A 144,179-nucleotide genomic window follows, 5' to 3' on the forward strand; every position below is an offset into this window, starting at 1 on the left:
ATAATTCTTCACTAAAGCATCAAGGTGAAACAAACTCCAAACCATATCCTTGAGAGAAACAGGCTTTTTCTTAAATAATATTGTTTTAAATTTTATGAAGGCAATACGATAAGTAATAACCAAGTATATATATATATATGTAAAATGTTAACTTAAACATTTATTTTTAAAGAAAAAAATTGGTTCGCTAAAATAAAACCAAAATAAACTTTTACGAACATTTCCTAAGAAGTTTCCGAAGCGAAGTACTGTAAACATGTAAAAAGTTAGGGGAAATAAAATGTTCTAAAATATTCTTAACTGATGCAAAACGAATTTCCGATTTACTTTCAAAATGTGTTATGCAACAGATAAAAAGTTTTTTCTCGTTTGAATGTGTATTCTTGTTAGTGTTTGGGCGGTAAATATTTGGAAGGGGCCAGAAATTAGAGGCCCACTTAAGGCTCCCCCTGCGAGGTCCATCCTCTGTTTAACCCTAAAAGCTGAGAGGCCTTGTCAAAGGGTACCTTGTTGGTTGTCATATGTAGTTGCTAAGAACGTGATTGGACGCCTTTTGAACAAGTTAATATCAGAGATCCTTTCTACACTAGTTATTGCAATTAAGCTGTTATAGTAAAAATATCTTACTGATATATTTGAAGATAAACTCTACTAAGTTGATAATTCTCACTAATTATTAAATTACAAATGTACCATATGCTAGAAATCTAGTTGTGAGAAACAAATCTAGCTAAATTATGATCGAATACTACGGACAAATTCAGACGCAGCCATTCTACCTTCGCATCTTTTGTCTAAATAATAATTCACTTAACTTACACATTAATGAAAAGAGACTGCTTATAGCAAAGGCTCTCTACGCGTTTATTTTAAAATTTACATCAATGTCCCGAATGTAGGGTATGAAGTTCAATGAAACTATTTTAGCAACACCAACTTAGGCTATGACGTCAGGAATTTGATCTATCAACGAGGAATCGATTGATTGAAATCGCTCGTCGATGGAACGTGTACTATTCAGTTGTACTATTTGCTAATAAATGCACAGTGATCTATGCTGGGAACAATGTCACAATCTACAAACTCTATATCAATATTTTGTAAAGTAATAACATTTATTTAAAAATGTATATCGACCAAAACATTGTATTTCAAAATAATATGTCAAACACAATACGTCACCGCCATTAAACTTACAATAAGGCGGCCCATACATCTACAATAATTTTGCACAATATTTTTAATGTGCAATAATATTGAATACCCTCTTTGAATCCAAACGTTCAATAATATAAAGCAATAAGATTGACTAACCATTCATATTATATTTTCAATACATATTAATATTTTTAAAATATTGCGCAATACTAACCCTACACAGTACAAAAAATACATATTGCGCAATAAAATTTAAGCTCGCTCATACTTCTGTTCAACCCTTGCACAATTTTTCAATATTATCCCTACACTGCGAATAATATTGCACAGTCAACTATATTGTGCAATATTATTGTAGATGTATGGGCCGCCTGAGATGAAATTAAATATTGACTACATTTTCTTTTATTTACTGTAGATAGACGGACTGCGCCACCTGATGATAAGTGGTATCCTTACATTGTCGATGCATTACCAACCTTGGAAACTAAAATGTTATGTTCCTTGGGCCAGTAGTTTCGAGCTCACTCACTCCTCAAACTAGAACAGCTGTTGTGTTCACCATTGTATTCATCAAACAGCAAGTACTTGCTATTTGGCGGTAGATTAGGTTTTAAATTCGTGGTACTTAACCAGACATTGCCATTAAGAATTGTTTTAAAGATAGAGACATGCTACCAAAATTGAACCACCTCATGGAGCCATATATACGTCTTATATAGTTATTGTAAAGCCGTAGTCATATAAATATAATACTATTAAGTATTAAAACATTTGACGACCTCCGTGGTCGAGTAGTGTGTACACCGGTTTTCATGGGTACGCCACTCCGAGGTCCCGGGTTCGATTCCCGGCCGAGTCGATGTAGAAAAAGTTCATTAGTTTTCTATGTTGTCTTGGGTCTGGGTGTTTGTGGTACCGTCGTTACTTCTGATTTCCATAACACAAGTGCTTTAGCTACTTACATTGTGATCAGAGTAATGTATGTGATGTTGTCCAATATATATATATAAAAAAAACGCTCGGATAACTTCCTCTCTTAAAACAGAATCGGTAAAGTTGCTTTAATAGGATATTACTCAATTCATGTACTTTAGATTATGGCTTAAAACATGCATTTCAATTCGTATTGTTATCACCAACATCATAAATATATAGCAACTATATAAAATACTAGTTTTCGTCCGTAGCTTCTCTCACATTTTAGGGGTCGGTTGTTATTCTCACAAAATATTTATAAATTATAGCTATTATTATGTGTTTATCTGATGTATTAGCTATATAAATAATTAAAAATAATATTAATTTCCATTAAAATCCATTTAGTACTTTTTGCGTGAAAAAGTAACAAACATCCTTACAAACTTTCCTCTTTATGATATGAGTAAGGATTTTTCTTAGTTAAAGGCAAACGACCAAGTGAGCCACATATAGTACCTACACGGTGAATGCGGCGCAAACAATGGCATCTTAAATGTATGTACTTTGTACCTGTTATTACACTGTGGAATACAGAATTATGTTTGCTGGTAGATTAATTGATAAATAGGTGATATCCACTCAATAGACACTCAACATTTTTTTCTCAAGTTTCTTTGAACGGCCTTACAGTTTTGTAAAGACTTGAGACTTTTGCCTTTATTGACTTTTTTCGAGTCAGTTAACTAGCCAGACTTTGTTTGGCAAAGAACACTTCTACTAAGGTCAAAGTCTTTACAATTGATTAATAATAGAGTTCTTTTCTAGGTATTTAACGTACGTAGGGTTAACAAAGTTGTACTTTAGGATAGGAAAAATATGTCTTAGCTGAACCGAGGATATTCGAGCATACGCATATAACTTTTTTTACTATAAAAATCTTCCAAACGTATCTATTTACCTTACGTGGTGGTCTTGGAGGTGCGTGGTTAGCATTGTAACCATGAGACAATTGAAGTATCGCTAAAGAAACAGCATAAGTTATAACGGCGATAGGAGCAAGAGTTGATACGCTTGTTAAGTAGAACGTTGAATATTATGAGGCTTTAAGAGGCAAGGCCTACTTGGTAGAGAACAGTCTCGAAATTTTTAATTGCAAATATCATTTCGACATCAAATTAATAAGGATGGAACGAGGTGAAGGACTTAGTAAAGCCGGCTCGTTTACATATCATGAGATAGAGGATCTATTTATAGGTGATAAGGGACGTTGACAGCCATTATGACCTTAATACTTTCTCAATTAAAATAGACTCTATAGCGATGCGTACCTAAATGTGATTATCAAGAAACATACCTTTCATAAAGTTGTATGTAGTATATTATTAGTTCGTATAGTTCACTTAAAATTTAAAAGTAAACATTTGATAGTTTATATATATATATAAACTATCAAATGATAGATAGTTTTTTGTTAGTCTTTTGTTAAACACTCTAAAATTAAAAACCATAAATATAATAGCATGAGATAATGTTTATCAAAAGCATGAACTGTTATGGCCCTTTACTCAGCTTACACTAATATTCAATAGTGATTTTTATAATATATATTTAAAGATATATTGCTAGTCGAATCAGACTAAATAACTAACATTAAAATAATTACAATACAATAATATATTACTTGCATTTATTTTACAAAGTGACGTATGAATCATAATGATATTATTATAATAAAAATTGCTTCCATTGTTAGTAAATTAATTTAACCTTAATATAGAACTTCCCTTAGACAGTGCTAATAATATTCCAACGAATCGAATCTATCCATCGAGGCAAGTACTAAGTAAATACTTGCTCCAACGGATATATTTAGATTTCATCTAATGCTTTATCCGCTGAATCCACTTACGTGAACTTAATATTTATTTAATTTTAGAAGTGTTATATATTGTATGATATTAAAAAGTTGCATTTATTATTTCATCGCAAAGGAGCATTTGAAATTAATCTGAATGATTTAGAGTCGGTTAGAAAAACTCCACTAGAGTGAGATAATTGTCTTGCATGTTTTTGGTTAAGAGCTAATCATAATAATATTAAATTCTAATGTGTGTATAATATATAGTATTCTTATTTATATTCTAGTCTTTTATATGCGTCCACAGAAATCTAATTATTAATTAAATTAAATATTTATAATATATATTGAATATAATTGCATGACCACGACGAAAGCGCTTAGATATAAAAAATAATAGAATGTATATTATTGAAGTTAAAAAGAAATATAATTTTATTATTATTAAACATATCATTATTATTTGTATTTGTAAATAATGATATGCATGCAATTTTAAAATAAAATTATTCTCAATTACGGCGAAGAAGAAGAACTTCTCACGCGACTTTTTATAACTTACATTATTATAACATTTCTATTCATATGTTTACAGTAAACATCCCGTCAAACTTCAGTCCAATTTATTGACGAATAAGAGTCGTAATTAAAAATAATTAAATATTATATAGATGGGACTTGGGTTAGCTTATTAATTTCATTACATTTTTCATTTACGCTGGCATTCGATACAATCCCTCACATGATTACTCGTGGCTTTGAGATGCAAAGTCAAAGGCTCCCTAAATCTAGCGAGTATAATAGTTTACATTCCTGCAATTCAGTATACTGTTTGCTGCCGAGCATATTAAAATTCTACATGAAACCTACACACAGATTAACTTGGTTGAAGCAAACTTTACTGCCTGTTCAGTCAACCGTTTCTGAATACGTAAAGATGTTTGATTTGCTCACAACTGCTGCTATGATATTTTTACATATTATTTATAAACACTTTTAAAAAAATTAACACATGACAATTCAAAGGCGCTTGCGTAGTTTTGTACATTGGTATAAACTTCGCCACCAACCATCGGTTTTCAAGTGTTCTAACGCCATCTCAAATTTCCATAATTTTTAATGGCAATTTTATATTATTCATTTCCAACTGTTTAACGTTTATTTTTTATTAAGGCCTCTTTTAAATTTTGTATTAATATTTTGTACAGAAGAGCTGAACGATGGCGGTATTTTATGGATATAACTGTTTCCGAAATTCTATTGAAAAATCTTAAGATATACATCAAAACAATGTAATAGAAATGTATCGTTCTTATAAAATTTTCTCTAATTAATTCCATTTTATCTAATTTATTCTAATTAATTAACAAGCCTTTTTCAAATAAATATGTTAATTGGGTATAATGTAGATTAAAGTAGATTTTATACTGTATCATTCGAACTAGTTACTTTAGGAGAAATCGCCGATTCCAAATTTCGTGCAACCAAATATATTTTTTTAATTTTGATTTTTTATTTGTGCCGAGAGGGCACATATTATTACAAAAACCAAAAATATTGTTCACTGAATATGATTAGTTGGATAACATTTTGACATTCGCAGTTAAAATTACTTAAAGGATAAGTGTAAATATATAGAATGTAAGAAAAGTTTAAAAAAATAACCGTATAATTTTTTTTTTTAAAAAACCAATCGTCTGTCTTTGTACATTATAGGAATAAATATTTAAAAATAAAAGGTTTATCATTGGATTTATGTTCAATTCGGGAAAACGTTAATGTTTCCGGAAATAGGATAATAATAATTAGTACATTAGTACATCTAGTAATTCTTAAAAACGATATATGATTATTTAGAATATGTTTTATGCATATTACAATTAATATTTTAAAAAATATGTTGGAATTATTAATTAATGCCTTAATGCATTCATTACATACAAATAAAAAAGTAAAAATAGTTACTGTTTCTGTGTTAAAATAATAATCACTGTTTGATATAAGGATATTAATTTGTATAAGCCAATATAGAATAGGTAAATATTTCATATAATAGGTAATCATTTCATCAAACAAATGACAGGACTTTTACATCTGTCATGTCATAATCATATCATCCACCCGTGACATTGTGACGTTTATTGCGAATATTTGTCTTGTGGTTTTTTATAACGTACTTTCATGTGTTTTCTCAAATCTGATGTTTGCCTACTCGGTGATGTACGCAATACGATTTTACCTAGCTTTTCACATCATCATACCACCAAATTACCTAATGAAAATAATTACTATTCTTTGTAATAAAATGTTTAAATTTGTATAAAAATAACATACCAAAGTCCCTGTATGCTATACTTCAATGACAGAATCATATACACTTTCAGTGTTTTGTATTTCTGAATCTCGTACTTTAAGCGCGACAAAAAATTTACAAAACAAAGGAACGCTAATACCTTAATAATACACGAGTTGTTTTTTGATTATCCAGGGCTGGCCAACTTTGTATGGATCGGTTTTTCCTTTTTAATCTATAAGCTGTGAAAAAAATGATCTCATCTGTTGGACAATAAAATTACGACTCGTACCTATTTTAATAGTATCCCTTTTCTCATTTTTTTACAATATAAACGAATAATTTAATATACGTTTTATAATGAAGTAATATATCTACTTAATAAATTCTTGACAAGCCAACTTCTCATTTTCTCTATTAATAAATTTGCCACGTGTCAAGCCGCGCCAGATCGCTAGTATTATAAATATCATTCGGCCCTTAACCTTGCTCATGTATATTTTTTATTTTTCCCGGCATTTCGACAGAGTTTCATCTTCCATGGTCACGCACTGACTGAGAAAAGTTATGACCGCGTTTATAACCTGAATTAATTATGTAATACCGGTAATTTAATATGTTTAACTGAGCCTGATTGTACTTACATATACTAAATAATATAAAAATTAAACCGTTACTGATTTGCTACATACATTCTCAGAAGTATGTGAATAGCATAAGATTTGTTATTTATGGTGAATCAATCGAATTTAGTTTGTACGTCATCATTCGTAAAAACTGCTTAATATGTTAATACTATCTTATTTTTTTATTTCCCTTAAGTATACAAAGACAGTTATTGACCACATGTTAATTTCGTACATGTATGAGCAAGATATAATACTCTCGGTCCTATTACAACGCAGACTTTATCTCGAAGCTACGGTTTGTTTATCGTCGGACTTCCATTTATGAGTTCGTTATTTCCCTATTCTGGAAACATAAAATGTCATCTATAAGAATAACCCCCAGCTTTTATCTCCATATGTAACTGTGATAAGGGAAAATAATGAGCCGACTTATACGGATCGATGGAGATTAACTTGTTATTGTAACAAGTTAATAATGAATACGTAAAAACATGCGATAAGATAAATATATTGCTACACATTTCACCCGAATAACAAATGAAAGTATTTTTATACGATGTGGTTATGGTCGCAATTTCTTTCTTGAATTTGTTTTTCACGTTAGTGAATTAATTAATAAGCGAGTTCAAATATTAGTTATAACCCAAAGGTTATGTATCAGCAAAATACTCTGTATATCCACATTATGAAAATACAAAATATGTTCATTCCATTTATTAATTTTAACTTTATCTGTAATTGAAAAAAAAAAAATTCTCTATTGAAAAACTTTATACTCCAGTATAACCGTTATAGAAAAGTTTTATAATGTTGACTTGTTCTCATTATGCTAGACTTATTATATTTTATGAAACCCTCGACGTTCATGCTTCAGGGGGCCGTAATGTGCCTGAAAATACACAAGACCTTATTAACAACGTACCACTACCCGCATACCTGGGCTAATATTTACTTAGGTACATTGTTTATTGTGGCTATTTGCTCTATAAGGAAAGTAATATTCTTTTATGCTATTCCTCGAGTAGGTTTTCTCAAAATGAAATTACGTAAATTAAAATATTTTTGTAGAAATTATATTGTTAAATATTTCTTATAAGAAAATATATCCTTAATACTAAAAATAATGAGTCGAGTCAATAAAAACATCTCAAATCAACTGGAAACTAATCTTTTTACATCTCATTTGCTTTTAGGTGTTTAATTTTAACATCGATAAAGAAAAGAACTTTTTTATAATATTAGTATAGACTAGCTGGAGCGTGCAGTTTTACCCATTTTAAAAATTACAGTACCACCTCTTGATTCGTAGCGGTATTGTATATAGCCTTTTATCTTTCTCAATTAATGCTCTGTTATGCCAATAACTAATGCAAAAAGTATTTTTTATATACTAAAACTAGTAACTAGTAACCAGACTACCTTTCACTCAAACAAAATTCTCAGCTATATAATGTGGTTATATCTGTCACATTTACATACACATACACTTGTGATACAAGCTCATAAAGTAACAAATTTTGATGACGTATGTTTGTACGAGGTTATTAAAAAATGAATGACTTTTGTGACAACACACTTTGGAAACGAAACAAGCCCCTCCAGGCTTTTTTAAATAAGCAAATATCACTTTAAACAAAATATGTAGCAAAACCAACACATTCGCTGAGTTTCTTCTAGCCGTTCTAGAATATATGTACTTTGACAGACATAAGCTGACTAAACGTAGTTTTTACTGACTTTGGATCCATCTTATTAACTGTTAGCACTTTTTTGGTAAATCGATAATGATACCTATACTGTATCATTAAAATTTTCCTCCCCTTCACACATTGTACATGGTGGTTGTGCTATGTAAAGACGTTTAAGTAGGTACAACAGTAGTCACTGTTCTATTACCAAAACAGTACTATTTATTTCTATATTTAGTCTCCCCAGTATCTATCGGAGGAAGGAATCATTAACCATCAGGTAGCCCATTTGCTACCCCGCCTACCTATTATAAATGAAGTAAAAAATATCCACTGGTCTACACTGACATATTTTCATAAATATGAATACACATACCAAGGCATTGTTAATATGTGAAGAAAATGAAATTGCTGCCAACTATCTATTTGACAAATACAGTGATATATTTATGTATGGTGATAACTACAACTTATGCATTTTTTTTGTTAAATTACACACACACACACACACGCACGTACGCACGCACGCACGCACGCAGGCACGCACGCACGCACGCACGCACGCAGGCACGCACGTACGCACGCACGCACACACACACACAAACACACACATAGATGTTGGATATTCCAAACGAAACAGTTGCAAAAAGAAATAATTCGTTTCTAACACTTTGAAGCGCTCATACTTGACAACTTCTACAATGACTTACCATAATTGTCATCCAACAGTTATATTTTGAGATCATATGACATTTTAAATATTACACAAACTACTGTTTCTACAAATCACGGATTGACAAATGATTACTAATAATTTCATTGAATATTATTTTTTGAATATTATAATTTATTGATAAATCGATTCATTGGATGGATTCGCGTGTGACATATAAAAACTTCAAACATTTATCAATTGAGTGTTTGTCAAATGAAAATTATCTTATATAAAACGATACATTTGCAGTTTTCTGTCATGCGTTTTTTATCAAACAATCATGTTTGACATTAGAACATATAAATTTTATATGTGAATAACAATCTGCGATCTGAATATGCTTTAGGCTATCATAAAAAATAAAAGTTATAAAAAAGTACTCCTATCTCGGTCTGTCTTTGTATTATCAGCCTGAACCCTCTAATATTGATTAATATTTATTTCGAAGAATTACGCGACAGGCCTCTAATGAAAGCTAGGAAATATTTATATTTTTATGGTAACTTCTCAGTATCACATTCGGCTTTTGATGAAAGTGAATACGACCGTACAATAATTAGCAGATGAAATTCAACCTAAGCTGTAATTTAAAATCATTTTATGAACTTCACATTTATTATATATTTGGTATACAGATTTTTTATTGGTGGTAGGGTTTTGTTCATGTCAGTCTGGGTCGGTCTCTCCAACTCATCCTATCCCCAGTTGGGTGTTACCTCATTATGTTATGCTATTTTCCGTAATCACTCTGGCTTGATTACGTAACTACTAAGAAATATAAATAGGGTGTTTTACTGAATATTAAGGTTTTTTTACTAAAGGATAACCAGCAATTGGCAATAAGTGAACTGGACATTGTGACGACTAGATGAAATTCAAGTGCACCGACGATATTGCACGTATATACATCTCATACAAAAATACATACTTCGCTCCTATTATGTAATGTCATATAAAAGGTCATTCGTTTAATTCCCGGATTGCTATTAATGATAAACTTCACCTACTTGTCTATCTCTACCGGTGATAAATAAGCGACAAGCGTATGTTTTGTATATATTTACTTGGGGCCGTTCCATACTTCGTGCGGATAAAGTGAGGATTTTAATTTGAAACATTTTTTATTTAATAATACATAACATTCGCAAAACGATCTTCAAAATCAAAATCAAATCAAACGAAATCAAAATATAATTTATTGAAGTAGGCTATTTAAAAGTGCTTGTAGCACTTTTGAATCGTCATTTTTATTGAAAATATCTATTTTGTGAAGTGAAGCTACCACCGCTGCGGAATGTAGATTCCGGTTCATCTAATGAGATGAACCGGAAAGAAACTCAGTAGTTACTCTTTTCTAACATTTAAACTACAAATTTATGTTAGTTAAATACAATTATATACGTATATAATATATCGTGTCTGGAAGTCAACGAGTATTAGCTCCACGCTATTTCATCATCTATATAATCTTGTATTGAATAATATATTTTTTGAATAATGTATTTTTTACAAGTTATTTGAATTTTTGTATCATCAAAGTTGCATGTATTACGCTAATGAAACGACACGTCCCGCGTAAAAAAATCACACGCATATCTAGTATCTCGAATTATTTATAAAACTACCGGTTCAAATCTCAAAATCTAAAGGTATACTTTTTTAAACCTTAAAAATGTTTACTGTGGCTTATTTCTAAAATATATTATTATAAAGACATTTTGTACGTCCTTCAAATTTCACATGTAAATTGTTTATATCATACTTCTTTAAAATATTGTTACAATATTCGAAATAAATGGCAAAGGAAACATAAAGTCCAAATATGAGCAGACAAAGTTTAAATCGAATTCAGGTACGTACGTATGCGTGAAGCTTACACACACACTCTTACTCACTCACACAACACTGGTAGCGCAATCTCAAATTAAATCTGCGACGAATATCAGACGCGAACTGCCGCTCGTTCTGTACAATAATTCTGTAAATCGTTCCGCTACATACTTCATTTATTATATTCATAGTACGTTTATCTAATTGGATTAATAGCGAAAAGGAATGTAATATGAAGACCTGTTCTACCTCGATGGATAAACAAAAGATCCGTTTGGATATTAACAGAAGATCACGTCCTCTGAGCAAACACCATTGAGTAAACATGAATTTGACTCCGGGAAATAATCATTCTATACATCTATCCTTGCGGAAGATATTCGATTGTCTAATAAATTCTGCCGTTACTTATATCATTGCATATTTTAACACAAAGTCCCTCCGCCTTGTCTGTCCGAAAAGAAACTCAGTAGTTACTCTTTTTCAACATATAAAAATACAGTCATGTTAGTTAAATACAATTATATATGTATGTTTATATCTCCTGCCTGGAAGTCAAACAAGTATTAACTCCACGCTTTTTTTACACGCTATTTTATATGTAAGTGTGTGTAACCATCCGTGTATATTTGTATAGGTTTGAGTGTGCGTAAGTGGGTATATAATTTAAATTTGATATAATTATAATTTAAGTATAATTAATACATCTTGAAAAAGAAAGGTTCAAAATCGCTCCTAAAAGCCTATTTTAATAGAGTATATTTAGATTTTGTTGTGTTTCATTCGTGTTTAATGCATCTTGTAGCCGGCTGGAAGACGTGAGAACTTTTACATGCCTCATGAGAATCTGCGACTCGGAGCGCGATGGAAAAACCTATTTCTTAGAGCAGGCCAACAACGGGATTAAAATAAATTAAAGACACATTATCTGTATTGTAATTTAATAAATTTATCAAAATATCTTAATCCTTACGATACAATTATTACAATATAATAAATGGCTATCTCGTATAATCTGCATTGTGTTATTTGTACACAACGAATATGATAATAAATTCTTGCAATATTATTTTATTAATAAATAACATATACAAGATTCGAGCATATTTAAAATGCTTTTATAAAACCAAACAATTCAGTCTAGTCATTGCTACACAACAAAATATACGTATATATGTACAATGTAACAACATATTCAGAACAATATTATGAAACTAATTTTCGTAAGATTTTAAATTTCTTATATAAAAATTTTAAAAAAAATCTTTGACGTTTTGGACATTGAAACCTTAAATTATAAATTATTACGTTATGTATATACATTAATTTTATGAATAGAATATTTGTTTGACGACAAGCAGATCGATTGTAATAATTATTATTAAAACCGTTCTCCGAAATCTGATTCACTGGTAAATTACTTATTAACATATTTCACTAGATCACCTAAAATATGTTTTATTTTTCTTTGTATAATAACGTTAAGTCATTATCAAATTAATTGTTAGTTAATAAAATAACGTTATTATTTTAGACAACGTTCTAAATTCATTTGAATCGGTACCTAGAATATAATTGACAGCTGTGTTAAATGATCAGCTTTATGATAATCCTTCAATGAACCCGCCAAATATATTATTGTTATATTTTTAACGAAGGCGTTTTAGAGTATAAAATTAAATTTTAATTTCTCCAAGACTATCTTTAAGTCGTTTGTATACTAAAATTCATAAAAAAAATAATCATGTGTTTTATTATCTGCCTGTCATCAATACGAATTAAAATTTTATCGGTATTACTAACTATTATTTTCTCTTTAAATTGTCAGGAATATAGTTGTCTTTTCCGGGTATGCCTGTTCCACCAGAGTCACCTAACCAAGGATACCTGAAAAATATCAAAAAAAAATTTTTTTCATTACATAAGCAGCCTGTAAATTTCAAACTGCTGGGCTAAGGCCTCCTCTCACTTTGAGGAGAAGGTTTTGGAGCATATTCCACCACGATGCTCCAATGCGAGTTGGTGGAATACACATGTGGCAGAATTTCTTTGAAATTAGATACATGCAGGTTTCCTCATGATGTTTTCTTACACCGCCGAGCGCAAGATTAATTATAAACACAAATTAAGCACATGAAAATTCAGTTATGCTTGCCTGGGTTTAAACCCGAAATCATCGGTTAAGATGCACGCGTTCTAATAACTGGGCCATCTCGGCTCTGCAAACTTTTACTAATTAATAATAAATAATACTTACTGATTCGGGCATTCAGTGCAAGTCTCCATATAACGGGTATCAGTAAAGTTTGTGTCTGGATGTTTGAAGGATAGCGCGCACTTATTGGAGAGGTTACAAGGTGCTGGTGGTAGATCCTTCTTGTCACATCGCCACGCCTCGTAGTTGTTGAGGGCCTTTAGCGACCGCGGGTCAGTTATCCAAGTCAGGGCTTGTGTTACAGTCACAAACCAAACGTCATCCCTGGAAATGAATTTATTTTTTATTGCACCTAATATTTAAATACTATTTTAAGCTACAAGCATACTTAACAATTATTTTAATAAATTTCAAATAATATAATTTGTTTTTTAAAACTTTGATGAAGTATGTGAACATACCACGAACATAATTTCTTGTAAAACTTAATTGATATTAAAATGACACGTTTATGTATCGATCGAACGGTGCAGCAATATTACATAACACATATTATATAGGACGTACTTAAGATAATTATTGTTTTTCAAACGCCAAATTCCAGGATTATATAGAAATAAAATTGATAAAGACATAAAAATTAATATTTATCAAAATGATTCTCCCTTCTACAATATTGACAATGTTTATATTTTCTGAAACACAATATTCTTTTTTTACGAGATAAGTTACTATCCTATAGTTTCTATACTAGAACCAATGTTTTGTAATAAAATGAACTCGATTTCAAATAAACAGAATGTTATATAAAAGGTCCTTATTGAATAGCAAATATTGAGTTATTACGATTCTAAATGCGATCGTTTTAAAGAAATACAGGAAAAAAAAATAAAAAATCTTTTGATAGCAATTCGATAAAAGACCAAATAAATACATCACTAGTACAATTGCAATGAGAGGAAAATGTGCGCTCCATTGAATTGCACAGACTCCTATTCACTGCAAATAATTAATTAATTTGCAATGAATAGAAGTCTTATTACCGCTTCTTGAAATGGTTTTGAAATCAATAGTTCTTTTTATTTATGCTAATGATAAATATAAAAAGTCAAATGGCAATGTTCTATTTATGCTTTTATATTATTAGAGTTTGGAAAATAAGTCAATTGATTCTGTGAGTACGATTCCACGAGCCAAAAATTTATTATTTTTTAGTTTGGCGGGCGAGTATATGGGCCATCTGATGGTAAGTGGTCACCACCGCTCATAGACAAATGTACTGTGAGAAATATTAACCATTCTTTACATCGCCAATGCGCCACCAACCTTGGGAACTAAGATGTAATGTCCCTTGTACCTGTAGTTACACTAGCTCACTCAGCCTTTAAATCGGAACACAACTAAACTTAGGTAGTACTGTTGTTTTGTGGAGGAAAATCTGATGAGTGGGTCGTACCTAACTAGACAGGCTTCCGCAAAGCAAAATTTCGAAATAGTCCGTATAAAAACACTTCGTAAGTTTCGAAGTCTTTTAAAGTATCAACTTTTACGGTTATTCTTATGTCCGAAATAATCGGTAACTGATGTACAATAACGATTCTTTGAATAGTTTTAAAGATATTAAAATTCTTCCAAAAAGAATAAAACACCAATTAAGATGTAACCTTATCCTACATAAATGAAATTAATTAAAAAAAAAACTATCGTACCTAATTCGCTTCAGCAATATTTATAAAAAACAGCTACAAACATATATTGAGCTACTATATTGAATAATATGTATTTTAGTATACTAGAAATACAAAAACACAATATAACTATCAGAACTCCTAATAATTTTGCCAAGAATAATATAACTAGCCGAATACATGTGTAGGGCACATAAACTTACAAGTTAGACGCCCACTGCAGGAATTTATGTAAGCCTCGCTCGAGCTCCTTGATTTGGAACCAGTTGGTGTGGAAAGGCATCATATATGGCGCTCGGTTTTGGTCGTAGTACCTGGTGAAATCCTCTTGAAGCCACTCGAAAACCTGAATTTTAAATATAATAAATATGACTAATTAACAAATAAATATCAATAAACGCACCTGCATAAATGTAAACTAACTTTAGTACTACTGTTATTATTGTGTATGTAATTAGTAAAATTATAAATTGATTCAATCAATGTTAAGCACCGAGATTTCCCTAAGATGAGAATAAATTAATTTTAACCGAAGATTGCCGATTCAAGCCCGAGTAAGCATCACAGAATTAGAGCTGCTTGGCGAAATAAGCTCCTAAACTTCTCCTGATGAGGCCATTGCCCAACAGTGGGAGGTTTGCAATAAATATGTCGTTAGTTTGATTCAGTTTATTTAATAGTAGTTTTGATATTGCGCTGTTTGACACTGTGAAGTATTAGTTGTTATCACAATTGCCAATCGGCAAAAATAAATTTCAATATATTTTAAGCTTGAATTTTAAAACTACGGAAATACTATTTAGTAGATAGTCAAAAATTATTGCTCCGTGTAAATTCTATTCGAACAATGTCGCAGGCGTGACTCGCAATTGAATAAATCGCAAACATACCCAACATGCAAACATTTACAATTATTCTGTAGCCGTGAGGAAAAATCAATTACACATAGTGCGGTCAAAACACGCCTGGGTTTTATTTCCTTGCGCGTTTAATTTGTTCTCTATCGGAACGGAAATTAAACCGTTTAAGAGCACAAAAAACTTGAGATAAAACGTTCGAAACAACTTTCAAAACATTCTCGTTACACGCTCGTGTTTAATTAATGAAGTTTGTCGCCACCTTATAACAAACCGTGATTGTAGAAAACTTACAAATCATATTGTCACATGAAATTTACATCATAATATTAACTCTAGATTGTCTTTGCAACTAGTTTTATGTATTAAAAATTTACAATTTTATATTCAACTTTACATACTTTAATCAAAAGTTGAATTTACTTGATTTTTTTTTTTAAATACGAACATAATAAGACTTCATGGACTTACCTCATTGGCATCGTGATTGTGCAGAACGCACTGATCCAAGTAAGGACAATGTCCACCTTCATAAGTCTCTACATAATGAGCGTTGAAAGGAACTTCCCACAGACCTGTTAAAAGAAAATTACGAATAAATGCATTATAACGCGATACAATATTATTCAATTATTTATGTGCCTACGTGTAAATCCAAAATTAACAAAACTTTCTAACATTATTTAAATAAAAGTATATATTTATGCGCCTTCAATCACGCTTACTTGGACCACATGCGAGAGCTCCCAAGTCTGATCTAATACCACTCACTGTAACACAAAAAACGTATGTTTTGCGACTGTATAATATAATACATTTGCTTAAAAAATAAATTCTACAAACTACTACTACTCTTTTTTTTTTATATGATTTTTTTGAAATGTAAATATTTTATCATTTTTTTAAAAATATATTATTTATATGATTTTTAAAAATTTCAACTACCTACTTTGTTTGTTGACGAAATACATAATTTTGTTTATTTCTATACCATCCTATAGTTTGAGCGCTTTTGCAATCGATTCTCTCGAACTTGGCCTCGCACACTACCGATGCTCACGACGAGAATGTGTGTGCAGTAACTTACACTCATGCAGTATCTTGTACTAAACGTGTAGGGAACGATAAGCGGCTATCTCAAAACACTTTCATATTCACTTGTCTAATACTGGTATTAATACCGTATTCTATTCTGAATATAAAATTGTTATAATATGAATTGATATATGCAGTTGTATTTTTTATGTAACGTCTATTAAGTATTTTAATAACATATTATACAATTATTAATATATTATTATAAGACTTAATGTAACGATAAAGTAATTTTAAGAACCATATGCAGTTTAATAAAAAAAGTAAATACACAAAATTTAATATAATTATAATATTAAAGACTCATATTTTGTTAAAATCACGATTCCACAAAGGCATGTATTGCTTACTTTCCAGGAAGAAGACGCCGCGATATGCTGATTATTCCAAAGAATATTAACCATATTATTTTATATTGAATATTATCCTATTGTGGTTTCGAAATTGTACCGTGTGCACATTCATACATCCTAATTTGGTAATGATACACAATACTAGATAAGTATATGAGATATAAACTAAGAATAGTCGTGATCATTTTATTTCGCTCTTGCTCCGACTTATCAATGGTGAATTTGACGTGATAACTACATAATGAAAGTCTATTTATTTAATCATATATATAAAAAAACATTATTGGATAAAATTATTCATTTTTGTCATTTTGCACTAATTATTTATCCCTGTCCCTAATTCCAGCATAAGTATTTTGTATAATTATAAAAGTGAATTGAATTAGTGTGTCTGAGGATGGTCGTGAAACAAATGCTTGATTCATACACTAATACGAAACAAAGGCACGCAGCAACCATGAGCAAATTACTGAGAACAGATTTTTTTTTCTATAGTTTTACAATTAAGCCTTGTTTTCATTCAAAACTACGGACTGCCTTTTTGAATTTTCCTGGTGACGTTGAATATTATCAATCACTACGATACTTACAGTTATCATTATTTTTTAAGATACCCCTACGGGTTATAAGAATATATTATTAAAACTTTAATGGGCAAAATTTCAAAGGGTTTAAATACCTGGGAACGACTTGGTAGGGCAGGTGCCAGATTTGCACTCGTGCGCGATTTTGTAGTCGAGCGTGTAGGGCCACACGGGAATCGGCAGCGGCGGCACGCCCACCGAGCTGTCGTAGATGTAGCCAAAATCTTCTAATACCTATATACCAGCATAATATGTAAGAGATACCTTGGACTATTTACAATATTATAATAGCTAAGATTTTTGTAACTGATACTATATATTATAAAAGTACATCTTATGTCTAAGTTAACGTATTATGAAAATTTAAGCGAGACATTCGACTTAAAATAATATGTTTATGTATAACAGATATAATATGAGATGTGATACATACCTTGAATTGAGTGTTACGTCCAGGCTTGAGGAATGGTGCGCGAGCCCCGACGATTTCAGAGCGTGAAACGTTCGCGAACTTTCGTAGGATCTCGCGCATACCGATCATCTCGCCGGCCCACTCTTCGTAGCCTTTGTCTTGGAGACCTTGTTGTTGGGATATCGTGCCTGTTGCTATCTAGTTGTTACAAGATATTTTAATTACATTTTAATCATTACTTGTACTTCATAGCTTATGTGAATGCACATCAAACGCTTTTATTATTAAAAACGAGTAGTGGTATCGTTGCCAATATCCAAAGACACTATCAATACGCTACCTACACTGCGTTCTAAGTGTTATGCTTCTAATGTCTCTGGTCACACACACACTTCGCCACATACGCTATTAAAAAGTATTGCCTCTTAGCGGTAAACTGAGTGACGATTGTTCGGTGGCCACTCATAAAATTGCATAAAGATATACCACCAAGACACCAGTTTCTTCAGTATTCTTATCACAATTGAAATATAATCTTAACCTAATCTAATATTATATTATCTGAATTAAAAACCTCCCAATTCAACCAATTCGTATTAAAATTTACTGAGTCAAAATTAAACTAAGTATATGTAATATCTAAGACGAAAATTAAAAAAAAAAAGTGTGACTAAATCTAATTATAATGTAAACAGTAAAAATACTTACTTCGTGACCATCGTGTGCGAGCGCCTGCACCATAGCGTAATTACTGTAAATAAAATCAACATTATATTTTACTCATAAAAAGGATCGTTTCATATAAATTTCATATGCATACCTATATTCTATTCCAACCATAATAAGACAAATGTCAAATAAACAACATTGGATATAAAATTGATGCGATATCATTATTTGAGAGCTTGAATATTCAATGATATTCATTATGGATATTCGAAAAAATGGCGTTTTCATATCGACGAAGCTGTTATCGAAACATTGAAAGTAAAAAATATTGTGAATATAAATTGTAAAACTATTACGGTATTATAAATAAAGACGTATTGACGAATCATGAACTGTTAATAGTGTGCACTATAGTTGAGCTTTTAGCGAATCGCATGAAATACGTTAATCTATGGTTTGTTTATCTTTATTCATTCTTCGAATGGAATAAACTATTCAAATGTATTACAAAAAACATTGATAAAGATAATTTGTTTTATTAATTAAATTGTTTTTCTTCAATGAATTAATGTTCCTGCACTTCTCGATCTAAACAAGGGCGTAAAATGTAGAATCGTTAGTTGCACTTCGAATCGTATGGGCTAGCTTATAGGTAGGCAGAGATGTGTGCTTATAATCAATATCATATAACCCGTTTGTCTATGATCTTTTATTAAAAATACGTGTTTAATGTTAAAATTTAAAATGCAACTAAACCCACATAATTTTACGTATACAATAATTACAGACATTTTTATATATTATTGTGTAACGATCAAATAAAAAATGACTTTCAATAAATATAGGTTAGGTATACTTAGTAAAGTTACTAGCAAAACAAAATCAAAAACTGTAAATTACATTGGATATTGTACTAAAGAAACGATAGTGTACTTGAACTCAGGCGTCTTTGTTCACAGTAAATGCTATTAACAGCGACAAAGTAAAAAGAACGCAAGCTCTAGAATGCAACGACGAAATATCTTCTTCTTTTAATTTAAGCAAAACTTTTTCATTTCTTTTATGACACGAGATATCCGCCCTGATTCCATACGGGTATATTTGGTTTTAATCCAGTTGTCTGTGTATTGCAACGCCGACCTCCATACCCTGGGTTGGTACGGAGAAATTCTTAAGAGAAAAACCGAATTACATTTGTCCCGCCCGGGATCGGGAGGCACGAGCTATAAAAAGAAGAGAGCGCGCTAACGTGAATGTCAATAATATTGCACAACCAATATTATTACATTTCAGAGACAATTACTTACCTAGATCAAATACAAAGATTCACGTACTTATATACATTTACGTAGATCTTATAATAATGTTTATTTTGTATATTTACGTGAGCCAGTGTAATCATAGGCACAAGGGACATAACATCTTAGTTCCCAAGTTTGGTGGCGCATAGGTGATGGAATGGTTAATATTTCTTACAGCGCCTTTGTCTATGGGCAATGATGATCACTTACCATCAGGTGGCCCCTATGCTCGTCCGCCAACCAATGCCATAAAAAAGGATAATTTTGTTATCTTTTTTTTATTACCTTAAAATCCCGATAATAACATAAAATATCGATTGATTCGTAGATTTAACATTATGATTACTTTAAAATTAAATCCATTTAACATTTTGATTACTTTAAATAATTATTTCAATTCAAATTTCGACTATAATAAAATGACGAATCATAAAGAATTATTTTTAAATAATTACTACATTCAAAAATATATAATGTAGATATAGCCCGAATATGTATTTAAACATGTCATGAAGTCAGGTAATTAAATAAACAGAATTCGATCTAAATAATATACAGATAGATTTACAACACGCCAATTAGAGATTCATGGGATGATCTAATTGAAATTCATAATAAACAGCCCTCGTGTCGTAATAGTTAAGACTTTTTAATTAAAAAAACTTAAGTCTGGCTAACTAGTATATTTAAAAAATGATTCGTACTTTCTCATCGTGGAATTATTATCTGATTATACTTTAGATTATTTATTATTATTATTATTAATACTAGTTTTTAGTAATTTTCACACATTAGTAAATTTCACACATTTAGTAATTTTCACACATTTTACCTACTATCCGTTATTCGTAATCTTCTGATCCGTAATTAGCAGACAAAGATTATGAATTAGACAATTCTACTTTCCGTATTCCGTAATCAAAACGAATCGTTTCATGAAAATTAACTTCGGGCATTAATCGCTTTCAGCTGTAAGTAATTCAATTTACAGTCATTTCTCGTTCTATTTTTGTACGTATCGTTCACAAAGAGTTCATATTCATACGTTTTCAAAACATCATTAAGAAGAAAATAACACGTTTGGTAAAAGTTATAAAAATTAAATAATCTGATGACAGTTTAATAATCCAAAACAACCTCTTTTCGAAGGAAAATAAATTTCTTCTTTATTTTACACTATGACTATAAAAAAAAAACCGAAAATGCACACGTTATATGTACTACAAAACTTTTTGAAGTTAGGTCTTAGTCTTATAGTGAACAACGAAGTTTTTTTATTTAATGACACAAGCAATTGTGCTACCTGACGATAAATGGTCGCCATGGTCTATAGATATTCGTTCGCCAATACGCCGCCAACCTTGGGAACCAAGATATTATGTCAATTATATTTACACTGACTTATTCAATACCAAAACATTGGCGGTAGAATTTGCAATGCGATAACCCACCCAGACGAGATTGCGCCAAGACCTACCACCAAGTAATTTTTTTAGCAATATGATATGCAACTTAATTTATTAAAGATGGAATTACATAATGTATATATAAGTATTATATTATGAAATAACTACAATGATAGCTTGCGAGTGACTGACCTGGTATGTACATACATAAAAGTATAATATATTTTTAGCATGGCTGATTATGTAAAATCTCTAATTATTTTTTGTAAATATAAAATACTTAATTAGCATGACATCAGTTATATTTTGGCAGAACTTCCTAATGTCTACGTATATTTCATATTAACCTTTCATTTAATTATATTTTAAATGAATCGTAAATTAAGTTCGTTTGCGTCAATTTAATCTTTAATACCATACAGTAAGAACTACAATTCTTTGTAAACGAAATAAAACATAATGAAATTACAACGAACATTATATACCGGCGGCTTATTGCAAATTCAGTTTCAATTGAAATATAATGTGATAACCGTAAGACGGATATTACTTTCATTATTACGAACATTGTCTATATAAAGGCGGTTAACCGCGTCGTTCACGGTTAATCTTCATTATTAATATTTTAGCAAAATACGCTAGAAAGTGTTTGAGATACGGACTGTTCCCCAATACTAACCTGTACTCGTGAGATAAGAAGAAAGTGCCCCGAATTGGGCAGTCGTTTGGATTACGTAATTTCCCATTAAAAACTTTCTTGTATAAGTCGTAGTTGTTCAAATTAACGGCGCCATCAAATGTGAGCATTATCATTTGCGGCGTCTGAAATTAAACATTGAAACGTAAAACTTAATTAATGTTTATTAAAGTTATAATAACGCATCACACTAATTGACCAGATTCTGGTCACACAATATATTAACTGCAACATACGGAGCGCGTTCTCTCAAAATTATTAAATATATCATTCGCCTTAAAAGTAGTTACTTTTAAATAAATAACAATATACAAATAGGTAGGATTTTTTAAATATCATTTTCAACATTTTAAACATAAGGTCATACAAACTTGACGTGATATTTAAAAGTAGGTTGTGGTTTCTCAGTACAATGTTAAACCACATTTAATGACAGATTTTACATATTATTATTTAAAAAAAACAAGAGTTGTATAGTATGTACTTATATAATCCGAAAATTCGCTTAAGTTTATACAAATCCAAGTGCTTTAGAATTGCTGCAATTCAATTAACGTGCTCCGCGCGACTACAATGTTATTTGTTCTCAGACTTACGTCCTCTGGATCCAGACCGCCCGGTATGAGAGTGCCGTCCTTCGAACAAAAACAATATGGAAGCTGACATTCCGCTGGATCGCACTTCAGCGCTAAGTCTGTTGGAGTCTCTGTTATGGGAGCTGGTGCTATACAAAATTAAGAAAATGTTGTTAACAATAAGTATGATTATTTTTATAGTTTCATTCAAATGAGATAAATGAAACTTAAATTTAAATAGTAATTTATGTTTTCCCTAAATCAGTTTCAAGTTAACATATTTTTTATTCTACTTTTATAATTACTTATGGGCTTATCAAAGATTTATTTAATAAGAATACCCTGCAAAACATTAAAATCGTCCGGTGGATTATGCACCCCAATTTAACATACGATTATAACTTGCGCATGTGTAATGTGCTTCTATTCACAACTGGTATATAACGTAAAGTACATATTATGAAACGTTAGCTAGTTCACCTTATTTTCGTGAAAAAAAAACATAGTAGAAGGGGGTGGCACAAGATAGCGTGACTGAGGTTTAAACAAAAATATTAAACTTACGATACTGTGTCTTAATTGAATTCACTGAGGAGTTTACCAAATAGGAGAAACAAAAATGATTGTATTGTAATTGAACGAAGCAGATCCTATATTTAAATGCGTGTGACTAACCTAATCGGTATATGTCTCTGCTTTCGTTGAAAGTGGACAAAGCATTGGATCCTCGAAAATAATTTCGACACACTAACTCTATCACAAGAAGTGATTTCTATTTCAATATTTATTAAGCCAGTGATCACGAAGCTATTCAAACAATCGATTCAAGATCACAGCGAAGGCTGTGTACACAGGTGGAGTGCATTTCCCATCGGTAAACAGACATACTGTGCGAGCAGGCATTTGCAGTTGTATGTTTGGCATCCGTGCCATCCCGCTTGTCTCGCCTCTTGTTTCGTGACACGGTGGGTATGCTCTACTACATTTGTGTTTGTAACGGGATAAAGCTACCAAAGTGTACAGTAATACGTATGTTGCACGACTACTAATTGAATTTTAAGTTCGTGTGGCAATAATGACTTTGTTGGGGTGTGTTTAATTGATTAGTTAAATTATACTGAACGTGGAAGGAGCAATACGTAAATTATTTGTTTAGAAGGAAACAAACCTAATAATTCTGTTATTTGTCGTCGTTATTTGTAAAGATAGTGTTTGGGTGTTTTTAGTAATTTATGTGATTAGCAGCAAAAGGTATACGTACTTGTTGGTATTGGACCACATCTTGCTTCCACTTTAAACGTACAGTATTTACTGATGTCGTCAAAGTATAAGCCAGATGGACATCTGTTCAAGTAAGGATATCCATCTACACACTGGAATAAAACAAATTTTATTAGATTGAAAGATTTTTGTAGATACAATTAAAAATTAACAGTATTACTTATGCACAACAAAAATTTTCGATTGATCTCATACCTCTCGAAGTATTAATTTTAATCATATTATATTTGATTAAAAACATAAAGGATTGATTATATTCGGAATACTTTTAGGTAGTAGGTAGTAAAGTTTCAGAAATACGCCGTTTTATAAAATAATATTTGTCACTCGTGGCTTCGAACGCGATTCAGACATTATCGTCAACTGCTAGGCATTAAATGTAGCCTTTTTTCCTTCTTAAAGTTCCAGCTGGCTGGATAGCAAATTCATCAATTTCGGTTCAGTAGTTTGGTCGTAAAATACAGACAAACAGACAGACACGTCACACAGAATTACATTCATATTTATGACATTAGTATAGATTTCCTTTTTTTAGAGTTCTGGAGAGCAAAATTGATAATATTAATAACCATAATTGATATTAATTTCGCTAATTGATCACGTTTGACACAATACTATATACTAATAGGTAGCGCTCTGTTATAAATTAACAGTATTTTGTAATTAATAAAAAGGGTGATATCCACGTAAAATGTTAAAATGTCTTAAGCACTGTTCTAGCAGGATGAAATTTTGCAAAAGAACTAATTATGGAATGAAGGTGAGGATGAATAAAGAAATAATTTCTCATAATTCAACTCAACTCAAATGTTGTCTTTGAAAATCTTTGACTTTGAAAATCGTCATTTACAGTTTTATAAATTTGGAAATCGATATTTAAGTTTCTGTTTATTAGACATTTGCTGAGAACCGAGATGGCCCAGTGATTAGAATACGTGCATCTTAACCCATGATTGCAGGTTCAAACCCAGTCAAGCACCACTGAATTTTCATGTGCTGATTGGTTTTATGCTATTTGTGTTTATAATTCATCTCATGCTCGACAGTGGAAGAAAACGTCTCAAAGATGCAGGTTGCATGTCTAATATCAACGAAATTCCGCCACATGTGTATGTGGAATATGCTCCAAACATTCTCCTCAAAGGGAGAGGAGCCAGCCCAGCAGTGGGTAATTTACAAAGAACTCGGTGAATTTATGAACAGTACAAAAACAACATCTGTATACCTTATACAGATTGTATTATAGGTATATGACTTATAATTTTATAATTATTCTTTTAGTTTATGGTAGTTTTTCGTTTGTAAGTCAGTAACGTAGTTGATTATTATAAAATGTCGCAGAATGTCGATTTACAACATTAATTTACATTTACAAATATTTACGTCAATTTAATGACGACGTCAACTCCGGTCAGCAATTCGATTCTTATATTAGACAATCTCGTTCAAATAGCCAAACACCCTCAGTATTGGGAAAGAGTGACGAACGATTACGAACATGTGCAAATAAAACTAACCCCTCCCACGTCTTTATTCATCATGGCGAAAGTGCACCTCTACGGGGGCTTACTTTCAAGCTGCTTACGTTAAAAGGCTGAGAACATCGCAGAGCTCTAGCAACGTTGTGCAAACGTCTCTGCGAGAAACGACAAATAGATAATCGGAGCTGTCCTGCCAGCTTTCGAAAACTGGGCAGGACACTTTCCATACCGATCGGACTTACTTATCATTGGACACGAGATGACGAAGTACCACCATTGTTCTTATAAAATCTATATATGTATTCTATTATTTTTTTGGACGAGTTAGATTTGTCAAAAAATTGGTTACTATAGGAAAGTGGCCATTATGACGTCTACCAAACTATATGTTTTAATAACAATATTATATCATGTTACATATTCAATAACATCGATCGATAAGCAATCAAAAAATCAGTGAATAAAATGTCTACCATTTTCTTTAATATCCAGAGTGTCATAATGAATTAATGGACGCAACTAGAACTTTGAGCAAATTACAAAGCAGAGATTTTTATTCATCTCGTGATAATGCACAGCCCTGGAAGACTGACTCGTGGATTTTCTTCTATTTCGAGATAATTTTGAGCTTTCAAAGGATTTTACTTGAAACTTATAAAAAATAAAGCATCGTAACGCAATCACGTAATGAAGTAGAATCTTTGCAAGAACAAACCAATTTACATCGATTCAAACATGAACCCTAATTTACACCAGCCCCTAACCATGTCATAATTCAATTTAATGTTACAATTTCAAATATTTAGTTGCATGCAATCACTATTAGAGACACAAAAAGAAATAAAACGGCTCTTTACACGTTTTATTCCTCATTTCAAAGACACATAGATATATAATCGTTTTATTAGACTTCTATTGGTCAGTTCGCGCCGTTTACAAATTAAATTGTCAATAGAAATCCAGTTCCTTAGCGCTTCAAAACCGGTTACACATGCCTCAAAGGTATATATAATTATTTCATTTACAATTTTAAGGCACATAAAATGCAAACTAAGTCTCTAAGCACGATAGTAAATGATTTGAATATGGAAATTTATAAAATAAGATATAATTGAAATCCCAGTGGGACCCAATCTTTTGATACCAATTAATTTTAAAAACTTTTACCGGTATTTCAGCAACCGATGTTTGATTTAATGTCTTTTTGAATTGTAACAGTTTTCTTGGTTTAGTTGCTTGCTTGAATGTTTCAAGTTATTAAAGAAAAAAAGACACAGAAAATCTTATGATTTGTAGCAGTCTGAACTAAGGAAGATAGCAATGTTAAATGAATCATTTAATCCTTCGCCTAATATCTTCGCCTCAGGGCGAGTCGGATTGACACCATCGGACTATATGACTGAAGTTCTAGAGAGTGCACCTGGTTATACTCAGACATTTATGCATTACAATACCTCTGTATAGCTGGCTCTATTGAATAGTGGTCTCTGTTGAAAATGGCCGCCGTAAATGAAATTCGGTCAGGAGGGCATAATGTACGTATTTACGTTGGTGAATGTGGCTTTCGGCTCGCGTGTCGTGTAGACAAATGATAATATCAACTCTAAAGCATGTTTTTCAACGCTGTATTGCATAATGAAGCCTGATAAGTTTCATTAGTTTGAATTTAATGATATTTTTTTATAACCAAGAGTCAAATTAAAATTTGATAATGGGGGCGAACTAAGCTTCTCCTACCCTTTCTTTATTTATTCAGAATAGAATTCTAATAATAATATTATAAATGTAAAAATTCGTATGTTTGGATGTTTCTTACTCGGTCTCCAAAAAAGGGTCAGCGGATTTAGATGGAAATTGTAATATAAATAACTCATACACTACATACGTATCCCATCACTCGTTGTTGCCTATTTAACTTAGATCCTCAAAAACGAGCGAAGCCACGGGGAAAGCTATTTGTCTTAAAATATTGAGCGATGACGATGAAAACAATAATTTCCATTACTTAGCGTACATACATTATAAATTAATATATAATATCTTACTCAATTCAATATTTAATCATTGTTTTTTTTTAATTAAAAGCTTTCATTGAACTTCAATTGAATATAACGAACTACTAACTTGGTAGAACCGGCGACAAGTGGCGGGATCAGCGAAATTACCGTTGCCTGTAGTACCTTCGGGACAAACGAATTCAACCGCTTCTTTTTCTTTCTGGCTATTTACTGTAAATGAAACATTAATTCTCCCATTAATCTCTATAAAAGGAACAACAAAAAAATACAATTTTGCATATTTTTTTCAAATCACCGCTATTGTTTTTAAATCTTAAAAATAAATTATGTCGTACTAATGTTATAACATTTTATTTTTAACGAGTTTGACAAATGTATTATGATTTTAACATAAAGAAGGTGAAGGTCAAATTTGCGGATAACATATTATTTTATGGTAATTTTAGTATTCTATTAACATAATAAACGAAAAAATGAAAGTGTTAAAAATATGTACAATTTTATATTCCTGTATAAATAATATATAATAATAAAAGGCTTCTATATGTAGAATTATAAATTCGAATGCTCTAATATTAAGATAAGAGCCTTCCAATTTGAAAAATCAGGTATACCGTTTTGGCGATGACACTAAATTTTATACCTCCTTATTGCAATTTTGTTTTTATATGTAATTTAATTGATAACTGAATTTCATTCTTTTCTATTGAATTTTATGTCATCTTAAAAAATACATCATACGCCAAAATTTAAAATGCATCACTGTTTTATTTAAACTAATCGATATATATATCTGATATAATGATCTTGAATAATTATAGCCATATCCATACAAACATTATTTGTTGAATCTTGTATAACTATTAATCAACTATTTAAGTCTAAATCTATCAGTATCGTCTTTAAAAAAATTTTTCGGGCAATAATTACTGTTGAGCAATAAAATCCGTTTTTTTTTTCTTAATGAGCTGAAATTCTCACAAGAAATACCTTCCTAATAATAGGAGGTACACGTAACAGATAACGAAATAACAGCTGTGGCTATCCACAACATGGATAAACTGCTATTTCCCCTGAAATTATGTGGTATTTTCTACAACAAGAAACATACTTATTTATAAAAAATCTTATAATCAACAAAACGGTTAGATTATAGCAATATTACATAATATTACAAAAATTTGCGTGTAAAATACGAAAGTATGATTAAAATCAATCATACAGTAATAAAAATATTATATAAGAAGGTAAAAACTACAATCTTTACAGATTATTAACTTCAGAAGCGGAAGTACATTTGAGCTAGCCATTTCTCTTCAACATGAAATATTTACTACGCTATCCGTCATAATGCACGCTTATAATCACGTGATTTGAGGTGCACGATCGGTACATCTTTGTGTAAGCGAGTTACGTATTGTTGACTGGTTTCCAAACTTACGAGTTGTGAGTAATTATACAGAATTACGAATGCCGGCCGCGTATTTTATTCTCTCTGAGCAAACGAGTTAGAACACCAAGACCCCAAGGAGAACTGGATTTAGCGTTTGATTTATCAATGATTACTTGCCATGAAGCAGAGCATCGTCGATTAATTTGATTAAAACAGATTTAACAGCCTGTATCTTTTAATTGGGATCGGTCAAAATTTTATATTTTAGCCTCTAATAGTTCAAGTACTTTGACTTGATGTTTATTGATAGTAAAACATAACCAAGATATTATCGGTGTTACAGAAATACTTAGATAAACGAACATAGAACGGGGACGATTGTATGACGAAGTGTATGACAAAAAAATATACTGGCTATTGAAATTAACAGAGTATTTTATTATTTAATTTTATTTAAGAGAAAAAAATATCTGTAATAACATTCGAAACTCATATAACAATGATTAGCTATAATTTTTTAATATGATTTTTCTTATGATAATTTGTTAATCAAAACATATTAATAAAAGCGATGAAACAGATTTATTACTTTTATCTTTCTCATTTGAAATATAATTGTAGGTTTTATTTAATAGTGATATATAAAATAGCATTAAAGAATAGAATATAAATTTTAATTACCAGACTGACATTTACGGCAAGGAAGTACTTACGGCGAATAATCGTATAGGTTATATTTAAAAAATATGATACGTACCCAGTTTTTTTATTTAAATTGCATACCAGTTTGATAATATAGCTATATTAAAATAATAAATCAATACAGCAAAACATGATTGCTTCTTATGTCTGACGGTAATCGAAAAAATTAGAACTAATGATTACAAAAAAATTTCCATGTTAAGTGATAAATTGTTTATGTTTTTAATAAATTTTAGACGTCTTTACCGAAATCAACTCCTACTATATTTATTTATAGGTACTTATGTAAATATTTTTCGTAATTAATTAATTATATATTAAATATCCATCGATAAGATAATATGCTAAAGCGTAATTTTTGGCTGAAAACATATAATAAATAAATGTTTAATATTTTTATCTATTAAATTAATACGTGTAAAATCATTGGTTATGCCTTGAATTTTAATTTGTAATTAAATTAATATGAACGACCATAAGTAATAAGATTATTCAATGTATTTATCAACTTAAGTTATAGTGAATCTTAATAATCTAATATATTTATATCCATCGAGAACTGCTGTTTGTTTTTTTTTAAGCTACAAGTTCTCTGAAATTTATATTGAACAACCTTGGAGTGCCGCAAGCAAAATTGTGTGAATACGTATGTCAATAATATCTAACTTTATTGCGTGCTGTAACAACTTTCTATTATGGATGACATTAATATTTTTTATATATACATATATATAATATATTAGAACTGTAGCCGCAATCATACAGCCTTTTATTTAGTTCCAACAGTCTGTCGTCAAGAAAAAGAATGATCGCGATTAAAACCCGTTATATTAAAAAGAAATATACACCGCCAAAGGTTAAAGTTAAAGTGTACAATATATACTTTAGACGTTGTAAATATATTCTTTTGCGATATTTCGACATAATTATATTCTTAACAACATATTTTAAACAGGGTCAAAACTTTTACAATCCGAATACGTAATATGTTTAATATTAGGACATAATACCTTTTAGCATTATATAATTTTTGCATATCCGTAACATTTAGTAACTACATAATAATGGAAAAAACGAATAAAAAAAAAGTACTTAATGTATTAAACAGAAAACAATATAATTTTCATCCATTACTGACACGAGTTAGGTATAATATATTCCTGAAGAATTTAATAAATATATTTTCAAAGCAAGTAAACCTGTTTTCATTTACACATATTTTTTTATTTAAAAGTGTACGTGTTCGTTAATTTGCTTATTTTACTTCAAAGTTATTTCCTAGTATTATATAGTAATCATTACAATTTCCTTGTTGATTCTTATTCATTCTCCGTAACGCGGTTTGGTATGCGCCTATAGTTTATCGATGGAATGTAAAATTATTTTTTGTGGGAAGGTCACTTACCGACTTCGATGTCTGATAGGACACAATATATATTTTACAGACTGAAAGCATTTTTCTTGTTTATTTTTGCGTTAATATGATTATCTTTTACTAGGAATTCTGATATCTTAAAAGTAGCTATCTACCAAAACATGTTCAAATTTCCTTCAATTATTGTATCCAAAATTATTTGTATGTAATTTATTTTCCGACTTTTGTTATAAACGTTTTAAATTATAAAAGCTATGTACCTAAAAAGTTACAATGTATCACTGCAATCGACGCATAGATGCCAAGAGCTCGTAACGAAATAAAAAAAATGTGATGCATGCAAGCAACACTACACAGGTACTTAATAAACCTGTCAGGATACAAGCCCACTATAACATTTACATCAAGGCAAATAGTGGTGAACATATGCGTATATATTCTTTTTTTTATATATGTATATGTACGACTGAAAATATAAATTTTATAATTTTGCTATTAAACAGTATTAATTATTATAATTCTCAAGATTTCCAACGTTTTCAATATAAAATATAATTAAGATTTTAATGAACCAATTGATCTTGCCACTCGACGAATCTCGGGCTGGTTATTATATAATTTTCCACTTTCGAACATGAAGAAGTACCGTCATCCTCTAATATATTACAACCGGTCACGTCCCAATGTCAAGTGAAGGAAAGGACGTATCAACCACATAATTATTCGTCAGTACACTTAGTAACTAATCATTATAAGACACTTTCTAATTCTTTAATAATATGAACAGCCAATAATATAATTTCGTAATAGTAGCTGTCATATTTTGTCACCATATCTTACTGGTATAATAGGTAACGAAATAACGTACGTACGTTTACACGTTTAATATAAATATTTTTAACTTCTTTTACATTATTTTTAATGTACGTTTATTGATATACGTATAAATTGATAATTTTTTGAAACTATAAAGTAATAAATATATTAAATCACTTGCATAAAAATACGCCTGCAATTTTAAATTTTATGCAATATTATCACAAAAGCATTTTTGCATACATAAGCTTAAAATTAAAACACAAAATACTTTTAACTAACCATTCACAAATATGGCACAAAAAATAAATACTCGCGTGTAGGCGGTCATGATGGCCGCACTTCGCTCAACTCAATAATTCGTTAAAGCACCTTTCACCACCGCGCGCACACTGCCAGATTTACAAGACAGAGGTACTTCGCTCTACCACCACCCAAACTACCGTCTACTACTCGTCTGCACGGCTTTCTCCTTCTAAACCATCTGGTCTAAGGTTCTGGCTATATTGGTAATATTTTACATTATTCAAAGGGCCTATTTAATATTCATCAATCATGACTTTGGGAATGATATTATAAAACTCAATAGTAATAACACTACTTAATAATACTAATATTAATAATGCTGCTCTTTCAGTATCAAAATCTAGGGTTTAATATAAGTACCAAATAGCCTTGGAGATAGAAATGTTTTGGCATAAGTATCACTAGCCTATTTTATCACACATATTCAATCACAGTCATTTATTCACAACTTATGCCCACGGCTTCGACCGCTTGTATTGGAGGTAATAGTACAGTAATAAGCAAGGTAATGGTTTGCGAGAGTATTTTGTGTCAAACACAAAAAATATAACAAATCTTTTTTATACTCTACCTTTGCAGGAACCATATTCATCTATTATGTTCAATATATATATATCTCTCTCTCTCATTCTCTCTCTCTCTCTTTATGTTTAACACACAGTATGTTAATTGTATAACACATGACCCTTATTATTTAGCCTAATATTATATAAAGCATGTAAGAATGTACCAACATATATGATGTGTGTATATATAATACATAGTCACGTCAACAAATCGTTGCATGTCTATTTATGGTAGTAGTTTTTGGGTTGTGCGCTATACCGTGTCATGTCATTCAGTCTGAATTATAATCGACAACCAACAAATAATCCTTGTAAATACAACAGAAATCCAAACTACAATCTCTACCGTTAACGGTAGTAAACATTTGAAATTACACTTTACCTTAATATAAACAAATCATTCATGATAAGATTCGATTCGATTCATTGTATTAAAAATGTTAAATACAATTGGTAAGGTCATTTAACGCCGTATAACCTGTCTGAACACTACTTATTCCGTGTCCAAGGCGTGCTAAAAATAACCACATTTCATTTAAACTACCCAGGTAGGTCACCATAAAGCAAAAATATTTTTTCTAAGCTTGTATTTTTTAATTTATACCGAGCACAGATACTTACAGATAAGATAACTACAAAAGAATAAATTGGAATATCTTATTACCTTAAATACTATTTTAAGTCGTAAGTGAAATATCAAGGAATAAAAATATGCGTGATTTGTAACTTTTTTTCTGGCGAAACTATCTCTTCGCTTCACCGGTCTACTAGTAGAGAAGTCTGCGTAGTGACATCATAATTCTTACCTTATCAGTTAATAATTATTATGTAGGTACAATGTTTCTTAGATGTTTGTTATTCAATCATTATTTAAAAAAAAGTGATTATCAATTTTAGAAGTATACATTAATTAATAATAAAAATATAAAAAAATATTGATTTATAGGATTCAATATGTGTAATGCAACCTTATTTGAGCTTTGACAGATTTACCGATAGAAAATTACAATATTATGAATATTTTACATAAAGCGATTTTATAAACATAAGGTTAATCCGTTTATTTAATTTCCTAAGATATCATTTAAATAAAAAGAGTCGAGATGGCCAATTGGTTAGAACACAAGTATCTTAACCGATGATAGCAGGTTCAAACTCAGTTCAATACAACTGAATTTTCATGTTCTTAATAAAGTTAATGTTTATCATATGCTCGGCGGTAAAAGAAAACATCGTGAGAAGATATGCACGTGTCAGTAAACACATGTGTAATGTGAAGGCTTCAAATATCAGATGTTATTTGAATATATTGCAAAGATGTTTTTCCTTAATTCCGGAGATTACTGCGACTTTTTTAAATATAATACTTTATTGTAGAAAAAACTTATCTATTTTTTGATGCAGCCAATCTTGATCCCTTCTGTTGATTCATTCCGCTTTAATCCAGTAATCATTGTGAACCTTCTAAAACCGTAGATAATTTCTAAACAAATATATATAAATATATACAGTTGTATAAAAATTAAGCATATACATATTTATATGTATTCATTCTACCAAATCATTTATTCCACACTAATTTGTATGACTATTGAAAGTAAACGAATGTTGCGATAACATTTTCATTTTTTTATAATTTTTATATACATTTTGCAATTTTTATTTTGATAAGAACTATGGTAGGCGCCGTTCTTCCAATTCAATCAACGAAACTGCATTGGAGCAGCGCGCTGGAATAAAGGAGAAGAGGACACCTCTGGACTATGCCAAGATGGCCTTTCCTTTATGGGTTGTTACTTTTTAGGTCATGAGACGTTCCTGACAACTTATTGAGAAAGAATTATCTTCATAATAATGCCGAATCAACATCGTATTAGAAACTTGCTTTATTTTTAAGTACAAATAAATTAATTGTACTTTTAATTGGTACATATTTAAACATGATTCTTAGTAAACGCTTTACGGGCTTTTACTACAAGTTTAATGACATATTTAAGGAACATCGAAATATAATTTAGCCACCTATAATGAAGTAAAATTTAAATTGAAGGTCATTATGGAGGATGTTTAATTAAACACTGATTTATCTCTTCTTGTTATCATTCATTTGACTGCATTACATAATTAATCACCCTATAAGTATAATTTATAAGCAATGCTGTTATTTTCCATTTCACACCATAATTAGCTATAAATGGTAAGGTGATTTTCCTAGTAGTTGTTTAGCGAAACTAACATAATTACGACTCACACATTCACCTAACTGTTTTAAAAATCATTACAACTATGTTGTTATAACGTATTGTTTAAAAAAGATAAATATTTTATTTATTACATCTATAAAATGAATAGTGAAAATGCCAAAACAAATAGTTGAAGCTTTCAATTTAATTTAACCTTCTATAATGACGAACAAAAGTACTCGTAAGAGCATACTTGAATGAAGTTTAATGACTTCGAATGATTTTATGCAGATTACATACGAAAATGGATTGAAAAGTTCGTTGCCTCATATGGCCCTGATTAAAATATTTAATTCCATCTACCTTAATTATAACATGCTCTTTGTCTGCCATTTTGGTCTTGTTGATATCATATATTGAGGTCCTAGGTTAATACTAAGTACTATTTAAAAGTTATTGGGTTTGTAAGGGAAATTCTCATGAAAAGCCAGGCGTCGGATATCTGACGCTCCCGTGCCTCGAAGAGCACGTTGAATCGTCGATCCCACATCTGAACTGTTTCCGGTTGTATCCCGTGTGGGATTTACCTTCCCATTGAATTATAAGAGTACCTACACTTGTGATTGAGCACACACGTGTCTACTAGTGTTTACTAGTACACGAGTACTATAGTGTGAGTATGTATGTAGTATAAGTATAGCATATTCCAATGGATGTAGGAAAAAAGATAAACAAACCATAGATATATGTATTTCATACGATTTGTTAATAACTCAGCTATATTGTAAATTACTAAGAGTTTATGATAAATATATCTTTATTTATAATACAAAACTCTATTACACTTATTGTGGTCAAAACTGATTTATGAAAGCATCGTATACGGTGTGACAAATTCTTATAACATTATCAACATCAATAGAATACGCCACACCGTATATATAAAACCATTAAAAAGTGGCCCACAAATATAAAGATTCAATGGACTGGGCGGAAATCAACTCCAAAAGTAGTGACTATATCGTAGAACAAAAACACGTAGTTAAGAAACTTATAATCTATACATATGTATAATAAATCTTTATTTAGGACTCTTTATCCCTTGTACTTAGGACCTTTGATCAGGTTGATCTGGTACAAACAACAAACATATAATATTTACTGGTTTATTATTATGATATTTAAAAACAAATGGAAATATTATAATCTCGGTTCCTGTAGTTAAACTGGCTCAATGACCCTTCAAACCGGAACACAACAACTTGTCGCCTGGTTAGGTACCCCTCACTTATCCGATATTATACCGCCAAAGAGCATTACCCAGTTTTTTAGTATTGTTGTGGTTCGGCTTGAATGGTGAGTGAGCTGGTGTAAATACAGGCACAAGGGACTTAAAATCTTAGTTCCCAAGGTGGGCGGTGGATTATTAATGTTAGGGATAGTTAAAATTGCTTACAGCGCTATTGTTTATGGGCGGTGGTAACCAGGTGGCCTATTTGTGGCTCGTCCGCCAACATTTAAAAAACAATACTTATTTTAAGTAATACTGCTTGGTGGTAAAATATAATTATGATAACCTATCCAGACGGGTTCGCACAACCATTCCTTACATCGCCAATGCGCCACCAACCTTTAAAGCTAAGATTTTAAGTCCCTTGTGCCTGTATATATACTAGGTCAAGCCGAAACACAACAATACTAAAAAATACTGATTTGTAATATGCAAAGAGTACCACTTGGTACTTACATTTTTTGGACTGTTCTTAGCAATTAATTTGTGCTTATCTCGAACGAGCATGTATAACTTAATATGAGCAACTGCCATTATTATATGAATTTATCATTTACCGATCTAAATACAATCAAACTATATATTTTAAACTAATAATTCAGATAATACATATTCAGAAACACGCAATATGAAACATTAGGTCTGCCACCAATGCAGCGCTACTTTGAGAACTAATTACTCTTTGAATGTGTTCAGAAACATTGAAGTACTAAACCCAATAAAGAAAACCAAACAAACTGAACCATTCTAATACATCTTACTGCAGACCCCAGGTGTTTGGTTCAATTAAAGTATATAGTCTCTACATAGTCTTCAGTTTCTGTGTTTCGATTTTTTTATGTGTATATAGGACAATAATAGAATAGAAATTTTGAAACAATAATTAGCGTTGATCAAACAAGATCCGATCGTACCGTACATTCAATGTTTTTTTTTATTTCACTAGTGATTATATGGTTGCGTGCAATTATAAACCATGGTCGTTCCAAATGAAATAATTACTGTCGACTCAATCACCAAGATTCCAAGCCAATTTTTCCACGAGTGTCATTTGTCAGAGCCGACGTGTCGACAGCAAATAAATGTCAATTTGACAAACGTAAGGACATGAAATTTATAATTATTGCAGTACATATTTTTGTCATTTTTTAAATGATAATAAAAACAATAAGTTTTACCTGAGTTAATTGTATTGTTTTAATATTTAATGGCAGTTTAATTCTTACGATACAATGACAACCTTACGAGAGCGCCAACTTAGTAAGTTATTATAGTTGGTTTTATATTTAGTAATCATTTTTAAGTGTATAAGTTCAATAGTTCCATAAAAAATATGTCTGTAATTTAAAAAATCTTAATAATATTTCATCTTTACTTAGCACCATACTAATATTATTTTATGTTCTCCTGAAAACTTATGCTTCGATTTTTTTTGTCTGTACAGTTTACTTACTCTTTTTCTTTCTTGCTATTCAAATATTATTATTATCTTCTAAAAGTTAACTTCAAAATTTTATAATGATTATTACAGATGCCTTAAAACAGATGCTAAATTTGAATCAACCATTGACAAAAGCAGTTGCTACTGAACCAACATGGAAAGTGCTTATTTATGATAGAGTAGGACAAGATATCATTTCACCACTAATATCTATTAAAGAACTAAGGGAGTTGGGTGTTACTATACATGTGTGAGTATATCTATAATAACTCAAATAATCTTTGACTAAGACTCTAATAGTGTAGTAAAAATGACATATTACAAGAAAAATTGCAAATATTTCATCAGAGAATATACTTCTTTATTTGCAATTTAAATAATAGCTCAGATTATGTTTAAATAAATTAGATATTGATAATATGACCAATTTCATATTTTCTAATGAAATATCATTTCTAACATCAAATAATCCTTTCCGTCCTTTTTATAGACAACTACATTCAGACCGAGATTCTATCCCAGAAGTACCCGCAGTATACTTCTGTTCCCCAACGGAAGAAAATCTTGGGAGAATATGTCAAGACCTTGACAATGGAATATATGACCAGTATCACTTGAACTTTATATCACCAATAACTAGACAAAAATTAGAAGACCTAGCTGCTTCTGCCATCCAGTCTAACTCTGTAATGAGCATTCACAAAGTGTTTGATCAATATTTAAACTTCATATGCTTAGAAGATGATTTGTTTATAATGAAACATCAACAATCAGATTCATTGTCTTATTATGGTAAATAGGAAAGAAAATTGATTATGAATAAATATTTTAATAATTTTCTTGATATTAATATTTCTTTGTTCAATTTTCAGCAATAAATAAAGGAGATACTAAGGATACAGAGATGGAAGCCATTATGGATGAAATTGTTGAGAGCCTGTTCTCAGTGTTTGTTACACTTGGTAAGCATTTTATTAGAAATATGTGTGGTTACTAATTTTTATTTTATTATTAGGTATATTTGATTGAAATAAAGTCAATCTCTTACAAGCTCTCTTAAAGCATCATTTTTAAATGTTATTTTTGATTGAAAGCTAACTACCACCAATCTAGAATGTAAATTCTTAAGAGAAGGATTAGAGAATCTCAGTAGTTACTATTTTTATCAAAGTATTCTAAGTGAATGTCTAATAATCATACATTAATCATATCATTTATTTTTATGGAAGTGTTATGTAAGAATGGTAATGAGTACTTACTCCAAGCATTTCTATAATTTCTATAAACCTATATATATAGTATAATGGCCCTAATTTATTAAAAATAAATAACATTAGTTTTTAATTTAAGTAGAACCAAATATAATATGGTATGTGGATTACCCTATCTCAGGAATTATGTACTAAATTCATGAAGCTTTTCAGCTTGCTTTTATAAAGTTTGCTTTTATAAATTAACCTAAAATAGTTAGCCAACTTAACTTTTGAAAAAAATTACTAACATTTACCGCCATTTATCTTTTAAAGTGTCTAATATGTTACAATAATTGGAAAAATGCTAATCTAAGTAGGAAAAATATGCTCAAAATGACATTATTTAGATATGAATTAATATCCCAATAAATTAAAAGAACAAAAATTCTTGTATATATTTTATATAAAGCAACTAAATGTATAGTTGTTCCTTTAAAGTAATCTTAAAATAACCAAAAGTAAAAACAAAAATTTTATACTAATTAAATTTAAAGAAAAATGTTTATATTTTTTTCCACAGGTAATGTTCCTATAATAAGGTGTACTAAAGGCAATGCTGCAGAAATGGTAGCAAAAAAGTTAGACAAGAAGCTACGTGAAAATCTCTGGGATGCAAGAAATAATTTATTCCATGGACAAGCTGGAACTTTCAGCTTTACTCGCCCTATGCTTATATTACTTGACAGAAATTTGGATATGGCAACACCTTTACATCACACATGGACATACCAAGCTCTAGCTCATGACGTACTGGACTTATCTTTAAACAGGTTTTTATTAAAACAGCATAAAATAGCTACAATTTATATAAAATGATTGTAAATAATCTAATAGCACTGTAAATTACAATCTGTTTTTGTAGAGCAGTGGTACCAGAAGGTTCAGGACCAATAGTACCAGGACAAAAAGCCAAAACTAGAATCTGTGACTTGGACTCAAAAGACCCACTGTGGTCTGAACATAAAGGAAGCCCTTTCCCTACAGTAGCAGAGGCTATTCAAGAAGATTTAGATAAATACAGGTAGAAATCGTTTTTTAAATTGTTTTTAATTCACAGTAATTAAGAAATTCAATTTCCGATTATGTTACTTAAAGTATCAGCCTGCAGCTTATTTCATCACTGATTGGTGATAGATTTTCATCCAACTCATGCAGGAATCACAAATTAAGCATATGGAAATTTTATGAATGGGACCCACAATGTTTGGTTAAGATACACTAACCCTAGTCTATCTCAGCACTTATTATAATTAATGACTTATTAGTAACAGAATATTTTGCTATAAATTGATATTCTACAATTATTATTACAGGAGCTCAGAAGCAGAAGTAAAGAAACTGAAGAGTTCTATGGGATTGGATGCTGATAGTGACCTTGCACTCAGTTTAGTCAGTGATAACACGCAACGACTAACCAGTGCAGTAAACTCTTTGCCCCAACTGATGGAGAAGAAGCGTCTCATTGATATGCACACTACTATAGCTACAGGTATGCTTTGTGTGTGACAAATCCTATATGCTTCACAATCCTTTGTTTATTAAAACAAAATTAAATTTGTTACAAAAATGGGCAGATATTATTTCAAGGTAATGGACAATTAAGGAACTAAGGAATATATAGCTTATTAAATTTAAAATGTATACTATAATTATTTTTTTTACATTTAACAGATAATAATTAAAAATGAGTGAACATTTTTTTTATTCCCAATAATAATGTTCTGCATATTCCAGATCTATTATTTGATACTTTCTACTGAAAAATTTTTAGTATAAACCTACCAGATTGTTTGTTTTTTCGTCAAAAATATATTTCATTAGTACTCCACACAGTATTATTGTAGTTGAAGCTGGAAGGCTTCAACTACAATAATACTGTGCGGAATAAAAAAAGGAAATAAATATAATAGATTAATTTTAAATAATTGTTTAAGCTTTAGTAAATATTGTTTGTAGCAATCCTCAATGCAATCAAATCAAGAAGACTTGATTCATTTTTTGAATTGGAAGAAAAAATAATGAGTAAAAGTAGCGGTGTCGAAAGCAAAGCTGTTATGGATTTGATCACCGATCCTAGTGCAGGGACAGTGGAAGACAAAATGCGTTTGTTTATTATATATTATCTGTGTGCAACGCAAGTACTGGATGAGGACTATGAAAAATTTAAATCTGCATTAATAGCTGCAAATTGTGACATTAAACCAATGACTTATATGAAACGTTGGAAGTGAGTAGATTAATATAATTATTAATATGCTTGTAATCTAATTATGATTAACTTTTTCAATGGCAGAAGATAATTCCGATATTGATATCAATAAATCAGGATACATCATTTACTTTCAGAGGATTTACTAAAATGTCTAGTCAAGGTCAATATGAAGGTGGAGGAACCAAAACAGTATCTATGTTTTCAAAACTAGTATCACAAGGATCATCTTTTGTAATGGAAGGTGTAAAAAACTTAGTTGTAAAGAAACATGTAAGTAATTTTATTTTATGGAAAATAGAAAAAATCTAAGAAGTTAGACTAGTAAGGTGTCCATATGTGATTTATAAACAGAAACTATGAATTTTGTTTCTCACGATGTAATGTAATTTGTTTTCTAATTAGTTTTTTATATTTTCCAATTTTAAATTATTTAATCGTCTTCCGTGCTTTTGTAGTAGCACATACCAACAGTACATGCTATGTTTTTTTTTAAAAATTAATAATGACAAATTTATTATCAAATAAAGAAATTGCCCGTGAGCCGAACCGTGGAAGCGGCGCTGGGGAGTAGTGGGGCGGGTGATAACGAGCTGGCGTGGCTGGACCCTCGCGCCGCTCGCACGGACGGGGGCGCTCGCGCTCGTGCGCCGCGACACCCCCCTCCCACCGATGCCGTTGTGTTCCTCGTAGGGGGCGGCAGCTACATAGAATACCATAACCTCATCGATTTTGCAAAGGTACAATATTCATATACGTCATTAGAAAATTACCAATAAATGACATTATTTTGTGACAATTTTCATTTTGTAATATATTTTTAGGTTTGTAACCGCGATCTACTAGATATCTATTGATACATCTATTATTTATGTTTAAAATCAACTTACCATTTCACTGTTTTTATCATAGTGAAATAGGTAGGTATAATAAAAAAATGGTTGTTACAAAACCTTGTATTTAATAAAAATCATTCATCTTTACTTGGTATAATTTTATATTTTTCTGTGTAGCAACAAGCGGCGAATGGAATAACAAGAAAAATCATCTATGGAGCTACAACTTTGCCAAACGCATTTCAATTTCTTAAGCAACTGTCTTTATTGGGTGAGGAACTTCAGTAACATTTCCATTTATAAGATATTTATGTAAAGTTGTAAAATATTATATTATACCAAAATATTATAAATTGTTTTAATTACACCTAATTGGGGTCACCTTTAATATTGATGTAAATAAAAGACTAGTTCAACAAGTTGGCATTTTATTTACAATGACATTGAAAATAGAGCTAACATCTAATATCTACTAAAACTTTTTATTGTTTAGAACAAGAAGTATAAAATCTAAAATCACAAGATTACGAATTCAGTATAGCATCAGATCTTTAAACATGTATTATGCCTTGTCATGACATTCTTCTTGATGGGGCAAACGATTTCACAACCGAAACTACATAATGTGGCCAATACTAAATAAATCAGTACATAAAAAGAAACTTGTCGATATATTTTTTATCCCAACCCTTAAAACTATTGTGCTAATTAAAAATAAAAGTGTGTTACATTAAAAAATTTAAAGTAATAACATTCGAAAAATAGTGATGTGTTAGGTATGTACTTACAATTAATATACAAAATAAAGAAATACATTTTTTTATTCGACAAGGAACTTGAATTCATTACAATTAGCACTGCATAAACCACTGTCGAGTAAGAAACATATTCCATGTCCATATTTGTTTTCTATAATATGCTAACACGGATCAAGATATGGTTTGGCACAGTGAAAAATTAATAACAAGTGATATGTGTCTATCAGAGAGCAAGCTTGAAAGTAACTTAACTGCAGGAACATGCATTAGAGTATGGCAAGGTTTATTATGGTCAAAGAACACGAGGCATCTGTGTTTATTTTAAAATTTATAATCTACAAGTCTTGATTGAAAGAATTTGAAAATATTTAATATATATCATAATTATTTAAAATTTAATCAAACAATCGTTAGAAATAAAGCTAATCATGAACAATATAACTGAAATATATTGTGCGTATATTCATTACATTTTATACGCTTTTTTTAAATTTAGATATTACGCACAATCACTTTAGCTCTAGATAGAATGCGAATAGATGTTAATATATCCATTAATTTCGTTTAAAATATAATACATTGACAGCTATGAAAGCAAAATATAATATGCAATTTCTAATATCACACACAACAATTTCAAATATTATATAGTAATAAAAGAGTAAGCCTTATGTTAATTTATATAAAATTTATCACTTTTTAAAAAGGCTAGTAAACAATTATAATGGCACAAACATAATAGATAAATAGACATACATATTATCCATAACTCATTAACTCCTTACTTCTAAAATCAGTGACAAGTCCTATATTATAAAAACATCGTATTTCGAAGGCGCTTCAACCGATATCTTCTATACGTATATTATTATAACAAATAATAAGTACGCTAATTTCATCATTTTAATGTACATTGCATGTTATTGTAAACTAATATTAAAAACTAGAAATTTCCACCACCAAATTTAAAAAAGTAAACAATAGCCGATTTATCGTAAAAATAGAATATATTACAGAACACAACGTGGTTAAAATGTTTCATTAAATTTGCATTAAAATAAAATTCTGATAAACATAATGGAAATTATTTTAGAAAAAAATATAATGCACATTAAATGTCGTCTTAAGTTTACTTGTCATATTAATCTAATGATTTATTTAAATAAACCATGTTCATCAAAATGAGATTAGAAAGGACTAGTATGTCATAAATAAACAGGAAAAACCTTGTCACAAGAATAATTAACAGAGTTGAATATTATCAATGTCAAAGGTTACAAAAACATTAATTCATATGAAAATCAATTAAATCTTACTTTTCTAAATAAAATGCTTAAGATATCATTAAAAAAAGTGATATTGTAAAGTAGAGTGCATAACAATTACCCCGGCATGGATAACGGTGTACAGTCTTTCTACCCATGTCAGAAAAAAGAATAAGGGAATTTTCGATTACATTTTAAAATTAATACATTAAGATATCATTCTAATTTCACCTCAATATTTTCAATTACATATTTTTAAAATCTATAAATCAGTTCTCCCGTCACAGCCTTCATGAACACAAATTACATTTTTTTACATTTATATATCTGATAAGAATTGTAAATATTTTTTATTAGGTGAACTTCAGGTTTATGAAAAAATAAATATAATTTATTATGATATTTCAAATAAAACAGAATGGATTATTTCATTTATCAAATATTACAATTACAATCAGAAATAGTTGATATTAGATCGTAGTATGCAAGTGTTACTGCTTAATAAAGTGGATTAAATCAAAATTTGACAAGGTGATGGTCGTGAAAGATGTGGACGGAAGACACAATTACTTGAATTTATTTTTCATTGTTTCAAAATATTTTGTATATAAATCATAACCACAATTTTTTGGGATTATAATCAACCTAAATTATATATTTATTTAAAAATATATGTAATTTCAATTTTATAAGTATAGTAAAAATATAAATATTTTATATAATAAAATATTTTAAACATAATGCAATAGTAAAAGTGCAATACTGAAAAATGGAATGTCTTTATTAAAAGATATAACATTAGAATTCCATAACGGAATGTAGTTTTTGTCAGATAACTACATATTTAAAATGGTGTTGGAAAGTATGATAAGTAATCAAATTGCTAAAAGAATAATAAAACAGTCTAAGAGTTATTAGGTTAATGAAATGGTTACTTTTGTTATGCTTAGCATGATATGACTATCTTATAATAACATTTTAAGAATAGGTAGTTATAAAATCTCTGAACTAAAACCTATAATATACGACATAGATTGCACTGTGGTAACATTGTTGACCTTTTTTAAAACAAAATCATAAAAGACAATTCTTTCATTTTTTCTAAACAATTAGATTTTCACACATTCTTTTCTTACCTATCTCCTTCAAATTTAAACTTTATTTTTGTAATTAAAATATAGCATATTTCGAGATGTTGAATCAAAAATCGTGCTCTAATATGATTTTTTCTATTATTTTTCTACATTAAATAAATGTAACGAAGCTATTTTGTGAATTTTGTATTAGGCCCACTTAAATATTAGTTTTCTATTCTAACAGCAATTACAGAACATTGTTAAATGTTTTTCAGCAGTAGTTCAGAAATGAATATTGATTATGACATACTGTTGTCATATTTGTAAAACTACTAAAAGATAGGAAGGAGTCAAATTTAGAATATAATCTTACATATTATAGCATATAATTTTTAAAACAACTATTTTATTATAATATGGTTAAATAGGAAATATGCCACATACACACCACCCACACACACACACATTAAGTATTATAGCTCAGCAGCTTTCCATTATATTCAATTGTAAACAATATTTGTATAAACAAAGTCAATCCAAGTAGACCCCACAGATGTTAACCATAACCTAACAAATACAACTATTGCATACAATAAATGGAAACAGCAGCTAATCACATTTCTAGCAATATTATAACTATCAAATTTTAATAACAAACTTTCAAATCCTAGTAATATTAGCTGAAAATCCGAATAATTTAAATACACTTTATGGACAGCTCCTTTTCATAAAACAGTAACAATCAATATGCACATTTATGTGACAATATAAATTTGTCATATTATCAGCCATGAAGCCCCAATATCTAATGGCATTCATGTCATGATTAATTTATATTTTATATTAAAATTCCAACAAATCCTAGCATTATGGGATTATCACTTTATCTATAAGTTAATATTAGCACAGAATGTTTAGAAGAGAATGTTAACCCTAACTACTCATTTTAATTATTCAAAAGATAAATGAAGATTCATACAAGGATTTTTATATTACACATATTATGTTATACAGTGTCATGTAAAAGGTTAAATAGAGATTATCAATGACATGGATTGAAGTATGAGATTCCAAGAAGAGTAACGAAGCATGAAGCCTACTTTGAAAAAATAAATCTAATTAAGTTCAGAAATTAAAAATATCACTTATGAAAAATATTATTGAGATATGGCCTTGCTCATGAACAATTTTCAGCGGGTGTTTAGTGAAACTCTATTTTCTCTTTCTCTCATCATTAATTTGATGTTCAAAAGAAGAAGACATGGTACTTTTTAACTAATCACACCCTAAACAGCATTTTTATGTAAAGCCAATAATGATTATAAAATGATTTGACATCTAGATTTAAAACCTCATAATTACTGTGACTAGTCCAATATTCTATTAAGTTTCGTTGATTGTTTTAATAATTAACTTCTAAGTGAATGTATTCACCCATTGAAATCAAAACATTGACAAAGTAATATAATAAATTTAGCAAGGACACATATTGCTAGCAATTGCCTCGACAATAAATATCAATTACTGTTGTCTACCAAAGTAATATTTTTGTACCAACCAATGAGTTGATTATATAAATTTGCTGGGTGATCCAAATCACATAGAAATATGTATTATTAAGTACCTTAATCACATAACAAGTCGCTAATTCAGAGGTGTAACTATTGTTGGGGCTTGGGCTGGGCGTTGGTATTACGACTTGAACTGCTGCTGCTGCTGAGAATCATTTTTTGCATTTGACGGATAACTGTAGTCGCATGATATGCTTGTTTCCAGCGAGATTTGGCAAAGTTTTTCTTAAGTTGCTCAGATACAGTACCATGTATATTCTTGTTGCTAGCTGCATTACCAGAAATCCATGGATGTGCTAAAGCTTGTCTGTAAAACATTATCATATCATTGAATTTTCGATTTTTTAAATAAAGTGTTATTATAAAAGTGACAAAACAAATGCATGCAAAAACACTAAAGCAATTATAGATAAAATTATGTAATATATATTCCATGATTAAATAAGTACACATGAACTCAATAATGATGATAATTAAGAAAAAATCAAAGGTCAATATGATAATCTGATTCAAACATTTCACTATATCAGAGAATTAATTATTATTTATACCAAATACTAAACAAATATATAAAATGTGTATTTGCATACTTACTTGCATGTGTATCTCTTGTCCACATCTACACACATCAAATGCCGGATGAAATCTTTAGCTGACTCACTAATGTCATCCCAATAAGGAGAATCAAACTCAAAATCACCTTTGAGAATTTGGGCAAAAAGATTTGCATCATTTTCATCATAAAATGGAGGATATCCACATAGCAAAATATAAGAGATAACTCCTATGCTCCACACATCAACAGCTTTACCATAAGGTTTTTGAGCTAGTACTTCAGGAGCAACATATCCTGGTGTACCACAAGCTGTTGCCATTATTCCTGAATCTTCAATCTTAGAGAGACCAAAATCACTTATCATAATTTTACTTTCCTCATCTGCACTATAATAAAGAAGATTTTCTGGCTTTAAATCTCTATGTACCACTCCCTGACAATGCATGTAATCCACAGCCTCTAATACTTGTCTAATAAGATTAGACGCGTCTTTTTCTGTATACGATCCTTTCTCAACAATTCGATCAAATAACTCACCTCCAGTTACTAATTCCATTACAAGATATACCTTGTTCTTATCTTCGTATGTCTCTAGCAGCTGGACGATATTAGGGTGAGAAAACATTTTTTTCTCGCCACCCTCGGCTTTTGCGTTTTCGCTAAATCTTTTTAAGACCCTAATTTCATTTTCCAATGAATCTTCTTTACCTTTGAGGGCTTTTTTATCAATAATTTTGCAAGCGAACAAATGTCCATTTTCTTTGCTCTCAATGAGACGTACTTCTGAAAACGCTCCCGTTCCGAGCAGATCCTTTACAACATATTTATCCTCGATGGATGGCTGCTTCTCAGCTTCTTTACTGTCTTTTTTTGACTTTCTACCAAAATCTTTTTTGCCAAAAAGAGGCATTCTGTAGGCCTTCACTTATTCACTAGAGATTCGACTTGCTCTACTCTAAAAAATATCTACGACTACGTAGCTAAAGGCTTTAATCTATATCGATAAGACATATAAATTTAAATGTTAGACATAACACAAAGTCACAAACGCACACTACGGTGAATATAAAGCCAACGCTACACATTAGCACAACTATTCCTGGAAATATTGAAGTATATATAAAATACTAACTTATATTTACAATCTTTCAACAGGCATTATAAATGTTATATATAAAATGCGTAAGATTTTGTACGTTTGCATACACGGTAAATAAAAACATAAAAATATCGAACTAGATTTATAAAGTAATTGACACTAAGAGTTCTATAACGTACAATTTTAAATAGGATTTTCATTTATCAAATAACAAAACATATCCACCAAATTAATTACGGCGATATCAATACTTTATTAACTCTCTACTGACTACTTCTCAACTCTCTTTATCAGCGCATTTATTGTCAATTATTTAGGATAAATCTGTATGAGCTATAAAATTAAAAGTTGATATGTATATATTTAAATATATAATATATAATTATTGTGATAGCCAAGCAATATCTACAACCTTAAAAAACCTTGGGCGTAATCCACATTCGCAATGTGAACAAAACAAACGCGAAATGTTATAATGCCCTTTCATGTAGAGTTTGTGGCCAAATTATGACATGTTTGTATCAAACTAATTTTAATTTATGAAGTAATTAGTTTGTATTTAAAACAACAGTCGGTTCAATTTAAAAAAAAATAAGATTTTTTCCATTACCCTGGCAACTCTACCCGCATTCTAGCGCAATAAAGCGCATGTATGTGTATTTCTGCAGCGCTGTTATGCACACTTTCAAATTTCTAGACCCACAATGTTGTATTCGCGCTTTATCTTCATTCCTTTTTTCTTGAATGGCAATCAATTTAAATAAATTTTGAATTTATGTATTATTTTCGTGTTATGTGTATTTAGTAGTTATACCACTAAATAGCTCGCGTGGCGTCATCGTAAGTCGGAAAAACATGAAAACCAGTTTTTATACTATGAAGTTATTTATATTATTTAAAAAATAAAAATCTCAAGACTAACTGAATATATTATCTAAGCTAGAAAGTTACAATATATACTAATTAGAATTATAGAGTCCTCCATACTCATCCCGTTAAAATATAAAAACATTAAATCTTCTTCTATATGCATACTAGCGACCCGCCCCGGCTTCGCACGGTAATCCCTAAGAGATAGACATATACCACCGCGGACTTTTTTAAAGACCGTTTTAAGGTGCACAATACTGAAGTACATTATTTTGATCTATCTCGTAGGGTTCAGCCAGCGTTTACAATGTAAGCGCAAAAAATGTATAAATTTACGACATCACATTAGAAACTTTTAAAATTATCAATGTTACTTAACTATATTGTCTATGTATTATATACAAAACCTTCCTCTCGAATCACTCTATCTATTTAAAATCCACATCAAAATCCGTTGCGTAGTTTTAAAGATTTAAGCATACAAAGGGACATAGGGACAGAGAAAGCGACTTTGTTTTATACTATGTTAAGAAGAGCGAAATACCACTCACTAATTAATCACGAAATCTCAGAAACTATAAGAGATACAAACTTAAAATTTGGTAGGTAGGTTCCTTATAGAATGTTGACATCCGTTAAGGACGAATTTTACGAAATTCCACCCCTAAGGGGTAAAACGGGGTTTGGATGTTTGTATGAAAGTTCCGTGTTTTGGCGGAAGAAACTTTAAATTTAAATCGTATGCTCTATAGCTGGTGTGAAGGTGTATTAATAATGTATTTTTAGAAATCAACCCCCTTTTGGGGTTAAAACAGGGGATGATAGTTTGTATGAAATTCCAATGTTATTGAAGTTAAAGTAATAATAACAATCCGAAAAATAAAGTGTCAATTACTCTTTCTTATTTGGGTTATCTGAATTTGGAAGTAAAATTAAAGTGAAAATAAGTAGTTAAGTGTAATTAATTGTGTTGTATTATAAATAAAGATATATTAGTCATTAACTCCAAGTACTACTATTTTTAATTAATATTTGTAATTATTTAAGTATTTATAATTCATATGTACCTAACCCAATATCTATCTACCTCATCTCATAATTAATCGAGTAATTAAATGCAAATCACATATAGCAAATGAATCCAATTTTTATACTTTAGATTACGAAAAATGGATTAAATTAGTGCAGTCTTAATTTGCAATGAGCACAACCGTGAATGTTTATGGGGTTTTATGTTTATTTATTTATTTAATTAATTCGCGAGTCTCCAACAAAAGATACATACTAAATATATATTCTTAAAATTAAATAATAATATAAGGGTTACAAGTTGTGTGCTTCTTCAATCATAGCTGTATATGTTCAGAGCTGTTCCCCATAATTTCCTAACTTTTTAGTCTTTATCAAATACATATATTCCTGATTTATCCCAATTTATTTATTATGACAATACACATATACTTATGTAATTCATAATCATACCAAGCAAATTATTAGGACATTTTTTCTTTCGCATCATTTATAACTTACCTATTTATCAAAATACTCAGTTTAGTTAGTTGGATGTTAACATTAGGTTGCTAGCTATATACCTAGCTACCTGAAAAAAAATATAAATTCTAAAAAAAATTTAACGAATCAAGCATGGCATGATGCATGATAACATATCGCAATACAATATTTTGCCCATACAATAACCGAACAAGATACGTACGTAAATTTTAAATACGTACGGTCATACACACCGGTCGAGTCACTCGGATGATTTTTTTGTCCTCGATTACTTTTTATATACATTTCTTGGAATTATTGTGAATTAGTAAATTTTTGACAATAAAATAATACTATTTAAAAATATGTACCGTATATATATATATTTTAAACCTACCATATAATACAGAAATAGCTTGCTATTCTCTAATAGCTGAGCGAACTAATACACTATATTAGCATTAGCAGCCCGTAAATGTCCCACTGCTGGGATAAAGGCCTCCTCTCCCTTTGAGGAGAAGGTTTGGAGCATATTCCACCACGCTGCTCCAATGCGGGTTGGCGGAATACACATGTGGCAGAATTTCGTTGAAATTAGACACATGCAGGTTTCCTCACGATGTTTTCCTTCACCGCCGAGCACGAGATGAATTATAAACACAAATTAAGTACATGAAATTTCAGTGGTGCCTGCCTGGGTTTGAACCCGAAATCATCGGTTAAGATGCACGCGTTCTAGCCACTGGGCCATCTCGGCTCAGCTCGGCTATATTATATATATATATTATTATTATTGAACCATGGAATCATACTACTATTCATTAAATTATAATATGCATAATAACGATGCACGGTGGTGCCTAATAGATATTAATTTAATATTACTTATAATAAATAGCAAGAAGATCTTTTAAGCTTCTCCTCAACGAAAGTATCTTAACAATTAAAATATTCCAATTAGTAACAACGATTGACAATGGCAATGATACGAAGTGTAAATCTCATTACTATAAACCTTAAGAACTTGATAGATCTAAGTATTCACACATGAAGGCGCGCGACTCCACACTCGAGTATGGAAAAACGACTAATGTAAGAATAAAGACATAAAAAAATATATTAGATTAATTATATTTGTTAATGCGTAATTGAAATTGCAGGCACATGCCTCTTGAGCGAATAGTTAAGCTTATAGATCATAAGTTAAATAGATAATTCTGGTTTATGAAATGTGTCTGGGATCAATATTGATTAATGAATAAACTTGGTACTAGTAAGCCTGTCTGGCTAGCTTAGGTTAGTGGTGAAACCTAAAAATTTGAATATAGTAGAGTTCTTATTTCTATAGGGACCTAACTAGTCACGGTCAACTTATATCCAAATTATAAATGACAGGAAATGCGACTGTTACCCCTGATTAGGTGACTTTTCGTAGAGGCTCTACGATAAAGGAGTGACGTAGATTAGATAATGCAATATAAGATAAGTACGTAGGATTTATCCTATGTATCATATATTGCATTAAGAATTGCCGCGAAAGCAACGAATTAGATACAAGCAAAGGAAAAACATTTCTGTATATAACGTTAGCGCTATATTAAAAGATTACTCAAAAAAAACTGTATACACGTCTACGTATACCATAGTATACCTAACAGTATCTATAGCTGATGCAGTATGTATATTAGAAAAACTAAACTATTTAAATTAGGAAACATAAAAACAATCATTGCGATGGATTTAATTTGTAAACCATTTTGATTCTTACTACATAAATCAAGTACCTATATAATATTGTTGAAAAGTAATATTCTTGGTAAAATCAAATTTATAATTATGTCAAATGTAATGGTTTTGTTACGTATCTTTTTTTTAAATTCTAGAACATAAAACTAACATTAACTATTTCTATGATTTTCATATTTATTTAATCTTAAACATTAACATCATATAACATTTAGGTATTAGTTATATTGAAATAATATTTTTTTAATATTCACAATAATTATATTGTGTCTGCGTTCACTTTAAAGACATAAAAGGAATTTACTTACGAATGTTTGCAACCCCTAACATTTTTCACCCTCGCGAATTTACATTGTCTATGATTCCACCCTCTGACGTCACAGCTGAAATCGACCAATCCTATAAGCACAGTAGTCGACGGCCCTTATAAGCGGAATCACCACCGCGTATCATTTTATAACATTGTCTTTATAATCTTAATGTTATTATTGTGTTTCTATACGTGCCGTGTAAAAATGTATTTAAATGTGATTAATATTGTGAAATGATTATTTTTTGTTATTCAATGTTCGTGAAACAGTTTATTGTTTTATTTCTTTAGAAAATAATAAGTGTTACAAATTACGTTAGGGGGCGGTACCGTGATGCCAGTTCGTAAGCAAGGTGAATATTACCAACGTAAAGTTTTAGTTAGATGTACTACGTTATTTTTGACAAAAGATTATGCAAGGGGTTGGAACGTAATGGATTTGTGCTATAACACCCCTATGTTGTTTTGCATCAACGGTGTTGCCATATTATAATGTTTTGAGCTTCTACTAATTATATATATTACTAAAGTAAATCTTACATCTTTATATACATTAAGAACAGTGAAATACTGGCTACGTCCTGTACTTAAGAACCTTTCAACTATATTCATACACATTCACAACTATCTTAATAAATTTAACCTCATGGAAAATTTCTCATTAACCAAATATTAATTAGTCAATTTAACAGACCAGCAAGTTTACCAGCTCATGAATATACCATTGCGACTAGTTGATAGTGTACTCACGATACTTATTAAGGTTAAGAATGATCTAAGATTTCCTTAAGAAAAACGGATGGTTGCCCAGCATGGGATATAAAATGAATATAAAACGTATTTATTACTTAGCTGCCTCAAAATCACCAGCCAAAAATTCCACCACTATATGTCGCAAATGAAAATATCCAGGCTATTAATACCTACGATAGAATTTAAGATATAAATGGTTTTTCTTATGAACCAGTAAATAAAATAAGTAATTAATAATTTAAATCGTTTATGTTTATTATACTGAATAAGATCAGTGATATAGGAATTTTAGGTAAGCTACTTGTCATAACATTTTCGTATGCATTTTACAATCACGGGTTTAAATAGAGTCATATACATATTTCACCGCATACTGTGATATTTGGCGACAGTTGGGTGAATCAATTATTCAATAAGTATACAGGCATTACAATTATATAATGGGACGCTACGTGCGTTGACACAGGTCCTGTCTCTTGTCAAGAAAACAATGTCAAAGATGCAGTAAAAAAAACTGAACTGTACAAACTGCGCAAATATTCTAATTACAAATTACATATTTGTAATGTGTAGTAGTGCAAAAACATTTTTTTAATATATTTAAAGACAAAACATACCGTCAAATGTGGAAATTTTTAGCCAGAGAATCGGAAATGTGATTCCAATAGGAAAATACTGCTGTCACCGTTCCACGCGATCATTATTTGTACAGTAACCTTGTTTAATTTACATTTGTGTAGACTTATTTTTGTCCGTAGTGTCAATGATTCATATTAAATATTGACTGTGATTATTACGTATCGGTAGTATCATAACAACCTTCGCGATATTTGTGAAATATTCGATGCCACTGCATTAACGTAAAGGGTATATATTCTATAAAAACTCAGTGGAGTTTTACCCTTTATTGTCTTTTAGTTTGTAATCCTCTCAATTATAAATAGTATAGTAAAAGTGTATTTGTCTCTCTTACTTAGTCAACATACATACATAATTTTATCTTATCGATAAAAAGTTAAAAGCGATATATTTAATATATTACTGGTATGTGCAACAAAAAAAAATATTATTAAATAATTTCAAACAAAATAATCGGTCCTATTATAACCCTATTGAATTGCGCCGTAGGCACTAGCTTTTGGTGTTCACTCCAGTGTTTGCTAATAATTCTTTGTTTATTATTATTATAAAAAATAGTTCTATGTATGTTAAATACACTTATACCATTTTTTTTTTATATAATTGTCCTTTAACAAACATAGCGACTTGATTATATTAACTGACTGATTAAATATGCCTTATCTAGGTATATTTAAATGAAATAAAATATATTAAATTATAAAACAATGGTATTGGAATAACTTCATATAGTAATATTTACTGATTTCGTGATAACCTGAATAGTTGACCTGGCTGCTCCAAAGATTTATATCTCGTCAAGTTTTGAGTCAAGTTTGGCGTAGTCAGCATATTTACCTACGACAACATTATTTGAAAAAAAAAACACGTCTTACGTCACGTCCACATTAACGATTATTTTAAAACAATTAAATTAAACAACTTAAAAAAAACCATGTTCGTACACTGGCCTCATTGGCTACGCCAATCGAAGTTTAATTATTAACCCGAATTAGTTATTTTTGAAAAATACACAGTAATATTATAGTCTTTATTAACCTTAGCCCTTAAGGTAGTAAGCCCGTCTTTAGATTTACCAATATTTGTCATTATAATATTCAAATAAATTAACTACGTAGTTTGCATACAAACAGTTACATGTATATAATTGATTAATGATAGCTTAAATAAAAGTAGAAATAACTTTAATTTATAAGTCTGATTGTACTAATATCATATTTATTTTATTTATTAAAAATCTCTTATTATCTGTACCAGTACTATCGAATAATTTACACGTTGTGTAATATTTTTCTAAACTTTAGGTCGAAGGTAGAAGGTACATATTCGTTTCAATCAATAATACTCAGACATTCATCGATATATTTATACGCTTCTCGTTTATAGTTTTAAAGCTCATAAACATTGTTACATAAACATTTTGTTTTTTGTCCTTGAAGAAAATAACAATACAAGAAGATTTTTATTTTTTTGTTTTTATTTTATGATACACAAGTATATAAAATATTATATATACATATAATACCCGTATTAAATAACATTATGATATAATCTTACTCAGACCGAATAACATATTTGTATATTTATTCCAGAGGCCCACCGAGCATTAGAACTGCTGGAAGACTATCACAGCAAATTAATTAAGCCGCAGGACCGCCAGCTTCGTCTCGCGATCGAAAGAGTTATCAGAATTTTTAAATCACGCCTTTTTCAAGCTCTTCTTGGTAAGTGAATAGGTATATTAAAATTTAATAGTCCATTTTGTAATTTGATTTTTCACAAAATATATATTTTTTATTGTCGTAACTTAACTTAAATAAAATATTATGCCTAAAGTTACTTTAGGCATATCTCTTGGTCGTTGTTTGTAAAATGCAAATGATTATCTGGTATAAATTACTTACTTTGAATAAATTAATTTCCAACGTTGGGAGTACTACGTACTATTGTTACAAATATAATCCTTAAATAAAATATCAAGTATCGTTAATGTGCCAGTTGTTTTAGCAGCGGATTGCACTAGGGAAATTTAAATTTTTTGAAACAATTAATTTATATTATTTATGAATATAAGTCAAGAAAAAATATATATACCCTTATGTTTTCAAAGTGTCTGTCCTTTGATATCAATACAATCAAACGTTAAATAACCGAATCACGCTCCTAATGGCATGATATCAAGCAACAATATTAATAAACCGAAATAGTGTTATAATCTTGAACTAAATAGTATTGTCGTGTTACTAGGCTGCTATAAATATATATTAGCAGGCGCGTGACCGCAACTCACGTCAATATCGGTCTTGAGACCGACCACGACACTGCCATTGTTTTCCGTAGTATATTTAGACAGTTGTAATGAGCACCACGAACGTTAATTATAGTATCCATCATTAAATGATTATTGTTTAATGTTTTTAATTAGTCAATATTTTGTTATGTTCTCATTTTTTTTTCATTTTAAATACACAATCATTAGTGTCAAGTGTGTTACTACATCATCATCGCGCATATCTCATTCGTTTGGTGTTGACGCAGTAATTATGTAAACTGCATGAATAAAAACATTTGGCAGACAAATTCTGCCGTCTGGAAAATTGTCTGCCTGATGCCTTGGGAAAGCTCTTTGATAGTGGATTCCGCTACCATTCAGGTTGAGTGAGAGTACACATGATAGAAATGTTCGTATTCGATCCCCAAAATTGGCATTTACCTGCATCTAAAAATGGCTGTTAAATCGATGAATTTTTTTAAAAATAAAATCGCCAGAAATATATTTTATCCATTTAAGATTCTGTTATGTTATTACGTAAGATAATAGTTGTAGATAAGTAGATATTATAGAGCTGTTGGCATAAGTTCGACGATAATAAAAAAAAAAAAAATTGAGCTAATGGTACTGAAGTTGTAATTTATACTAAAATTAACGGTTACTATTCTTAATACTTACGAACTATTCATTTTTTTTAAGTGCTGATAGTGCGTACATCTCATCTCGTACTCGAAGATAAACGATGTAAGAAATTCTGCACCTGTCGACATTTTCTGATGCATAATGAATTAGGTTCCACATTCTCCATATCACGGAATGACCACATGTCACAAAAGTTTTTTTTTTTTTTTAAATTATAATTAATTTGAAATGCTATTCAACATTTGTAACGATAATGTTGTCTTAGATTTTCGCGATTATTACACATTGAAATAAAACTAATTTTTAACGGATTTAATCGCGTATATTAATTATTTTATTTTAACATCCCGACGTTTCGAGCACTTTGCAGTGTTCGTGGTCACGGGCAGTCTGCCCGTCGTCGGGATGTTAAAATAAAATAATTAATATACGCGATTAAATCCGTTAAAAACTAGTTTTATTTCAATTTGTAACGATGTTGAATGTTGACATCGATGTTAATATTATTGTGTTATATTAAAATTATTTTCAATACTTTTTGGAATTAAATATAAAACTGCTATCATTACGGTAAAGGTGCTCACCTTAGAAAAACCAACGAGAGACAGGTTGGATTTTGTTATTCTTTCACTAATTTTAATAATGTTTTAATTAAGTAGTTTCGAACCCTTGAGCACAATTATGAAAAAGTTTGAAGACCATAATTTCATTTCAAATAAGGATAAAACTCTGTTATCTTATAAGTGTTTTTCAATAAACGTATAACAGAAAACTAGTTATCATTTTAATTCAAAATAAAGTCAATTATCACATTTACTTAAGTTACAATCAATATTCTTAATGCAAAAGTTAGTTTATATGTACGTTGGCTTCTCAGAATCGACATCACACGTGGGGTAGTCGCGAGCGGCAGACAATATAATATGTGGAGTGGTCCTTCGTTAATAAACTCTTGAAGTAGTTGAATTTAAAAAAAAATCTCATAACAGGATATTTTTTAAATTTAAATTATCGTTAAATATTCACTAAATTATAAGATGTACCATACGCATTGAGATAATAATATAAGTGTAGTACAATAAGGTTGGCATATTGGATTAACCTTGTTAAGTTGCTTGTGCGCAACAAGACTTACACTTAGTTGCAGTCATTCATTTTTTATATCTAAATTACATTATAGATACTCTTGTCTTATAGTAATTAACTAAATTTCATATCTATCTAGTGTTTTAGCTTCTAGGTCACATAAACATTATCAACATGGATTAATTATTCTATAGTCACGACCTTCTACTAGTGTTTTTGTTAAGTTAAATGAATTAGAAACAATAATATTATATTATGATCATCGATGCTACCATCATTAATCCACATGTTCCACGACTATGCAATAAGAGCCATAATGGCTCAATGGATAAAACATATAGAACCTAAACGACAGTCGCAATTTCAAATCCGGCAACTACAATTGTGTATAAAGATTTTTACTACCAATTCTCACACATTTATGTTCACAAAAACCCCGTCAAACGTCATCCTTTTTCGTCTAGCAACTTCGTAGGCAGGTTGTTACCTGCCGTAAATAGGTCTGTTAGTGTTAGTTGATAGTACTTATGTAAAATCTTTACAAAAAGAAAATTGGCAAACTTGGCGTTCTCCACGCCGGTTTTGTTATAAAAGTATCCATAATTACATTAGATAATTTGTAAACAAACATTAGTAAATTGTATTGTTATTGATTGTATCTTTCTGAAGAATTATAAATATTACTTGGTAGGGTTTTATGCAAGCCTGTCGGGGTAGTTACGAGGTACATAATAAGTAGGTATTAATCAGATAGTATTGTTATGATCTGGTTTGAAGGGTAAATAATATAATATATGTATAATACAAGCACAAGGAACATAAGGCGATGAAAGGAATGCTTAATATTTCTTATAGCACCGAAGTCGTGGTTATTACCACTTATCATCAGGTAACCCTGTACGCATGACTATATTATATAGAAATATGCACACTTCAGTGAAAACTGACCTAATATTTAATCTGACTAAATATTTTATGAAAAGTTAATTAAAAGACCCAAGCTTTAATTATATTTAACTAAAATATAATTACTGGCAACTGTATCTTAAGGGTCTATGTGAAACGCTTAGTTCAGATTTATATAAAACTTTACAAATACGTTTATAAAATGACACGAAGGAATTACGTTCACTTTCTTTGCCTTTATTCTGACTTTCTTAATTTCTCCCTGAGGTGTATTTAACAATTCTTTATAAATTAGGTGATCACCTAATTGATTTGAAGTTATTAAGATATTCCACCTAATTGCTACAATACTTGTAGACCTTGATATCTTCCTAAAACGTCGTGTACGATATGAATTAAAAAATAAATAACACTCTGTACTTACATGAATGGCAATCTCGATATTCATTAGAGTTTGAATTTATTTATTTAATTTTCGACTAAATAGAATATGCCTTTGATCTTTCTTTTCTTGTTTTTTTTTTTAATTGTTAAGTATGACTTGCATAACTAGTCTTTAAGCAGCTAAAATTGAAACAACAATATTTTTTGTAAAAATCCTTAAACTGTTTAACAAAAACTTAAAATTCATGTTCGCAAACCGTATAATCGTTAATGTGCTCAGTTTGACCTACTTATAAAGATATAGGTCATAACTCAAACTCGTAGCCTACCTCCAACACTACTTCACTATCAGCGTGCTGACGAAGCTGTGCAGCTAGGCCTGTTGAAACGATTTTAATTGAAATTTTAAATAACGTAACCATTCAGGCGATAAATGGAACGTTAACTATGTAACTGTGTACTTTGTTGTAGCGATGCTCCGGGATAATCATACAACATTTTCTGAATTTTCAAATGACCAACAATACTTTTATTAAATGGCTAATATTACATCATCCTCCTGCCCTTATCCCATTTTTACTTGGGGTCGGCGCAGCATGTCTTCTTCTTCCATACTTCTCTGTCGGACGTCATCATTACACATTTACATTATTACCAAAAAATACTTGTCTGTTTATTGATCTACATACTAATAATTTATTTTTGTTATTTTATTCTATAAATGCAAGTTAATAAACATCTGATGTTAATAAAAATCTGGACTCTCACTTTAAGTAAGTACCATTTAAAAGTGATACTAACCTACATTACCAATATTAATTTATATTATCTACCACCGATTGTAATTTAAGAAATATACTTATACCTGCAATAATTTCGTCGATCATTCGTTTTAAGTGACATAATTTGTAGGTACCCGTAATTTTACAGGCTCACTGCCAACTCAAAACCACCAAATAGTTATTATCTATGAAGTATTTTTGGAGAATAAGAAATAATTTTTGGATTTTGATTAGAGAGTGGATATTATTACCCTTACGGTCTTCAATAATGGTCTATTTTCTAATGGTTATTTATTCCGTAACATTTTTTTGATTCACAGACAGGAATGTTTTTGATTATAAAATAACTGCGTTGAGAGATTAGTATTGTCTGTGAGTGTAAAATTGAACGTTGATTCTGCTGGCAAATAAAATGGCATCCTCCAATGTAACTGACGTATAAAGAAATTTTTAAAAGTTCTAAATTTCTGATAATTATTTAATCAAAAACATAATATTGTTATAACTTTATTATATTTTTTAACATATATATAAATACACATATATATTTATTTATATACAAATTAACTCTATTTTATAGAATACATTTACTTCAGATTTTTGTAATTTCGACAGATTTTTTTCTCGACTAAAAACTATAAAATATTAAAAAATAGTAGTTCCATATTCATTCTCAGATTAGAATAAGGTTTAAAATTAGTAGTTTTTTACTTATGTCGAGTATTATTACTATTTTATTTATTATTATTATATTATATATACTATTGTATATTATAGTATATTTGAGTAAAAATAAATGAACCCAAATATTTTATAATCAATACTTTTGAGGAAAGAGAATAATACTAGCCTCATGAGTTCATGACCCATATAAAGCCTAACCCATTTTAACCATTTAGTTAAAATATATAAAAAGGGATAGGTATCTAACCCGCCATCTTTTGTAGGGTTCAATTATTCGATGAACCTTGAAAGGGAGATACTATTTATAGTAGATATTTATAGCGACATTTGGGAAAGTCACGGAGCAAAGAGGACCATATCTGACTTTATAACTACAAGCACTGACAGATCTGTGGTACATAGTGCATACACCACTAGCATTCTCCTTGAACCCTAACTCCGTCCTATATAGGTCTAAGCAATAGAATGTCTAATATGCGGTTTAATAGGTCCTTCGATTTTACATATTTGTAAATTCTTAGATTAGATTTAATAAAATATGCTTTTAGAGGTAGCTGTCAATTATCAATACAACTTCCCTCTATACTCTATACTTACGTACATACGTAAAATATGCACAAAGATACATTGCACATACCGAGAGCTCTGTTCATAATGATGCCGAATTATCAACTATCACTTCGTTGACTCGAAAGAATTTCGCGATATTCTATAGTCTCTAGTTCGTAATAAAAATATTTCTTTATATAAAGTCATTATGGCTATGTCCTTATACAGGCGCCAGGCGACCTCAATTTCAAATTTCATTAGGATTGGTTTAGTAGTTTATTCGGCAAGAGGTAATAAACAGACATTTACTTTTTAATTTCTAATATTAGTAAAGACATCATTATATTTATGGTTAACCTAAAAATGTTGCTTAATGTTATCGTTGTAGGAGCATCCCTAGATATTTGTTTGAGAGTGTATGAATTAAAATTTGTATATTAACTGTTCAATTAAGGCAGTATGAAAAATATTGTGTATAACTTTGTTTAACTATTTGCCGAGGAGAATGAGTCCAAACAACATGCCTCACGATCGATCCAACGCTTTATGTTCGTGTTTGTTTGTAGCGATTGGCCGTTTTTGAAGTATATAAAACTTTCATATTAACGAGTGTACGTATTTTTACCCTATTTTTGTTAAGACAGCTACTTCAATATACGTATTAATTTTGATATATAGTCGATAGGGTTATTCGATAGGATTCGATAAGCTAAACAGTTAAGTCGGCACGCAGCGTCGACTATGTTTATCGACTAAACAGAATAAATGAAACATGGTACGATTTCGGTTTGGTTTATTATATTTAAAAAAATCCTAATTCATAGTATTATACCCCAGACTTGCTCTAACATAAATGAAAATAAAATAAAAAGAGAAGTGTTTCATTGCTATTATTAAGTTTTAAATCTATTTAAAGAGGATTTCTAGATATTGTCACTTCTGGTAAATTATTCTTGTTTTCGGATGTGAAATATGTATGTATATATATATATATAGAAGTGTCCACATTAATTCCACAAAAAAAATCTAAAAATATGTGTTTTTGTTGACAATAATAACTATCATTGAAATCATACATTTTAACACAGTCAAAACACGATCGACCTAAAAATTAATCAAAAAGTGAAATAAATATCGGTACTCAATTTATAATAATTTTGTAGTTTAATAGCATTATAAACAGCAATCCCGTAACAGAAGTTTCGGACATTATATAATAACATCGGTTCGCTTCGCTGAGCGTAAAATGTCTACTTCTGCATTTTTTTACATATACTAACCTACTTCTAAGACATAACCTACATATAAACTACTTCTATATATTATAAATATGTTTTACATATTAATAATATAAGTCTTCGGTTATTTATTAAGATTACGATTAAAATAAGAATATACTATATTATATGTACTATGTGATGTGCTTATAATAATGCGCATTGTGTAATAAACAATTTATAGGCTTAGGACGTTCGGCATCGATTTTTCGATTCTTTAGTGTTCATATGAACACAGGGTCTAAAAACGTTTACTCAGTTTCCCTATACACTTACGATTACGCATATTAAAAGTGTACCAATTTTCCTCCTCCGGCATAGACCCTACGTACAGGGACAATTAAAGACATTTTGAGCGATTGTTATATTCCTAATATTAATGTACCTATTTTATTCATTTTTTATTACTGTATCGAATTGTTTGTAGTGTAAAGAAAATAAAATTCTCACAACGTTACTGGTGAAGTTAATATAAGTATATTAATAAACCCTCTATAGTTGAGTTTGACATCGATCGGTTACTTAGAACACGCGATATAGGTTGTCATAGAAAGCGAGATCACACAATAAATCTAGCGACTTGTTGACAAAGAAATTTCTACGAAGTATTTTCACGTGTTTATTACTTTAATATAAAATAGAATTGTTACACAGCCATAGTTAAATTTAAAATAAATTTAGGCTGTTGAGAATACTACATAAGTTTCAATATCACACAGAATCATTACATACACACATATCATATAACAACAAAACAAAACTGTAAAACAATTCACATAACCTCTCCTAAAGAGTACCTATATGTTTTAACGTTATGCCCTTATAGATATAATATGTACACACCTGTTTTTAGATGTATATTAAAAAATGTTGGTGCAATGTTTTCCAGTGAATTTAAAATTCTCGGTAAAAATATACCGCATTTGCGATGCTGCAATGCAATTTTTCCTGTTAACTATATTCTGGTAAAAATGAAAAAATTTTTAAAAGCTGAAAAATAATTCTTTTTTAGTTTAATGAATCCCGCTTACCTTAAATTATAAACTTTATCTAGATTTATTTATATAAAAGAAGATAAAGTTTGAGTTCGATTTGTTTGAAAGTTCGATTTCGAATGTTTCGCTTGTAACTTTTTCACTAACTTACTTTTTATTGCCTACAGATATTCAAGAATTTTACGAATTAACCCTTCTCGATGATACGAAATCTATTCAACAAAAGACTGTTGAAACAATTCGTATAGCAAACAAGTGGGAATCTGATGGTGTCCGGGGTGAAGTAAGTATTTTTTATGATAATTCCTGAATATAAAAGGTATATGGATACGACTGACTAGTAACATTTTATTATTTTCAATTAAAATGATATTTGGTCTAAATATATATAATCGATGCACATTTTTATTAATATATATTATTCAAATGTTGCTGCAATTGCCGATTGCAAGCACAATATTCAAGAAATTCAATAAAAACCCGTTACTATAACTTTATTTATTCTATGAGTACTCTGTACCTTCAAGAGTACTCATAGAATAACTAAAGTTTGAGTAAACAGTCTAAAAAATTGGTGGTAGTATGTAATACATCCACTAAATTACGCCTTAATTTTTTGCCTTAACACCCAAATTGCTTCGTACCTAATTGTCTTGGTAGAAGTTATGATATTTGAATAGTATTATATTATGAAACTTTAAAACATTTTCGAAATTTACATTTATACACAACATTTTTTAAATTAAAATACTAAGTAAACCAACGAGGTTCCACAGTCAATATTTGAAATTAGAATGTCTATTTAATTCACTAGATTATTGATATGTAAAATTGCAAATCATCAATACAATAAACTACAATTACTGTCTCCTCATATGTATGTTTCTACTCAGATGTAAGAAATCTTCTTGTCACAATTATGATGTGTATGTCGGAGAAGTAGTCGGGTTTACAGCTTCCATCGCAGTGAAACGCAATCAATATAAATAATCTTTATTAGTTCTGTTAACAATTTATTGTCTTTTTTTTTAAAAAATGTCTCAATGCAATATGGCGTTGCTATAACAATGCCCGTTTCTAAGGCGTCCTTTTCGAATGAATCAAACGGATATTCACAACTACAACTTTTTATAATAAATTAATGCAATTACTGCAAATTCATTCTTAAAATATAGTTTAATATTAAAGATGAATATTTATTTGGTTCTTATTATTAAATATAGCTCTTAATTAATTACAATTGAATTACTTAAAAAATAATATTTTTATTACATAGTCCGTTATGACACATTACAGGTGGCGCTACAAGACGAATCCAAATTAAGTTTTACTTACATAATAAAATATAAACATTAAAATGATAATTGACAATATACTTATAATTATTATTTTATATTATTAATATTTTAAACCATTGCCGATAAATGGCGACTTGCGCCCATACGGCCATACTGACTCCAGCGCGTCCCCTGCGCTGTTACATGTTATGATATAATTTCATACAAGGCATCGACCATGCTGGGATCTAGCCAACACACAAGGCATCACCCATGCTGTGATCTAGCCAACACACAAGGCATCGACCATGCTGGGATCTAGCCAACACACAAGGCATCACCCATGCTGTGATCTAGCCAACACACAAGGCATCGACCATGCTGGGATCTAGCCAACACACAAGGCATCACCCATGCTGGGATCTAGCCAACACACAAGGCATCACCCATCCTGGGATCTAGCCAACACATAAGGCATCACCCATCCTGGGATCTAGCCAACACATAAGGCATCACCCATACTGGGATCTAGCCACCACATAAGGCATCACCCATCCTGGGATCTAGCCAACACATAAGGCATCACCCATACTGGGATCTAGCCACCACATAAGGCATCACCCATCCTGGGATCTAGCCAACACATAAGGCATCACCCATCCAGGGATCTAGCCAACAAGACCAGGTTTAAGGATACGCATGGTGGCCAACCAGCGTTTTAGGAAGGGATATAGGATAGGTTAGGTTATGAAAAATAAATTAACACATACACGCACATATTAATTATATCATTAAATAAATCATATCAACAAAAAATGATGTTAATTACGCCATAAAATAAAACATATCAACAAAAAAAATATATATGTTAATTACAACATAAAATAAATCATATCAACAAAATGTATCATACAGTATCAACATTTCCTCATTCCTCCGCCCATACGGTAAATTCGTCCGAGTTGACAGAATCATTAAAAGGGTCTGATTGAGCTGTAGGGGCAGGCCGTAAGGCATTATGACTTACAATTTTTTCTGAACACCCACGAAGGTTAACATGTTTAAGTCTGTATCGATCATTTGCCAATATATCTAAAATTTCCATTGGGCCTTCAAATTTAGGGCCTAATTTAGTGGTGTGTCGTTCATGGCGCTGCATCAAGACGAAATCACCAACTTTACCTCTACCAAAGCGCATTTTATTATTAAGGGACCGCTCGTCCATCCGTTTTTAAGCATTTGATCTAATGTCCTCTAAGTTGTCTGTCAGTATGTCATCGTCAATTTGTAGCATTTTGATGGCAGGTGGGAAACATCTTTTACCTAATAATTATTCCATTGGATTTATTCCTGTACTTTTTATACTGTACAGTTAATAGCTAGTTGTAATTTTTGCAAAGCGGTGTGCCATGGCCTATTAGTCTCTAACGAACATATTATCTTTTAAGACTTTCATTAATCGTTCAACTCGCCCGTTGGCCCTACTAGCTCCCTTACCTATTACATAGTATTGAATCTCATATTGGTCGCAAAAAATTTTAAGCTCTGTAGATGTCATGCTTTTATCCTGATCGGCAATTAATAATAAATAAAAATTAAGTAATAAATTTTGAAAACATTTGATAGCAGTTTCGCTTGTACGATTATTGGTGTAAAGCATATGGACATACTTAGTGAAACCATTAATAAATACAAAAGCATATTCAGGTTCGTTGCATTTCCCGTTCATTCATCCGGTTATATCAGCATGAACTGTATGGAAGGGCACAGCTATTTTATCAATTGGATGAAAAGTAACCTGTCTAGCGCCCGATATCTCCTTTCTTTCTCTACACATAATACAGTTTTCTACAAACTTTCTAACTAATCTAGTCATATTAGGGAACTAATACTGCTCTCGCAATTTTTCAAGGATATTTTCTCAACTAAAGTGTTGAAGATTATCATGATAATAGGATATAAGATTTTCACCAGTAATTACGTGAAACTATAATTCATTTATGTGTTTTATTATTTATCTGTACTTTACGTCTCAGTAATTTATCCTGAAGTATAACGTGAGTATCTGCTCTATTTTTGGGAATCGAATCACTATTCAATTGTTCTACAATATTAGCTAGGGTTGAATCGCGTTTTTGTTCGAGGAGTTACGTTCGTCACTTTGACGCCGGAAACAATTTTTCTCTGAATGTCCCGTACGATGACAATAACTACACTCAATAATCTTAGCATTACTATAACTACCACTGGTACCGGGATTGTTATTTGATTGCAATAAAAGAGAGTTATGCTTAGAGAGATTTTTATCTCTACAATCTCCTGACAAATGACCAGGCTTATTGCAATTGAAACATATAATTTGATCCTTTGAAGGTCCCGTAACACGTACTTTTTTAGAATCGTTATATTTACTCTCTCTATTTTCAATTTTACGTTTCCGAAATGTTTTTAAAATCGATACTAATTTGGGGAGCGATTCGGGTGTATTTCTCAACAACTCCGACCGAATAAACTCAGGATAAATACCTGTGATCAGTGCATCTACCACCTCGGCCGCGGAAGCTTCTGGTCTAACTCTCTTGAAAAGCGTCCAGGCCGTCGTAGCATATTCAGCGTAGCTGCTCGCCTGGTCCGAAGTGTAGATGCGCCATTTTTGCACATCATCTGCGTACCGGAACTCTTCACCAAACGTATGGATCAGCTCCTGCTTCACTTGCTCCCACGTCGTTGAGTGCAACGACCAGGTGTCGGCCCATATCTTGGCTCGTCCTCTCAATTGCAGAATGGCCTTCATTCGAGCTTCGTGTGGCGAAATATTCAATTTTATAATGGTTTGATCAACATTAGCGCACCAGTCCCTGATGTCATGTGATCTCTCATCAGGGTTGAACGGCGGAAGATAAAAGTCATGGTGTCGCCGCATAGTTACGATCTCCTCAGTTAATGTTGCTCTTGCAGCGCTTGTCGCAGCTGTCCTCGTAATAGATGTTAGAAGACCCATAACTTATTCCATAGTGAATATTGACTCATCCGGAGGTCTTGAAAAGTCTCGGGGCTGTGATCCCACCGCTGCTGTCGGAGAAGTAGTCGGGTTTACAGCTTCCATCGCAGTGAAACGCAATCAATATAAATAATCTTTATTAGTTCTGTTAACAATTTATTGTCTTTTTTTTTAAAAAATGTCTCAATGCAATATGGCGTTGCTATAACAATGCCCGTTTCTAAGGCGTCCTTTTCGAATGAATCAAACGGATATTCACAACTACAACTTTTTATAATAAATTAATGCAATTACTGCAAATTCATTCTTAAAATATAGTTTAATATTAAAGATGAATATTTATTTGGTTCTTATTATTAAATATAGCTCTTAATTAATTACAATTGAATTACTTAAAAAATAATATTTTTATTACATAGTCCGTTATGACACATTACAGGTGGCGCTACAAGACGAATCCAAATTAAGTTTTACTTACATAATAAAATATAAACATTAAAATGATAATTGACAATATACTTATAATTATTATTTTATATTATTAATATTTTAAACCATTGCCGATAAATGGCGACTTGCGCCCATATGTACGTAGATAATATAAGCACAACACGACACAAGCTACGTGAGTTCTTAAAACCATGAAATTTGTACCAAAAGTGTTTTTTTTTTTAAATTACAGCTTTATCATTACACGATATTCATTAAACAATTATACAAAACAAAAATGTTATGTGTTATATATATTACTTATACATTATTGGTTAACAAGGTTTATTTTAAAAATATTTTGCTGTTCTTAAGCAATTAGTTAAGTTGATCGATGTAACAGATGGTGGATATAATGCTGATGTATCGAAATTCTTGGCCGTGCCGAAGCAAAGCGATTTAATTAATAGTAAATTTATAGAACTGGAATTGATTGGTCGACATTCGACAGAAATAATCCATTTTACTTTTCAATTAATAAAAAACATTTACTTTGCGAAGTAAGGCATATTGAAGTTTGTATACATTTTTTACCTATAAGCTTTATTTAAATTCTACTTCATGTTCATCAAATTTTAGTATTTTTTTATTACGAATATAAGTATACATAGCCCTTTTATATAGATTAGTTAAGATAAGATAAGATTTTTACATATGACGGACGAAGCGAATTGATATAACCAAAATCTAAATATACTTTAATTAAAAAAGTCTTACTAACACTTATAAACCTTTTTAACCAACTTCAAAGAATAATGAGCTTTTCGATTAGAGAGATTTATATACCTACCGTATGGTATGATATTAGAATAACATAGATATTTTGGAACATTTTTAAGCGAAAATTATTTTTTCAGGCACAATCAGGGGATAATGATTACAGATCAGTTTCGAATGCTTTTCTACAGGATAACAATAGAAAATCGGACAATCGCAATGTCGACACACCAGATTCAGCAAGGGTAAAACATTAATCCAAATATATTAATATAATACAATAGTATATGTCACTGTTCATAATTTATGATAATACTTATTAGAACATTTACGTCAGAGTCAGATTTTGAAGTATGATGGCCCTGATGCAACAAAAGGGTGAGGCCTATCAATTAGTTATTTTGCATATGAATTGATAGTGATTAATTTTGCAGTCGTATGTACCAAAATATAAAAATGTAAAAAAGATGGATTAAATTCATGTAAGAAACGTATATACTATATCAGTATTGTAAAGTGTTTTGATTTAGAAATCCCTGGATGCCCTAAATCCAGCCATGTAACATGCTTGAAACACTGACATAGCTACTGATAATTATTATTACTGTATTGCATTAGATAAAAACACATTTCACTCCCAAAACCGAGATAGATCAAGCAGAATTTTACGTTATATGGTCGTCATTGAACTTAACTAGTTATAACAATCCTATTTTAATACCGGAGTTAAATATTTTATAAAAAAGGACTACGATAATTTTATATAAATGATTGTGAGCCTCGGAAAGCACCAAAAGCCGTTGGTACTGCCCTTGAACTCTTACGGCTTGTATGTATTGGATTTGCCTTGCCATCGGATTATGAGAGGGAAGGAATTGAGAGCGTACCATATAACTCATAAGCACTATAATATTATGTCCAGTTCTTCTCTTGATAATGGCCCCCGTAGCCGAAATCGATCAGCAGAACATTATACAAATTATATATTATTACTATATTTTATAAATTATTTTAAAATAATGTAAGAGTAGCTCATAATAATTTAATCCTAATACACAAATATAATAATGTACATATTTACAATGAGTAAAGATTAATGCAATATGATTGATACAATAACAAGCAACATTAATCTCTGCTCATGACAGAGATGTTGATTAAATATACGTAATGTAAGGTCATCTTCACCATTTAGGCTTTAATTTATGTATTTCATTTTGCAAATGTTATAATTACTATATATCATTAAGGCGATAAAAACCCTGTTCCTAAAGTATCTGAAAAAATTTTTTTTTCAGGTCGGAGCGATTCCCTCCATCATATCACCAAGAGGAGACGCAGAAGAAAAAAAGGTAAATCGTAAACCATTTCTGTACTTTTTTCTTATTTTTAAAAGCGAAGTTATTTGGCTGCTGCTGTAACTGTATGAAACTTAACTAATAATAATAATTATTCCATTAGTAAAAATATAAAACAACTACCTATGAATGTAACTACATACCTATTTCTGCTTATAATAGGTAATTAAGAAAATATTTTATATTGATAATTATTATGAATAATGATTATTCTTTTAGTTTAATAAGTTGAAAAGTCAGGTGAAGGCTGTAAGAATAAACTCTTAAGATATGTTATTATAATTATTTCTATTTGTTTTCGTTCAAACAACAAATTCGTAACGCCATCTTTCGGAAAACCTCTGAAACTCGAGGTGTTTACCGATACCGTTTTGTTTTTTTTTCTTCTTTTTTGATGACGTGACGTCTCCGAAGGTAGGTACCCGAACGCTATACAACAAGTGGTCGGTAATGGCGGATAGTTGGTGTTTCGCGTTTCGTAGTACTATTTATAACCTAAAATATAGTACAAGTTTTCAGCGATATGTACGCTAACGTTTCATGGTTGTGTGGATTTGTGCTGTTAAACTTCACAATTGTGCCAATGACTTACGAACGATACATCGACTAAAAGAAAACTTAATATAAATGATTATCAAGTGAAATGATATTGCACATAAAATTTTGACATTCACACTGCTGTTATTTCGTATTCGTCGCAAGTAAGGCCATATAATATACACTAATCTATTTTTAAACGTTTAGTAATTTACTATTTGGGAACGTTTTCAAACTTTTGGTGAGACTAATGAAACTTCTGAAATAGTTTTGCTTGTAACAATTCGCTACGTTACTCGCTAAACGATTTATCTATCTACTAAATAAAACCAAACGTCTATATTGCACGTTAAATAACGTAACACGGACATTCTAATTAAAGTTCATCGCTTTGACATTCATACCATCCTATCATTGAACACAAGTTGGTAACACCCAATTAACTACATACGCATACATTCTAATAAAATCCGCTATCTGAAAAGGGCTCGGTTCGAAAATAATTCTTTAGATAAGGACTGGTTTAATTTTAAATTAAGCTAACATGATAATCGGCTTATATTGTGGGACTACATGCAATCATAAATCTAGGTTGCGTTTTGTTAAAAGTGGCGATACACATAAAAATGTTTATGGTGCAAGCTAGAAGTGGGTTCTAGGTAGAGAATGGTGCATGCAGGAGCGCAGCCAGTAAGGTGCTGACAGCAGGCACAAGTGTGTAACTAACATGCATGCTCTGTACATAGTATAGAACCGAAAACAAGTACCAGAGGGCTATGCACACTTGGTTAACAAAATGACTGAAAGACGGAAGAAAAAAACTCATAATGGATTCCTTCGGAAAGTCTCCTCCTTATTTAACCTTGATACGGTGAGTAGGTGAGTGCTACTTCATAAAAGATAGATTGTTCTCAAGTGAGCAACGAAGTATGTGTTACAAAAACAATGTAGATTTTTTAAAAATATTTGTAACAAAAGCATAATAATTCTGACTGTTGAATTTTCTTTCAAGAGCATTAGCATTTTGAAAATAACATATAGAATTTTATAAACATACCTTTAGTTTCTTAGAAATTACATGCAGCAGCCATATAACACATTTTTTATCCATATAGATTATTTGTAAAGTATATTAAGGTTTTGTAAAAATATATGTTAGAATTTAAAAGTATACATAAAGTGTCTTGCTAATCCAATTATTTTTTTACCTGTTGAACTAATATACTAAGTGTGTAATTCATTACAATAGTATTTGTGAGAAGTCTAGCTATTAACCAAATTAATTCATTTTTTATTCCAGGTTCACGTCTCATCACCTGAAATGAAGCAGGTAAATATTTTAATGACATTCCTATGGTATAAGTTGCCATTATTCATCTCACTATACTAATTCTACTTATTTTAAATTATTTAGTATTTCCTTGTTTCTATACATGTTTTATTACGGTTTATGTAGTTTATATTAATGAGTAGGAAAATATTATTCATTATAAAATTGTTAATAACATTTTAATTAAAGGAGGAAACCAAAATTTTTTTTTCTAAATTAAATTTTGACCTTTTGTGTGTAAAATTATTAAAAAAAAAAAAAAATCCATGTTTTTGTATACAGTAGAACTCCAATCATGTAAACCAATTTAGACGGAGACTAGTTCGAATAATCATTATGTGGATTTTTGGGACAAGATCCTAAATAAAACCTTTTTACATGAATAAGTACACATGCATATATATATATATTAACAAATATGTTTAAGAATTATATCTTAAATGTATTATATATAATAAGGATAAGTTGCTATGTATAAATTGAGTCATTTTTCGATTCATTTAATATTCTACTGTATACATATATTTGTAAAAATGCTTGGATTAGAACTTAAAATCCTTGGATAAGGTCTCCATATCCTACTTACTGGACTATCTCAACTTCACAATTACATAATAGATAAGTAATTTTATCACTTAGTGGTTTTAAATTTTACAGAAGTACTGAGATATTTGTATGATAACAAAATACATGTTATAAAATATTTTATCAACAGTGACAGAATAAAATATAATATCAAAAGTAAACCTAAATATTTTGTCTTACAAGAAATTTGACGAAAACGATAATATGTAATGTCTACATATATCTAAAATTTATTTTAGTTCATATATTATTTATAAAAATATACCTGAAACCATAATTCTCTCTCGATTAGTTCCTGCCAATTTAATGACATCAATAATTTTGTACTATTATAAAAGTAAATCAAATTAAAAATGAATGCTGTTGAAAGTTGCAGATAAATGGAATAGAAGGTGGTTCGGAGCGCACTATCGGCGATGACGGCTTTTTGTACTTAACTGTGGTTTTATCTCGCGCGGGCGGCGCTGGGCTCGGGTTCAGTATCGCCGGCGGCTCGGACAACCCTCACGTCGCCGACGACCCCCTCATCTACGTCACAAAACTTATACCCGGTGGAGCGGCGGCGGCCAGTCAGTTGCAAATAAATGATGCAATACTACAGGTAGTTTTATTCATAAAACTACAATTATCATATTCATACTGCTAAATGATTAAAATTATATTAACATGTACCATGGCATTTTCCATTATACAACATACACTATATTATATATAATATATATATTTATATATATTATTAGGCATATGTTCATTTAACTGTTAGTAATTACAATACAACAATTTATTACTGTAACAATAAATTACAGGTATATTTTGATTAACGTATTCTAATATGCGACCTATTTCATTCAGGTTAACGACACATCCGTCGAGAATGTATCACACGCTGAGGCAGTCGACGCGTTAAAAAAGGCAGGAAGCACAGTAAGACTGGTAAGCATCATACATAATATGTCATATAATCAAAAATATTCATATTTCTGAGGCATATGTTTTCGTTGCAGAAAATAAGACGTCGGCAAACGGGAGAAAACACATTAAGTGTTTCTCAAATATCAAACAAGGAGGAAGCTGTAGAGATAGAGTTGGTTAAAGGCGGCTCCGGGTTAGGCTTTAGCATAGCAGGCGGCCTGGGCAATCAGCACATACCGGGTGACAACGGCATATACGTGACCAAGATAATGGCCGGCGGGGCCGCGCATCGGGATGGACGCTTAAGGGTCGGCGACAAGCTGCTAATGGTGAAAAATACATCAGTAAGTTGAATAGAAACACTAATACCTGAACTTGATCCTTAAATGTAGCAAGATATAATTTTAATAACTCGCCTGCAGAAAGGTGACGTGAACTTGGACAATGTGACGCACGAGGACGCGGTGAGCGCTCTGAAGGCGTCGGGCGAGCGCGTGCTGCTCGTGCTCGTGCCCGGCCCGCGCCACGGGCAGCCCTCGCCGCGCACCTCCAGGGCCAACACCCGTGAGTACTACTTGTTTACCGTTTCACATGTACGTTACGTTAGGCATTATTTACGAGTGGTCACTAATAGTAATGATAGATTACACATACATGCAGTATGTCAGACATAGCATCTTTGTCGATTTTTATGGATGGAGGTAACCATCTATCATTACGCAAATTAGTAAAAATAGGAAATATAATATTCAACTTAACAATACATAAAATACAGTAGACAGTAGAACGAAAGAGAGTAACAGTGACGTAGCCATCCTCGCAGCGTCGAGCACGGCCAACTCGCTGCGGCGCGAGGACGCGCAGGACGGACCGGACGGACCGGACGGGCCGGACGCGCCGGACGCCGAGGAGCCCCGCGTCGTGGAGCTGGAGAAGGGCCCGCAGGGGCTCGGCTTCAACATCGTGGGCGGGGAGGACGGGCACGGCATCTACGTGTCGTTCCTGCTGGCGGGCGGGCCGGCCGAGCGCTCGGCGCGGCTGCGGCGCGGCGACCGCCTGCTGGCCGTCAACGACGTGGACATCACGCACGCCACGCACGAGCAGGCGGCCAAGGCACTTAAGGTGCGTACTGCGATTGGTAAACTTGCAAAGAAAGTCTTAACAATTTCGATTCGAATCCGGACCCCATTATCTCCGGTCTACAAAATAACTACTACACCTACGAGGCATTAATTAAAATCAAATTTCATAAAAAAAAATATATAAGATGATGATTAAATGAAACAGAATTGTATGCACTAAAATTTAATGTAATTACAAAAATTAAGTAACACAATACGAAATCATAAATTATATAATCTAAAAATTTAATTACATTGGTGTCTAGTCCAGTCGGAAACATACGCAGCGTTTTATAACAATTAGGCTCTTCATGTCCGTGAACGATGTGATTAAATCTAGCTATGAATACATACGTGATTGACAAACGGACGAGATAAAACGATTGAATTGCGTAACAGGTCGATTAAAAAACCCCATTAGTCACTATATTATTCATATGTCTATATATGTACTACTTTTAATTAAAATTTGGCTAAGCTCATATAGGAAGCCCATGTAGAGAATATTAATAATAACAATACCATAATTATTATTATGATACTATATTGTATATCGTAAGTACTATATTTCATTATTTTTATGTGATAGGATATAACGTAATTATTATATAATATAATAATTATATAATTATCTTATAATAATTTTGTAATTTGAATATGTTGCTAATACTAAAAATCTAATTATAATTTTTGCGATTATTTTATTTATGAAATACTAGCGGAACATGCGGTTTTACTCGCGAAAATTTATAGCACACAACATCCATGTAGTGTTATTAGTAATTTATCTACTACAAAATAAACACTTAGTGATAGATATGTCATATGATATACAAAATTCCTTAAAAAAATTAATAATTCTCTAATTAACCGGTTTATTCAAAAATGCACAAATTTTAACATCATTTAAATCAGCGAAAAGTTTTATTTCAATTACTTAAGAAATGAATGATTTCCCATACCAAAATTCCACACTCTTTTTCACACCCATATAAGGGATGATTTCTGTGATAAAAACTAATCTTATTCGTCCCTGGGACTCAAACTATCTTCGTTACAAATGTAATCAAAATCGGTACATCGATTTAACCTTGATGAGGTAGCAGACAGAGTTACATTCGCATTTATTATTAGTAGGGATAGATCACCTTATTCTGCTCGATGTGTTTCGATGGTTCAAGTATAGCCTATTCCAATTGAAAAGGGAGCAGTATTGTATATGTACATGTTCCATGGGAACAAATTTTGATTAATAAATATTTATTCATTCATAATACAAAACTATTCCAAATAACTACTTACATTCATACACTTATATACTTAAGTTCGAAAGGCATTTCTTTCAGGAATGCTTTATGAATGTAGATATAGATTGTTCAAGATCTCGGCTTCTCTTATTTGGGTTAGTTATCGATTCTACTCATGTGTGAATAGGCTATGTTTACTATGTACGTCGAAACTAAATTATATATATTTATTCATTTATTAAAAGGGATTATCAACTTGATTACTTTTTGACACCAAATTATCTATTTCTACTAACAATAAGTATGACTCTTTTATAATTGTTAGTCAGCCATTTCCTAAAGGTTTAAAAAGATTAACAACAGAATATATTAACATAATAATAAATATAAAAATTATATCCTTTGATAAAAACATTATTATCAAGTTATAAATAGAGAAACTATAAAAAGTTTTGATTTTAATCAAGATATTTTAAAATTGTTTGATTATAATATTTTATTACTGTAATAGCAATATATTTTTTCAATAGATTATATACTATAGTTATAGAATTATATAGACTTGATAACAAATGATAAAGCTGTCAATGTAATTAAATATATATATATATATATATATATAATGTGAAATTATTTTATTTCTTACAGAGTACAGGTCAGAATGTAAAATTGACTGTAGTGTACAGGCCACAGGAATACAACAAATTTGAAGCTCGAATCAATGAATTGAAACAACATCACACACTACTAAGGACATCTCAAAAACGATCACTATATGTAAGGTAAAGAAAATAAGAACATATAATTGGTATTCATTTTTTAATAATTTTGATGTGATCTAAGAAAATCTGAAATTAAATAATTCTTTTAATTTCAGAGCACTTTTCGACTATGATCCCATTAGAGATGATGGGTTGCCTTCCAGAGGCCTTCCCTTCCGTTATGGTGATATACTACACGTCACTAATGCCTCTGACGATGAGTGGTGGCAAGCGAGGTGAGTAACTTTTCTCATAGAATTAATGGATGAACAATTAAATCGACAAACTTTTCTGGCACGTCAAATACCAAACTTCCTCGGGAATCCATTTTGTTGATGAGGGAGCTAAAAAAAAAAGTGTGGCTTTTTCAAATACGCTTAGCAAAAAGATTACCCCTAGTCGACTCTTAGTCGGGCTAATAATGAGTGGCAGTATGCTGCTCTGCCGAAGTAGAATAATGACCATGGCGGGTCTTTCCCAGGCGACTGGACAGCACGGACCCGGAGGCGATCGGCATCATCCCGTCCAAGCGGCGCTGGGAGCGCAAGCAGCGCGCGCGGGACCGCCAGGTCAAGTTCCAGGGGCAGGGCACGCCCGTCAGCACGGTAACCACTACACATTTCCCTCGCTTACATCTAAGGCTCAAACCTCGGACCCGAAGAACTGGTGACGCACCAAATGGTCTCATGTGTCGATGTGATGATTCTGAAGGTGGAATATTTTTGATTTTTTAATCTGTACTTTTAATTGTATAAAAGCTAATTCTTTAATGTCATACTAATACTAAGTTATATCACACAAATACTTAATACATACTGAGGTGTCACAAAAAAATCTAAGGTCTATCATCAAAAACGATCCACGAACATGCAGTTGTATATCTTGAGTCTTCTTCTGGAAACGTTTATTTTTCTTAACACAGATTTCGGATCCATTATGCAAACAATTCATATTAATTTTATCTATGTAAATGTAATAATAAATAATAATTTCAGAGTCAGTCAACGTTAGAAAGGAAAAAGAAAACATTATCGTTTAGCAGGAAATTCCCATTCATGAAGAGCCGAGAGGATGGCAAATCTGAAGATGGCTCGGACCAAGAGCGTAAGTATTCATTCGCTGTAATATTCGCTTTGTGATATATAAGTTAATTATTTGTATAAGTCAACTAAAAATAAATCGCCTCAAAATGCACTATAATTGCAGAAAATTGGTCTAGAAGCAATTCTGTCTACACACTATTTTGATTTAGCATTTAACACTAACAGATGATAAAACCTTAACATATTATGTTCTCAATGTAATACCGATTTAAGAAATTTTAACGATTTTTAAAAAAAGAACCAGAATGGAACCTAGACAAATTTTAAGTTTCCAATAATCGAATCAAGTTTGTGAGTTAAGTTGGCCGAACTGAAATTGACTCCGACATGCAAGTCAAAGCAGTGTATCGACAATAGTTTAATTTTTTTTATTGGCGCCAAGCTAATCTTAGGAGACCTACGTAAACTATACAGAGTATCTCCATAGATATTGCGTATAATTTACAAAAATTAAACGCAAATATATATTTTTTTTTTAAATATATATAATAGGATATGCTTAGTGCATAATAATAAAAATATCTCAATAGAGTATTATTTTAAAATTACTGTATATAATTATAATTATTTACTTAAATGGTGTTATTAGTATTTAGTAAAAATTTTAGTATAAAACTTTCTTTTAATCAAACACAGTGCGATTTAACTAAACAAACTACAACCAGTCTTTCAATAAGAGAGATTAATTATATCACTCACAGGTTTTATGATAACTATAAAAGCAACGTGCTACTCATTGAATAACCATAATAACAAAATACAAATATTTGTTATATAAAAGTATCATGTTACATAGGCTTGTCATTAAAATAAATAAATTTAACACATTAATAATAATTATGCCGTGGAGTGCCGGGCTTAGAATAGCATTCCCCCATCTCTTCCCGTGGGTGTCGTAAGAGGCGACTAAGGGACGGGGAAAAGGGGGGATGGGCAGCAGCGTCTCCCCCGTAAACAACTAACCCCTACTGCGCTCGCCAACACGCCTGCCCAGCGTGGCGAGTATGGGCAAATCCTCCTAAATGGTAGATGCACTTAAAAAAAGGCCCCCAGTTACCGGCAAGCCCGCTTGGCCCGACCAAGGTAGCGGTCGCGGTATCGGCAGGGCAGGGGGTGCAAAGAATCACCGGTTCATGGCAGGCTACCATAAAAGACGACTACATATGGCAACGTATAATGGACGCTCGATAAGGCTGGACCATCACCTCGCCGAATTAGAAGTAGAGTTAAGTCATATAAACTGGCATATACTGGGGTTATCTGAAGTCCGAAGACAGGGGGAGGACACGATAACTCTAGAGTCCGGTAACTTACTCTACTTCCGCGAAGGTGATAAACTCTCCCAGGGTGGTGTCGGTTTTTTTTCTGGTCAAAAAGGATCTCATTAGCAGCATTGTAGAAATCAGTAGTGTGTCGAACCGGGTAGCGTACCTTGTCCTAAAACTTTCCGACAGGTTCTCCCTGAAGGTCGTACAGGTATATGCGCCAACTTCGGCATACTCTGATGATGTGGTAGAAGCGATGTACGAGGACATTGCAAAGGCCCTCAACAACACCTCGAAGGCCCACTGCAATGTTGTTATGGGAGACTTTAATGCTAAAGTGGGAGTACAAGATAGAGGTGAATCGAAAGTCGGACCTTACGGCTTGGGCTGCAGAAATCACAGGGGGCAAATGCTGGTAAACTTTCTCGAAGCGCAGGGGCTCTTTTTGATGAATTCTTTCTTTGAAAAGAAGCCCCAGAGGAAGTGGACCTGGCGAAGCCCCGATAACGTGACAAGGAACGAGATAGACTTTATCATTTCGAATAAAAGGCACATATTTAGAGATGTCTCAGTGATCAACAGGTTTAATACCGGTAGTGATCACCGCTTGGTTAGAGGCACTCTAGATATCGACTTTAAAGCCGAAAGATCGCGAATGATGAGGTCCACTCTCCGACCTACCATGCTCCAGGCTGCTCAAGGCTCCGAAAAGTTCCAAATGGAGCTTCAAAATCAGTTCACCGCGTTGGAAACCGTAAGCAGTATTGATGAGAAAACCGACACGCTGGTCAAAATACTGCAAAACACATCCCGCAAGTGTTTTCCGCCACAGAAAAGAGACAGCGCACCAAAACTCTCTGCTGAGACACTCGAGCTCATGAGGAAACGACGAGAACTACCATCGTTTTTGTCAGATAAGGCCTTAAACCGAACAATAAAAACGCTGACGCGGCGCGATCTCCGATGCTCCAATACCCGCGCCATCAAGGCTGCGATTGAGCAAAATCGGGGATCGAAAGTATTCGCTCGCAAGTTTGGGAGGCCGCGTCTGACGAAACTTAAAACTGAAAATGGTAAGGTCGTTACCTCAAGGCCTGAGATCGTCGGAGAAGTAGAGAGGTTTTATGGGCAGTTGTTCTCTTCAAGATCGGATAAACCTGTGGGAATCAGTATTGATGACCAGCGCGCCCCTCTTACGCGCCATTATTCCGAGGAGCTCCCGGTCGTTGACCAAGGCGAGATTAGGGCGGCTCTAGAACAGCTTAAAAACAACAAAGCTCCGGGAGATGACGGAATCACAACAGAGTTGCTTAAGGCAGGCGGGACTCCGGTCCTGAAAGAGCTAGCAAGCCTCTTTAATTCCGTCATCCAACATGGCAAGACCCCGGAAACGTGGAGCGGGAGTGAGGTGGTACTGTTCTTCAAAAAAGGTGATAAAACCCTCTTGAAGAACTACAGACCAATCTCCCTCCTGAGTCACGTGTATAAGCTGTTCTCAAGAGTCGTCACGAACCGTCTCGCCAGACGACTTGACGAGTTCCAGCCCCCAGAGCAAGCCGGCTTTCGATCAGGCTACAGCACCGTAGACCACATCCATACTGTTCGGCAGATTGTGCAGAAGACCGAAGAGTACAATCAGCCGCTGTGTATGGCTTTTGTGGATTACGAGAAAGCCTTTGACTCCATCGAAACCTGGGCAGTGCTCGACTCATTGCAGAGATGTCATATCGATTGGAGATATATCGAGGTACTGAGGTGTCTGTACAACGCCGCTACAATGACTGTCCACATCCAGGACTGTAAGACGAAGGCGATCCAACTGCGCAGAGGGGTGAGACAGGGGGATGTAATATCCCCGAAACTGTTCACCAACGCGTTGGAAGACGTCTTCAAGACGCTGGATTGGACTGGATATGGAGTCAATGTAAACGGCGAGTGCATCTCACACCTTCGATTTGCCGACGATATCGTCATCATAGCAGAGTCGCTGGAACAGCTAACCGAAATGCTGCGTAGCCTAAGCGATTCTTCCCGGCGTGTCGGTCTCGGTATGAACTTGGACAAGACCAAGGTCATGTTCAATAGGCATGTCGTGCCGGGGCCGATATACGTCGAAGGGAAACCTCTCGAAGTTGTCAGTGAATATACCTACCTAGGACAGGTCATTCAAGTCGGTAGGAACAACTTCGAGAAGGAAGCCGATCGAAGAATTCGCTTGGGATGGGCAGCATTTGGCAACCTTCGTCAAGTCCTCACGTCGTCTATACCGCAAAGTTTGAAGACGAAAGTCTTCAACCAATGCGTCTTACCTGCCATGACATACGGTGCCGAAACGTGGACACTGACTGCGGGACTAGTCCACAAATTCAAAGTCGCTCAGCGGGCTATGGAGCGAGCTATGCTCGGAGTATCTTTGAAGGATAAGATCAGAAATGAGATTATCCGGAAAAGAACCGGAGTCACCGACATAGCTTGCAAAATTAGCAGGCTGAAGTGGCAGTGGGCTGGTCACGTATGTCGTAGGACCGATGGCCGTTGGAGCAGACGAGTCCTAGAGTGGAGACCGCGAATCGGCAAACGCAGCGTAGGGCGCCCTCCAGCCAGGTGGACCGATGACCTCATGAAGGTGGCGGGGACCGACTGGATGCGGAAGGCGGAGGACCGGGAGCTTTGGCGCACCTTGGGAGAGGCCTATGTTCAGCAGTGGACAACGATTGGCTTTTGATTGATTGATTGAATAATAATTAATCATACTATACTACAATTACATTTAATGTCTAAACTAGTTTAGTAACAACTTTTGTTATTCTTAAGAGGATGCAGATTTGATTTTTTCGTCTATGATAACTTTGTTCAGTTTTTCCATCTTCATGAATCTTAGTATGTCTTACAAATAGTAAGAATAATACAATATATAGTCCTCTCTCTCTCTCTCTGTGTTCTCTTTCACCCTTCCACAAAATGCTTTTACCCTATTCACTCACGTCACATGGGATCAATGCTAGTTGTATATTTTTGGAATATTTTATTCCACAACCGGATATTTGATATTTATTCGTCTTATATATATATATAAAATTAAAAAAAAATATGTTTATAATTATGTGTAAAAATAAATGCACCAAACATAATCTGACTAATTTATCGTGTCAAGAGGTAAAATATCATTGAAATATAACAGTTACACAGCCATAAGTCACACCGAAACTGTTTTATAGCTATTAAAGATAGAAAATGGACTAAGCGGTTCTCGTCTGTGAGTTAATTACTTTACTATTCTCTCAGTAACTGCCCTTTTGACATAACAGACTTGTACCAAGAAGACTGACTGATTGGTCGTACTGTCTTGTTTTTGTGCTTTGTCTCTTTCTAAAGATATTGCATATTTGTGAGAGTACTGCTCAGTCTATTCTCTATGTGATAGAGGTAATAACATTGCTGGAATACATGTGTCTCTACTAAAGGATCGAAAACTTTCTAAGCTTCACCTTCATGGTGTGCGGAGTCATATAAAAGTTGTAATATACAATTTTGTTACAGCTTTCATGCTTTGTTACACACAAGAGGACACTAACGCAGACGGTGAGTGCACAATATACCCTTCATTACTATCAATATTATTTTCGCTATTCCGCTGTTCGTATTTAGGTCATTATGCCCGTACGTTGTCTTATCGATCTCGAAATGGTTACAAGCACATACTATTATCGTTATTATTTTTAATAATCAGACATCCATTCTCATAATTTTACAGAAATGCTACTTGTACCCTAAATATTTATTTAATGTTGTGAAATAATGTGTAATTATAAAGAAAAACCGATAAATAAATAATAAAATATATTTCAAACGGTTGCGACGCTTAATACAAGTCGTCCGCGTTACCATCATACAACACACATTTATCGCAAAATCTTTATTATTAAGAAGAAAAAAGTGTGCAGCTAAAATTATGAATAAGCCTTTAACTGAGTACTTTTTTCCACGATGACAGCTTGTTTATTGACTATTATAAATGTAAACTCACGATATCCCGACTAAAGGGCACAAGATCGATAAGATTTCGACGATAGTGTACGCAACTTTTCATTCGGCTGCTAATGTTATCACTATAAAAATGTTTTAATTGGAGCTGTGTGCTTTTTCTAACTGTTAAAAATGACGCATTGTCTATACATGAAGTTCTTCTAATTATATTACGTACATATTTTAAAATGTCCTTCCAACTTTGGTAAAAGGCAAGATCGTGCTCGGGATTTTTTCGTTTGTAGGGTAATTATTATGTTGTATTGTCACTGCAGATAATAATATTTTTATATCGATCGTCGAATCGCCAAAGATTCAACAGACAAAATATATTCAATATTTTATGTCGACCTACGAATTTATGGAATCAAATATATCGATCGATATTTAGGATGTATTTAGTGAATTGATTTTCTACTACTTTAATGTTATTTAAATTGAATCGGTGTGAGTAAATTAACGCTTGTAGTGTCCATGGAAGGCATGATAATGCTTCATAATTAATTATAGTAATTTTAGTAATATAATTTGGAGTAGGTAAATGCGTAATATGATTGTTGCTTCACGAAATGGCGTACCGGACGCGAGAAAATTATAATACACACTAATTTGTGGTTAGAATTATTGATTGTTACAAATCTGAAAATGTCTTAAGTCACATAACCGTTCAATAAACCTAATTAAAATCCAATTACTTTTAATTGTAATAAATCGTATGTCAACATTACACTCGTAGTCATTATTTTGTTTTTATCAAAATTATAATTCTTTCTTAATATGACTTGTCAAAAAATGCCAATTAGAACGTTTACCAATGTATTGTTATCAAATTTATGGTACGGTTGTGTGATGTCTGGACATGTCGGTTCCATGTCGCTAGGTGTGTAGTGCAGCGAGCACACGGTTTGGTTTGACACACGTTCGGCCGCCGTCCTGTGCTTCTAGTTGCCTGACCGGAGCGAACGTGTCGCACCCACCATCGTATCTTATATACCTACATTATTTTTTGTTTACCCTTTGTGTTACGTGAGCTGCTCATCAAGTAGACCGACGTATGTAATTACGCTAAAACCTCACGAGTACTATCGGGAGCTTTGATTATTAATTTCAAAATTTACAAATCCGAATGATCGTTATATGAAACAAATCAGTCAACAATTATCTTCTCCATGACACGGACCATTTGAAGTACAGAATATTTTCCAATATGTATGTAACGTGAATTTTTCTACGTGTAGGGGAAATCTTGTACCGAGTGGAACTTCCCATGATGGAGGAGATAACGCTCATATATCTCGAGGACGAGAGTAAGTTTTGGGAGTGAGGCGTAGCTTGCGAGTGCCGTAGTCGATACCTTACCTCCCGCATTCTGCCGCATTCTGGTTATGATCATCAATTAGAAATGTAGTTTTCATTTCAATAACACTCGACTTTTTATATTATTTGTCATATTTTTATGTTTAGTTTTTTTTTTTTTCTAATTCATACAACGCGACGAATCTAATAGCCTCTTCGCACACGAATATATCCATCGAACCCACGAAAGTTTTTTTCACTCACAAATAGATGTGACGTCGCGCTCTCTAGTCTTAACGACGGGTCGCCGGCGTAAACTTTAAATATGTCATTATTAACTTGTGAAGGGAGAGTGGGCCACTGGAAGCACACGAGGACACTAGAGCCGCCTCTATCACACTACTTGATGCTTGAGGCGCCGCGCATGTTCGCACGACTATACGCGCTTTGCCTTAGACATACATACGTCACGAGCATGACCACAATAATGTATCGACCTACCGACAAACACCATTCGGGCTTAAGAATGAATCTTCAGATTTATTGTGTTGGTTTATTTCAGAACTTAGATTTTGTGTCGCTTCTGATGTATAGATACGCTATAAATATATTTTTTAGCCTATTAGTTTCAGGTTGTATTTCAGTGGTGTGAAACATGCTTAACTATGCAGGAAGCTCGAGCCAGAATTAATAATATTACGTATTTCATATTTATTAGGAGTAACCTGTACTGTATCACCCCATATGATAATAATACTTAATATTTTTTTAATTCTGGCCGATACGAAAATGGTTTATATAGTTGCCATCATTTTGTAAAGCATGTCTTTTATTCGCTGATTCGTCTTATGTTATGATTACATTATTTCAATGACAAACATTTTTTGTACATTAAAACAAAACCATTTTACCTCAGATAAGGTAAGGAACGCGAAAAACCGGAGACAATATGCAAAATATAATTTGTAATAACTTTGGTATTTTATACTGATATGGAGATTATCCGTAGTTAGTTGTATTCTAGTTTATATTTTAATATAGTAAAGTAATATTACTTAGATTGTATAGAATAATGCTAAGAAAAAAGGCATGCAGTTTAATCATTATTTGTGTTTTCCTTGACAGTACCAATAATGATTAAATCGCAACTTTATTTTGCTTTTTTGTATTAGCACTGAAATTAGTTATGAAAATTATCTGATTTAGTTTATAATAAATACTGCACATAATATTGTTAGTAACGTTGTATAGCAATTAATCATAGAGCACGTTCGCACGATTAATCCAAAGATGTATAAAATCAGATTATCATTGAAAATATTGTATATTTAAAATGTAAAGAAAATTTGCTAGAGTTCTTATTCGAATAGGTTAGACGCTTTAAAAATATGCTCAATTTAAAATTGTAATCCTTATCCATACAATCCAAAGGTAAATTGTTAATAATACATTCAGTAAATATTTCATTAGTTTGCAGAGAAATAATGTAAAGAAAGAGGTTTTATATTATTCATTTTATGTTTTCAGGTCAGGACGAAGCCGTTTTGTCATACGAAACAGTTCAACAGTTAACTATTAGTTACACGAGACCAGTTATAATATTGGGTCCGCTCAAAGACAGGATCAATGATGATCTTATATCAGAGTTCCCTGACAAGTTTGGAAGCTGCGTACCTCGTGAGTAACGTAACTGTATTCATTGAATAAAATTAAGTTAATAATTAATATATCTACGGTTTCATATTATATATTACGTTATGGTTTGAAAAGATTTTACTTTATATAAGTATTATTATCTAGTATCTTACTGCTTTACCATATTTGTCTCTTAAAAAAATGTTATTTAAATACACAATACACCTCAATTGGTATCAAATCGACCTCTTAAGAGGACTACAAGATCTAAGTGCCCTTGAGAATCGCACGCACACACTTACAAAATCGACAAAAACGGCAAGCCCGTGAACTAATGGTTAAGCGAGGTAACGAGGTTACGCCCAAATATTCTAATAGATGGCGCCAAGCCATAGCCATTTCATAAAAATAGATAGGACAACAGAATTGTTTTTATTTCTTTCGATGTTAGTTAAGAAATGATTATAAAATAAAACTGATTATACAATAATTTTATTTATATTTTGTATACAATAAAATAGACAGTTAGTTTTAACCTATTTTACTTTTATTTATATTATTATACTTATTACAATTATTTCTTATACTAAATATTAAAACATACCAATTTTTAACATTTTATAAAAGTTTGATAATCTATTTATATAATAAAATCGTAAGTGTTCGAAATCTGTAGTGTAGTGACCGTGGGGTAATATATAGCGTAGTGTTTGTTCGTTTTATTAATATTGGTTTACAAAGAAAAAATATATATTCAATATAAAAAAAAAAACATGTATTCAATAAAAAAAAACATCTAATCATTTACTAGAAAAAAAAGTCGTCTATTGTTTTCGACTTTCTTTATTCTGAGAAAAATAAAATTATGTTAGTAATTATATTTTTATTAATTATAAAAGTATGTATTTAAAAAAAACATGTATCTAAATATGCCCCATAGTACTTTTAATGAAAAATATCAAATTGCTTCGAGTTCATGGGGATCGAATGTAGTCACCTTCATTTGAGTTTTTCCTTACTTTCACCAAATACTCTATTGTAATATTAAAAGAATACCTCGAAAAATCTGATTCTATGCGAACTGATTGCACATTTTTTCTAATAAATGTTTTCAAAAAAATTATAAAATTTATAAAAAAAAAATATGTTTACTAATAAAATACTCTTACCTTTTAATATCGTTCATACGTATGTTCGGCGCTTAATTTATATAAACGTTTTTTAGTTTTCCTTACGCGCTTCACTTAATTTCCCATATTTACACAATTAAAAATTATAGCAAATAATATAATAAAAAACAAATGCCTAATTACTACACTATTTTAACTTAATATATTTATTTACAAGAAAGAATAATATTTATTACAAGAAAACATGAAACAATTAAAATTACAAAAAAATACCTCGTAACGTAATGATGCAGCGAAAAGATCGTCACGTCTGTATAGCATCAGGCCTCGGCCGGCAATGTCTGGACACGGCGTTTACGCACATATGCGTACGCATTTTGTTCGAAAATAAGAATATCTGATTTTAAAAAAAATCTATTGATTTACTAAAAAAGTGACGCAGAGGTACAGAAGTATATTGCTTGTAGAATAATCTGACAAAAAACCAAAATTATTGAATGTATATAAGCATAGTTATTATTTGTTAAAAGATTTTTTTAGAGGTAACTTTGTGATTTTTTTCTATCGTACCAATTTTTCGTTTTAATTTGGTTTAGTGCATTGAATCATATACTTTGTTGCATTATAAAACTAGCATTTAGCTCATGTAGTCCCCTTAATGTGGAGCTTTTTTTTCTGTCTATGTAATAATTTTCAAATCAAAAGTGTTCAGACTACAAGTCCGTTGCAGTGTTGGTGCGGATTTGGGCATCAAATCCTTAGTAGGTGCTAAATATGTAGAAGCAATATTGTGTACAAGTGTATTTTGTTTTATTATATTTCCATGATAACAATATAATAACAATAATTTATTATACAAAAATGTATGTGTATAGTAAGATTAAAATATAACATACAAAGATATAATTTTTAACAATTACATTGGCTACTACCAACAGATACGACCCGGCCGCGGCGCGACTACGAAGTAGACGGTCGCGACTACCACTTCGTGGGCAGCCGCGAACAGATGGAGCGCGACATACAGAACCACCTGTTCATAGAAGCGGGCCAGTACAACGACAACCTGTACGGCACATCCGTGGCCTCCGTACGGGAAGTGGCCGAGAAAGTACGTCACGTTAAATCTCCCATAACAACAACAACACAAGTTATTTGTTACAAAAAATAATTAAAATACTTGCTTCATTTTCAGGGCAAACATTGCATTTTGGATGTAAGCGGAAACGCTATTAAGAGGTTACAAGTTGCACAACTCTATCCCATTGCCATATTTATTAAACCAAAGAGTGTAGAGTCTATTATGTAAGTAGAACCTTCATAGCAGTTATCATTGTAAATCAAAAACATATTTAAAATAATTATACAATTATGTTTTTTGTCTATGTAGGGAAATGACGAAGCGAATGACCGAAGATCAAGCGAAGAAAACGTACGAACGCGCTCTAAAGATGGAGCAAGAATTCGCCGAATATTTTACTGGTAAAGCATGAATTTTTATACATCTTACTTGGTGCTAGGGCTTGGAATGCAATAAAGTATTAATTAACATCTTCAAAGGACATTGCCTGAACGGAGAATTGTGAGATTTGCCATAGTTAAAGTTTATAAAGAGAAGGAATACAGGAAGATAAAACTTATACAAAATAATTATGTGTTACAAATACATATTAATAATTAATAGTTCATACTGCCAATGACATTACTAGTCTTGGCAAATTTGAAAAATGCTTGTGCAGCTGAGCCTAATTCTTGATATCATTCGAATAAATATAACTTATATTTTTACTAGGCATGAAAAACAATAGGTGACTACTATTTATATTAAATATAGATGAGAGGTGCAAAACGAGCATTGAGGTTGCTATTTACTAACGTACGGCCTGTTTCAGCTGTGGTGACGGGCGACACGCCGGAGGAGATATACGCGAAGGTGAAGGCGGTGATCACAGCGGAGAGCGGGCCGGCCGTGTGGGTGCCGCGCCGCGACCCGCTGTGAGCCGCACGTGCCATACACGCACTGTTTGACTCTAATTCCTTTACCGTTTAGGGTATTGCACAGAAACTAGGCCGAAGACCGTAATGTGAAACTTTAGATTATCCCTTATTTATTTCCTTCAAACTTGACCTTTTCCTGAGGCATACGATGATAACAGAGATTTTAATAAATTTATATATTAATTAGTTATGACAAAAATTGACGAAGTTCTGATACCGACTCGTTCGTCCGCTTTGGTACGTAGATTATCGATTAGTTAAAAGCAATACGTTCAATGTATTTAGAATCTCCTAAACTTCGTGATCGGGTATTAGCCGTGGAACGAGTGAAGCAATATAAAAGCCGAGGTCGATACTCGTCTCATCTAAGCAATATATCGTTTCTTAGGATCGAAGCGCTATAGATAGTCACGTATTTTTAAAATCTGTTGATATAACGAAAAAAATTTATAAAAATCGCTGGATAGACCTTCTATCAATAATCGTAGTATAAATTACATCTCCAGAAACGGTTCCAGCAATTTAACGTGATAACAGTTTTATAATACAAAGCTTTCACCGTAGAATATTATGCTTGTGTTTATTGTGCTAATCATTAATCTAGCGTTTATATTTCATCAAATAGTATGTTTGCATGGTGTAATAAAAATATTTATTGACAAAACAAATTATATGCTTCAATTTAATGTAAATGAATTGTATATTGTAGAAATTAAAAATGATATTGTTCATGTTAATTTGTTAACTCAGATTGCTAGAGTAAATTGTGAATTTTCGCCAGCATTATCAAATAATATATTAATATCTTTATTATGTACACAGATAATAAAATATCATTATCGAATAAAAAAAATGTGCACTGGATGATACAGTAAAATATGACATTATATATATTAGTTATAAAGATTATTATGATACTATAGTCGAACCCACCTCACGCGTCCTGCATGGCTAGGCTAAGAAGTATATAACCAGAATTATTTGCTCAAGCAGCAATCTGTAATGTAGCCATTGAATCTCATGACATTGTGCATACCGAAGTCCCTTTAACACTTACTTAGACGAGGTGCGAAGTTGTTTGTTGATCATTTTTATAGTAAGAAATTGTGTTATACGGCGTGAAATGTCTCACCAATCGTGTTTGACATTAATTTACTGAGAATTTTATTTAACAATAGTATGCCCATCTGCAAATATGGCAAAATACGCGAGCACTTTCTACTTAAGATAATCTTTGAACACCAAACTCGTTTATTGATAAGTGCAATGAGTATTTTTAAAAATATTACAATTGATTACTATCGCTTGTACTTAAATTATTAAAATAATAGTATAATATTATTTTTACTTTATAATAATGCCATGTTAACGCGATTTAGAAAATATTAATTTGCATGACAAATATTCATTGATTTTTAATTAATGAAATCGCGACAAACTTCCTTTTTACTTATATGACAATCATTGTTTTGTGCGTACTTTCATACTACCAAAGATATTCAGCAATTTGTTGCATGGAAAATTGACAAATAACTACTTAACAAATGTATGAATGTGTCTTCGTCGTTGTAGTTTACTTCAAGATCTTTGTAAATAAATAAACATTTTAATCACTGTATGTAAAACATACAACAATAAGTTATGAAAGTCAATTTATTGAATATATTATTTTGAATATAAATTCTTAATCAATGTGTATACCTGTCAAGTTATAATTAAGTTTTTACACTGATTTATTAACAAATGAGTATGTTTTAATAGTTATTTATTTTATTGTGCTAAGTAGGTATTCTATTAAATTAATGGAATGTGTTAAATTTGTGTATATTAATAAATTGTAAGTATTAATAATGTTTTAACACCTATCTAACTGAAACATTATCAAAATCCATATTTGCAGATGTACAATGTTTATCAGTTAGTGATGTTCAATAGACTAGTTTGAATAAAATTATTTACGTTGAAAATTCAATCAGTGTTTTTTTATCCCCTAATATTAACTCTAACCTTATATACTTAACGATATGATGTACAAAATAAAAAAAATCTACTGTATTGATAGTACTACACAGCAAATATTATCTTTTTGCTCCTTTCCAGATTATACTTATTTTGATGTGCTCCCTACGTGAAAATGGCATGATACATAACAAGTAAAAATGCTCGTTCTTGCTAATAAAATAGCTAGTTCATATTATGAACTATTTAAGAATTTTTATTTCTTGTTTTTGACTTCGGTCTAAATAAATCAATTAAGTTTACTTAATTATTGAAAGCGTTTGATGGTTTTTGCGGATTTCATATGAATGCGACTAACGCACTGAGCTTTCCGTTCCTCAAAACAGACAAACAAACACTGATGTTTCAACAAAGTTAATGGTTTTGGATTTTTTCTCTACTTGTGCTAAAAGATATTTACTTCTTGGCAAATCTTATGATTCTAAGTCAACGGGATGTACCCTAAAGGTGTCGATTCCCTTTGCAAATACATATATGGGAAATACGACGACTTAAATATTTATCTTTTGATTGCGTAGATTCAGAGGTTAGATTTGTTCACAGCACCAAGAGACCGCAGACACAGTATTTAAATTTCAACGATATGTACAGGTATAGTTGGAGTTCCTGAGAAAAAGGGCCATGCCACGCAAACAGTGGACAACGAAACTCAACTCAAACTCACTGATATTAGTGAAGAGCGGTGATAGACATAAAATAAGAAAGCACTTGTTAAGACATTCTGATGTTCTCCTGACCTAGTTCATTTTCGCAGGAAATGTTATTGACACAGCGGGGGGAGACCAGGTTATGTGGAATCCTACCCACTAAATCCACTAATGGCCGTCCTAGACACGGATGCAGGATCGTGTCGATTAAACGCATTCGCGGTACCTTCCGTCGCGAGCACACCTATATAGGGAAAAATCTGGGATATAAAAACAAAATCTGACAAAGTACTTTTTAGGTATTGTGTCATTACTATTAAAAAGTCCAGTTTCGAATTCAATCTAAGGTCCTAGTTGGATAATATTTATTTTAACTACTGACGGATTCTTTAAGACTAGGTTTGTAGCGAAATATAGAGTACATAACGTAACTACTAATTATTATTATTGCTCAGTTTTGCCAGACAGTCAAAAACTTATTTACTCTCTAAAATTTTGTTTGGCCCGGAATCCGTGAGTCCTAATAGCAAGATCTTTACTTGGTAGGACGACAAATCCGATACAACTGGAAGGAGCGCAAGCCCAACTGCTTTACATGAAATTCAAGGCACGGAATGTTTACTGTCGTAATTATTCGTCATAAATAATAATTGTTTATTATGATTTAAACTAAACAAATGAATAAAGTTTTTAAGTCAAATAATAATTTATTTCGTGTCTATTATTTAGCTTATTAAAAAAATATATCATTACAAATTATGTTGTTAAGAGTCCTGAAAGCTTCATAAAAATATAAAAGATTGGTAAGTAGCATTAAGCTTATTTGAGGATTCATTTTTTTAATAAGTTTTATAAGAACTACTCAAAACTGTTACTTCATTTTTTGATTATTTCCATACACATTTCAGAAGTTGATAATTGGATTAATTCTTAAGAATTATTGTAGAAAAATATTTTTTTTAATTATTTGGACAAGCACATTAAATAAAACAAACAAATAATATAATTTTAAATAGATTAGCACACAATGTATGCTAAGTCTAATGTACACTACTCTCCCTCACCTCATATTGCAATAACAACAGCAACCCTACATGACAGAAGACTTGTAAGTGTAAAAGTAAGACAAGCAACTGACACATCAATACTTGCTTCAGAGACATAACAGTGTTAACAGTAATACAGTTGAAACAAAACATAGATGTAAATCTGTCACATGCACAATTCTTAAGCTTGGCTATCATTACTCCTTTGAATAGGATATATTGAATAAAAACATTCTTTCCACATGAAACACTAATAATATAGTAAATATTTCAATTATAAAATCATTATTGAATTAACTAATAACATTAAGTAGAAATCTATTATTGGAATCAAAATATAATTTGTAAATAAAACAATTTGTTCAGCTTAAAACTTTAATGATCTTATATCTCATCCATTACAACAGTAGTCTTCTCGGACACGTATAGACCGTCCAAGAACTTTCTGATGTCCTTATTTTTGACAGTTGTGGATTGTTGAATGAGTGCTGCTGAGCTAGAAACATCTTCGAGTGAGTTACCTTCAATGATAAGTTCATCTTTCTGTTTCGGAGAGTTGACAACAGTAACACCTGGAGCCATCTTTACCCTCCTGATATACTTCTCTCCAAGGAAGTTACGGATTTCGATAACTGAATTGTTTTCAGTGGTGACACAGTTAATGGGGAAATGGGCATATACAGCACGCATTTTGTACTGGAATCCCTTAGTGACACCTGCAAAGAGAAATAGATATGGTAAGGAGTTGCAATAACTTTGATCACTTTCAAATGATTGTGTACATACAGTAAACACTATTGTAATAATTAAGTGAAAATTCGTAGCAGTGATTGCTTTTAAACAACTATAATATTCTTATTTTAGTTACTTGTAAATAGCTTAATATACAATTTATAACCTAATTCTAATTCATCTTCAGATCATATCACTGAAGGAATACAGAACAAAATATTAAAAAAGACAAGCTGATTATAACAAGACATTTTAATGTTCTATATGTTAGATTAAATTCAAGTTAAGGGAACTTTAAAATTTGAGGCTAAATTAAAAACAAATTCTACACTACGTACCTTTAATCATGTTCTCAACGTGGGAACATACTGTTCTTACTGCAGCAAGTTCCTTCTTGGATCCGAACCATTTTTCCACTTTCAATAACCGAGGGTTTACCATGCGAATGTCCACAGCTAAATGTTTAAAGTTTCTTTTCAGCACTCCTCGGGGACCTTTCACTGTCACTAGTCTTGATTTCACATGAACAGTCAACCCCTCAGGGATTTTCACTTTTTGATTAGCAACGATTTGCTTCATGCTGAGGCCTAAAAATATAAAACATAGATCAACATAACCTATCCGATTTTGTCATTGGAGAATATTGTTTTTATTACAAAACATTGAAATATTCCCCAAAACTTATGTGCGGTATATAGTTTAATTGAAATCTGCATCACAACACAAAATTTAATATAACTTTTAAAGGATTCTTTTCGATTTTTTCTTTCAGATTATAGAAATAGCTTACTTTCAGTGACACAGAGAGCCGGAAAAGATCGTAAGATGTTGCCAGATTGACAGTGTTCTAAAAATAAATCGATTATGTTAAGCAAATCTAAATGTAATCGATTAATTTTAAATAATATTAAGTGTTTTGAAAAGTTTCATAAATTATAAAAGGAAAATAATTTTTCAGACTGTGCATAAATGATATTTCTTATAAAATAAATTTACGTAGTAAAGCCTTCGAATCTTAATCGAGTAAGCTTGGAATAATCAAAAGACAAGAAATTACATATATGTATATATGAATTGAAAATCACCCACAAGCTGAGTCCAACTTCACATACAAATTATATGAACTGAGGTAGACTGAGAATCGTAGAAACTCAAGAATAATATATTAGTTAGCTTTCACATCAAGCTAGAAGTTATCAGTACTGCTATTTGAAATAGTCTCCTTTTCTGTTTGGCCGCATAAAACTAGTTTGTATATTATCTATAGACGACGTATAAAATAATTACTTTTATTGACATATACAATAGAGTTACTTTTATAAAAAAGAATTTCATTGTATAATTAATATTAATTGAATACAAACTCATTCGAATAGTAGTGACGATTCCAACGTAACTCGATGTAATATGAATAACCTTATTTAAAATATGGCATGAAAATTTTTTTTGTGGTAGTTTCTTACTTTCTCACGGCTTTGTACAAGTCCGTCTATATAGTTACTACTCACTCATTAGATATTGTACCGTCGAGCAGCAATATTTAATTGAAAACGAATCAGTGTAACTACAGACCCAAGAGACTTATCATTAGCGCATTGGTGATATAAAGTATTGTGAATATTTTTCACAATGCGAATGTTTAGCGAAAGTTTTGGGCATGGTCACTAACCATCATGGGGTCCATTTGTTTGTCAACAGACATATTTTCCAACGCATAACATAAAAATATAAAGAATCTTAAATTCGTCAAGTTAGTTGAATTTTCATAATATATAAAATCCTATTGGCTTAAAAAATCACAATATAAAATAATAGTATGCCAGAGTATATGTGTTGTGTGAGAGATGTGAGCCAATGTGATGTCTGTTTTGTGTAATTGTTAGTTCTGACAATGGGGTTTAATCGTCTTCTTTATAATTGTATTATTGTCAAATTAAATAAGTCTACAGTAAATTTAAAATAATTATAAAATATGAGTTAAATGATAAGACTGAGTTTCTGAGAGAATATGTTATTCTACGATATATGTGTAATATTTTCAATTCTAGCAATTCTTGAATCTTATGTCAATTTTGTCAGATGTCAATGTCATTATAATTCTCTAAATTTTTTTCTAATTTTTTCATAACAATATTAAATATATAGGTTAAGATAGCAATACGAAATTAAGCAATTTCCGTATATATTAAGATGTTTTTAAGAAAACTATTTCTTTCGGAAATCTGTTTAAGTCATAGAATATTGGTTCGAGGTAATGTTAATATTGTTATATTTTCTGTGTAATTAAGCGACAAAAGTAATGTTAAAATATATCTGAATGTTGTTCGCAGATAAATCCTCTTGGGATATAGTAGCAGGAGTATGTGTCGAAAGGCTACCGGTAGTTACCCCACCACTCAACGATATTCAAAAAAAGTTCAAAAACATGCTGGGGACAATTGAAATCGAAAAAAGTCTTAAATCAAACCACGAAATCAGAAAAGAAAATGACAAGTAATTTAAAAACAAAATTAATATAAGTGATCATAAATATGAATGGATTAAAATTTACAATAAAAAATCTATTTCAGAGTACAAGCAGAACTCCTTAAAAATGACTCGGCAGATGTTGATTTGGATATTGTCAGTAAAATAACAGCTCAGGATTTTGAAGATGCATCTAAGGAAGAGTTTGATAGATTTAAATTTGCCAATATTGAAACAGGTATTTAGAAAACCTTGTCTAAATATTTAAGTTAAGTTATTTTTTGATCTATAGTTTGTTTAGTAGTGGTAGTAGTAGTAATTTAGTTTCATGCGGCATATAATTGGTTACAATCTGAATAATTTATCATGTCATTTCCCTATTGAATTTCCTTCTTTTTTAGTATAGTAGTTTCTTGGTAAAATCAATATTTAAATTTTAATAAATGATACATAAAACTTATACCAGAAGATGCATGCTACATTTTAAAAACAGTTATATGATATAAAATAATGAAATAAGGTGTGCTTTGTTGTTGTATGTGCTTTTAATTAAGACAATTGATGTATTAAGCAGGAATTTCATGTACCTTTTTAATAACGATTGCAGAAGCAGATAAAAAAGGCGATAAAAGTACTCATGATAGATTTCTTCAAAGGCATCTGGTGCTTGTAACTCAAGTCAAATTAGGGAATGATATCAAAACTATTCTACCTCACGGAGTATGGACAGAAGGAGAGACTTTAAGACAGGTAATATTATTTTGATAATGGTGTTATTATTTTAAAATACCTTAATAATTACTTTCTATTAATTTTAAATTGATTGGAAACACATGGCTTGCAGCTAGATTCTTAAAAATTCATATACCTGTTTTTTATTTCAGACAGCTGAACGTACCCTTTCAGAGCACTGTGGTTCTGACATTAAAGTAAAATTTCTATCAAATGCTCCAAGTGGTTTCTATAAATATAAATATCCTTCAGAAGTTAATGGCAAAATTGGTGCTAAGGTATGATAGTTTTTTTATATGTGTATGTAAGGTAAACCCTTCTAGTTTGATAGATATTATTGATGTCAATATATCTAATTCTTATTTAAGTATTCAAAACAAGCTATTATTTTATTATTATCACTATTAGTTTATATAAGACTTGCTTAACCATTCACTATACATACATCAAAGTTATTATATTCTGTATAATTTTACTTTTCCACCATTCAATAATACAGACTCCTAAGGAACAAAATATTCGCTCCTCATTGTTCAATGCGCATGGCTAGGGTTACCGTCTCTGTGAAATTAATCCCGCATGTAAGAAAATTCTAAGAATTGATTTAGCTAATGGCCACTAAGTATTTCCTTTGGGAGTTTGTCCCATGCAATGGACTACAGTTCGTATAATTTTGATATGTATTAATTGAGACTGTATTTCCAGGTATTCTTCTACTATGCAAATTATGAATCTGGTGAAACTGATAAGAAGTCAAAACCCAATTGGTTAACAAGGAATGAGTTAGCTGAAGTATTACCAGAAAAGTACAATAAGTCTGTCCAAAGTTTCTTGATCGAGGAAACATATTAGATTAATTCAAATAATTAGAAATAAATATTAGTCAACAAATACATATGTCTTTTTATCCAAAGAAAAGTATTTATATGTCTGATAGTATTTACATATTCTTCTTCATACACTTTATTACATTACTTCGCTGATATGAAGACCTACAGTAATCTTACCTACAGTAAACCTTAACAGGTCGACTAGCTTCCCCACACCACTTCATCCTCAGCTTTTTTGTTTTGCTGTTTACAGTATGCACAATATTCTTCTACAACACCAAATTTTGAAAGCTTCGATTATCTGTATGGATAGACGTACAGAAATATTGAGAATACCAAAGCCTGCACAAGTCTGGTCTTGGTGGTATTCAAAACTTTCCTGTTTTGCCAGATTCTTGTTAACTTACTCATTGCTGCTTTGGCGTACGTCTCCACTTATTTCTCCGTCACAGGCTAATTGCTTATATTATGTGATCCTGGGTACAACACTCATTTACAAAATCCAGGTTCTGTTCGTGTAAGAGCTTCAGCTCAAATTACTATATTGACTTAAGTCCTTATATTATTTACTTATATTATTATTTAACTTCTGCGCTCGACTCTTCCAAACAGTTCAGCCATTTCCTGCCATGAGGAATCAAACAGTGTGGTGAATTTGAGGTTGCTGATTAAGTTGCCTCCAAAGAAAAAGCCTCTATTCAACTCTTCTATTCCGGCTTTGCACATGATGTATTCGCCGTAGATGTTAAAAATAAGAGGGGATATGATTATTTTTGTAGTTTGAAAGGTGCGGACCGTGTCATTTACTCTAATCATTGACTCCGGTTTCTCATAGGCTGCAATGTGAAATAGAAGTATTAAATACGCAGGAAAACCCATTTCTAGGAGGATTCTCCATAGAAATTCTCGCGTAACGCAGTGCCGCCGCCGAACGCCTTGGAGTAGTCGACAAGACACATAATCATCGGAACGTTATATTGTTTATGAATTGTCTGATGTTAACAATTTGCCCCCGAGTCACACGGCCTTTTATAAAGCCCGCCTGCTCATTACGTATCATTATATTAAGTTCTTCATTAAATATATTTTAAAATTGCATTTTTGCCACGTATATGTCTGTTGCATAAAAGGGGTTCCACAGGATTCAAGAAAACTTTACAATAAAGCTTTTTTGAACCCTCCTAGTCCCTATGACGCTTACGGCAAGGGGAGAAGGTGGGTCAAGTTTAGGTTTTAGGTGGAGCAGGTCAGAGAAGACGTTTTATTACTATTGTAGACTAGACTCTTTACTGCCACAAAGTCAAAAGAATTCTTAGCAAAAAAATATATGATTGTTTGAACTCCCAAAACCATACGGCCACGTGTTTCTTGAAACGAATGAAAAATACATATTTTAGGTTTTTTTATGTTATAGGTGGCAAACGAGCAGGAGGCTCACCTGATGGAAAGTGACTACCACCGCCCATGGGCATCTTCAACACCGGGGGGCGTTGCAGGTGCGTTGCTGGCCTTTCAGGAAGGAGTACGCTCTTTTCTTGAAGGTTCCAAAGTCGTATCGGTTTGGAAAATTTTTGTGGTTGTGCGTGCAGAAAGTGTCCTAAAAATCGCGCTGTTGTGGATTTTCGGACATCTAGGTGGTGCGGGTGACATAATTTACAATTAAATAAAGTATACCAAAATTGAAAGTTGTTAACGAATGGACGATTAAATAGATATATAAATAAGCTTATGTTTGACCTGAAATTTTAATATGAGACTTTTATATCAAGTGTCATCGATCGTACTTAACGCCGTTCTCCGATACCGACTCTAACGGACCGACGATCGAACCGGCTGAACCAATATGTAATAAAAATAAAAATGGTTCCTGCTACTTATCTAAAATAAATAAATATATGATGTTGTGGAAATATCCGTCCTGTAAACTACTATAGTTTACAGGACAATTTTAATTGTTTTTTTATCAATCTGTTTAGTAGTCCTTTTTGTAAATATGGAAAATGAAACAAAAAATACCGTATTTAAAAATATTTAATTTCAATTAGATTATTATTGAATAGCTGTGCCCGCGACCTTATTACATCAGCGATCAAAGTAGCCCAGTTACTCCTTATTAAATCAACGATCTGCAAGTGAAAGTTCCTTCAAAATCGGTCCGGAACAAACATACAGACAGTCAGACAAAAATTGAAAAAATGTTATTTTGGTATATATACCATGTACATGCATTTAGTAAAAAACGGTTATTTTAATATTACAAACATACACTACAATTTGATTATATGTATGTATAGATTACTTAATGAAATAAAGATTTATTCAGTTAGTTCTTAATATCTGGAAGCCGTTGTAGTGGGTGTGGCCGAATTCCATTTAGGCCATCATTCATTGTTATTAACCTAGAGTATATAAAATACATTATCCGTTAATATATTAATTTAAGGCCCAGTAACATATCAACATAACTATGTAATTATTAAGAATTTACATATAAGTAATTTAACAGTCTACAAATGATCGTTTGTTGGACAAAGGCCTCCTTTATGGATGAAAGACTTGGAGCTTTTCCACCACGTTGCTTTAATACGGATTTGTGAACACACGTTAGTGGTGGCAGATTTTCATTAAACACATGTGGGTATATTTATTATGAGAACTGAGATGTGAGATTCGCGTATTGTAACCACTGGATTATATCCATTCATTCATAAACCAATATATTAATTGAAGTTAATTTTCAAATTGAAATAATGGCATTTAATGAAGACACTTATAATTTTTATATCACATTTTATTTATTAATATAATATTTATGTATCATAATTATGTGTGTTTTTTGTTTTCATAGCAAATCCTTCACAAACACTTCCCTTTTCTATTTTATAATAGCTAATTAGATTATGTATCAGCAGAATATCCACATCAAAATGAAGTATGAAAAAAAAATATTATTTTGTTTTTGAAGATTTTTTTTTTTAAATATAGGTACAGTAATACAAAAAATTCCATAAAGATTAATAAATAACAATAAGCTTAATAAAATAATTTAGTACCCTATAGAATTATTTTATTACTTATAATATTTTAAAAATATTGAATTAAACTCTTACGTGTGTACAGTAACTAAAATAGAGATATTTAGTTGTTTGACTTCCTTTATGTTTAGATTAAGAAACAATTCTAACAATATTATATTATGATGGAAATTGTTATTACACAAAATGTTCTTAAGTGCGCATTAAGCTGGCACTTCCCACGTTTACGATGAAACAGTGTTTAACGCGAATCCCGTGGCAAATGTTTCACGGTAATGCTTCGAAATAGAAATTTATTCAAACAATGAGCGTGATTTATCGGTAAACAAATTGAATGCCCAATACCGAAGTTTCCAGGTCTATATTGATATATGATTCTAAATTGAACCTTACTAGTGACGCTATAAAGGCTCTTTATATACTATATTTAGGAAGAAATAAAATAAAATTTACTTTTGAAGTTTAATTCTATCGCGTTGTGATGAAAGTTTAATTTACCTTGTGTAAATGGGTTAGGATGGAACATGTTGGCTGCACTTCTCAAGGCTCTTGGCCGTCTTTTCGTATTCGTTTACAAACATCGCGGCGTGCTGTTTTTCGTTTTGCACGATGTAAGATTAAATAATTCTCAATGAAAACTAAATAAACATTTACAAGTTTATTCGACATTGCATCAATTGGTCACTGCATTGTTTTAAGACGTTTTGAGAGTGGGAGATGTGATGGAAGTAAACATCAGAAGGAATGTTTTAGTTTCAAGATGTAGAATATAAACAGTTATAAAAAACAGCCGCTGTGCTATTGAAATATATCTGTAATGAGTACGTACTACTGTCTGCGTGATATGTTTGATAAATAACAATAATTTGTTTATATTTCTTCTCTTTATTATTTTTCTCTTCCTGTCATCATTTAGTAAAGTTAAGTCCTCCTTTTAGACTAAAATTGTTTATTAACTATTTCTTGTAATATTCACCTGCATACTAATTCATAGTTAAAGCTTTGTTGACTAATATTTCATTGAATCATGTGTAATTGAAATGAATTATTTACATAATTTTATTATTCCTTCATAAAACATCTCACTCGTTAACGAACTTAAGTAAATGTATCTCATTCGACCTACAAAGAGGAGCTATTTCCACGTTAGTCGGGCAGGCAACCTGCTGTGGCTGCCTCCCGTGGCTTTGGACTAACATAATTGATAAAATTCTTACAATAAAGCAATAATTATTTCTTTTACGCATTCCTTTGTTTTAAGATAAGAATATCTTTATAATCTAAATGTTCATCATTCAGTTTTCGGTGATATGTTAACCGTGGCAATCATAATTGTTGATAGAATCATGCATATCATACAAAAAACCTTTATTTATTAATTTGAACATAAATCGTAGAACTACGATTAAAAAAAAACTCATAATTGTTTCGATATGATTTACTTGTAATGAAAAAATTTCCATATAGGTACATTTCAACAATAACTCAACAATAATATTAAAAATTACTATTTTTGTTTCAATGGTAATGTAAATTATTAAGATTTGTTTGCTTGGAAAGGGATTGTAATCAACGTAATGAATAAAATTAAGGATTATTTGGACCAATATTTTTCTTTCGAATGTATCAATTGATAAGGTATCGGGCATCCCATAAGATATCTTCGTTTATCATTATCATTATCTTGCTAATGGCTACACATCGTTAGCTCAACATAAAAAAAACACCGACAGAACTCACATAAGCTGCGTTAAATACAGATAAAATTGGTAATAGAAACTGAGTGGGCCATTGTTCCAGTTTTAATGGACCACCCGACCGATATGAAGTGGAATTTCTGCAAAAACAGCTCTGAAACGTTGATGCCGAAAAAATAATAAGAAAAACAGTATACCGACTAGTCCCTCAAGGAATTCCGTAAAGTATTTTATCTCTGCCTTTCACAGGTCGATAGCGGTCGCAGTGTCAAACTGTTGACAATATAGACTTATCATTTAAGCGAGCCCTTTTTAACGTGATGATAATTAGAATAGTTTCGTATTCATGTAACTATTTTTTAAAATATTTGTTTGCTTTTATTTTATTTAAAACCACTTATCAGTTGTTGATAAAACATCAAGGGTTATTTTTAAATTCAAGTTCCTATCGAACTTTTCTAATGCTTTAAAATCAGCAAGATATTTTTTATCAAAATTCATAATTAATACAATAATATTTCCTTATAGATAATTTTAACACTATAACTCAGCTTTAACCTTATCTTCAACATTGTTGATTATAAGCACACAATCCTTGGTATTTTTATTGTAGCTAAAATCATAGTAAGTATGTACATAGTATATATCTAAAAAAATATATATAATTACGTATTTTTGCTGTAATTTAGTATTCATTATGAAAATATACCAAACTAAGTTTAAATTTATTAATAATTTTCTTTTGTGATTGAAGAACAAAATTTAGGTAAATTTACCTTATACTGAAAAATAGCAATAATTCTGTTAAATGTTATCATTGGCGCTATTTAAAAAACAAAAAAATATCACAGTCCCACGCCTCTTATTTTAATGCAAATACAATGAACATTGTTTTGTTTAAAAAAGTACCGTAAAAATTATCCCTGGTTGAACATTCTTAAGATAAAGCAGATTATTACTACTAAATAAGCTAGAAGTTTATAATGACTATTACTATTATTGTTTATAATAATAATTAGTATTAATTTATATTAATACTTATTCATTACTGATCACCGTCGTATACACAACTGTATGCAACATACGAGATTTTAATAAAAAATGATTATGCTTATGACTTTAAATTGGGATTAATAGTCTTAACTAAATCAAAACAACATATAAGCAAATTATCGAAAACAGTTCTCAAGTAAAACTTACTTAGCTACTTATTATTTACTGAGAAAGAATAAACAACAATGAATGGCAAAAAATATATATTTCTTCAAGTTTAAGTTATCGAAGGTGGCCGCTACTTTATCTTAAGAATGTTCAACCAGGGATAATTTTTACGGTACTTTTTTAAACAAAACAATGTTCATTGTATTTGCATTAAAATAAGAGGCGTGGGACTGTGATATTTTTTTGTTTTTTAAATAGCGCCAATGATAACATTTAACAGAATTATTGCTATTTTTCAGTATAAGGTAAATTTACCTAAATTTTGTTCTTCAATCACAAAAGAAAATTATTAATAAATTTAAACTTAGTTTGGTATATTTTCATAATGAATACTAAATTACAGCAAAAATACGTAATTATATATATTTTTTTAGATATATACTTTTTTAAGACTTACCTTTTTATGTCATTATTAACTTTATCTACAAAAATATTGCTTGTTCGGGAAGGAACTGATTTATGACACACGGTTCAGAAATCAGCCATTAAAATATGCACAAATAAGGTACTTATTATTTTATTTTTACATTAATTTTACTCCGCTAAGTAGTCGGAAAGAACTAATGTCACGGGCCTTTTTCACTCTGTGACTTTCAGAAGCCCTTTTGGTGCTCTGGTCCACTCATTGCTTAGCGAAGCCTCTCCTGCATGTTCGGAAAATTTTCTATGAAGTAGGTCGAAATAAGCTCTAGTATCTGCGTCTAATGCTTATTAATAATAATAATTTATGAAAGTAATTGCGTATATTACTATTATTAATACTAGTGAAATTAATCTCTATTTATTTTGGAATGCTCCTATTACACAATAATGTTATCAGATATAAAAGAGCCCGTTAATGATCCACTGTTGGCAAACCTAAAAAAGAAGTTTGGATTTTATTTCACGACGCTGCCCGAACACAGCTTAAGATGTACACATGTGACAGAGTTTTATTTAATAAGCAGATTTCATATTCATGATATTTGACTTCATTGACGTGACTTCACGAGATATATAGATATTATAAACATAAATTAAGAGCATACTAACTCAGTGTAACTTGTCTTATTTACACACGATCCTAAAAGTTGTTTTATTATGATTATCTTATATAATATTTCAATTAAACCCATTTCATTCCTTTACTTATTCACATACCTACCGGTAGCATTATATCTACGTGTGTTGAAAGGCGGCAACGAATTTGTTATTTTTTCTTAAGTAAAAAAACAATTATTCATATTTACCTACCTACTATTTTTGCCCAGATGTGGAATTAAAAATAAGTACGTTACCTTGTATCACATGATCATTCTACTTAATAACTATTAAAGATAAACATACATATCTACTTGTGTTGTAAACATAGCTTAGACTAGGGTACATCACCTAATTAAAACATTATACTCGTACAACAAGATATTCGATTCTATTAGAAAATCCCGAAGACAATTTTATATTTATTAATAAATAAATTGAAAGCTCTATACCGACTATCTTACATAGTATAAAGCTAAGTCGCATCCTGCCGTCTATACTATATATTATAAACTACACAACGGATTTTAATGCGGTTTCATCAATAAACAGAGTGATTCAAGAGGAAGGTTTATGTGTAAATGCATATTATAGAAAAAAAAGGCGATTCAACTTTACTGGCATGAAATCAACAAGAATTTTTCTTTTTATGTTTGTTCTTTAATCTTTAATCTTTAAAAATAATGAAGTTATAGGTACCCTTATTATACCTTTGTGAAGATGAAACATAATTCTAACTTGCAAATATTACAAACATACTTTCAAGCTAAGTTCTTTAATTATTTTCATATAAGAAATATGAATTTCATCAGAAATACCAAATTTCCATACAGACTTTCACCCCCAGTTAAACCTTTTCGCAGATAAATTTTGAAAAGAAGAGTTTATGTACGCGTATAAGGAATTATTGTGAATATTTTTAACCCATTAGACCAAGGGCTGTGCTGCGCCGAACGTTCTATGTCAGTCTGTCATTTTAAAATTGTATTCAGTAGTACATAATAATCAAAGAAAGATATATACGTCCACATAGGCACCGATATCAATGAAATAAAGTTTAAATCATCCAGATCGTTGTAGTCGTTTTTGCCTAATCGTTATAATCTTATACATACTTAAATAAACAGATGCATCGAACATGGAACTCATTTTTTCCAAGTCAGTTATTGAATGAATATTAAATTGCGTTTAAGCTAATCGCCATGTCCTACACGAATAACGTGTAGATCTAATTAAAAAATAATATATTGCTGCATTCAAGACAATTTAATAACGGATATGAACAGCAAACTGCAATTGCAATTAGTTAAACACTACAAACTAATATTTTTTATAATAATAGGTATCTTAATATACTTAATATTTATTTTAAAAATTGTAATACAATTTACAAGAATACGTTAAATATTATTGTAAATTACTACAAACAAAAGAAGTCTTGTTTCAAAAATCAATCACGCCTTTATTCCTTGGCGGAGATGAGTTGACTCGATGGCTATGTAGCATGTGGTACGACATGGAATGTGTGAGCGTGTAGTATGTAGAAGGGGCGCGGGGCGCACGCTGCCAGGTGGGCTCCCATTAGCAGCGGCGAGGCTCGAGCGGCCGCTCTTCATCTTTATGATAATTATTTTCTGTTTGTTTTCGTCGAAGAATCGGCCCGCCTCGCCAGCCAACGCTTCTCAGAACCATCTTCCATTGTGGTAAATTAAAGCCGCCCGGACCCCTGCCACGACGAGAGATAATTCGACAGGATGCCGTATATTATTAATTGCACTATGACTTGTGGAAATGGAGCTTCGAGTTCAGTGAGTCATTCATTCTGGTAGAAGCGACGCAACGCCGCGTGGGAACGAGCGGCACTCGTGATTTACACTCGCCTCCATTTACGAGCTTTTAAAATTCTGTCTAAAATAGATTCTTAAGACTTTTCCTTTTTACATTCCTTGTAGTTTGCCTGAATGTTCATTTACGAATTACATTTTACTGATCGTTTAACTCTCAAATCAATTTAGCTTCGTAGGGAAAAAGCGATAAATTTTCAATTAACCGCATCGCAAACGCCGAATTGGCATCGAGAGACGAGTTCGTTAACAACAGTTAACAAGGTAATAAATAGGGGGTTTTGATGTGGGCACTAGCGACCAATAAAAAGAAAAAACTGTAAATAAGCCGAAGCTCGCAATAAAAAGAGGAACCTTATAATGTTTACAATCTTGTGGCTTTATTCACTTTGTGTTCCAATTTCATGCTAAATCGAGCGGATAAAATCCTTCTTTATCAGGCAGACTAACCGTCTCGGCGTAGTCCTCTCCTCCGACCGATCCCCTCCCGCGCCGCAGCCGTGTCTCTACCGTGCTGCTGTCGGATCAAATCAGTCTGTGCTTTGAGCCGCTATTAAATTCAAATTTAAAACACACCCTGAATGAAGCATAACGCGTTGAAAGGATACATTTAATGATAATTCAATTTGTAGAAACTAACGGAATGGTTGTTTACTATTAGCTCTACATCAGTATAAATTACTTTTGGTAAATGCGATTAAATATTTGAGCTAAAGTCATATTTATATATAAACATTGCGCAATCTTGATATTAGGTGCAGGAGATGGAAGCACCGGATGCATTGAACAGAATTAACTTTAAAAAAATGTAGAAAAAATTCAATTACATTCTTTATTATAAAGAGACATAACTCCGAGAACGCAGTAACTTAAGCAATTCGATAAGACCGAGCGAAGCCTCTCCTGCATGTTCGGAAAATTTTCTATGAAGTAGGTCGAAATAAGCTCTAGTATCTGCGTCTAATGCTTATTAATAATAATAATTTATGAAAGTAATTGCGTATATTACTATTATTAATACTAGTGAAATTAATCTCTATTTATTTTGGAATGCTCCTATTACACAATAATGTTATCAGATATAAAAGAGCCCGTTAATGATCCACTGTTGGCAAACCTAAAAAAGAAGTTTGGATTTTATTTCACGACGCTGCCCGAACACAGCTTAAGATGTACACATGTGACAGAGTTTTATTTAATAAGCAGATTTCATATTCATGATATTTGACTTCATTGACGTGACTTCACGAGATATATAGATATTATAAACATAAATTAAGAGCATACTAACTCAGTGTAACTTGTCTTATTTACACACGATCCTAAAAGTTGTTTTATTATGATTATCTTATATAATATTTCAATTAAACCCATTTCATTCCTTTACTTATTCACATACCTACCGGTAGCATTATATCTACGTGTGTTGAAAGGCGGCAACGAATTTGTTATTTTTTCTTAAGTAAAAAAACAATTATTCATATTTACCTACCTACTATTTTTGCCCAGATGTGGAATTAAAAATAAGTACGTTACCTTGTATCACATGATCATTCTACTTAATAACTATTAAAGATAAACATACATATCTACTTGTGTTGTAAACATAGCTTAGACTAGGGTACATCACCTAATTAAAACATTATACTCGTACAACAAGATATTCGATTCTATTAGAAAATCCCGAAGACAATTTTATATTTATTAATAAATAAATTGAAAGCTCTAGTTAACACTGTTTTAATAAATAAATAAAAATAACAATACGGTAACATTTAACGAGAAAAAAAGAATCAATGTAGCTCAGATGAATTACGCCTGTAAGAGTAAATTTTCAATAACCCTACACACATACTGACTACGTTTTACTCGTAATTAGAAGACAAAACAATGATTTCAATTTTTCAAATCCCATCTTTAATGTCCAAAAATGCTGTAACAGCTGTCTTTTGATCATAGACGAGAGCTTAAACATTGATTTCCATTTATTAACTTAAATAATGGTGTTCTTATGTACAAACTTTCGTCTCTAATTTCACCATCTTAAGAGGTGAATTGTCAAAAACTCTATACCGACTATCTTACATAGTATAAAGCTAAGTCGCATCCTGCCGTCTATACTATATATTATAAACTACACAACGGATTTTAATGCGGTTTCATCAATAAACAGAGTGATTCAAGAGGAAGGTTTATGTGTAAATGCATATTATAGAAAAAAAAGGCGATTCAACTTTACTGGCATGAAATCAACAAGAATTTTTCTTTTTATGTTTGTTCTTTAATCTTTAATCTTTAAAAATAATGAAGTTATAGGTACCCTTATTATACCTTTGTGAAGATGAAACATAATTCTAACTTGCAAATATTACAAACATACTTTCAAGCTAAGTTCTTTAATTATTTTCATATAAGAAATATGAATTTCATCAGAAATACCAAATTTCCATACAGACTTTCACCCCCAGTTAAACCTTTTCGCAGATAAATTTTGAAAAGAAGAGTTTATGTACGCGTATAAGGAATTATTGTGAATATTTTTAACCCATTAGACCAAGGGCTGTGCTGCGCCGAACGTTCTATGTCAGTCTGTCATTTTAAAATTGTATTCAGTAGTACATAATAATCAAAGAAAGATATATACGTCCACATAGGCACCGATATCAATGAAATAAAGTTTAAATCATCCAGATCGTTGTAGTCGTTTTTGCCTAATCGTTATAATCTTATACATACTTAAATAAACAGATGCATCGAACATGGAACTCATTTTTTCCAAGTCAGTTATTGAATGAATATTAAATTGCGTTTAAGCTAATCGCCATGTCCTACACGAATAACGTGTAGATCTAATTAAAAAATAATATATTGCTGCATTCAAGACAATTTAATAACGGATATGAACAGCAAACTGCAATTGCAATTAGTTAAACACTACAAACTAATATTTTTTATAATAATAGGTATCTTAATATACTTAATATTTATTTTAAAAATTGTAATACAATTTACAAGAATACGTTAAATATTATTGTAAATTACTACAAACAAAAGAAGTCTTGTTTCAAAAATCAATCACGCCTTTATTCCTTGGCGGAGATGAGTTGACTCGATGGCTATGTAGCATGTGGTACGACATGGAATGTGTGAGCGTGTAGTATGTAGAAGGGGCGCGGGGCGCACGCTGCCAGGTGGGCTCCCATTAGCAGCGGCGAGGCTCGAGCGGCCGCTCTTCATCTTTATGATAATTATTTTCTGTTTGTTTTCGTCGAAGAATCGGCCCGCCTCGCCAGCCAACGCTTCTCAGAACCATCTTCCATTGTGGTAAATTAAAGCCGCCCGGACCCCTGCCACGACGAGAGATAATTCGACAGGATGCCGTATATTATTAATTGCACTATGACTTGTGGAAATGGAGCTTCGAGTTCAGTGAGTCATTCATTCTGGTAGAAGCGACGCAACGCCGCGTGGGAACGAGCGGCACTCGTGATTTACACTCGCCTCCATTTACGAGCTTTTAAAATTCTGTCTAAAATAGATTCTTAAGACTTTTCCTTTTTACATTCCTTGTAGTTTGCCTGAATGTTCATTTACGAATTACATTTTACTGATCGTTTAACTCTCAAATCAATTTAGCTTCGTAGGGAAAAAGCGATAAATTTTCAATTAACCGCATCGCAAACGCCGAATTGGCATCGAGAGACGAGTTCGTTAACAACAGTTAACAAGGTAATAAATAGGGGGTTTTGATGTGGGCACTAGCGACCAATAAAAAGAAAAAACTGTAAATAAGCCGAAGCTCGCAATAAAAAGAGGAACCTTATAATGTTTACAATCTTGTGGCTTTATTCACTTTGTGTTCCAATTTCATGCTAAATCGAGCGGATAAAATCCTTCTTTATCAGGCAGACTAACCGTCTCGGCGTAGTCCTCTCCTCCGACCGATCCCCTCCCGCGCCGCAGCCGTGTCTCTACCGTGCTGCTGTCGGATCAAATCAGTCTGTGCTTTGAGCCGCTATTAAATTCAAATTTAAAACACACCCTGAATGAAGCATAACGCGTTGAAAGGATACATTTAATGATAATTCAATTTGTAGAAACTAACGGAATGGTTGTTTACTATTAGCTCTACATCAGTATAAATTACTTTTGGTAAATGCGATTAAATATTTGAGCTAAAGTCATATTTATATATAAACATTGCGCAATCTTGATATTAGGTGCAGGAGATGGAAGCACCGGATGCATTGAACAGAATTAACTTTAAAAAAATGTAGAAAAAATTCAATTACATTCTTTATTATAAAGAGACATAACTCCGAGAACGCAGTAACTTAAGCAATTCGATAAGACTTAAAAGCCTTTTCATACTAATAAATTGTATTTCCTTCCTTAAAATATAATTATCTCATCTCCTGTGATTTTATATTAGGTAAGGTAAGGATTCATATAAAATCAAGCTTTAAACTGTTTGTAAAAAAACCTTTTATTTAATATAAAAATATATAAGAATTAATTTATAAAGAATATACATTTGATAGATGGGTTTTTTTTAATAATGTTTACATCCTCGTATGCCTCAGTCAACAATTTGATAACTCAGATGAAATATAGGTCACGTAAACAGTTACAATATTAAGCGGTAAACGCCCGTTTTCCTCGGCATGTGTGAAGTGCACATGGGACTCAAGAGTGCATTGGTTAGGAGGCTCGACGGGTTATTAATTTTATGGTGTCGATGGCCGCACGCACCTGGCTGCAGCGGTCACTGCCGCTGTCTCAAGCCACCTCGCCCTCTCTACCCCTCACCCCGCACCGGAATCAATCACGTATTTGTGTACACATGTTTCGTTATTGTCATTCGTGTAAACGTTTCGTGAAGATGTTTTAAAAGACCCTTAAGTAGCTAACCTTTATTTTTTCGTCCCGTTAAGTTTTTCTTTACTTAAAACTTTGATATTAGCCCGTTTATCTGGTTGAGACATTTACTAGTTAAATGTTTATATAACATATTTTATAGTAGCAAAAATAAAACAAGTCAAAATTCAATCGCGTTGCATTAAAATTAGAATTAACAAACACCGGATAATTCATATTAAAGAATTATTATCTAATGTTATATAAAAAAGTTATAAAAAAAATAAAATAACATAATATTTATTTAACATAAGAAATAATTCTTAATCTGTGAGATTCAAAAAACAAATGAATACAAACAGTTAATAATACCATACTATTTCATTTACGCATCACGTATTGACAAAACTTAATCATTTACAGAGCCCAGAAAGTATGTAGACAGCATTCCCCTCCTAATCGAACTGGTTGGAGGTTGTACGTGCATTACAATGTAAATGGCACATTCGTCTGCAGGTGCCGCTGAGAACTCGAACGCTCACCAATATACTACTTTTTGAACATATTTTTTAATGTCCTACACTATCGTTTTTGGAGTAGAAATTTTGAGCAAACAATATCAATTAGAACCGCTTGAAAACATATTAAGCAATAGTAATGGTTTTCGATGTTTTAACAGCTTACGAGACACGCGGGCGACGTAACGAAGAAATGTTGCGGACGCTTTATTGTATTTTATTACATTTACCTTAACACTTGACATCTATTCGACTTTTAAACACGTGGACGTAAACGACTGTTAAACGCACGTTCGAAAAAGAGTTTTCTTAAAAAATATTTAAAAAAAATACGAGACGGCTTGATTATGATTGGTTTGTGTCAATTATTTATTATCTGTGATAATAATTAATATTTTTTTTAATTTAGCAAATGCTTAATAAGTAATTCGTAAGAAAGCACTTGTATGTCATCAGCAATAAGTTACATAAAGTTGTGACAATCTTTAAACATATTACTAAAAATAAACATTTTCCATACAATTAGAATGACTTTAATAAAGACTGAACGTGTTTCGCTCAATGCAAATCAATTGTTAACGTGTTTGCGGGGTATTACTGATCATATTAGCAATATAATTTATCTATAATAATTTACATTATAATTAATTACTATATTATTTCCCTTTGCGCGTGTCTAAGCGAATTAATGAACCTTGTCATTGCTGTTTGTAATTTATATATACGTCGTCACAACATGATTCTATAGGCATTTAATCAAGGTTTTCATCATAAAAAATTCCATGTATAGTGATTTTCCGTACTTTTAACGAATGTCATAAAATAAGTGAGTTTGAAAAAAGAACATACGTGTACATATTGCTTGAATACTGGCTAACATATACACTGTTTTGATCTTTGGTTAAACACAGCTTATAAAAAGTTAATAATAATATTTATTAGGTGACTTTTGTGTTGTTTATTTTCATTTGGCTTGGAAAATTCATATATGAATATAATATACTCTTGTTTTGAAAGAAATTATTATATTCTTTTATTCTTTAACATCACGATCATATGAAAAATTGTCGAAGAAGTGTCTAAACAGTATTTATAATAGGTACTTTAAAATGTATTATACGAAGCGAATCAGCGTATATCTAAAAACGTAATAATAATTATTTAAAGTATTTCATTGTTCGTAAATTAAGGTCTATTATCATTAGCGAGTCTCTCTAGTTAAGTGCGAATACAATAATATATTTTCATCAAGATATATATTTTTAATTAGCTACTGATACTATTTAAATAATTTATAACTTTTCATATCCAGCCTCAACTTTTTAGTAGCGGCATGGATTTTTCCAATTACCCGTGTTTACACTCTCTAGCCGAAACCACATAAAGATGTTGGTCCTTCGCCTAAACTTACTGAAGTCCGACTGTAATTCCATCGGATTATGAGATTGAGGAAATGAAGAGCGAGACTCTATTTACGCAAATGCTTGTCTATTAAAATATCCCCTACGCTTGCGGCAAATGGCTTGAGTCCGTTGAGAATAACCAAAAGGCCCAGAAAATATCATAATTTCATAACATACTCGAATATCCCTGTTATTTACTAAGCAATATACTAATATGTCGATGGTATTTTTCTTTAGGCGAAATGTAATAACAAAGACTATTTTCAAGTGCGATTAAGCAATCGCGCAGGACATATTGTATTTCATAAGTATGCGCGGAAACATGTAGTTTGTGTATTCCCTAATTTTATAATCCAATTCGACAGCAAGTTCGACACGGCTCGAAAGTTTAGATGCAGAACCAACGGCTTTACGTGCTTCTCAATTTACGATAGTGTAAAGAATGCCAACTTTCAGAATCCGGGATGCTATCGAGAATTTCGTTATAGAAAGGCCTAATTTTTGGCCCAGTAATTTCAACCCAGGCTATCGCGATATGTGGTCTAATAATAATATACCACTATACTGTTAAGGCAGTCGAAAACATGAATTGCAAATTTGAACAGATTAATTTTATTGTTTGCCTCAGTATAAAAAAACAATTAATTAAAATAATAAGGTCTCTTGATCTTATTAGTAAGATGTTATGAATGTCAACATTTTTAAAAAACAGTCTTAATTACCAGTCATAAACTAAACTTTTATTAGGATTATCCTGAAAACAGAAGTTACCTAACTACACAGTTGATTTGATGTGAAACTAGTATTTATCGTATGAAGTCGTTATTTTTGATGCGAAGCAATATTTTTATTCGTTTTCTGCTGTGCACTAAGAAACAAATAATACTGATTTTGTTTGTTTGTTTTTTTTTCAATTCCTTTATTGTATGTACCTACAAGTTTTGTTAGTAGGCTTAATTAAAAGATAATAGTAAAATGGTTTATTTGTTACGTCATTATATAATGTGTGATATATTATATGTAAGATACTTTTTTTGATGTACCAATAGATAGGATTTCCCGTTTATTTTCATATTCCATAATAGTAGAGTATTAACGAGAACAACAATAAAATTGTTCTAATCATAATGTAGATAAGATATTTATATTGTACATTTTGATAATCAAATATTTACAAACAAACTTGCATAAACTATTCTAAAGTAAATTAAAATTATCATTAAATTTGTTGCGCAAGCATCCTAAAAAAGACAAAGGCTGAGCATGACGAACGTTTTAGCACTTCAATAAAAATTTAAAAGAAACTGTCAATAAACGTTCAATAAATTAATAAGTCATCGTCAAATGCCTCCAATTACAAGACAATATAAAAGCGAAGTCAAGCAGGTAAACTAAATAGAGCTGTTATAAATTTTACAAGAGCGGCCGAAGCCCACACTGCCTCTCGACCGCATTATGCAGTTTTTTTCGTCAACTTTTTGCTCGTTGGTATTTGCTTTGTGAGCTTACTTCCGTCGGGACTTTTTTATGGTGGCGCTTATTTTGAACACAGAGATTGTACTATAAGAGACGAAATACCGTGTCAGCACCACCATCCTTTACACTCTATGGTGCGACCCTGCGCGGTGGCGCAAACTGACCGCGCGTCTGTACCTACCTGCCGTGCGTCAGCACATCGGTATGCTGTAGGTGTTTTGCATTGCTATTTTATTTTTGATGCTCCGTAACAATTATCGCAAATGTATATAAAAACCATTTTTTATGTAAACAGACTTGTCTATTTTTATATAATTGTGGTCATGATAAGAAATAATACCGTCGTCTTAGTCTTATAAATATAAGTAATTATAACACATTTTTTTCATCTCAGAATAATTTTCATGTAATATACTTCAAATTAGTCAGACTAATTAAGTCTTTGAAATTCCGAGCATGACGCACATCTATCTATGATTATTAAACAAAGATACCGTGTATTGAATAATTTGAAAAAAGTGTGTTCGCGTTATCTTAAAATCTTACATCTCTGTGCGTTCCTTAACTTTCTCCGAGTGTCAGTGTCATTTTTTCACTATAGATTAATGTCGAGAAGCCCCGTGTTTGTGTTTTGTCTGAAAATTAGATAATCGCCATTGTCCTGTAAGCGCCAGCGGCGCTCTCAGAGAGCTCCTGTACTCAGAACCATTAGCCATTGTGTATTTATTTACAAAGAATTGTTTTAAGTATTTCATGTCGTGCTAAATATCTAAATCCTCACGATATGTTTTTTGTATTTCTCATAAAAGTAGCACCGCTGGAGCGACCTCTTCTGCGACGCACTATTGTTTGACGTTTAATGTTATCAACAAATTATCAGTGAAACGTTAGAAGGTAGCGGTTAAGCATTGTGATTCATGCTCTCAGTTTTAAATGACTCATTTGTTTTTTATTATCATAAACCCTTGGGCAGATTCCTTGTAAGATATATTTTAGAAAGGATAGTTACCTTTCAGCTTAACTATAATGTACTTACGGTAAATGTATGTACATGTTTGAACTGGTAAAAAGACAATTCTATTCATTGATACTTTCATAGCAACCGATCAATACGTACATTTTATATTAAGGCTGGGGATGTAATAATAATAATAATAAGGCTGGGGATGTAATAATTTCAAATTAGGATATTTTATAAAAAACGGTATTATGCGACGATGAATAAACTATTTAACAGTTATTCTATTTTGCGTCGTAGTTTTAGGCTTTAGATGTTGTTTTAATATCTCAAGTTACGCTTAATTGTAGATTTTTTTTTTCTAAATTCCAATAAAAATATAATAATTATATTAAAATTGGGAGAAATAAGATCCTATTCCATAGAACTATGAAAAGTCTACCAACCAAGCGGTCTATAAACCATTATAAACTCCATTATATTAATAATTAATGTTTAATAATAATAAGTACAAATACTAAATCATGACTATGGAATATATATTATTTTAAAAAACAAATTTCTGATATCGAAGGACGAAACTTACACGATTTTATTGATACTGTATGAGATCATCATTAATTTTCGACGCATTTTAGAGTGGAACGTATAAATGAATCAGAGCTTCGGCAGGGTACCAATTAGATACGTGCGTGGCTCGTTAGTTGGGAAGAAGATAATTTCTTTATCGCCAAGCCTGCGTGCGGTCCGCCTCATCTTCGTCTTTGGATTCGGCCGCTAAAACCCCAAAGAAATCGTTCAACTTCAACTAAACCATACGTTCTCTATTATAAATTAATATATTTGTCATTTCAATAAAAACTGTTTTGAATTTGAAATAACCTTGCATAATTAGTTTAAAAAGTCTAAATACTCGTACATTTTATTGACCGGTATAACAATATTTACAAATTAATTAATATACATACGTCTAATATTAACGAAGAATGTCAATGGATATGTATAACAAATGTTTCAAACACTTAGTCTTAAATAATGTAATAAGTTTTGTATCAATAGTATTGATATACTTATATTATATCCTGGCCCGACTTCGTGCGGGTACAATTTATAAAAAGTTACGCATTTTCTCTATGTAAAGCTGAAGTTTCCAAAAAATTCCAAATATTCCTTTCTTAGCGTATTATGCTTACGACATCCAAATGATTCCAAAGTTTAGCTTTTCAGACTCACTGGTTTTACCTGTGCATTGATCGGTGTAGTCAGTCAGAAAAAAAATATTTAGGTCTAGATATAAAATAAACTAACTCTGAGTGGTAACTAACATTAAAAGTAGGTATTTCTACTAAGACTTTAATAATTTTAAAACGTTGTATTTGTAAATTTTGATATGGAAAGATATAAAATTGTTTAAATTACCTAAAATACCTTTAATACCTAGGTAAATAAAAATTACCTTCAACAACAATATTACTTACCTGTTGAGTTATATTTTAAGAAAAAACTAAATATAATCATATATATTCATGATTTTTTTGAAAATATAAAAACTGTTTACACTTACCTAAGGCTTCAGTCAGTAGGTACCTAAAAAAAGTGTAAGGGTCCGGCTACTATTGTATTATTTATAATACATGAAAATAATATAATAACTATCTGTCTAAATATATTATATCTATACGACCTTTGTGCATCAAATTTCCATATTATTGCAAGAATGATACAACACGATAATCTCTATAACGAATCATTCTCCAAGCTGGTAGTATGATAATAAGATTTTCAAAATCGTGAGTAAATATTTGCCCGTCTGACCATTTCTTAAGGCAAGATGAGAGGAACAAAAAATATCTTAACAAGAAGGTCCTGTGGGAGCGGCCGTGAAACGAAATGGACATATGCAGTGACCCTGAGTGTGAGCAGACCAGAGAACGACACGCCCACAACCACCCACGAAGTCGTAAACAGTCCAAATCCTTTGCACGCATTCATGTATCCCAAATCGAAATCGCTCCAAGCATCATATCGACCTTTAGCAGAGAATAAGTATCTTTTATTCCCCTTTTACAGAGTCCACACTCCTTTGAAGCATTTTAAATAAGTTATTCTATGTCTTTTTCATTTTATGATCGAGATTATAATGATAAATAACTCAAGAGATAAATCCAATTCGAGAATAATAATTGATTTTGATGTCTTAAGTTCGACACGATTTGATAGGTAAATATAGATTTAGAATAGAGATATGTGTGTATTGTTGTTTATTTACGTTAAAATATTTTATATTCAAATTGATTCAAGAACTCTTTCAATCTCTTTATGTTTTTTTTTTAAATCAATTCTACCTAATTATGTTCATCTTACGACTAATATGTAGATATGTCGATGAATGGCCCAATCCTTTGTTTCGTTGAAGATAATTTTCATTGTTATTAAAAATAAAGCTATTCAAAAGGTACTTAACCCAAATATCAAATAGAAAAAAAAACATCGATATAAAGATTAGCTCGAAGCGAATTAGAACAAAATAAAATATACAAAGTACCTAATTGGGCCAAAAGGTATAAAAGTTTTATTCGTTTTAACTTCGAAGTCGGCATCGAAAAGCTATAATTTGTGCATCCACATCGACATTAATAATTAGAGGGGACGTGACGCAATAAGTTGCACATTCCCATATGGACACGCCAAGGACAACTCATAATAATTTTGACCCATTATTTTAACCGCAAATTGCTGTCCCTCACACCGTGATGGGTGCCTTAACATATAATAAATTTGTAACAGATACGGCCACGAACAAGTGAAATTCGTGAAATATTTTTGTTTAAATTAATTATTGTGTGCAAATCATAATAAGTCTAATCAGCATTATGATTAATTTAGGAGTTTATTTAGGTTACAAAACAATTAATGTTTTTGTGGTAATAAAAAATGCATCTACTTTAATTTAAACGAACAAATCTATTGCCGCCTTTGTTGAAATACCCGATTACCCAATGATTTCTCTACAAATTTTCTCTCAGCCGATTTTTCCATCTTGGAATACATTTTTTATGTAAAATTTATAAGATAACAACGAGTAAGAGTAGTATACTTTATTATGGCAAGTAATTTTAGCTTGTTGTTTATATAAATATCGAATTAATTTGTTTACAGCATAATATATATTTTTTGATATTTTGTTAGAAGTTATGTTATTTTATGACTTACAATAAGAAAAAGTTCATCGTATCTTAGCAAAATAACATAATGATAGAATATTTTTATTTGACAAAAACTTAATAGACACTATAAGACATATTAGAGTAGTGGTTAAAAGTGGAAAGTTTTCATGATAGCAGGGCAAGTACGAATGTAGGCGCTTAAAGTAACTATAAAATTAACGGTGCGTAAATACCCCACGGTTGGGCAAGGGCCTTCTATCCACTTAGATAGAACTATTTCCAACACGCTACTCTAATGCTGGTTGTTGAATATACACGTGGCAGACGTAGATGACGCAATCAGGTTTCCTCACAATGTTTTCCTTCGCCGTTTAGCGCGAAATAGTAATATACAGAATTTAAATACATGAAAAATCAGTAATAATTTCCCGGACTTGAACCCGTGATCCTTGCTTAAGATTTTCATATTTCTTATATTAAGATATACGGTTCGTTGGTACGTTTTATGTATGGTTAAATTTTTAATATATTTGCGGCTGGGATTGATTTTTGTGATACGGATTCCAACTTTCATACTCTATAATAAATAGATTTAGTATTAAAACATGTTCAATCCCATAATAGGTATTATCAATCAATGATTGGAGGAAACATTAAAAGTTATGAGTTATGTAAATACTATAATTTAAATGAAGCTCGGTAAAACATAACATTCTGTAATTGGAAAACTAAACTTTGAAACGAGGCGCAATTTTAGTTTTATCATTTAATAACGGACGTAAGATATTACCTGCTAAATAGAATTACGACAAAAAAGAACTCAAACAAGAGGCCGACGTTCCGTCTGCCTCGCTCGCATAAAACAAATAAAATGTAAAAAAATGTGAGCGATGCATTAAGTGCATATAAACATGTTGCTGTAGTGTCAATATTTGCGGACGTTTTCCCATGGGAACCCGGGCTTGGCTCTGCGCCGAAGACGTGCTAAATCATTGCCGTACGACCACTCTCGCCGTTGCAACTCCTTTCCTTTTTTGCCATTGAAATGTCAATTTCTTTACCATCTCCAGAGAGCCCGTTCGCCTAAAATCAATTAAAAGTCACCTTTGATCTGGTCGCGGTGGGCATGCGGTTTTGCCTTATATTTAGTTCTTTTATTTTAGGGTCATAATGAGTTACGGTAGGAATGGAATTTTGTATTTCATTTTACATTGAGGTTTTATATTGTTGGTTAAAAATAAGCAAGATTCTTTTGTTTTTATTTAATTTATAAATTGTATATGCAGCATTATGTTTGCGTGAGGTTGATCATGACAGTGAAAAAGTTTTAAGCGTATTAATATTTACGAAAAACATATTTGTATTTATTTGCTTATTTTTATTTTAATAATCACTTTATCGTACGTGCCAGAAAATAAAAAAAGACGTAGATTATTACACTAGAGAACTGAGTATTTTAATATTAATACTGATTAGCATACCTTTTGATATACCCTTCAAGAGATTTATTTCAGCACATTTCTTCGTGCACATTAAAAACAAACAAAATAATAATTATTTTTCAGATCAGTGTTACATCATTTAAAAAACTTTCCTTAGTGTTAGTTAATGTTACTTGTACGTTAACACAACTTCTCCAGCATGACCTTAAAATAGTAAGTATTTTTATTACATTCGGATATAATTTTGTCAAAATGATAAGGTGATAAGTTTTGGTCGTTTGTTGTATCCGGATTCACACAAAAAACTTATAATCCGATTTATATTGAACTTCCGTAGGAAAATCTTATGGACACGAAAACTTTGTATTAGCAATTTGTGAAATTCCAAAAGTCAGAAATGAAGTCCGCGAAAACAATCTTTTGTAGACACGTCACGGTAACTATTTTTTAAGTTTTAAGAAAAGAAAAAAAATACTTTAGTTTACTTTTTTGTCACACGGCATTAATTCTTATCTTAAGAAAAGAACAAGCAACAGTGGAGTGTGCGGTAAGATGTATTAACACAGTCACGAATATCGCCAGACTCGGCCATGAATGTATTATAATGTTTGATATATCTCGTTATTTTAAATATAATTTAATTTTACCTTCGCGAATTTGTATTGTACAGCTAGTGAGTGTACTATAAGTATTCTACTTAGTACTGGTACACTCTACACTCAGCTCAGTAGTGAACTACAAATTTGTTGAAAAAACGCAAAGAAAAAACCATGCAGTTGTGAGCAGGCTGTATTAATTACTAAGTATGAGTATTAATACTAGCAATGTAGGAAGACTAGATGTGACCTTCGGGTAGTGTTTTAAAGTAGATACTGATAATATTATAAAAAATATTCCTTATATATTTAAAAAAAAGATCCAATATTGCCTTAAATGGGGCACTTCACTATTTAGACGGTTTGTTAATACGTCCAACAATAAAACATAATTTATATACATACATATCGTAATACTTAGAATTTTAAACTTATGTGAATAGAATATTTATGTGTATATAGCTATGAAGCCTGCGAACGGATTGACGTATATAGCGATTACTTGTTACCAATAGTGGTACTGGGCAAAAAATCATAAATGTTTTGCATATCCCAATAAGTTTGGCTGACGATCACGAATATTTGTCCCGTGATGTCAGGAGCCGAGTTAAAGCGAGATAAGGTAATTGTAAATACGTGTAGCTGTCTCTCGGATATATTGCTGGGAAGCCGATGCGGGCGCGGCCGCCTCGCTGACCCTTCTACTACCAACTGGCCTACACAGATAATTATTCATTTTTTTAATTCTGACATATTTCTTATATCTGTTCTCTGACAAACCAAAATGACTGAATATTTTTTTTATTTTTTCTAAAAAAAATATGATATAAAATAAAACTTGACAATCATTAAATTACGTAATATTTCTTAGTTGTGTTGAAAATAGCTGGATTAAACTTGTAACAGAATAAGATATCCAGACTGATATCCATAGGTCTAAATCAATGAAACCAGGAGCATCGAATGTCGTATCAAAACATCGCGATGTTCCGACATGTGTATCTATATCTACGCTCAACGCAGGTACCTGTGATGGAATGCCCGATACACTTCTATAATGACGTTAAAACAAACTGTTAGGCTGTCATTAACGCGGCGCTGAGACCAAATGGGGGAGGCCCATTATAAAAATTTGTCCCATCCGTTTCGGCTCAAATTTATGGTTATCGTGATGCTCCGTTTTTCTTAGACCTTCGAAATTTTATTGTCCCGTGATTTGAGTGGGAATAGAGATAACGATGTTTTTAGATTCGATTCCATGTTATTTGGAAAGGCGGCAATTAATGAGTTGGGTAAGTATGTTACAAATTTCTAATCACTATCACCTATAATTAGTAAACTTATAAAATTCCTGAGTAACTTTTTATTTTTTACACGAGCAGCTGGTCCCTTGACTCAATTTGTTTGCTGGGAATATGGGCTACGTATATTGGGTTTTAAGTATCCTTCGGGCTCGAAAAAAAAAAGGTCAACAATACTATAAGTCTAGCTGTACATTTAATATTGCAAAACAATTCAAACGCGCTTCTACGAGCCTACTTCAATAAAGTATACTTATTTTGATTTTGATAACATTGAAAATCTTCTTAGAAAATAGATGTAGGTACTTAAGTCTCTTTTATGGATGGAATCCTAACGCCTTTTAGTTGATGAAAGTAATTTGACAGATATTTCGTAAACCGCTAATTTAAGAAAACATTATCCAAAATATAAACAAAATTGTTTATATAATCATAGCCAACAAACTGTACCGTTACGTTCAAAAGCCGTTTCTCTTACTATTCATCGTACCACTACGATTCTTATAGGTATAATATAAAAATTATAATGAACTCATTTTTAATAAATATTTGAATTCAACGATAAAACAGTTATTAATTCCATGGAATCATGCTTTGATTACTTAATAAAATATAAATCAAATTTTATACAACATTTACTACTTTTTTAATTTTGTTTTCGCATACAATTTATCGAATTTTGAAGGCAATGTAATCGACCAACAATAAAATAATCATAAATAAGGCTTAAGTTTATTAATTTTTTTTTTAAATCCAGAGTTATTGCTTTTTTCCTCAGTGCTGGTTTTGAGCCTTTTATTAATCGAATATTATTAAAACTGTATATACACGTAACACGGGAGCCATTGATTGCTCGTAATGTATTGTATTTTATAGACATGGCCTGCGGTATGCAAAACTTGCCTTCGATAAAATCTGACGTGCAAATACCTGTTCCACTTTGCTGGACACGAAACAAGATAAGATTCATTCCAAACCGTAATGCCTTTACCATAAAATATTTTTAAAAGTAACATATTTAATTAATATTGTTCTAATAATTTAGTAACGTAAAGTAACATATGCTCCTTATTATACTTAATCCTTGAAAACTGATTACCAAAAGTGATTTTTATAATAAAAAAGATAATATAGACACCAAAATGTTTTTTATATTGACCTTCAAACGTTAAATATCCCATCTTGCCATGCTCTCAAAATTAAACAATTATACGATATATATTTATTATTATTGACGAATTACTTGGCTGGTCTAGTGGTTAGCTTGTACGGCTGAGAAAGTATTAGGTAATTTGGTCATGATATATCCTGAGTTAAGAAGTTGGTAGAGTTACATAGCACGCACCCCGAAAGTTATGTTGCAGACTGTGGCACTGTGGGTTCGAGGACAGGAACAAAACAATTTCGGCCTATGAGACTCCGCCCGTGCATGCTCGTCTGCGTAGGTACATAGTCTACCGCCTAACAGCAATACTTAAAATTGTTGTGAATCGGTTTGTGTGAGCCAGCGTATTTATAAGCACAAGTGGAAGTGACATAACATCTTAGTTTCCAAGGTTGGCGGCGTATTGACGATGTCTAGAATGATTTATATCGCGTACAGCGAATATGACTATGGATAGTGGACACTAATTACCATCAGATGGCCTATTTTCCCCGTCTGCCTAACTATATAACATATATGAATTGACAGTAAAATTTCATTTATTGTTTTGAATGAGATACGTACGAATTCAAAAATAATACGTACATTATTACTATTAAATGAAAAAAAAAGTTTTTTATGAAAAAGGAAAAGTTAGATACGTGTAATTTCACTTACAATAACTTTCTCACTTGTTAGTATGTCTAGATGTCATCTTGCGATTGCCCAAGAAAAGGCTCACTGAATGGCTTGGAAGTGACTACCACTAAAGTAGGCTTGCAGATGTTCTGCCGGCTAATGTATTCTTACGGAGGATTATGGAGGTAGGCCAACGTTAAAGTTATTCGAAGCCTTTCCGCGTCGTTAACAAGCAGCGCCAAGCCAGATGCCAAATGTATGGGAGCAAAGCAATCAAAATGTAGTTTTAAGTATCTTGTCGCATATTGCTAAAGAATATGCTTTTCGGATAATTATATGTAAAGCGGTTTGGTCAACAAATAAATCCAAAAGTCGTACGTAATACTACGCCAAAAAATATTTGAGAACTATGTGGTGTTGTTATTCATATATATTTTTTTGTTATTGTAAATATTGATAAAATATTTAAATCTTGTAGAGTTGTTTTTCGAAGTAAAATTATACACAATTACTAAAAATGACGATGTCTAACGAAAAATTTGTTAATATTATTTTTTTGATTTTTATATTTAAAAGTTTAAACATTTTTAAAGCTTTTAACAATTACTGATTATTGGTAATACACAGGGCCGGTATGTAAGTTTAGGGGGCCCTGGGCTAACACTACTCAGGGGCCTACCTAAGATATATCTGAACGTAGACTTGAATTAAATTAATTGAATGGGATTGATTAATTGTAGGACTCGCAGGGCTGCAAACCAAACGATCAGATTAATTTAATAAAGTTATAGATTCATTCGCATTATCGTCTATTTTTGACTTTGACTTAGCTGGGGCCCCCTTGAATCCACGGGGCCTTGTGCTGAAGCCCAGAAAGCCATATGGTAGATCCGGTCCTCGTAATAACACACTTACTACTATATAAAATTTACATCCAAACGGATATTCGAATACATCAAGCAATCGAACAAACGAATATTTTATTCGCGTTAACCACTAGAACCAATAGACCGTGATGAGCCATCGTTTTTATCAAGCGGGTGCTTTGATTGTTTCGTTGTGCCCTGTCTTAGTGACAGTATGACGAATGGTGTGATACAACCTAAAGATAAAAGCCGAAACTTGTCCACCACTACTCGCTCTGCGTCTTGTCACCGTCAAAAACAAATAAATTCTAATGATCGATCGGCAGACCTCCGTTTGGAACCCTTTAAAGTTATCTCGATTCATACTTTGACTGGCCAGACCTGCTACAAAGTGGAAGAGTGAATCATTATGTTATTTAAAGTTGAATCTTATCTTTTCACAGCTATGTATACCTAAGATCATTTCAGTAAAGCAGAAAGAAATAATATATTTATGTATATCATCATAATCGTTCTTTTTATATTTTGTTTTACATTAAATCAATATACACAATATAAATAAATTAATTTAAAACTTAAAACTTGCTGCTGTCGTTGGTCGAATTTAGTATTAAATGTCATACTTGGTGATATACCAGTTATATATATTATTACTGTTTTTAAATATATGTATAGATATTATAATTGAGTGTGGATATATATAATTTAAAAAAACAAACATCCGAATTTGCGTCCACTGTCTCTATTTGTGAGATCTAATTCTAATATTTGTTATAATGTACTGTAATAGAAACTTCACTGTGATATTAAGGATAATTACAGAAAAAAAAACAAAATATAAGAGTTAAACGTAATGCGTTTGTTTAGTTAAACGCTATACTTAGTCTGTAGATTTAAGGCAGAGTCGTAAAATAGCTGATGTTTCCAACACCGAGTAATAGCACCACGAAAAGCTCATTTTGTATTATTTATCACTTGCGGTTACTAACCAGTGCAACGATCGCGGCTAAAAATAGACAAGCTCATATTACGGTTATTATTGTAAACTACTTCATTATGTGTTATAACGAACCTTTGGTTTAATTAGGTATTTACGGATGTTATCTTATATGACAGTGAATTAATATTTAACGAGCCGATTTTCGTATTAAGTATATTTTATTTGGAAGAAACGCGTGCGTAACATACTTACCTATACAAACTTAATTATTTGATTTATTATAAGATTCAATCGCCATATTTATATTTGTATTATGTACACACAGAAACAAATATTAAATATTTTGAGCACGGCTTCAGGTGTTTAAGTGGTTTAATGTATTTACAATTTGCGCAAGTAATGGCGATTATTACTAAGTATTTGCATGTTGATTTAAAATAGCATTGGAATGTAAAAATGATTTTATTGCCATAAGTTGTAATTAGAAGGATCATTTAGAGAATATGAAATATTGCCTTTATATATAAATCAAAGCTTGGCATTATACGCACTATCAGTTTTATTAATAGACGCTCTTCTTATATACTGTAATAGTTGCACTTGTTTGATACAGATTGGTGTCATCCGCACTTACAAATGTGTATAATGTTATAAAGTTTGGTAGAAACTTAGAGCATTGGCTGACAATTGTAGCAATAGTGTATCATCTCTCGTTACTATTAGCCCTTATTATGCAATTACTTAACAATAAATTTGAATAATTTAAATATGCCTTATTATATTTTTATACAAATATAGATAAAATTCCTTTTTCTTACCGAATGTTTCCAAATAAATGTAAAATCCGAAGAGAGTAAACGTAATGCAATACCCGGAGTTCCGTGCATTAATAACAACTGTAAATATATTCCACATTCAAGAGTATCGAAATTCCAAAAGATTTAACTATTAAAAAAAGTGTTAATGGATACCTCAATTATGTAGCGACGATTGACCAAAATTAAAACCGTGTGAAGATTTGATGGTCGATGGTCGCTTAACTTTATATGGTTAGGTAATGCTATATATAACCTTTCATGGATTCTTGAACAGTTAGTTACGTTGACTGCATTCGCGGCGTTTCAACTATGTGGCCGAGAGTGTATCAAATGTTAAGTCAGGCTATCAAATGATGGGGGCATTCCTTCGCAAACGAACCGCACGCGCGGCGAGGTGGAGGCGGCGAACGGCAGAAATGTGGCCGCAAGTCTGCAACTCGACACCACGTCCGCGCCGTCGCCACAAGGTCGCTACTGCACTGCGCGTGCTTGTGCCAGTATTAGGGCTAACACCACCATGGTTAAACGAAACCAAATAACCGTATAATGTGATACCGACGCTGCTAGTAGCTCATTAATTCAAAAAAACAAATTCTTTATTCATGAACTTAATCGAAATATACTTACTTATTTACTTTATCTTCTATCGTTAGATACTAATTCTTTAATTTTGTAGTGTGGTTTTCAAAACTCTATCGCATTGTAGTTTTCAAGGAAAGTTTTTAGATTTTTCATTTAAAAATAGATTGGCATACTGCCAAATGGGCCACTTGTTGGTAAGTTGTCACCACTACCAAAAGACATTGGCATCAATGCGCCACCAACCTTGGGAACTAATATGTCCCGTGTGTCTGTAGTCACAATGGCTGACTTATCCTTCAAACCGGTACCCAGCAATACTAATAATTATTTTGTGGTGGTAGAATATATGAAAAGTGGATGGTATCTACCCACACAGACTCGTACACAGCACTACGGGTGATTTAAAACATATTATTATTATTAGAAAGTCGTAACTTAGATTCTGTACAAAATTTACAAACCATTAATATGAGCTTGCATTACTACGCTATTTATATATTAATAATTCTTACTGTTTTGTCTATTGATGTTAAGATAGTTTTAGATTTTATAATTTAATTTATTATTAGGATTGCTATGATAATATTTTATCAATTTAAATATAAAAAAATATCTCAAGTGATATCAAAACATAATTATGAATTTATATTCAAAGTATTTTAAATAATATATATTTTTAATTATTTGTGATTTTTTCCTTCTCGGTTGTCAACAAAGTGAAACTTTAATATTATTAAGTATATAAATATTATAATTATGACGAAGCGTTGCGGTTATGTCACAGACTTCAATCGACGAGGAAATAATATATACAGAACTAGTGTCAAACAAGCTAAGTTACTTTTACAAAGCTGAAATTTAAATCGTTTTAACATATTTAAATAGGAATCAAAATATCCAGCTGTGAATTGACATTAACTCTAGTATACTTGCATATACTTGAAAAGTCCCAGTCCTAGAGATCGACGATTCACTGTGTTTCGGTGTATTTTCTTCTAAAACAATTGATCAAACTAGACTTGTTACCAATGCTTCCGCTACCTACTCTTGTTTATAAAGAAAATTTCAACAAGGTATATTATTGTTTAGATTACAGAATTCCAGGAGTACCTGGTTCTAATCTCCAATGTATAAATGTCATGATTCGCTACAGAGTCGTAAATATTTATGTTAATAACTTGTGTCGGTACTAGCATATCATAGTGTTGATTTTATTGCAAAATGGAAACGCACCGCGAGCTCAGGTATGTCGTACTTGGTGCATAAGTAATATTTCCTTCGCTTCGTTTATGCAAATTAACTATATTGACATACAAATATACATGGTAATGTATGAAGTAGATGCTTAAAAGTGACAGCGTCCAGTGCAACGCTACACCAACCGGCTGTGACTTGTAAGAAATTTAGTAATAAGTTAGATTATTCGTTCACACAATATAATACGATTGAATTCACTTCACTCGTATAGACTGTACTTTATAATGTAATATATTAAATTTAATGTCCATAACCTTTACTGATAAGAAACGGGGAAAGTATAATCATGCGAATATCAGCTAACTTGCTACGTTGTTTAAACGAATGAAATATCGAGCGGGGTATTCGTTTGAATATAATAGATCGATATATAATTATTATGAACGTTATAAACAAGCGTGTCAGTCGGTCATGAGATAATAATAATTTACGATTATAATCGAAACATTACCGAGGTCTGAGGCAGACACGATGTCGTTTCGCGTTAGCCGATATGCGAAGACCTTTAGCTTATAGCGGGGTGCGGCAGCACCTGCAACTTACGATAATGCTCCTCGTAATGTCTAAGATTTATGTCGATGAATTAAAATGAAATGTCACTTAATATAATCAACACTCCCCGTAGCGCGGGCGCACATCTGGGCGGGCCGCAGTAGAATAAACGTGGATGAATCACTTTGTTTTGCACTTCATTCTCGGAATCAATTAATAATTATAATAATTTATCTCGTCAATAAAATAATAATTAACAGCATCGGTAGTCATACGAGACATCGTATAAATTTCCTAATGTGAAACCTAGTGTAACATGATCTCGAGATCGAACAGGTTGCCGCTACACCTGTGAAGCTCACGTCAACTCTGCTAATAGACCATTCAAATTAGATTTTTATGTTTTTCTAGAATCGACTATTATTATAAATCAGCCGATAAAAATGCGTAGTTTTTAAAAAAGTAGAGTTGCGTGATAAATAAACAAAACAGTTTATTTTTATATTACTTTTAATTAAACTGTGCTATCCACGGATTATGTTTTGGAATATATTCATATGATGCGTTTAAAATTGGCACTGTACCTGCATTGCTCATACACAGTGGACTGCTCAGCCTGCGCAGCTTCATCATAATACGTTGCCTTCGCAGTTAGCGCTGACTCCTCCAAATAAGGGCAGGTCGTTGCTCCGCGCTCTTTGTTGAAAAAAATACATGTCTCTTTTTACGTGCACGGAAAGCCAACTAAGGTTTAATAATGAGTTAAAAGACCTAATTTGTATTAAAAGAATGCAAGGTATTGAAATCTTTGGTTAGCTTTACAAACGTTAAATACGAAACAAAGAAAAATTAAAAGTCAGTAATTATACGTAGAAATTTAAACATACATATATAATAAATAGTATCGTTAACAGAGAATATGTGATAGAATGATTATATCTCGATCGGATATCATGAACTAGTTGAAATATAATACTTATGTGTAAAGAATATTGTTCTCATAGTAAAACGTCTTTAGGAAATTCGATACGTCGAGGATCAGGTCTTAATATAATTAAAATAATATTTTTATTTCGTGTTAGCAAATGCTAAAAGCGATTAATTTGTAAATTTGAAATTTATATCGTTTTGCAAATATATTCATAATTGTTATAGTCGTAATTATTAGTAGAATATGGATTTTTAACAGCAATATTGATCGTGAAGGTATCGAATGTCATACCAGCACGGGGTCTGCCAGGTGTGCTGGGAACATTAATCGTCGATCCACCTTCTTATAGATCAAAATCAAAACCAGTTTTATTATTTTAAAGTTGTAACTTGTAAATGACGCAAGTGTTGGTGGTGCGCGGCTCGCAGGTGGGTGCGTGTACGGTAACTCGAGTCGAGAGACACACCGTCGCCGAGGACAACGAGCACCTGGACAGACTAACTAATCGAATATTCACTATGTACATAATTAATGCAAAACAACCTCTCGTTTCTATTCGATGATCGTCCGTACGATTTACAATTTAAGTGTTTTTAATCACTAGCAGATGGTATTTTATTATTGACTAGGTAATTTGTTTATTTTATGGCGTTGTATTTATGCAGTAATGCGTAATATTGACGTAAACTATTATAAGTGAAAGTCAACTGCGACGGGTCAAAGCACTGTTTGATATTATCATATAAAATTAGTGCTCGCGCGTCGTGCTATACTTGATAATACAAATTAATATTTCCAAGCTAACAGCAAGCAGCGCTTTGTGCGCACAATTCGAAGTTTTGCAGCATTATCTTTTTATATTGTTCTTTATAAATACAAAACTACAGTGTTCCGGTTGTAATAACTGTTATACGATGGAGTATGGTAATTAAACGTCTCACGTATGAATGACCTTTGTTTATATTCAATGATATTTTGTAAACACGCAGTTAATAAGCTAATGTTTACGTACGTATTAGCTATGAGATTTTAAGTCGAAATTCCACTAGCTAATGTTTAAAGCAGTATGTGCGATACGTAATGCGACACGGTCAGGCGGCGCGGCGTCGTCGCGCGGCGCCCTATCGTCTACCAGCCGACTACCACTCCCATCCCAATGTGTACCAGTCGACCTTTTATCCTGATATTTTTGTACAAGAACACTAAAAGTAAAAAATGGTTCTTCTAAATACGAATATGCCTTAATGTACCAAAAACTACGTTAGATTCAAAGTGCTTACTACTCTTTTGGTTACGATTAAATAATTTTCATGAGTAGACGTGCGAAGAAAACAATAAAAAAAAAAAAATTATGTATTATTTCGCATCATAAAAGGTGACTGATGAATTGTTGAGATTTTGATGACATGACTTTAGATGTATATGTCCGACTAGCTACAGATTAAAATATCGACAACATGTACGTAATTTTCCATCAAAGTTACTTAAAATAATTATATTCCATGAGAATCGACTTATTTGTGTTCCAGTCTCGTGCGTTTTGTGTAGATATAAATATTTTATATATGTACATTCCGACGGACTTGCGTTGTAATTAACTAGCTGTTAAGGTAATCCATGCTAGCTAGAACATCGACCCGATTATTCCTAAAACAAACAAGCCTCACTGTATATATAGTAAGAGTAGGTTCGCAATCCTGCTCGCGATGTTTGCTCGGCAGATTCGTGGAAGCACGGCGTCCGCGCGTCTGCCTGCGCGGCTGCACCTGCCCTCGCCGCGGGCTATTTATAAACCAGATCGCACTTCGTACATAGATTAAAAATATACTGTTAGGTAAATGCAAACTTTGTAAACGTAACACGATCTTTTATCATTTAGGTTAGGTAAGGTGAGGTGTGATACGAAAGTAAAATAGCTTTCAAGCAATGTAACAAAATGCAGGCGCCATTTCCGTGGATTATTGTCAATGTACAAGAACATATTTAATTCTTATTTTTGTGATTTTAGGAAATTTTATTTTAAGTTAAAACAATATTTATTTCATTAATTTACACTTTATATAATATCAAATTATTGAACACTGATGTATGTATCATACAATCAGCAATGTTATTATATAATATGTACGTGTATTATACGGGCATATATATCTGAATTATTTACCTATCTAATTATAATTGAAATATATCTGTACATATTATTTTTATTGTAGTCGAGATAATCCTAATGAGATCTCTTCATGATATTTTCTTGTAGTAGTGATGGCGTCGATCCTGATCTTATTTTCTTGCCCGGCATTAATTACTATATCACATCCAAAACAGCGTAATTTTATCATTAATTAGTAATTTTGAAGTAAAGCATAGAAGTATAATACCTTCCTCTTTCGCCTAGGTTTTTCGAATAACTCATTAGTTTAAAAAAGCGTGTTGGTTCGCGCTAACAGAATAAATATTGTTTTTAACGATCAGTGCAGGCGGTGTTTGCGCACTGTGTTCAACATGTTTACGTAACAGTTCGACTAGGAGTCGTTTACGCAGCGCTGGTAAACACGAATCGGCTTCCGAACTCGACTCAGAACCTTTGTTTGTTCTCGGCTCTTTGTTCGTATGAACGGGTGCTTAATCTACATATATGAGACAACACTGCTTCAAAATTAAATATACGATTATTGATTTTAATTAAATTTTGAGCATTTTTTTTTTGTGACACGCCATTATAACCATATTTGCTTCTTAAAGCATTTAATGGAATTTATATTTAAAGATTATTAACGATTCAGTTTTGTAGTTGGACCATTAGAAAACGTGGAATACGATGTTAATATATTACGTGTTTTTTTTTCTAAACTGTAAATCAATTTAAAGTAATAATCTAAACCTTTTAAATCTGTCACCCGTATCTGTTAAGAAACGTAATGACCAACTTATAAATAATCCGCCCGAGAAACAACTTTAGTTGGTTTCTTGTGAGTTGAGAGCGAAGGAAATTGATATCTATTAAATCTAATATCTGTGTCTATAGGTCACACAAATTTTATCACGCAACAATTCGAATACGCAACGTGTTCTCTGCAAAACGGACACGTCCTTTGCGGAAGGTCGAGCGAGCGAAATAACAAATCGTCTTAACGATCAGTATTTAAGCTACACATATAGGCAATGTGAACTGTTAGACAAAGGCTCATCGTATAGTGGGCTAATTAGGCTTCACGTCCAGCGGAATGCGCCGCAGGCCACTGCCGTAATTGCGGCGAGCGCGAGCCGTCGTTCTTCGGGGTTTTAGGGTTGCCATTTTAAAATTGCCCTATCATCACATGTATATACAGACCATTCTAGCTTAAATATATCGAAGTAGAAATTAATTTGGGATCAGTCGTCTTATTACAGTAGGTATAGTACATATCCGTATCAATATTCAATATTTTGTATTATTTAAGTCTTCGTATTTTGATTTAAGAATGTGTATTAAATATTTTTAGTTAGAATTTTTAATACACATTCTTAAATCAAATCTGATTAATCTGAAAATCTGATTAAAAAAATCGTAACTTAGTTAGTGATTGTAAAATTTCTCCCAACCCTAAGTCGAGCAAACAGTGCATGATCATTGCGTACGCTCATGCTCGAAGATTTATTTACATCCGGATTCTCCGTGTAATAAGTATTCCACAAATATATTACTCCAAACAACTCCGATAACTATGCACTAGCTAAACGTGTTCATTTTTATTTCAGCTTAGTGAATCTAAATTGTGCAATTTATCCGTTTATTTTTTTACCTATGTTGTCTTTGACCGACTCGTCTACGTTTATAGCCATAACCATAGACACGTCATTCCTTTTTTGATACTAACTTAATTACTACGATTTAAATATAATTTGCTTTAGTTCTCTTACAAATTTCCATAACTTATATTCGATAACTCGTATTCAATGATAAATTATGAATTCTACAACACGACGTTAAACGATAATGTAAACGTCACGTCGTAGGAAAATAGTTCCAACCGGTATTATATGATTAATATCATATAAAATAATTACGCGGAGAATTATAGAAACTTTTTATTATTTTTTGTTGTTTTTTTTTGGAAGCCGTCGAATTGATCTCCTTAATAAAACTTTAAACTGACTGATAAACGACGCGCATCTTAAACCGGTGTGTCTAGAAGCATAAAATTATGCTCAGGAATTTCTTATGAACGTAGGTGAGCCCTAAAAGGTTAAATAACTGGGGATATAAGTTTGTATGGAAAATTAACATATTTTTTATATTAGAAATATGGAAATCTATATTTTCAAAAAAACATGAATTTGGGTGAAATTGGTGAACGATGTGTAGGCATCATCTGTTTATGAGTTGAAAACATTCGTTAAAGCAGTTTTAAATATAGATCCCATAAGGGATGAAAATTGGTATTGAAAATTTATATAGAACCGGAGGCGGAATGATGGAATAGGCAATCGGTTAATAAAACATTAATATTTAAAAAAAATGGTAGGTTTCTGAATACATTTTCTAATGGGTTATCCAATTGGGTATGCGACTACTGGGATATAAAATCTATTCAACAGTCTATTAATAAATATGAAAGTCACGATAAGTAACATAACTTGCAAACTCTTCACGCGGCGTGGTGTTCGTTGTGCGTTGAGTGAGTAAACGGTAATTACAGGATCATTAAGATATAGATATATAATAACACCTTTTGTATTATTATATAAATCGTAAGTATTAACGAAAATTACAAAAGATAATTTTTGCAATTAAGAGAAAAGTCATTTGTGTATCCTACATAAAAGTAACAACAAACATAGTTATATTCCAATAAAGGAGAAAAATTTTTACAACTTCAGTTTAATTTGATTGTTACAAAATGCAATTCCTTATGAAAATAAAAATCATCCTATTTCAAAAAAAAGGTTGTAATGTTTTCAGAGTTAATTTTTATATATGTGAGTTCCTTTATTCCACCATAACTTATAATAACTTAATAGAATTGAAAGAATGAATTCATTAATTTAGTCATCCCCTCGGACTAATCGTACTTTTTTAATTTTTCTATGTTAAAATATTGTTAATAATTTTGTGTACATAAATATTGTCTCATGCGCTTAGCAATTCGATCCTTTAGTTTTAGAAATGTTACGAGAGTTTGAAATAGCATGACAAAATACACGTGGCTTGTTTTACTATACATTAACACAGCACAGGCGAATAGATCGGTTAGTGAGTGTTTATATTTATTTAAAGGTATACAGTTAAAGGTATTTTCAAATCAAATCAATCAGTTTTCAATATATATAAATAAATATGACTACAACTGTGTGTACACACATAATAAATAATATTTAATACAACGCATACGTGTTGGTACGTATGATATTATTTCACAAAAATATACCCACATTACGAATTACGATGTCATCCAAAAAAAATATCACAGGAGGTTAGACTAGATATTTAATTTACATTAATAACGAGATAAAATAAGCGAGTAAATAGAGTATGTGGATCTTATTGTTAACTTAAAGTTAGGTATAATGTACATTTTATAAGTGACGTTGAGCTCTAGAATAAGAAATGAAACTACCCTTCAAAACTACAGGGAGCTGCGTGGTTGATTACCCTCCGTAAAGTAGTGGGGTATTTGCGAACTATTCATGTTTAACGAGCACACTATTCCTCTTCCACGGGAAACTATGAAACTACGGAAAGTATATGTAAAATGTTAGTGATGTTTGTTTTTTAGATATTTTTCTATAAAAAAAAAATATTTAAGCAATTTTCTTTTTTCTCTACTTTTATCGTTATTTCTTTCGAATACTCATTAATTAATTCATTCGTTCCTATATAGGAATATCACATCACATATATATGTGCAGTTTTTTTGTACTATGTATATACCTCCTAAGCTCCTAAGCTTCTCCTCAAAGAGCTCAGTTGTGACACATTTACAGACATTTTTTCATGTATTATAATTTTCACAAATATGGGTTATTATATTCCTTAAAATATGTAGGTCTCTACTAGTATTTCGTAGACTTAATTTCTGATAATGATTTTGTTACTTTTTATATTTTAAGAAAATCTTTATATTGAATGACCAAATTGTGACAATTGCGCTTTTTGTTATATGAATTAAGTAAATTCCAAATTAGATTTAAATCCAACCTTATCATGTTAACGATAAATGATTTTGTTCGTACATTTAGAAAATGCAACAAAACTTAAGAGAAAGTAATTCAAATTATATACCAACACCAAAGACTATTAAATGAAAATTTGTCAATATAGAATGAGATAAGTGCTTACGAGTAGAGGTAACGTACGTAAGTATTATTTATCGTAGTATATTTGTAATGGTTTTGGTGTATATTATTTACGCTTGGTGCGACGCGCGTTGGCCTTCGCTCGCCGAGAGCCAAGGGGCTTGCTGCCACTTTCACTCTGCCGCAGCACAGCGCAGCTACGAATCGCACTGACACGATTGGATGTGGCATTATACACAGAAGATGCATAACAATTCATAGTCAAGTTGATTCATTTACAATTCATTACACTTTAAACAAGTAATTCATTTAAAATACCGAACATAAATATATTACAAATATATTATTACAAGAACGTGAAATTCACGGTTGTCACGTCAATAATTTAATTTTAAAAGAGGTCAAACTGCAAAGCGAAATACTTATATAATAATATTATACAATAAAACCTTCTCCAAAACGCGCTGCATCTTCTGGTATAAGTTTTATGTCAAGTGGCTTAGTATTTTTTTTCAGTTAGGCCTTACAAAACATCTTATTTATTAGTAGATATGACACAAATTCAATGCAACCTCGGAATATCGGATAATTAGTATGAGTATATATGCGTTTGTAAAAGTAATAATAATAATAAAAATGGTTTCCGTAAATTTTTATAAAACAAAAAAGGTAATTGAATTTCTATGCAATTAAAGTTATTAGTTATCACACATTTTTATTTTTCAGCGATATAATATTCCAAATAATATAATAAGGACATGAATATTTGTTTGAGCTTTTGTAATTGTTGGCTCAATTCTAATTGACAATCGACGTGGTTATACCATTGATTGTAATAATAAGAAGCTCTTATTAAGGAATCATTTTTGGTTCGTCCTAACATAATAATTGTTCTTCTTACACTAATACTCAAAATAAAGCCCTTGAATAAGAAATGGATACGGTAAAGAGAAAATATAAAATATACACTTATTAGAATTATTTATGTACTTATACTATTTATATACTTTTTTAAAAAATAAACTTGTTTTCATACTTTATATTCGGATTTCAACCGCGATTGCACTATTTTCCTTATCACTTTAATGGAAGTTTCGATGAAATTATACCTGCAATGGAATCTGAGCTGACTGGGAGCTCCAAACGGCCTCCGAAATGGACTGTCCGATTTTTGCATGTACCTTCACCATACTTTTATTATCTTTATTCTACTGCAATGCTGCGAATACACTACACAACGAACGTTGATCGAGGCACTTTAATCTTAATGAGTTGGAGCTTCCAGTCAGCTCTTGACCGCAGCAGAAGCTGCTCTGTTGAAACAACAGACAAAATAATAATAACACAATATGATCGCTGTTAAAACCCAATATAAGATGTGAAATTGATAGCGCACATTACAAAAGTTTAAACCTTACCTTAAGGTAAGGTAATAACCTAGGCTCATGAATTTGGACTCTAATAAAATTATTTCTGATCTGTCAGATCAGATCAGTATTAAGAATATTTTGGATCAAATCTTGTTTCCATCCAATGATTAAAATAATTTTAAATGATACGGTGAAATAAAAGTAAATGAAAGATTTACGAAAACACTGTCCCGTAAAAATATTAAGACGAGGATTCCATAATCTTTAGTAGTCATTTAATTTGCTAGCAACTCATCCTGACTTTACACGGTTAAATAAATGAAATATAAATTAATATTATACAATCAGTCTCAAATCAAGCGATCGTACATCTTACCAAACGCCCGTATTTTTTATGCTAAACGCATATGTTCAAATATCTTGTAATATGTACTTTCAATAAACAGATAACGCGTATTATGTTTTTTTTGAATAGTTGGTAACCTAAACACATGTTTATATTTTAATTAGTAGATTATAATTTAATATTTTTAGACAACAATTGTATTAACATATATGCTGTCGTGAATTACCTGTAGACATTGTAGAGATTTAAAAATGTTTCATATCATGGTTTGGTACTAAAATTGGCAGCATTTATTTGAAAGTAACTAAGTACTAGAAGAAGACTATATTATCATCTATACTAATATTAAATTGCGAAAGTATCTCTGTCTATCTTATACTTTTTCACGGCCAAATCGCTAAACCGAATTGATGAGTTTTGGTATGAAATAAGCCTGAACCCCAAGAAGGAAATAGGCTACTTTTTTACTCCTAACACTAAATCATAATATGAAAATTCTAGAGCGGTCAAAGTCATACTAGTTGTTATAAGCAACAAACCTAAAACTGGACTATTTATAAAATAAGTATATTATGATTAAAATATGCGTTTACATAAGAAATAAAAATCGTTTAACACCTTGTATTTCTGTTTATATATGTTACCTCCGTTTTTTGCGCATTTCGTAAGAACAAAAAAATGATATCGACTCCAAAGCAATTTCATCCGACGCGTGAAAGCATAACGAACGCATGAAAACACAACAATAAAAAGTTTTTTTATTTATAAAAAGTTAAAATTTGCACCTGTCTCGTAGGTGTAGTGTCTATCTTATAAGGACGTTAATTGACCGGTCCCAAAAGTATATTATTTCATGAAATTCTCATTAGCAGACCAATATTCATTATATGAATTATTACAGTTTTCTGAAATAAAATGTAGGTATAATCAATTAATACTATAATTAAAAATACTCAAATACACTTCTGTAATCTCAAAATACTAAATATGCAATTTCTTTTGAAGAGCTGAAAAAAAAAACTTTGAAATGTCATGTCTTTTCAAGTATTTTCAAATTTTCACAAATTTTCCATCGAAATTTATAACGTGCCTAATTTCAAGCTAGTCCAGGAGTCCCGGCAAGTCTCAAAAACAAACCTTAGCTGAATACTTTTTTTTTATCGTAACTTACTGAAAGAGCTGATTATTATTTTAATTTATAGCGGTTGTGATACTATACCAATTATATTATATTTCGATCTTACTTCGACCGAACCAACATATAGACTATACATATACAGACTGCATAGCATACTGTTCCCAAACCAGCTACCGTTTTGTTGCAGAAGTCACTGTTCATCATGTTTTATATAAATTCACGTATTTAGAATTAGATTAATTTATATCGTATAATCTGTTTAACAATCTCATGTGACATAAAAATGTAAGAAGAATTGTTATCTCTACATTTACAATAGATTGCCAATTGATGCAGGCATTTACTTAATATATAGATGTCTATAGTATGTAAATAAGTTAAGTCTGTGCTATGCTATTTATTTATGTGTTAAGGGTTTATACATTATGCATGTTGCACAAACTCCTACAAGTTTCAAACAAACAGCTATTAAGTTAGATATTTGATTCAAAATTCCTTTTAACATTTTATTTTATTATTTACATGCCTTCACTAAACCTTTTTTTAGTTAAATACATTTATTTAAAGATATTCTTAGAATAATTTTGTATATGGAATAATAATACAATAATATATACGAGTATGATAACTGCTTTTTGATGCGCAATACCTTCGTTATATATTCGAACGTCATATATTTATACATATTTTAATTTTATTTTAAACGAGATTCTTTGCAATCATGAATATACATGGTATTTTATTTAACTGAATGACATCCTTATTCAATAAAAAAAGCCTTTTCATAGACTTGTCATCGCTTGTCATTTAAGTAATACAAGCCTACATAGATCGTGCGTGTGCGCATTTCGAAACCGGTGTTGCGCAATAATAAGGTCGACGCCAAGGACGCGGGTTCGTTGCCAGAAATAAATTACTGTTTATATCTGTCTAATGTACTCGAGAAAATATAGGCTATAAGAGTAAGCAGCATTAAAATACTTCAAAGTTCTGATCGTACTCGTATCAAATTGATTGTGTAGATTTCTTTTTTAAATCAGATAATGATTGAAAAAAAATATAGCTGTGATCTAAAATATAAAAGTGAAGTAATAATGATGTAACTAAATCTTAATATATTTCTAAATATAAGTACGTGAAGATTAGTATACAGTTTCCAACTATTAATAATTTATATTTATTTGAGATTTGAAAGGTCATGTGTCATATCATAATATATAATAATTAATTTAACTTTTTAAACATGACTTGTATTATTCTATATTATAAAAGAATGCTCAAAACCCTTTGTTTTAGGACTTTACGCAGAACCTAATCAATTTTACATACATATAGCTTTCACATGACGAAAGCTCTTAGATAGCCACTGGCTACGTAGGACGTTAATATGTTGTATGTTTTATGAAATATAGATGTCGTATAAGTATAATGAATTGGAAAATTGCCGTTTCGTGTTTTGTTTTTAAATACTATCTTAAACCAAAATGGGTAACAGTGATACATTCACTAGCTTTCCGAATTACGAGTGTTTGAACATATAATTGTTAGATGTCTAGAAATATCAATTATTCAATTTACCTGTACTAATACCTAGTTTATACTCAAAATTAATTAATTGCCCATTTATTTTTACGTAAATGAGAAGATATTTAAACTATAATACGTAATAACTAAGTTAAATTTGTATTTATTAATTTATCTTCATGTGTATATTCTCATAAAGTGGTTAAAGAAGATTAAATGACTCGATGAGTTGATAATGTTGTTCGATAAATAGCGCGGATCTCACGGTCTCCGAGCGCGCATCCGATCGCGGGGAGCCGCCAGCCGGTTAAATATGTCACCACCGTTATATGACCAATACATGTGACTGACAAGTTGCATTACAAGCCACAATCCACCCACATTACAATCCATACACATCTATTGTTTATTTCTTCATCCCAACCGCCGGACAAGAATCACTTGATTCAAGCTCTACAATTATTTATTAACTTATTGATTTAAAAAAAAAAACAGTGACAAATGACACTAAAAATAAATAACGTTAAACAAAGTTTTGAACTTTTTACACAATTTACGATTCTTATACGTAAACGTGTTCGTTAATATATTCATGATGTTGAATAAATAAATCGATAGAGATATATACCCTACTATGTTCAGACGACACATGTTAGGTTAAATTAATAGGGTTTCGCGATTTGAACGGCAATGTTTATAGGAATTTTCCGCTGATAGGCCTAACGAATTACCTTATGTGACGATGCCCTTTCGGTGAAAGTAGATTGTTATTGAGGTGTGTACGATACAAGCACGTGGCTTGCGATCGTGGCACGCGACTGCCGAACAATTTTACCAAAGTATGAATATTTTGTGCCACTCGATTTGCCCTCGAGTTTATTATTTATATTATATTATTTATTCGAAATAAAATATAATATAAAAAAATTAAACCGTATAAGTTTATCTGATAACTTAAATAGAAACTTTAATTATAAAAGAAAATAACAAATGCTTAAAATAAAAATAATTGCCTTAAGTATAAAGAGAATGTTTTGTTTGTTCGTAGTGGTGTATTAGAATTATATTGCCACGTCATAGTCTTAATAATGTATACATATTTTATATATTAATTATTTCGGACTTTAAACAATACGCATAAAGATGACCTATACTACCATCGAGTAATTTGAATAATGACTAATGACAATTATGCCATTAAAACTTAATTTAAAAGAAAAATAAATCATAGAAAGTATGGAACATTAACAGAAGACTTTTGATATTTAAATATTATAAAAAATGCAAATGTTCGCTGAACACAAGAAACGGCACTAGATAGCTAGACTATTTATAGGTCCACAACTTTCCTTACAAAGTCGCGAACTTGTCTGCTGTATGGAAGTGCATCATGTACAAGCGGATTCGCGAATCGTATCCGACAAATACCTTCTAGTATAGAGTAATAGTGAATCCAATTTCAGTTTACATATCGATATTTAGGTAAAAGTAATGCAGGGAAAAACCTGTTTAACTTGTGCATACTTTGAATATTTTGAGATGAGGCCCGAGTTCGATGGCCGCACGTCGCCTCTCTGCCTCACGCTACACATAATATGCGAGTGACACCTAATTATGCATTACACACTTTGCCTTATCAACCAATCATTATTACTATCAGATATCGACACCTTTTCTTCGAGGCATTGATAGGGCTTCATCAAATCAACACCTTTCACCATACACATTATCATTTGGTACTTAAAACATAACGTATCTGGTTGTTGCTAGGCTCAGTGTTTTATTTAGACTCTTCGTTAAGAGTAAAATAAATCTATAATAAAATATAATCGGGTACCGAAGATTGTAGAATTGCTTATTTAATAAACATAAATAAATTGATTGTGGCATTGGCGATGCTAAAGTTGAAAAAGAAATCGTTAATTTAAACCCTCCTTAAATTAATCGCGGCACAGTTTTTCGTTTTAAATATATATTTTTAATTTTCGCAACATTGTTGTGACAACTCACCCAGCTATCTTATAAAATATCAGGTTGTTGCTATCGCGCTCCGAAAGCTTTTGCTGAAGCTTACCTACTCCGATTCATTCGTAACTTTTTGTCTCGAGGGAATGCGAGTCGTCAGACTTTGGTCTGGTCTGTAAGACCATCAGCGCGGGGGGCCCGTACCTCGGCCTTTTGTTTTTGTACTCGTGCAAGAATGCAAAACAATTATAATTCCCTCAGGGATAAGTCGCCGCACTCCTTGAGAATCGAGCCCGCAATCGCAAACGTTTCGCGCTCTTCTTGTATCTTATTTGTATTGTGGTTTAGAGATACGTAGGCTTAATTAGATTACATTGGCTTGGTAAGTATTGCAGTTGAGACGACTTGGCTCAACATAAAAGCATAAGAGAATCATTTCCAAAGCCGCACTCAGTGGTACCGACACTGGCCAATCCATTTACGTTAATTACGTCGAGATGGGGATAAATCGGCGTCCAGCCGTCCACTGTCGAGTTACGAGCGAGCCGACTATAAAATAAATTATACCCACTTCGTTCGCCTCCACTCAGTTTTTTGTTGGCTTCCATGGCAGAAAAAAAAAACAAAAGCAATACCTCGAGAGGACGAAATACGAGGCAAAGACAAAGCTTAAATTTATCTACTGATAATATAGACGTAGGGTGGCGGGCGCGGCAGACGTGGAGTTGCCGGGTGGCCGGCCAAATTATACAGGCGGGCATTCCTGCGTCTGAGCAAAAACATGATATATCGTCGCGTTGTGACGAAATATTTGAAATTTGGAGACCTGCCACACTCTAAATGGAATTCACTTTAAATATTATCTTTAGCATTCTTTGTCGACGACTTTATAAGTGTTTGCGTGAATTTTTTACTAAGCAGTTCAGTAATTTTTATTTGTTGGCCACTTATATACTTCCTTTTTTAATACTTATAAGACCTTATTAGTTAACAATTTGCTAGGTATTCCTAACATCACAAACTGAAAATAAATAACGCAAAAAAAAATAATTAATTCAAACAATGCAATCAACCGCATATCGAACAAAACTATATTAAGTTAAAAGTTCGAAATATTTAAACGAATTTCGTTTAATCTTAGATTAGCAACAAATATGTTACTATTAAAAAGTGGAAGTCAATATAAATCGCTGGTGAGTTTCTACGATGATGTTATTTACCTAATATTGGTCTAACAAATAATAAACTTAATTTTTTTTTAACTTATTTCCCATTTTAAGTTAGCGAGTACCAACCATTCAGTATCCACTTTATACTTTCACTAAGTTAGACTTGAAAGATTATAAAGAA

At 31.6% G+C, this 144,179-nt stretch overlaps 6 protein-coding genes across 18 annotated transcripts; 3 read left to right on the forward strand and 3 right to left on the reverse strand.

Moving 5' to 3' along the window:
* Nucleotides 1-12,724: 12,724 nt before the first annotated feature.
* Nucleotides 12,725-32,369, reverse strand: LOC125066252 (chitin deacetylase 1). Its single transcript, XM_047674255.1, has 12 exons — nt 32,233-32,369; nt 27,771-27,874; nt 24,146-24,257; nt 22,906-23,033; nt 22,292-22,434; nt 18,945-18,987; nt 18,258-18,434; nt 17,920-18,058; nt 16,264-16,367; nt 15,139-15,281; nt 13,350-13,571; nt 12,725-12,979 (listed from the first exon to the last, which is right to left on the reverse strand). Exons 1-12 carry the CDS (start codon nt 32,279-32,281, stop codon nt 12,898-12,900), a joined length of 1,446 nt encoding a protein of 481 aa, XP_047530211.1. The 5' UTR covers nt 32,282-32,369; the 3' UTR covers nt 12,725-12,897.
* A 5,024-nt stretch (nt 32,370-37,393) lies between these two features.
* Nucleotides 37,394-42,338, forward strand: LOC125066643 (protein sly1 homolog). The gene is made up of 11 exons (XM_047674845.1): nt 37,394-37,556; nt 37,828-37,987; nt 38,228-38,529; nt 38,610-38,699; nt 39,511-39,760; nt 39,853-40,011; nt 40,304-40,479; nt 40,947-41,217; nt 41,337-41,472; nt 41,730-41,939; nt 42,213-42,338. Exons 1-11 carry the CDS (start codon nt 37,529-37,531, stop codon nt 42,321-42,323), a joined length of 1,893 nt encoding a protein of 630 aa, XP_047530801.1. The 5' UTR covers nt 37,394-37,528; the 3' UTR covers nt 42,324-42,338.
* Nucleotides 42,339-42,446: 108 nt separating this feature from the next.
* Nucleotides 42,447-48,302, reverse strand: LOC125066644 (calcium/calmodulin-dependent protein kinase type 1-like). The gene is made up of 2 exons (XM_047674846.1): nt 47,300-48,302; nt 42,447-47,012 (listed from the first exon to the last, which is right to left on the reverse strand). The coding sequence occupies exons 1-2, from the start codon at nt 48,169-48,171 to the stop codon at nt 46,796-46,798; spliced, it is 1,089 nt and encodes a 362-aa protein (XP_047530802.1). The 5' UTR covers nt 48,172-48,302; the 3' UTR covers nt 42,447-46,795.
* A 4,604-nt stretch (nt 48,303-52,906) lies between these two features.
* LOC125066620 (disks large 1 tumor suppressor protein) lies at nt 52,907-91,506 on the forward strand. 13 transcript variants are annotated; one of them, XM_047674756.1, is made up of 23 exons: nt 52,907-53,130; nt 55,762-55,893; nt 63,914-64,029; nt 69,371-69,475; nt 70,529-70,582; nt 72,426-72,455; nt 73,411-73,641; nt 73,893-73,973; nt 74,045-74,296; nt 74,375-74,516; nt 74,764-74,953; nt 75,008-75,074; nt 76,969-77,102; nt 77,198-77,317; nt 77,563-77,686; nt 78,077-78,185; nt 82,990-83,031; nt 84,714-84,782; nt 86,299-86,448; nt 88,475-88,647; nt 88,732-88,841; nt 88,927-89,018; nt 89,429-91,506. In XM_047674756.1, exons 1-23 carry the CDS (start codon nt 53,112-53,114, stop codon nt 89,533-89,535), a joined length of 2,649 nt encoding a protein of 882 aa, XP_047530712.1. In that variant the 5' UTR covers nt 52,907-53,111; the 3' UTR covers nt 89,536-91,506. The 13 variants fall into 13 exon arrangements, with proteins under 13 accessions (XP_047530712.1, XP_047530714.1, XP_047530709.1 ...); XM_047674753.1 differs by having other exon boundaries at nt 52,910-53,130; nt 74,776-75,074; XM_047674754.1 differs by having other exon boundaries at nt 52,910-53,130; nt 73,417-73,641; nt 74,776-75,074.
* Nucleotides 91,507-93,607: 2,101 nt separating this feature from the next.
* Nucleotides 93,608-94,820, reverse strand: LOC125066181 (60S ribosomal protein L9). Its single transcript, XM_047674138.1, has 3 exons — nt 94,769-94,820; nt 94,317-94,565; nt 93,608-93,962 (listed from the first exon to the last, which is right to left on the reverse strand). Exons 2-3 carry the CDS (start codon nt 94,555-94,557, stop codon nt 93,631-93,633), a joined length of 573 nt encoding a protein of 190 aa, XP_047530094.1. The 5' UTR covers nt 94,558-94,565; nt 94,769-94,820; the 3' UTR covers nt 93,608-93,630.
* Nucleotides 94,821-96,054: 1,234 nt separating this feature from the next.
* On the forward strand, nt 96,055-98,069 carry LOC125066360 (39S ribosomal protein L46, mitochondrial). The gene is made up of 6 exons (XM_047674417.1): nt 96,055-96,229; nt 96,309-96,471; nt 96,549-96,682; nt 97,052-97,194; nt 97,329-97,454; nt 97,882-98,069. Exons 1-6 carry the CDS (start codon nt 96,169-96,171, stop codon nt 98,026-98,028), a joined length of 774 nt encoding a protein of 257 aa, XP_047530373.1. The 5' UTR covers nt 96,055-96,168; the 3' UTR covers nt 98,029-98,069.
* Nucleotides 98,070-144,179: the final 46,110 nt, after the last annotated feature.

This window comes from Vanessa atalanta, chromosome 9, assembly GCF_905147765.1.
Source record: "Vanessa atalanta chromosome 9, ilVanAtal1.2, whole genome shotgun sequence".
Taxonomy (NCBI): domain Eukaryota; kingdom Metazoa; phylum Arthropoda; class Insecta; order Lepidoptera; family Nymphalidae; genus Vanessa; species Vanessa atalanta.

What these genes read in the sequence shown, in the direction of transcription:
- LOC125066252 (XM_047674255.1), bottom strand. Translation starts at nt 32,281, where the DNA reads ATGACCGCCTACACGCGAGTATTTATTTTTTGTGCCATATTTGTGAAT. An exon ending in GACGTAACACTCAATTCAAG is followed by an intron (nt 18,059 to 18,257) that starts GTATGTATCACA and finishes GCTGGTATATAG; the next exon opens with GTATTAGAAGATTTTGGCTA. An exon ending in CTGCAGTGGGCGTCTAACTT is followed by an intron (nt 13,572 to 15,138) that starts GTAAGTTTATGT and finishes ATTCATTTCCAG; the next exon opens with GGATGACGTTTGGTTTGTGA.
- LOC125066643 (XM_047674845.1), top strand. Translation starts at nt 37,529, where the DNA reads ATGACAACCTTACGAGAGCGCCAACTTA. An exon ending in GAAGATTTAGATAAATACAG is followed by an intron (nt 40,012 to 40,303) that starts GTAGAAATCGTT and finishes TTATTATTACAG; the next exon opens with GAGCTCAGAAGCAGAAGTAA. An exon ending in ACTTAGTTGTAAAGAAACAT is followed by an intron (nt 41,473 to 41,729) that starts GTAAGTAATTTT and finishes TATCAAATAAAG; the next exon opens with AAATTGCCCGTGAGCCGAAC.
- LOC125066644 (XM_047674846.1), bottom strand. Translation starts at nt 48,171, where the DNA reads ATGCCTCTTTTTGGCAAAAAAGATTTTGGTAGAAAGTCAAAAAAAGAC. An exon ending in GACAAGAGATACACATGCAA is followed by an intron (nt 47,013 to 47,299) that starts GTAAGTATGCAA and finishes AATGTTTTACAG; the next exon opens with ACAAGCTTTAGCACATCCAT.
- LOC125066620 (XM_047674751.1), top strand. An exon ending in GATGAGTGGTGGCAAGCGAG is followed by an intron (nt 77,318 to 77,562) that starts GTGAGTAACTTT and finishes GGTCTTTCCCAG; the next exon opens with GCGACTGGACAGCACGGACC. An exon ending in ATTCGCCGAATATTTTACTG is followed by an intron (nt 89,019 to 89,428) that starts GTAAAGCATGAA and finishes GGCCTGTTTCAG; the next exon opens with CTGTGGTGACGGGCGACACG.
- LOC125066181 (XM_047674138.1), bottom strand. Translation starts at nt 94,557, where the DNA reads ATGAAGCAAATCGTTGCTAATCAAAAAGTGAAAATCCCTGAGGGGTTG. An exon ending in CGTTGAGAACATGATTAAAG is followed by an intron (nt 93,963 to 94,316) that starts GTACGTAGTGTA and finishes TTCTCTTTGCAG; the next exon opens with GTGTCACTAAGGGATTCCAG.
- LOC125066360 (XM_047674417.1), top strand. Translation starts at nt 96,169, where the DNA reads ATGTTTTTAAGAAAACTATTTCTTTCGGAAATCTGTTTAAGTCATAGA. An exon ending in TCATAGAATATTGGTTCGAG is followed by an intron (nt 96,230 to 96,308) that starts GTAATGTTAATA and finishes TGTTGTTCGCAG; the next exon opens with ATAAATCCTCTTGGGATATA. An exon ending in AAGGAGAGACTTTAAGACAG is followed by an intron (nt 97,195 to 97,328) that starts GTAATATTATTT and finishes TTTTTATTTCAG; the next exon opens with ACAGCTGAACGTACCCTTTC.